Source organism: Chamaea fasciata, unplaced genomic scaffold, assembly GCF_029207755.1.
Source record: "Chamaea fasciata isolate MVZ Bird 193981 ecotype frontalis unplaced genomic scaffold, bChaFas1.0.hap1 SCAF_236, whole genome shotgun sequence".
Classification (NCBI taxonomy): domain Eukaryota; kingdom Metazoa; phylum Chordata; class Aves; order Passeriformes; family Sylviidae; genus Chamaea; species Chamaea fasciata.
The window spans coordinates 1-125,638 of NW_027094321.1; the positions used below are offsets into that span (position 1 = coordinate 1).

General features: G+C 62.7%; 14 protein-coding genes across 20 annotated transcripts; 7 read left to right on the forward strand and 7 right to left on the reverse strand.

Moving 5' to 3' along the window:
* Positions 1-1,091: 1,091 nt before the first annotated feature.
* ITGA7 (integrin subunit alpha 7) lies at positions 1,092-25,079 on the reverse strand. Its single transcript, XM_066208386.1, is given in 28 exon segments — positions 1,092-1,673; positions 2,404-2,526; positions 3,006-3,104; positions 3,845-3,955; positions 5,442-5,531; positions 5,851-6,018; positions 6,917-7,019; positions 7,120-7,197; positions 8,269-8,348; positions 8,443-8,523; positions 9,790-9,985; positions 10,673-10,785; positions 11,998-12,150; positions 12,638-12,807; positions 13,370-13,431; positions 13,524-13,619; positions 14,361-14,488; positions 14,562-14,650; positions 15,620-15,813; positions 16,976-17,183; positions 19,333-19,363; positions 19,365-19,394; positions 19,396-19,454; positions 19,568-19,699; positions 20,726-20,981; positions 22,397-22,476; positions 22,589-22,716; positions 24,803-25,079. Coding segments are annotated over 28 exon segments (3,528 nt in total). The 5' UTR covers positions 25,057-25,079; the 3' UTR covers positions 1,092-1,457.
* Positions 25,080-29,998: 4,919 nt separating this feature from the next.
* On the forward strand, positions 29,999-32,757 carry BLOC1S1 (biogenesis of lysosomal organelles complex 1 subunit 1). The gene is given in 5 exon segments (XM_066208389.1): positions 29,999-30,109; positions 30,382-30,416; positions 30,418-30,455; positions 31,173-31,305; positions 31,803-32,757. Coding segments are annotated over 5 exon segments (378 nt in total). The 5' UTR covers positions 29,999-30,048; the 3' UTR covers positions 31,914-32,757.
* A 1,515-nt stretch (positions 32,758-34,272) lies between these two features.
* On the forward strand, positions 34,273-37,694 carry RDH5 (retinol dehydrogenase 5). 2 transcript variants are annotated; one of them, XM_066208393.1, is made up of 5 exons: positions 34,273-34,297; positions 34,734-35,055; positions 35,316-35,574; positions 36,314-36,477; positions 37,236-37,694. In XM_066208393.1, exons 2-5 carry the CDS (start codon positions 34,737-34,739, stop codon positions 37,457-37,459), a joined length of 966 nt encoding a protein of 321 aa, XP_066064490.1. In that variant the 5' UTR covers positions 34,273-34,297; positions 34,734-34,736; the 3' UTR covers positions 37,460-37,694. The 2 variants fall into 2 exon arrangements, with proteins under 2 accessions (XP_066064490.1, XP_066064491.1); XM_066208394.1 differs by lacking the exon at positions 37,236-37,694 and adding an exon at positions 36,977-37,194.
* A 317-nt stretch (positions 37,695-38,011) lies between these two features.
* Positions 38,012-42,853, reverse strand: CD63 (CD63 molecule). Of its 2 annotated transcripts, none has more exons than XM_066208392.1 (8): positions 42,770-42,853; positions 42,070-42,147; positions 40,689-40,877; positions 39,911-39,985; positions 39,508-39,603; positions 38,827-38,970; positions 38,279-38,362; positions 38,012-38,166 (listed from the first exon to the last, which is right to left on the reverse strand). In XM_066208392.1, the coding sequence occupies exons 2-8, from the start codon at positions 42,127-42,129 to the stop codon at positions 38,101-38,103; spliced, it is 714 nt and encodes a 237-aa protein (XP_066064489.1). In that variant the 5' UTR covers positions 42,130-42,147; positions 42,770-42,853; the 3' UTR covers positions 38,012-38,100. The 2 variants fall into 2 exon arrangements, with proteins under 2 accessions (XP_066064489.1, XP_066064488.1); XM_066208391.1 differs by having other exon boundaries at positions 42,732-42,837.
* Positions 42,854-43,516: 663 nt separating this feature from the next.
* INPP1 (inositol polyphosphate-1-phosphatase) lies at positions 43,517-46,366 on the reverse strand. The gene is made up of 5 exons (XM_066208385.1): positions 46,019-46,366; positions 45,876-45,936; positions 45,368-45,571; positions 44,461-44,635; positions 43,517-44,056 (listed from the first exon to the last, which is right to left on the reverse strand). Exons 1-5 carry the CDS (start codon positions 46,220-46,222, stop codon positions 43,564-43,566), a joined length of 1,137 nt encoding a protein of 378 aa, XP_066064482.1. The 5' UTR covers positions 46,223-46,366; the 3' UTR covers positions 43,517-43,563.
* Positions 46,367-49,520: 3,154 nt separating this feature from the next.
* GDF11 (growth differentiation factor 11) lies at positions 49,521-57,280 on the forward strand. The gene is made up of 3 exons (XM_066208390.1): positions 49,521-49,902; positions 54,097-54,470; positions 56,328-57,280. Exons 1-3 carry the CDS (start codon positions 49,521-49,523, stop codon positions 56,706-56,708), a joined length of 1,137 nt encoding a protein of 378 aa, XP_066064487.1. The 3' UTR covers positions 56,709-57,280.
* Positions 57,281-61,746: 4,466 nt separating this feature from the next.
* On the reverse strand, positions 61,747-68,085 carry SARNP (SAP domain containing ribonucleoprotein). 2 transcript variants are annotated; one of them, XM_066208402.1, is made up of 12 exons: positions 67,982-68,085; positions 66,713-66,812; positions 66,372-66,418; positions 65,762-65,832; positions 65,431-65,482; positions 64,740-64,813; positions 64,335-64,363; positions 64,105-64,130; positions 63,712-63,780; positions 63,317-63,397; positions 62,991-63,061; positions 61,747-62,384 (listed from the first exon to the last, which is right to left on the reverse strand). In XM_066208402.1, the coding sequence occupies exons 1-11, from the start codon at positions 68,015-68,017 to the stop codon at positions 63,020-63,022; spliced, it is 627 nt and encodes a 208-aa protein (XP_066064499.1). In that variant the 5' UTR covers positions 68,018-68,085; the 3' UTR covers positions 61,747-62,384; positions 62,991-63,019. The 2 variants fall into 2 exon arrangements, with proteins under 2 accessions (XP_066064499.1, XP_066064500.1); XM_066208403.1 differs by lacking the exon at positions 63,712-63,780.
* A 1,255-nt stretch (positions 68,086-69,340) lies between these two features.
* DNAJC14 (DnaJ heat shock protein family (Hsp40) member C14) lies at positions 69,341-73,919 on the reverse strand. The gene is given in 8 exon segments (XM_066208400.1): positions 69,341-69,518; positions 69,520-69,661; positions 70,049-70,151; positions 70,420-70,580; positions 71,549-71,668; positions 72,101-72,207; positions 72,280-73,555; positions 73,832-73,919. Coding segments are annotated over 7 exon segments (1,965 nt in total). The 5' UTR covers positions 73,531-73,555; positions 73,832-73,919; the 3' UTR covers positions 69,341-69,437.
* Positions 73,920-75,404: 1,485 nt separating this feature from the next.
* PYM1 (PYM homolog 1, exon junction complex associated factor) lies at positions 75,405-79,415 on the reverse strand. The gene is made up of 3 exons (XM_066208401.1): positions 79,345-79,415; positions 77,352-77,445; positions 75,405-76,129 (listed from the first exon to the last, which is right to left on the reverse strand). The coding sequence occupies exons 1-3, from the start codon at positions 79,373-79,375 to the stop codon at positions 75,478-75,480; spliced, it is 777 nt and encodes a 258-aa protein (XP_066064498.1). The 5' UTR covers positions 79,376-79,415; the 3' UTR covers positions 75,405-75,477.
* Positions 79,416-80,724: 1,309 nt separating this feature from the next.
* PMEL (premelanosome protein) lies at positions 80,725-91,688 on the reverse strand. The gene is made up of 12 exons (XM_066208384.1): positions 91,625-91,688; positions 90,042-90,164; positions 88,691-88,837; positions 87,671-87,796; positions 86,381-86,542; positions 85,422-85,811; positions 84,520-84,822; positions 83,759-84,145; positions 83,562-83,646; positions 82,842-83,044; positions 82,327-82,414; positions 80,725-81,034 (listed from the first exon to the last, which is right to left on the reverse strand). The coding sequence occupies exons 1-12, from the start codon at positions 91,686-91,688 to the stop codon at positions 80,869-80,871; spliced, it is 2,244 nt and encodes a 747-aa protein (XP_066064481.1). The 3' UTR covers positions 80,725-80,868.
* A 2,343-nt stretch (positions 91,689-94,031) lies between these two features.
* CDK2 (cyclin dependent kinase 2) lies at positions 94,032-97,941 on the forward strand. The gene is made up of 7 exons (XM_066208387.1): positions 94,032-94,731; positions 94,818-94,895; positions 95,413-95,533; positions 95,780-95,950; positions 96,036-96,137; positions 96,383-96,586; positions 97,429-97,941. Exons 1-7 carry the CDS (start codon positions 94,616-94,618, stop codon positions 97,531-97,533), a joined length of 897 nt encoding a protein of 298 aa, XP_066064484.1. The 5' UTR covers positions 94,032-94,615; the 3' UTR covers positions 97,534-97,941.
* Positions 97,942-98,571: 630 nt separating this feature from the next.
* RAB5B (RAB5B, member RAS oncogene family) lies at positions 98,572-107,244 on the forward strand. The gene is made up of 6 exons (XM_066208399.1): positions 98,572-98,632; positions 100,576-100,772; positions 101,631-101,782; positions 102,396-102,518; positions 103,755-103,848; positions 105,342-107,244. Exons 2-6 carry the CDS (start codon positions 100,610-100,612, stop codon positions 105,455-105,457), a joined length of 648 nt encoding a protein of 215 aa, XP_066064496.1. The 5' UTR covers positions 98,572-98,632; positions 100,576-100,609; the 3' UTR covers positions 105,458-107,244.
* Positions 107,245-107,339: 95 nt separating this feature from the next.
* Positions 107,340-114,161, forward strand: SUOX (sulfite oxidase). Of its 4 annotated transcripts, none has more exons than XM_066208396.1 (5): positions 107,340-107,858; positions 108,390-108,460; positions 108,548-108,749; positions 109,184-110,353; positions 112,535-114,161. In XM_066208396.1, the coding sequence occupies exons 2-5, from the start codon at positions 108,429-108,431 to the stop codon at positions 112,787-112,789; spliced, it is 1,659 nt and encodes a 552-aa protein (XP_066064493.1). In that variant the 5' UTR covers positions 107,340-107,858; positions 108,390-108,428; the 3' UTR covers positions 112,790-114,161. The 4 variants fall into 4 exon arrangements, with proteins under 4 accessions (XP_066064493.1, XP_066064492.1, XP_066064494.1 ...); XM_066208395.1 differs by having other exon boundaries at positions 107,340-107,771; XM_066208397.1 differs by lacking the exon at positions 112,535-114,161 and adding an exon at positions 111,658-112,516 and having other exon boundaries at positions 107,340-107,771.
* An 868-nt stretch (positions 114,162-115,029) lies between these two features.
* Positions 115,030-120,206, forward strand: LOC136304986 (uncharacterized). The gene is made up of 2 exons (XM_066208388.1): positions 115,030-115,241; positions 117,897-120,206. The coding sequence occupies exons 1-2, from the start codon at positions 115,030-115,032 to the stop codon at positions 118,717-118,719; spliced, it is 1,035 nt and encodes a 344-aa protein (XP_066064485.1). The 3' UTR covers positions 118,720-120,206.
* Positions 120,207-125,638: the final 5,432 nt, after the last annotated feature.

Sequence of the window (125,638 nt, forward strand, 5' to 3'; positions counted from 1 at the left end):
GGGGGGACTGGGGGGATTGGGGGGACTGGGGGGGGACTGGGGGGAATGGGGGGACTGGGGGGGACTGGGGGGACTGGGGGGACTGGGGGGGACTGGGGGGACTGGGGGGAATGGGGGGACTGGGGGGGAATGGGGGGAATGGGGGGACTGGGGGGGACTGGGGCGGACGGGATGGACTGGGGGGAATGGGGGGGGACTGGGGGGGGAATGGGGGGAATGGGGGGAATGGGGGGGACTGGGGGGGACTGGGGGGGAATGGGGGGAACTGGGGGGGCCCCCAGGGTCCCCCTCAAATGTCCCCAAGCGTCCCCACCCCCCATCCCGGGCTGGGCTCAGCCTCAAACCCTCCAACACCCCCCGTGTGTCCCCTCCCTGTCCCCCGGTGTCCCCGAGTGTCCCCGGTGTCTCCGGGTGTCCCCCGGTGTCCCCGGTGTCCCCTCACCTGGAGGAGCTGCGCCGTTTGGGGACAGTCCCCACGGGGGTGGCCGGGCCCCGCTTGGGCCCCGCCAGGGACTCCTCGTCCTCCGAGCGGCTGGTGGCCATGGCGGCCTCTGGGGACACGGAAATGTCACCTCTGTCCCCTCAGGGTGGCCTCAGACCCCCCCGGTGTCCCCAAACCCCCCCCCGGCCTCACCAGTCCCGGCAGCTCCGAGCAGCCACGGCTGCGCCACTTCCGGTACGCGCCGGAAAAGGAATGACGTCACTGGTCGTGCAATGGGCGCCGCCATATTGAATGTTCCGTTGAGGCCACGGAGCGTGGCGCCATTTGGAGTGTGGGCAGGGCCGCGCTCGCCGCGCTCCGCCCGTTGTGGCCGGAGTTGTGGCGGGTCCGGAGCGGCCGGACTGACCCGCGGGGCGCGGACGTGTCACGTTAGCCCGGGACACACGGCCTGGCCTGACGGAGAAGCGGCCACTCCCGTCATGGAGGCGGCCACAACGATCATGGCGGCCGCCACGTCCATCATGGCGGCCGGCACACCCGTCATGGCGGCCGGCACACCCGTCATGGCGGCCGGTACACCCATAATGGCGGCCGCCCCACCCGTCATGGCGGCCTTCCCGGGACACTGAAGGAGCACTCGGGGTCTGTGTGGGGTCAGCGCCTTTTATTGGGGACAGAAATTGACCCCTGGGGACAAAGTGACCCTTGGGGACAGAGTGACCCCCGGGGCGGTGGCTCTGTCCGGCCACTGCCCATCCCGGGAGCCGCAGGACACGGAGGGGCCTCCATGGGGCCTTCCCAGGGCCCGTCCCTGTCCCGTGTCCCTTTTCCCATGTCCATTTGTCCATTTGTCCATCCCGTGTCCATTTGTCCATCATGTCCATCCAGGATGTCCCTCAGGTGGATCCTGGTGTCCGCGGCCCGTCCCCATCCCTCCCGTGTCCCTCCCGTGTCCATCCCATGTCCATTTGTCCATCCTGTGTCCATGTCCCGTGTCCGTGTGTCCGTGTGTCCCTCAGGCAGAGCCCGGTGTCCGCGGCCCGTCCCCGTGTCCCGTGTCCGTGTGTCCGGTGTCCGTGTGTCCGGTGCCCGGCGTGGCGGCCCAGGGCGGCCGGTGGATGGTTCCGGTTCTCTCCTCGCGCGCCCCCGGCCGCTGCTCCCGCGGGATCCGCACGGCCCGGAACCGCGGCACGGCCGGGGGCGGCGCCCGCGCCCGCCGGAAAAACCCCAGCTGCGGGCAGAGAGCGCCACGCGTCGCGACAGAACGCGATACGTCGTGATAGCACATGTGTCACGACAGGACACAATAGGACACAGGTGGGGCGGCGTGGTGTGACACGACGTGACAGGGGCACGTCACGACACGACACAACTGGGGTGCTACGTCGTGACAGGGCATGAAATGCGTGCTATCGCAGGACACGTCACGACGTGTCACGATACGACAGGACGTGACACAACTGGGGTGCCACGTCGTGACAGGGCATGAAATGCGTGCTATCGTATGACACGTCACGACGTGTCACGATATGACAGGACATGACACAACTGGGGTGGCACGTTGTGACAGGGCATGAAATGCGTGCTATCCCGTGACACGTCACAACGTGTCACGATACGACAGGACATGACGCAACTGGGGTGGCACGTCGTGACAGGGCATGAAATGCGTGCTATCGCATGACATGTCATGACGTGTCACGATATGACAGGACGTGACACAACTGGGGTGCCACGTCGTGACAGGGCATGAAATGCGTGCTATCGCATGACATGTCATGACGTGTCACGATATGACAGGACATGACACAACCGGGGTGGCACGACGTGACGCGGCGCGGCACGTCGCAACAAGGCACGACACGCGCGACACGTCGCGACGTGACACGACACGGCACGAGGCGTGGCGCTGTATCGCGACAGGCCGCTCCGTGTCGCGACATGCGGCGATAGCCCCTCACCTTCCAGAGCCCCAGCACGAGCAGGGCCAGCAGCAGCAGCCCCAGCAGCGCCGCCAGCAGCAGCACCCACCAGGGGACGCCGGTGACGGCCACGCCCGGGTCCAGGTGCAGCGACACCGACATCTGCGGGGTCACGGGGTCACCAGGGGGTCACGGGGGTCATGGGGACATCAGGGGGGACTTGGGGACATGGTGGGGGGGGATCCTGGGGAGGTCATGAGGGGTCCGGGGCTGTCCCCAGATGTCCCCGGGTGTCTCCAGGTGTCCCCAGATGTCCCCAGGTGACCCTGGTTGTCCCCGGGTGACCCCAGGGGTGTCCCCAGGTGTCCCCAGGGGTGTTCCCGAGTGTCCCCAGGGGTGTCCCCAGGTGTCCCCAGGTGTCCCTAGGTGTCCCCAGATCTCCCCGGGGTGTCCCCAGGTGTCCCCAGGGGTGTCCCCAGATGTTCCCAGGTGTCCTTGGGTGTCCCCAGATGTCCCCAGGTGTCCCCAGGTGTCCTTGGGTGTCCCCAGGTGTCCCCAGGTGTCCCCAGATGTCCCCAGGTGTCCCCAGGTGTCCCCAGGTGTCCCCAGGTGTCCCCAGGGGTGTCCCCAGGTGTCCCCACCTGCACCTCGGCGTCCCTGATGACGACGTTCCCGCGGGGGGAGGTGACGGTGACCCCGGCGCGCACGACCAGCTCCAGGTTCTCCACATCCAGGAACTCCTGGGGGCCGGGGAGGGGTCGGGGCCCGGCTGAGCCCCCTCCCCACCCCGGGACCCCCCAGGACCCCTGTGCCCACCCTGGGACGCCGTGTCCCCAACCCGTGTCCCCTGTGCCCCCACCCACTCCCGGCACTCCCCGGGACCCTCCTGTCCCCGTCCCCTCTGTCTCCTGTCCCCCCCTGTCCCCACCCCGGCACCGCCCTGCTCCCGGGACTCCCCTGTCCCCTGTCCCCTGGCCCTGTCCCCCATCCCCTGTCCCTGTCCCTGTCCCCCTGTCCCCCGTCCCCTGTCCCTGTCCCCCCGTCCCCCGTCCCCTGTCCCTGTCCCCTGTCCCCTGTCCCCCTGTCCCCTGTCCCTGTCCCCCCTGTCCCTGTCCCCTGTCCCCCCTGCCCCCTGCTACTGTCCTTGTCCCCTGTCCCTGTCCCCCCCATCCCCTGTCCCCTGTCCCTGTCCCTGTCCCCCCGTCCCTGTCCCCTTGTCCCCTGTCCCCCCTGTCCCTGTCCCCTGTCCCTCTCCCTGTCCCCTGTCCCTGTCCCCCCTGTCCCCTGTCCCCTTGTCCCCTGTCCCCCCGTCCCCCCCCTCCCCTGTCCCTGTCCCCCCTGTCCCCTGTCCCCCCCATCCCCTGTCCCTGTCCCCCCTGTCCCCCCCATCCCCTGTCCCCCCTGTCCCCTGTCCCTGTCCCCTGTCCCCTTGTCCACTGTCCCCCCTGTCCCCCCCGTCCCCTGTCCCGGTCCCTCTGACCTCCAGGAACGTCCCGTTCCAGAGGCGGCCCCGCGCCCGCAGCTCCGAGCGCTCCAGCGACGGCAGCGGGCACCGGAACGGGCGGCAGCGGGCCGAGCCCCGGGCACAGTCCTGGGGACAGGGACGGTGACACCGGGGGACGGGGACAGTGACACCGGGGGACGGGGACACCGGGGGACGGGGACACCGGGGGACGGGGACACCGGGGGACGGGGACACCGGGGGACAGGGACGGTGACACCGGGGGATGGGGACAGCGGGGGACAGGGACAGTGACACCAGGGGACAGGGACAGCGGCGGACAGGGACGGTGACACCGGGAGACAGGGACAGCGGGGGACGGGGACACCGGGGGGGCAGGGACACCGGGGGACGGGGACACCGGGGCACAGGGACAGCGGGGGGACAGCGTGGGGACAGCCCGGGAATTGAAGGGACACCCAGGGAATTAAGGGGACACCCCAAGGGCAGGAGGGACACCCCAAGGGCAGCGGGGACACCCCAAGGGCAGGAGGGACACCCCGAAGGCAGCGGGGACACCCCAAAGGCAGTGGGGACACCCCAAAGGCAGCGGGGACACCCCAAGGGCAGGAGGGACACCCCAAGAGCAGCGGGGACACCCCGAAGGCAGCGGGGACACCCCAAGGGCAGCGGGGACACCCCAAAGGCAGCGGGGACACCCCAAGAGCAGGAGGGACACCCCGAAGGCAGCGGGGACACCCCAAAGGCAGTGGGGACACCCCAAAGGCAGCGGGGACACCCCAAGGGCAGCGGGGACACCCCAAGGGCAGCGGGGACACCCCAAAGGCAGCGGGGACACCCCAAGAGCAGGAGGGACACCCCAAGGGCAGGAGGGACACCCCAAGGGCAGCGGGGACACCCCGAAGGCAGCGGGGACACCCCAAGGACAGCGGGGACACCCCAAAGGCAGCGGGGACACCCCAAGAGCAGGAGGGACACCCCAAAGGCAGCGGGGACACCCCAAGGGCAGGAGGGACACCCCAAGGGCAGCGGGGACACCCCAAGGGCAGCGGGGACACCCCAAAGGCAGCGGGGACACCCCAAGGGCAGGAGGGACACCCCAAGGGCAGGAGGGACACCCCAAGGGCAGCGGGGACACCCCAAGGGCAGCGGGGACACCCCAAAGGCAGCGGGGACACCCCAAGGACAGCGGGGACACCCCAAGGGCAGGAGGGACACCCCAAAGGCAGCGGGGACACCCCAAGGGCAGGAGGGACACCCCGAAGGCAGCGGGGACACCCCAAGGGCAGCGGGGACACCCCAAAGGCAGCGGGGACACCCCAAGGACAGCGGGGACACCCCAAGGGCAGGAGGGACACCCCAAAGGCAGCGGGGACACCCCAAGGGCAGGAGGGACACCCCGAAGGCAGCGGGGACACCCCAAGGGCAGCGGGGACACCCCAAGGGCAGGAGGGACACCCCAAGGGCAGCGGGGACACCCCAAGGGCAGCGGGGACACCCCAAAGGCAGCGGGGACACCCCAAGGACAGCGGGGACACCCCAAGGGCAGGAGGGACACCCCAAGGGCAGCGGGGACACCCCGAGAGCAGCGGGACCCCAACCCCCCCCCACTCACCAGGGTCACGTTCCTCCTCTTCCTCCCCACGGGGACCCACCACGAGCGGCTCGGGGGCTCCTCGGGGGGACCCCCCCGGCCCGGCGGCTCCTGGGGGGGCAGGATGGGCGTGGGGGGGGGGGGACAGGGACCCCCGGGCACCGCTGGGAACCCCTGGGCACCCCTGAACCCCCCCCGGACACCCCTGGACACCCCCGGACCCCCCCGAACCCCCCTGGACACCCCCGAACCCCCCCCGGACACCCCTGGGCACCCCTAAACCCCCCCGAACCCCCCTGGACACCTTTGGACACCCCTAAAACCCCCCGGACCTCCCTGGACATCCCTAAAACCCCCAGGACCCCCTCCTCGGACACCCCCTGGACACGTTTGGACACCCCCAACCCCCCCCGTGCCCCCCAAATCTGACCATGGCGAGGCGCAGGGGGTTGGCGGGGGGGCTGCAGGGCACCGGGGGGGTCCCCATCTCCAGGCTCAGGGGGTACAGCAGCCACTTCCCGTTGGGCAGCTCCAGCGGCCACTGCACGGTCAGCGCGGCCGAGCCGGGGGTCTTCAGCACCGGCCCCCGCTGCGACACCTGGGGGGGCGGGAAGGGGACCCCCGGAACATCAGGGGCGGCCCAGGGGAGCCCCGACCCCAAAAACAGCCCCGACCCCAAAAATGTCCCCTGGATGGAGACCCCACCCCAAAAACAGCCCCGACCCCAAAAACAGCCCCTGGATGGAGACCCCACCCCAAAACAGCCCCGACCCCAAAAACAGCCCCTGGATGGAAACCTGACCCCAAAAACAGCCCCGACCCCAAAAACAGCCCCGACCCCAAAAACAGCCCCTGGATAGAGACCCCACCCCAAAACCAGCCCCGACCCCAAAAATGTCCCCTGGATGGAGACCCGACCCCAAAACAGCCCTGACCCCAAAACAGCCCCGACCCCAAAAACAGCCCCTGGATGGAGACCCCACCCCAAAACCAGCCCCGACCCCAAAAACAGCCCCCCACCCCAAAACACCCCTTCAATGTACTCTAACCCATTTTGGGGGGTTCTCTGTTTTGGGGATGACCCTATTTTGGGGTGTCCCCATTTCGGTGTCCCCATTTCGGTGTCCCCATTTCGGGGTGTCCCCATTTCGGGGTCCCGTTTTTGGGGTGTCCCCATTTCGGGGTGTCCCCGTTTCGGGGTGTCCCCGTTTCGGGGTCTATATTTCGGGGTGTCCCCATTTCGGGGTGTCCCCGTTTCGGGGTCCCCATTTCGGGGTCCCGTTTTTGGGGTGTCCCCATTTCGGTATCCCCATTTCGGGGTGTCCCCATTTCGGGGTGTCCCCGTTTCGGGGTCTATATTTCGAGGTGTCCCCATTTCGGGGTCCCCATTTCGGGGTCTATATTTCGGGGTGTCCCCATTTCGGTGTCCCCATTTCGGGGTGTCCCCATTTCGGTGTCCCCATTTCGGGGTGTCCCCGTTTCGGGGCGTCTCTCACCGTGACCTCGAAGCGGACGGCGCTGCCCACCTGGCTCTCCCTCTTCACCGCGCTCTCGCCCAGCACCTGCCCCCCAAAAAACAGCCGGGGGGGCACGGCCACGCTGCGGGGACAGCGCTGTTGGAGGGGGGGATCCCCGGGGCGGGGGGTCCCCACCCCAAAACCGCCGCCCCGGTCCCCCCAAAACCCCGGGCCCCGCTCACCCGCTCACGGCCAGCGGCAGCTCGATGACCACGCGGGCGCGGGCGACCACCGGCCCCAGCCCCGGCTGCTCGCTGGTGCTGGGGGGGAATTGGGGGGTCGGGGGGGTGAAATCCCAAAAAAAAACCCCCCAAGGGATGTGGGGGGGGGGGAGGTGGAGCCCCAGATTGCAGCCCCTCGGCACGGGGATTTTGGGGCGGGGGGGGAGTGGAGTGTGAGAGGATCTGGGGTTTGTTGCTGAATTCTCCGGGGATTTGGTGCACAAATGGGGGGCTCCGAGCCCCGAATCCCCCCGGGATTCACCCCAAATGTGGGGATCTGAGCCCCGAATCCCCCCGGGATTCACCCCAAATGTGGGGGGATCTGAGCCCCGAATCCCCCCGGGATTCACCCCAAATGTGGGGATCTGAGCCCCGAATCCCCCCGGGATTCACCCCAAATGTGGGGATCTGAGCCCCGAATCCCCCCGGGATTCACCCCAAATGTGGGGATCTGAGCCCCGAATCCCCCCGGGATTCACCCCAAATGTGGGGGGCTCCGACCCCCGAATCCCCCCGGGATTCACTCCAAATGTGGGGCTCTGAGCCCCGAATCCCCCCGGGATTCACCCCAAATGTGGGGGGCTCCGACCCCCGAATCCCCCCGGGATTCACCCCAAATGTGGGGGGATCTGAGCCCCGAATCCCCCCGGGATTCACCCCAAATGTGGGGGGCTCCGACCCCCGAATCCCCCCGGGATTCACCCCAAATGTGGGGCTCTGAGCCCCGAATCCCCCCCGGATTCCTGACCTCAAATCCTGGGGCTCTGAGCCCCCAATCCTCCCGGGATTCCTGACCCCAAATCCTGGGGATCTGAGCCCCGAATCCCCCCGGATTCCATCCCCAAATCCCCCAGGGCTTCACCCCAAATTCTGGGGGCTCGGACCCTCAAATCCCCCCGGGATTCCAGACCCCAAACCCTGGGGTCTCCATCCCAAACCCTCCGGGGTTCTGGCCCCAAATCCTGGGGGCTCCAAACCCCAAATTTCCCGGGATTCTCACTCTCAACACCCCCGGGTTCTGGCCCCCAAATCCCGGGGGTCTCCATCCCCAATCCCGGGGGTCTCCATCCCCAATCCCGGGGGTCTCCAGCCCCCCGCCCGGGCTCTCACGTGGACAGCTCCAGCTGCACCTCCAGGTCCGTGGTGTGGATGGAGATGCCCGAGGTGCTGAGGATGAGGAAGAACCGCACCTGGGGGGTGTGGGGGGGGCACAGGTGAGCGCTGGGCGGGGCCGGGGGCCGGGGGAGGGCTCGGGGGGGGGTTTGGGGAGGGGGCTGCGCCCACCTGGGCCCCGCGTTTGAGGGGGTTCCCCAGCTCGCACTCCACCCTGGAGCCGTTCTGGTTGGCCAAGCACAGCACCTTGTCCTGGGGGGGGGACAGGGCTGGGACCCCCTGCGGCACCCCGGGGGGCAGCCCGGGAGTGACCCCCACCCAGAGACCCCGGGAGTGACCCCAACCCAGAGACCCCGGGAGTGACCCCCACCCAGAGACCCCGGGAGTGACCTAAACCCAGAGACCCCGGGAGTGACCTAAACCCAGAGACCCCCGGGAGTGACCCCAACCCAGAGACCCCGGGAGTGACCCCCACCCAGAGACCCCCGGAGTGACCCCCACCCAGAGACCCCGGGAGTGACCCCAACCCAGAGACCCCGGGACTGACCCCCACCCAGAGACCCCCGGAGTGACCCCCACCCAGAGACCCCGGGAGTGACCCCCACCCAGAGACCCCGGGAGTGACCTAAACCCAGAGACCCCGGGACTGACCCCCACCCAGAGACCCCGGGAGTGACCCCCACCCAGAGACCCCCGGGAGTGACCCCCACCCAGAGACCCCGGGAGTGACCCCAACCCAGAGACCCCGGGAGTGACCCCAACCCAGAGACCCCCGGAGTGACCCCCACCCAGAGACCCCGGGACTGACCCCAACCCAGAGACCCCCGGGAGTGACCCCCACCCAGAGACCCCGGGACTGACCCCAACCCAGAGACCCCGGGAGTGACCCCCACCCAGAGACCCCGGGAGTGACCCCAACCCAGAGACCCCCGGAGTGACCCCAACCCAGAGACCCCGGGAGTGACCCCAACCCAGAGACCCCCGGAGTGACCCCAACCCAGAGACCCCGGGAGTGACCCCCACCCAGAGACCCCGGGACTGACCCCCACCCAGAGACCCCCGGAGTGACCCCCACCCAGAGACCCCGGGACTGACCCCCACCCAGAGACCCCCGGAGTGACCCCCACCCAGAGACCCCCGGAGTGACCCCCACCCAGAGACCCCCGTGTCCCCCCCTGTCCCCTCTGTCCCTCCTGTCCCCTTTGTCCCCCGTGTCCCCTCCTGTCCCTACACCCCAAGACCCCCCACCCCCTCCTGTCCCCCCGATCCCCCATCCCCCCGTCCCCTCCTGTCCCTCTGTCCCTCCTGTCCCCGTCCCCCTGTCCCTCCTGTCCCGCTGTCCCTCCTGTCCCCCTGTCCCGCTGTCCCCTCTGTCCCCCCCTGTCCCCTCTGTCCCGCTGTCCCCTCTGTCCCCCCGTGTCCCTCTATCCCCGTGTCCCCCCCTGTCCCTCTGTCCCCCTGTCCCGCTGTCCCCTCTGTCCCGCTGTCCCCTCTGTCCCCCGTGTCCCCGTCGCTCACTGTCCCCGCGGTGTCGTCGGGCCGCAGGGCGGCGTAGGGCAGCTCGGGGGGGAAGGTGGCCACCAGCAGGGCCTGGTGGGCGTCGTCCCCGTCCCTCTGGGGGTCCCGGGGGTCCGAGGGCTCGTTGGTCACCTGCACCTCCAGGGCCACGTCCTTCTGGTCACTCACGGCGAAGATGGCCGTGCCGTCCTCGTCCCTGCGGGCACGGCCACCGTGAGAACACTGGGGACATCCCTGCTCACTCAGTGAGGTGGCAGTGCCAGCCTTGTCCCCATGACTCCCTTGGGGACATCCCTGGTCACTCAGTGAGGTGGCAGTGCCAGCCTTGTCCCCATGACTGCCCTGGGGACATCCCTGGTCACTCAGTGAGGTGGCAGTGCCAGCCTTGTCCCCATGACTGCCCTGGGGACATCCCTGGTCGCTCAGTGACGGTGGCAGTGCCATCCTCCCTCCTGTGACACCCTTGGGGACATCCCTGGTCGCTCAGTGACGGTGGCAGTGCCATCCTCCCTCCTGTGACACCCTTGGGGACATCCCTGGTCACTCAGTGACGGTGGCAGTGCCATCCTCCCTCCTGTGACACCCTTGGGGACATCCCTGCTCACTCAGTGACGGTGGCAGTGCCATCCTCGTCCCTGTGACAGCCTTGGGGACACCCCCAGCCCTTTCCGATGAAGGTGGCAGTGCCATCATGGCTCATGTGACAGCCCTGGGGACACCCCCGCAGCGCCGGTGGCAGTGCCATCGTCACCCCTGGGACAGCCTCGGGGACACCCCCGCAGCGCCGGTGGCAGTGCCACTGTCACCCCTGGGACAGCCTTGGGGACACCCCCGCAGCGCTGGTGGCAGTGCCAGCCGGTCCCCGCGGGCGCTGTCCCCTCACCTGGGCAGGGGCAGGAAGTCGCTGTCCCCCAGGCGGGCGCAGAAGCGCGGCCGCAGCTCCAGGTGGCTCTGGCAGATCTTGTCATCGCCGCAGCCCTGGCGCAGGAAGTGCACCTGCGGGGACACCGCGGGGACAGTGCGGGGACAGTGCGGGGACACCGCGGGGACACGGAGACAGTGCGGAGACACCGCGGGGACACCGCGGGGACACGGAGACAATGCGGGGACACCCGGGGGGGGACGCTCCCGGGAATGGGGGGACACTGCAGGTGGCACCAGGGGACACGCCATGTGGGCCCAGGTGGGACAAGGGGGACACTGAGGACACTGCAGGTGGCCCCAGGTGGGATGGGGGGACACGGGAGGGACACTGGGGGACACGGGGGCAGACAGGAGGACACTGGGGGACACAGGTGACACTGCCAGTGTCCCAAACTGGGATGGGGGGACACACGAGGGGATACCAGGGACACTGGGACGGGGGGACACAGGGGACACAGGGGTGGCACAGGGGGGTGACACACAGGTGACACACAGGTGACACAGGTGACACACCTCGGCGCGGTGCGTGCTGGGCTCGCGGGGACTCAGTGCAGGGGACAGCAAGGGCACACAGGAGGTGACACAGGTGACACACAGGTGGGTGACACACAGGTGACACACAGGTGACACACAAGTGACACAGGTGACACACAGGTGGGTGACACACAGGTGACACACAGGTGACACAGGTGACACACCTCGGCGCGGTGCGTGCTGGGCTCGCGGGGACTCAGCGCAGGGGACAGCAAGGGCACACAGGAGGTGACACAGGTGACACACAGGTGGGTGACACACAGGTGACACACAGGTGACACACAGGTGGGTGACACACAGGTGACACACAGGTGACACAGGTGACACACCTCGGCGCGGTGCGTGCTGGGCTCGCGGGGACAGCGCAGGGGACAGTGGGGGCACACAGGAGGTGACACAGGTGGATGACACAGGTGGATGACACAGGTGGGTGACACAGGTGACAGAGGTGACACACAGGTGACACAGGTGGGTGACGCAGGTGACACACAGGTGACACACACAGGTGACACACAGGTGACACAGGTGACACACCTCGGCGCGGTGCGTGCTGGGCTCGCGGGGACAGCGCAGGGGACAGCGGGGGCACACAGGAGGTGACACAGGTGGATGACACAGGTGGATGACACAGGTGGGTGACACAGGTGACAGAGGTGACACACAGGTGACACACAGGTGACACAGGTGGATGACACAGGTGACACACAGGTGACACACACAGGTGACACACAGGTGACACAGGTGACACACCTCGGCGCGGTGCGTGCTGGGCTCGCGGGGACTCAGCGCAGGGGACAGCGGGGGCAGCGCCGTCCCCCGGCCCCCCCGGGGTCCCCCGCCGGTCCCCGCGATGGCGAAGGCCAGGGTGACATCGATGGGGCGGAGCTTGTCCCGGATGTCATCCTGCGGGAGCGAGAGGAGGAGGAGGAGGAGGGGAGGAAGGTCAGGGGGGCGCTCGGGGACACCCGGGGGGGACAAGGGGGACGGGGACAGAGGTGAGGGGGAGGGGGAGGAGGAGGAGGAGATGGGGACGGGGACGAGGATGAGGGACAAAGCTGAGGCTGAGGAAGGTGAGGATGAGGAAGGCCAGCCTGAGGCCAAGGAGGGTGAGGATGAGGATGAGGAAGAGGAGGCCAGCTCGAGGCCAAGGAAGGTGAGGGTGAAGAAGAAGAGGGTGAGGATGAGGAAGGCCAGCCGGGGGCCGAGGCTGAGGAAGGTGAGGATGAGGATGAGGATGAGGATGAGGATGAGGATGAGGATGAGGATGAGGATGAGGATGAGGATGAGGATGAGGATGAGGAGCCCAGCCTGGGGCCGAGGCTGAGGAAGGTGAGGCCGAGGAGGATGAGGCTGAGGCCGAGGAAGAGCAGCCCGAGGCCGAAGCACGCACGTGCAGGCGGAAGGTGCCGCCGGCGCAGCGCCGCTCCCGCGGCCGCGGCAGCTGCAGCGCCCCCCGCAGTTGGTTCTCGGCATCGGCCGCAGCCCGGCCCTGGAAGGAGCCCCGGGGGCTCTGCCCGCGCCGCCGCCGCTCCCCGTCCGCCTCCAGCACCCACCGCAGCTCTGCGGGGCACCCAGGGGTGGGGGTCAGCGGGGGCACAGGGGTGGGGGCACCCAGGGGTGGGGGGCACCCAGGGGTGGGGGCACCCAGGGGTGGGGGGTCCCAAAGGACGGGGGTACTCAGGGATTGGGGATCCCCAGGGATGGGGGGGTCAGGGTTGGGGGCACCCAGCGGTGGGGGGGGTCCCAAAAGATGGGGGGTCCTCGGGGATTGGGGGGATCTCAGAAATTTTGGGGGGGGGGGGGGTCCTGGAGATCCCCAGGGATGGGGTGTCTCAAGGGATGGGGGTCCTAGGGGTGGGGGGGTCCAGAGATGGGGTGTCAGGGGACGGGGTCCCGGGGGTTGGAGTCTTTAGGGATTGGGGGGGGGTCCCGAGGGATGGGGGTGCTCAGGGATGGGGGGTCCCAGAGGATGGGGGAGCCCCCCGGGGTGAGTGGGATCCCCAGGAATGGGGGGCACACTCAACGACGGAGAACTCTCAGGGACGGGGGGGGGGGATGTTCAGGGCTTGGGGACCCCCAGAGATTGGGGGACCCCCAGGTCTCGGGGAGACCCCGCACTCACCGAGGCGCGGGCTGTCCCCGCCCGCGCTGCCCGTGTAGCTGAAACACGCTCGCACCTCCAGGCTGGGGGGGGTGAGGGGGGTCGGGGGGTCACTGCGGGGGTCCCGCCGCCCCCCGGGGGGGCTCGGGGACGGGGGGGACACGGGGACACCCACCAGACGCCGTCCTGGTCGCGGCACGTGTTCTGCTCCAGGTCGATTTGGGGCGGCAGCAGCGACACGTTCCGGGACACGTGAACCACCGGCCGCGCCCTTTTTGGGGAGGGGGGAAATGGGGGTCCCGGGGTGAGCCCCCCCCCCGATCCTGAGGCCACCCCCAGCCCCGGGGAGACCCCCGGAATGGGGAGAGGGAGCCCCGAGGTGCCCGGGAGTGGGGGGCACTCGGGGGTGGGGGGATCCTGAGGGATTTGGGGGTGCTGGGGGTCCCAGGAATTGGGGGGGGGGGGGGGGATGCTCTGGGGATTTGGGATTCTCAGGAATTTGGGGGGCTCCCGGGTGTCTCAGGAATTTGGGGACACTCCGGGATTTGGGATTCTCAGGAATTTGGGGGGCTCCCGGGGGTCTCAGGAATTTGGGGACACTCCAGGGATTTGGGATTCTCAGGAATTTGGGGGGTCCTGGGGGTCGCTCCGGGGATGGGGTTCTCAGGGATTTGGGGCTCCCGGGGGTCTCGGGGGGCGGGGGTCTCAGGAATTTGGGGGGATCCAGGGATTTGGGATTCTCAGGAATATGGAGCGTTCCCGGGGGTCTCAGGAATTGGGGGACACTCAGGGATTTGGGATTCCCAGGAATTTGGGGGTCTCGGGTCTCAGGAATTGGGGGACACTCCAGGGATTTGGGATTCTCAGGAATTTGGGGGGTCCTGGGGGTCGCTCCGGGGATGGGGTTCTCAGGGCTTTGGGGCTCCCGGGGGTCTCGGGTCTCAGGAATTTGGGGGCGCTCAGGGATTTGGGATTCCCGGGAATTTGGGGCGCTCCCGGGGGGGGGTCTCACCTGTAGAGCACCACGGTGTCCGACAGGGAGCCCACCAGCAGGTCGGGGTACAGGTTCCCGTCCACGTCCAGCCCCCCCGACAGCGAGTACCCGAACGCCGAGACCCCCACGGCCTCCCCGTCCAGCACCTGGCCAGGGGGCGGCCCTGGGTGAGCCGGGACCCCCCCGGGACCCCCCCGGGACCCCCCGGGACCCCCTCACCTGGGCGGGGGTGGTGACGATGCCCAGGGCGCTGCCGTGGTAAATGAACACCTTGCCCGCGCCGTCGAAAGGAGCCCCCACGGCCAGGTCTGGGGGGGACCCGGGGATTTGGGGGGGTCGGAGCCCTCCCCAGAGACCCCCGTGGGGTGCAGCCCCTCCTCAGGGGGACCCCAAAAAGTCCCTGAGACCCCCCGGGCTCGGTTCTGTCATGGTGAGGTGACCCATGGAACCATGCCCAGGTCTTGGAGACCCCCCCCCAAAAAACCCCCAAATCCCCCCCAAATCCCCTCACCCTCAAATTCATCATACTTCAGGTCCATCCCCGGACCCCAAAATCCCCCCAAACCCTCCCCCAAAACCCCCCGAAATGCCCCCAAACCCCCCAAATCCCCTCACCCTAAAACCCATCGTGGTTTTGGTCCATCCCCAGACCCCAAACCCCCCCCCCCAAATCCCCCGAAATCTCCCCCAAACCCCCCCAAATCCCCCCGAAACCCTCCTCAAATCCCCCCCCCCCCCAAAATCCCCTCAAGCCCAAACCCATCGCACTTGAGGTCCATGTCCAGACCCCCAAACCCCCCCCCAAATCCCCCCCAAACTCCCCCGAAATCCCCCCAAAACCCCCCAAATCCCCCCCAAACCCCCCCGAAGTCCCCCCAAATCCCCCCCAAACCCCCCCGAAATCCCCCAAATCCCCCCCAAACCCGCCCCAAAACCCCCCGAAATCCCCCCCAAACCCCCCAAATCCCCCCCAACTCCCCCCGAAATCCCCCCCAAACCCCCCCGAAATCCCCCCAAACCCCCCCAAATCCCCCCCAAACCCCCCCGAAATCCCCCGAAGTCCCCCCAAACCTCCCAAACCCGCCCCAAAATCCCCCAAATCCCCCCGAAATCCCCCCCAAACACCCCCAAACCCTCCGAAATCCTCCCAAATCCCCCCCAAACCCCCCGAAATCCCCCCAAACCCCCCCGAAATCCCCCGAAGTCTCCCCAAACCCCCCCGAAACCCCCCGAAATCCCCCCAAATCCCCCCCGAAATCCCCCCAAAGCCCCCTCACCCTCAAAGCCATCGTGGTCGAGGTCTCCGGCGGAGCTGAGCGCCGCCCCGAACATGGAGCCGCGGGAGCCGTTGAGGCGCAGGGGGGTCGCGCTGTCCCAGAGCCCCCCCGGGTTGATGTAAACGTACACGGCGCCCCCGATCTCCTCCTGCCGCCCGAAAAAGTGGGGGGCCCCCACGGCCAGGTCCATCCAGCTGTGGGGGGCAGCAGAAATGGGGGGAGGGATGTGCATGGGGGGGTCTGAAGGGGATATTGGGGGGCTCAGGGGTTTGGGGGGGTCTGAATGGGATTTTGGGGGACTCAGGGGTTTGGGGGGGTCTGAGTGGGATTTTGGGGGGACTCAGGGGTTTGGGGGGGTCTGAATGGGATTTTGGGGGGCTCCGGGGTTTGGGGGTCCTGGGAAGGATCTGCATGGGGGGGTCTGAATAGGATTTGGGGGGGGTCTCAGGGGTTTGGGGGTCCTGGGGTGGGATGTGCACCGGGGGGTTTTACCGGGATTTGGGGGTCTCAGGGATTGCGGGTCCCCGCATGGGCTTTGCCCTTTGGGGTCTCCCCGGGATTTTTTGAGGGGTCCCCGCAGGTGACACAGAGGTGTCCCACGGTGACAGGGGTGACAGGGACACATCCTACAGTGACCCGGGTGACAGTGCCGTGTCCCACAGTGACCCAGGGAACAGGGACACATCCTACAGTGACCCGGGTGACAGGGACGTGTCCCACAGTGACCCAGGTGACAGGGACACATCCCAGAGTGACAAAGGTGACAGGGACCTCTCCCACAGTGACCCGGGTGACAGGGACCTGTCCCACAGTGACAAAGGTGACACAGCCACGTCCCACAATGACGGGGTGATAGGGACACATCCCAGAGTGACAAAGGTGACAGGGACCTGCCCCACAGTGACCCAGGGGACAGTGCCACGTCCCACAGTGACCCAGGGGACAGTGCCATGTCCCACAGTGACCCAGGTGACAGGGACGCATCCCAGAGTGACCCAGGTGACAGGGACCTGCCCCACAGTGACCCAGGGGACAGGGACACATCCCAGAGTGACCCGGGTGACAGGGACCTGTCCCACAGTGACCCGGGTGACAGGGACACATCCTACAGTGACCCGGGTGACAGGGACGTGTCCCACAGTGACCCAGGGGACAGGGACACATCCCAGAGTGACCCAGGTGGCAGGGACCTCTCCCACAGTGACAAAGGTGACACAGCCACGTCCCACAATGACGGGGTGACAGGGACACATCCCAGAGTGACAAAGGTGACAGGGACACATCCCAGAGTGACCCGGGTGACAGGGACCTGCCCCACAGTGTCCCAGGGGACAGTGCCGCGTCCCCCCCGCCCACCCGTCGCTGTTGAGGTCCAGCACGGCCAGCGCGTGGCCGAAGGCCGAGGTCAGCTGCTGTCCGGCCAGCACGGCCTCGGCCACCAGGCGGTTGGCGCTGTCGCGGCGCAGGATGACAACGGCGCCCGTGTGGTTGGCGCGGGGGGCGCCGGTGACAAAACTCAGCTGCTGTCGCCGGGTCAGCCCCGACCCGGAGTCCACCGAGAAGCCTGAGGGGACAGCCAGGGGTTGGGGACAGTCCGGTCAGCCCGGGAACACCCAGAACCCCGAGGGGACAGCCAGGGTTGGGGACAGTCGGGTCACCCCGGGAACACCCAGAACCCCGAGGGGACAGCCAGGGGTTGGGGACAGTCCGGTCACCCCGGAACACCCAGAACCCCGAGGGACAGCCAGGGGTTGGGGACAGTCCGGTCACCCCGGGAACACCCAGAACCCTGAGGGGACAGTCAGGGGACAGCCCGGTCACCCCGGGAACACCCAGAACCCCGAGGGGACAGCCAGGGGTTGGGGACAGCCCGGTCAGCCCGGGAACACCCAGAACCCCGAGGGGACAGCCAGGGGACAGTCCGGTCACCCCGGGAACACCCAGAACCCCGAGGGGACAGCCAGGGGACAGTCCGGTCACCCCGGGAACACCCAGAACCCCGAGGGGACAGCCAGGGGTTGGGGACAGTCCGGTCACCCCGAGAACACCCAGAACCCCGAGGGGACAGTCAGGGGTTGGGGACAGTCCGGTCACCCCGGGAACACCCAGAACCCCGAGGGGACAGCCAGGGGTTGGGGACAGTCCGGTCAGCCCGGGAACACCCAGAACCCCGAGGGGACAGCCAGGGGTTGGGGACAGTCCGGTCAGCCCGGGAACACCCAGAACCCCGAGGGGACAGCCAGGGGTTGGGGACAGTCCGGTCAGCCCGGGAACACCCAGAACCCCGAGGGGACAGTCAGGGGACAGCCCGGTCACCCCGGAATTATCCAGGATCCTACGGCGACATCGAGGGGACAGCCTAGGGTTGCCAGAAGGGCAGATTTTGGGGGAAAAGTTCAGATTTTGGGGGAGAAAATGGCAGAATTTGGGGGTGAAAGGGCAGATTTTTAGGGGAAAGGGCAGAATTTGGGGTGAAAATGGCAGAATTTGGGGGTGAAAGGGCAGATTTTTAGGGGAAAGGGCAGAATTTGGGGTGAAAATGGCAGAATTTGGGGGTGGGGGGGGGGCAGGGCAGCAAATTCCAGAGCAGAGCCCCCTCCCCACATGCAGTGGTTGCCGTGAGCAGCCCCCCGAGCCCCCCCAAAGCCCCCCGAGCCCCCAGCCAGGCTCCAGCCCCCCCCCCAATCCATGCACCCCCCCCTTCCCCATGCAAAAACATCACCGGGGACACGCGGGGACAAGAGGGGACATGCGGGGACATGCGGGGACACGCCAAGCGCAGGGACCCCCCCTCCCCCAAAGATCTGGGACCCCCCCAGGGCTGGCAGTGCCCCCAGCACAGCGCTGGAACAGCGAGGGGACACGGGACAGGGACGGGGGACAGGGGACAGGGCCGGGGACACAGGACAGGGGTGGGGACAGGGATTGGGGCCATGCAGTGGCGGGGGGGGCGATGCGGCCACACGTGTGCGGGGTGACACCTGTGGGGCCAGGGGCGTGGCCGGGGGACAGGTGTGTGACACCTGTGGGGACAGGGGCGTGTCTGGGGACAGGTGTGTGACACCTGTGGGGACAGGGGCGTGTCTGGGGACAGAGGCGTGTCCGGGGACAGGTGTGTGACACCTGTGGGGCCAGGGGCGTGTCTGGGGACAGGTGTGTGACACCTGTGGGGCCAGGGGCGTGTCTGGGGACAGGTGTGTGACACCTGTGGGGACAGCGGCGTGTCCGGGAACAGGGGCGTGTCTGGGGACAGGTGTGTGACACCTGTGGGGCCAGGGGCGTGTCTGGGGACAGGTGTGTGACACCTGTGGGGACAGCGGCGTGTCTGGGGACAGGTGTGTGACACTTGTGGCGACAGGAGCGTGTACAGGGACAGGTGTGTGACACCTGTGGGGACACAGGCACGTCTGGGGACACGAGAGGAGGAATCTGTGTCCAGGGGGGACACACACGAGTGTACAGGTGACACCTGAGTGTGTCACACACCTCTACAGGTGACACCCGCACAGCGACAAAGGGACATCCCTGAAAGCCACACGCGTGTCGGGGAAGGGCCGAGGGGACACGTGTGACCAGGACACTCGTGTGCCCGCAGGACCCTTCGCGGGACGGGGACGGGGGAGGCGACACGTCGCGGGGAGGGTCACACACGGCACACCACGCGGGTGACACTCGGGAGGTGACACGCGCGCGCGTGCGGCACACGCACGAACCCAGGTAGGAATTGTGCGCCACGTCCGCGGCCCGCGCCGGGGACCCTCTCTCCGGGCTGGGGGGGTCCGGAAGACCCTCTGGTCGGGGGCGGCGCTCTCAATGTTTGTCACAAAGAGCAGCCCTGCGACCGCGACACACGCGCGACACACACACACACACACACACACACACAGAGGGGAGGGGGCGTCAGGGCGGCTCCGGGGGGGGCGCGGGGGGTGCCCCCCAGCCCCGTACCGAAGTAGCTGTTGGCGGGCACGGGGATGAGCGAGGGGTCCTGGTCCTTCTCGCCCCCCGCCTCGAAGGGGCCGGCGTCGGGGCGCAGCAGGTCCAGCGAGCTCTGGTTGAGCTGCTCCACTCGCAGGGTCCCTGCGGGCGGGCCCGGGGGGGACAGCGGGGACACCGTGGGGACACCGTGGGGACACCGTGGGGACACCGTGGGGACCCCCGAGCTCCGGGGAATTCGGGTGGAGCAGCTCCGTGGGGTGAGAGGAAACATGGGGACACCGAGGGCCCCAGGGAGCTCTGGTTGAGCAAGGACCCCTCCCCAGGGTGAGAGGGGACAGCGGGGACACTGTGGGGACATCGTGGGGACCCTCCCGGGACCCTTTCGGGACCCCCGAGCTCCGGGGAGTGCGGACGGAGCAGCTCCATGGGCAGGGGACCCCTCCCCAAGGTGAGGGGGGACATGGGGACACCCAGGGACCCTCGTGCTGCAGCGAGCTCGGCTTGAGCACCCCCAAACCCGCACGGGGGGGGTCCCAGCGCCCCTCACCCTCCAAACTGTGGGCACCCCCAGACCCCCAAACCCCCAATTTGGTGCCCCCCGCGCCCCCCACCTTTCCAGTTGTAGGTGCCGGGGGTCTCTGATCAGGACCACCCCCCAGACCCCCAGTTTTGGGGTCCCGCCGCCCCTCACCTTTCCAGTTGTAGGTGCCGGGGTCTCTGATCAGGACCACCCCCCAGACCCCCAGTTTTGGGGTCCCGCCGCCCCTCACCTTTCCAGTTGTAGGTGCCGGGCGCCCCGAGCAGTAACACCCACCCAGACCCCCAGTTCCGGGGTCCCCCCTCCCCTCACCTTTCCAGTTGTAGGTGCCGGGGTCTCTGATCAGGACCACCCCCCAGACCCCCAGTTCCGGGGTCCCCCCTCCCCTCACCTTTCCAGTTGTAGGTGCCGGGGTCTCTGATCAGGACCACCCCCCAGACCCCCAGTTCCGGGGTCCCCCCTCCCCTCACCTTTCCAGTTGTAGGTGCCGGGGTCTCTGATCAGGACCACCCCCCAGACCCCCAGTTCCGGGGTCCCCCCCTCCCCTCACCTTTCCAGTTGTAGGTGCCGGGGTCTCTGATCAGGACCACCCCCCAGACCCCCAGTTCCGGGGTCCCGCCGCCCCTCACCTTTCCAGTTGTAGGTGCCGGGCGCCCCGAGCAGCACGTAGCGGCGGTTGGGGCTGAAGGCGGCCGCCAGGCCCTGCTGGCAGGTGCCGAAGCGCTCGTGGCCCTGCGGGCGGCCCTGGCAGAATTTCCACTCGCCGCCGTCCAGCTCGTCCCGCTCGCTCAGGTCCTGGCTGAGCACGAAGCAGCGGCCGATGAGGTCGCGGGTCTCCAGCGGCTGCCGCACGCGGTGCCGCACCTCGTACCGGTGGGCGCAGGTCTGCCGTGAGCGGCGGGGCGGGGGGCGCACGGGGTTGGAAACGGACTTAGTTGGTTGTTCTAGCAGCGGGTTTAATTATTTAATTTATATTCATATTCATATTTATATTTATATTTATATTTATATTTATATTTATATTTATATTTATATTTATATTTATATTCATATTCATTTTTATTTTTATTTTTATATATAAATTTATATATTTATATATATTTATATATTTATATATATTTATATATATTTATATATACTTATATTTATATATTTATATATATATATAAACATATATTTATACACATATCTTTATATATCTCTCATAAATATATATATTATATATCAAATATATTATATATATTACCTATTATATTCCATTTAAAATAATACGTATAAAATTTTATGTGCAAAAAGACGCATGTCATGTATATTATGTATATTTATATTTTTATTTTCGTTTTTAGATATATTTATATTTTTATGCATTTATTCTTTTATATATTTATATGTGAATTTATTTATATTTATATATTTATATATTTATATATTTATATATTTATATATTTATATATTTATATATTTATATATTTATATATTTATATATTTATACATTTATCTTTATTTATTTATATATTTATATATTTGTTTTTATATATGTGTCTTTATACATATTATATACTTTTAATATATATACTTATATATTTTAAATATTTGTATCTATAATTTTATATATAAAATTATATATTTTTATACATGTAATTATATACATAATTATGTGTTTTTTAATGCATGTGATTATACATGTATCATTATATACATATTGTCATATATAATTATAACTATTATTTATAAATCTAATTTATAAATCTATAAATTTTTCTAAGAGAGTGGAACTCGTTTTTCGCACGCACACAGAGATGGGACCCCCCTGTCCCCGGTGTCCCCAGTGTCCCCAGTGTCTCCCATGTCCCCAAGTGTCCCCCGTGTCCCCCCAATGTCCCCAGTGTCCCCAGTGTCCCCTCAGTGTCCCCCATGTCCCCAGTGTCCCCCCAATGTCCCCAGTGTCCCCAGTGTCCCCCGTGTCCCCATGTCCCCCGTGTCCCCCGTGTCCCCAGCGTCCCCCGTGTCCCCAATGTCCCCAATGTCCCCCGTGTCCCCCCAGTGTCCCCCGTGTCCCCGATGTCCCCAGTGTCCCCCGTGTCCCCGATGTCCCCAGTGTCCCCCGTGTCCCCCCAGTGTCCCCCGTGTCCCCCCAGTGTCCCCAGTGTCCCCCGTGTCCCCCGTGTTCCCAGTGTCCCCCCAGTGTCCCCAGTGTCCCCCGTGTCCCCGGTGTCCCCCGTGTCCCCGGTGTCCCCAGTGTCCCCAGTGTCCCCGATGTCCCCAGTGTCCCCAGTGTCCCCGATGTCCCCAGCGCTCACCACAATCTTCCCGCCGGGCCCCTGGCTCTTGACGCTGACCCCCAGCCACTGGTTCTCTTTGCTCTCCCGCTCTGGGTCCTCTGGGGGCACACGGGGAGGGGTCAGCCCGGCCGGGACCCCCCCGGGACCCCGCCGGGACCCCCCCGGGACCCCGCCGGGACCCCCCCGGGACCCCCCCGGGTCGGAGCTCACCTCCCTCGTCGATGGGCACCCGCCAGCAGTCGGCGGGCTCGGGGCTCAGCGGGCAGGCGAACAGACCCCCGCTGCGGTTGGCGGCTTGGCCGGGCAGGGCCGCGGCCTGGGGGGCTCCCACCAGCAGCCTGGGGGGGACAGGGACCCCCGTCAGGGCCCGGGGGGACAGCGGGTCACAGAGCCCGGCCCCTGGGGGGGGTCCCTGTGGGGCCCGGGGGGACAGCGGGGGGACACCCTGGGGACCCCCGAGCTCCGGGGAGTGCGGACCGAGGGAGCAGCTCCGTGGGCAGGGACCCCTCCCCGGGGTGAAAGGGGGACATGGGGACCCCCAGGGACAGCCCAGGGGACACCAGGGGACACCGAGGGCTCCAGGGAGCTCTGGTTGAGCCGGGACCCCTCCCCAGGGTGAGAGGGGACATGGGGACACCGTGGGGACATCGTGGGGACCCCCGAGCTCCGGGGAGTGAGGAGCAGCTCCATGGGCAGGGACCCCTCCCCGGGGTGAAAGGGGGACCTGGGGACCCCCAGGGACACCAGGGGACACCGTGGAGACCCTCGTGCTGCAGCGAGCTCGGCTTGAGCACCCCAAACCCGCACGGGGGGGTGCCAGCGCCCCTCACCCTCCCAGTTATGGGAACCGGGGTCTCCCCCGGGACCCCCGTGCCCAGCTGTGCCACCCCCATGTCCAGCTGTGCCACCCCCGTGCCCAGCTGTGCCACCCCCCGTGCCCCAGCTGTGCCACCCCCGCCCAGCAGCTGCTGCCCCGACACGTGTGGGGACAGCAGGTGACAACAACCGGGACACCCCCAACACCCCCAGACCCCCCGGCAGGGGACACGGGGCGCTCGCCGGTGACACCGCGGTGGCCGCGGGGGTCTCGTGGTGTCACCCCGGGGGGGGTGACAATGGCCCGGGGACACGGAGGAGCGACAATGGCCCCGGGGGGGGGGGGGGGTGGCAGGGAGGCCGAGGCGGTAAAAATAAACTGGAATTCACTCAAAATAACCGCGCGGCCACATGGCCAAAAAAGGAGGGAGCGCACGGGGGTCCCCACGGGGGTCCCCTGCCAGGGGACAGGGGGACAAGGCCGGGCCGGGGACCCGCGGGACAGCGCGGGGACAGCGAGGGGACAGCGCGGGGACAGCGCGGGGACAGCGCGGCACCGGCGGCCAAAGCCGCCCCCGGTGCCAAGAACGCGGCGCGGGCGGCAGCGCCGCGACACCGCGGCGACACCGGCGACAGCGAGGGGGCAGCGAGGGGACCCGGGGTGGCGGGACGCGGGTGACAGTGACCCCGCTCCGGGGGTCCCCACGGCTGAGACCCCCGGGAGAGGCCCCAGAGAGCCGGGGGCTGCCGGGGGGGACACGGGGGACGACACAGGAACACGGGGACATGAGGACACAGGGGCTGAGGGATATGGGGGACACGGGGGACAAGGGGACACGCAGGGACACAGGGACAGAGAGACACGGGGGACACGAGGACAGGGAGACACAGGGACACGGGGACAGGGGATATGGGGACAGTGGCGGGTGGGCGTTGGCCGGGGGGGTCCCTCCAGCCCAACGCTGTCCCCCCAAAACCCCCCCGTCCCCTCCCCCGCCAATGCTGAATAACGGCGGGCGGCGCAGGCGGCCTGGCGCTGTCCCTGTCACCGCTCCCGTCCCTGTCACCGCTCCCGTCCCTGTCACCGCTCCCGTCCCTGTCACCGCTCCTGTCCCCGGCCCCGCCGGCACTGTCCCTTCTGGCACCGTCCCCTCGCTCCGGGGGTCCCGCTCCCCCTCGGCCCCGCGGCTCCGGGCGCTCCCGAGCCCCCAAATCCCGGCGGTGGGTCCCGGACCCCCCCCCCCCCCACCCCGTGTCCGGTTCTGCTGCTCTCCCCATTCCCGCGGCTCCCAGCGACCCCAGCCCCAATTCCGGCCCCATTCCAGCCCCATTCCCGGGGGCCGCCTGGCCCCAGCCCCGGGGGTCCCGATCCCCCCCGAATCCCGGCAATAGGAACCCCCCCAAACCCAAAATCTCCCAAATCCCGGCAATAGGATCCCCTCAAACCCCATCTCTCCCCTCTCTACCCTCTCCCTCCCACCCCGGGGATCCCCATCCCCGCCCACCCCGGGGGTCTCTATCCACCCCGGGGCTCTCTTACCCTGCCCACCCCGGTGGTCCCCATCCCCGCCCACCCCGGGGGTCTCTCCCGGGCCCCCCCTCGCTCACCACCCGGCGGGCTCGGGGCTGAGCTGCCGGTGCAGCGCCACGGCGGCCCCGAAGAGGCTGCCCCGCTCGCCGTCCTTCAGCAGCGGGCTGCTCCCGTCCAGGTTGAAGGCTCCGCTTCCCGGGAGCCACAGGGCCACCCACGGCAGCCACAGGGCCACCCACGGCAGCCACAGGGCCACCCACGGCAGCCGCGGGGCCACCCACGGCAGCCGCGGGGCCACCCACGGCAGCCACCGGCAGCCCCCGCTCGCCATCCCCGCGCCGCCGGGGGAAGGTCCCGGCCCCGCCCGCAGGACCGGGGAAAGCCCCGGAGAGCCCACCCCGGGGTGGGGCCGGGCGGGGCAGGGCGGGGAGTGACCCTAAATGGGGGGGGAGTGACCCTAAATAGGGGGGGTAGTGACCCTAAATAGGGCGGGGAGTGACCCTAAATAGGGGAGGAGTGACCCCAAATCACGGGTGACCCTAAATGGCACGGAGTGACCCCCAAATCGGGCGGGGAGTGACCCCAAATAGGGTGGGGAGTGACCCCAAATCACGGGGAGTGACCCCAAATAGGGCGGGGAGCGACCCCAAATCGGGCGGGGAGTGACCCCAAATCACGGGGAGCGATCCCAAATCATGGGGAGTGACCCCAAAGCACGGGGAGTGACCCCAAATCGGGCGGGGAGTGACCCCAAATCACGGGGAGTGACCCCAAATCGGGCGGGGAGTGACCCCAAATCGGGCGGGGAGTGACCCCAAATCACGGGGAGTGACCCCAAATCGGGCGGGGAGTGACCCCAAATCGGGCGGGGAGTGACCCCAAATAACGGGGAGTGACCCCAAATCACGGGGAGTGACCCCAAATCACAGAGTCTGACCCCGAAAGCCTGAACCCCCATATCGCCGACACTGGACCTCATATCGCCGATATTGCGCCCCATATCGCCGACACTGGACCTCATATCGCCGATATTGCACCCCATATCACACCCAGCTGAGCCAGCTGGTGCACCTGGGGGGGTCCTGGGAGGTTTTTGGGGGGTCCTGAGAGGGCTGGGGGACCCCCCGGAACCCCAAAACCAGGAGGGGAGGACCCAAAACCAAGGCGGGGGAGGGGGCAACAGTGCGGGGACCCCCCAAGATCAATCGGGACCTTTTTAGGGTGGGGTTTGTTTTTGGGGTTTGTTTTCGGGGTTTGTTTTCGGGGTTTGTTTTCGGGGTTTGTTTTTGGGGTTTGTTTTGGGGGTTTGGTTTTGGGGGTTTGTTTTCGGGGTTTGTTTTTGGGGTTTTTGGGGGGAAGGGATTTTTTTTTTTTTGGGGGGGGGGAGGTGTTTATTTCTGGCGTTTATTTTCAAGGTTTGTTTTTGGGGTTCGCCGCGACCCCCCTTCCCCCCCCCCGCGCCCCCCTCCCTCCCCGGGAGGTATTTTTGGGGTGGAAAAGGGACTTTGTCATATTTTCCAGGCTATTTTTATCCCCCTCTCCCGAGGCCCGTGGGGATTTTCGGGAGCTGCCAGGACCGTGCGAACCGGCCCGGCTCCTCCCCCCGGCGCTTTTTGGGGGGGACCCCAGCGGGACCAGGGGGGTCCGAGCCCCCCAATTCCATCCCCCCCCCTTCCCCATCCCGGTTATCTCCATTTTTTCCCCATTTTCCCCCTTTTTTTCCCCGTTTTCCTCCCTCCCATTTTTTCCCCTTTTATTCACATTTTTTCCCTTTTTTTCCCACATTTTCCTTATTTTTTCTTTTTTCCCCCGTTTTCCCCCCCTTTTTTCTCTTTCCCCCCATTTTCCCCATTTGCTCCCCCTCATTTTTCCCATTTTTTTCCCTATTCCCCCCCCCATTTTTTCCCTTTTTTCTCAGTTTTTTACCATTTTCCCTATTTTCCCCCATTTTTTTCCCTTTTTTTCCCCTATTCCCCCCCATTTTTCCCCTTCTCCCCCCCCTCATTTTTTCCCCATTCCCCCCTTTTTTCCCTTTTTTCTCATTTTTTACCATTTTTCCTATTTTCCCCCCATTTTATCCCTTTTTTTCCTATTTTCCCCGTTTTCCCTCATTTTTCTCCATTGTCTCCCATTTTCCCCAATTTTTTTCCCCCTTTTTCCCCATTTTTTCACCCCAAATCCCTTCCCAGCGCGGGAACAGGGCCGGATTTTCCGCAGGAAAAGCAAGAAAAGAAAAAAAACCAGGATTGGGGTGGGGATGGGACCTCAAAATCTGCTCGGGGCGGTGTGGGACAAAAGCCCCAAACCTCGGGCACCGACAAGTCCCAAATCCGCGGGATTTTCCCCCAAAACACGCCCGGGAATTCACCAGAATTGGGATTTTTCACCCCAAAAGCGCCTCGGGTGAGAGCCCCGACACGGAGCCCGTCGCGGCTGCCCCAGATCCGGGGATTTGTTTATTTTTGGGGGGCTTATTTTTGGGGTTTCACATTCAGGGCAGTTGTTTTCTGGGCCAGGGGGGTCATTTTTGGGGGTTTGTTTTCAGGGTTTGTTTTTGGAGCTTGTTTCTGGGGTTTATTTTCGGGGGTTTGTTTTTTAAACTTTGGGGTAAGGAAATGCTCTCCCCCCCCGGGAATTCCAAGAGAAGGAAGGAGGGGAAATGCTCCAGGAATTCCGAGGGAAAAAAAAAAAAAGGGGAAATTCTCCCGGAATTCCGGGGGAAGGAGGGAATCCAGAGAAGGAGAGAAGGAAAACCTCCGCGGAATACCGAGGGAAGGATGGAACCCACGGAAAAGAGGGAAGAGAAACTCTGCATGAACTCCAGGAGAGGGAAAAGAGCAGAGGGAAAATTCCCAAAAAAAAAAAACCCAGACCCGCCAAGGGACCCACGGAAAGAGGGAAGAAAATTCCAGGGACTGGCAGTCCCTGGGGGTCCCCTGGCTGTCCCTGAGGGTCCCTGGTGGGGGTTAGGTTTGTTCCTTTTTTTCTCTAAAGAATTTTTTCCCCGCAAGTTACCAAGGAGACCAAGTGTTGGATACTTGAGAGTACTTAACCGAAACAAAGAGGTGGACAAAGGTGGAAGGGGGGGATAACGCAGGTAAAAGACAAAGCTTGAGGCAGCTGCGTGCTTTTCTTTTTCCGGCGTTCGGGGAGAGAGAGAACAGCTGTTGCTGGCTGGAGGAGTTTCACCGTGGCCAAAGGGATCCAGTCCTGGGAAATCTACTATCACCGGTTTGGCCTGAATCCTGAGTTTTCCCGGCCACCTGCGGGAGCTGGTCCAGGCCCTGCCTCGCCTTCGGCTCCTTCGGCGCTGCTCCTCTTGCTGCAGCGTGACCCTGCACCCCCTGCGCTGCCGGGACATCCTGCCCCTGCCTGCCGGGACACCCTGCCATCCCAGCTACCAGCCCGGGACTTTTCCACTGTTCCAGCTTGGTGCTCTGAGGATCCTGCAGGGACAGCGAAACCAAAACCGCCCTGGGTTTTGTGAAACAAAGCCCCCGAGGTTCTTGGTACTGCTTTCGTTTGTTATTAATGCTGTAGTTGCTTAGTGAGGTGGTTTTTTTTTTTTGTGCGTGTGGTTTTTTTAGGTTTGTAATACACACTAGTAAAGGACTACTATTCCTATTTCCCAAATTTTTTTGCCTAAAACCCTCTGATTGTAATTTATAATAGAAAAAAGGAAAAAAAAAAAAGGGGGGGGGTGGAAGGGGAGGAGTTTACACTCTCCATTCCAAAGGAAACTGCAGTTGTTTGGTTTTTATTACCTGGCAGATACCTGTCTTCCCAAACCAAGACACTGTCCCTGGGGGTGCCCTGGCTGTCCCCTCCATGGAAGGGACTCCATGGAAGGAGGGAGGGAAACTCCCTATGAATTCCAACGGGAAAATGGGAAAAGGGAGGGAGGAAAACCATGGAAAAGGGCAGGGAAACTTTCCATGGAGTCCCCAGAAAGGAAATCCAGGAAAACCCGGCTCCCCCACCTGGGAACAGGGACACGAATCCCGCTGGAATCGCATTCCTCAGCTCCTGGAGAGGGTCACTGTCACCTGGAATGTCACCGTGTCCCCATTTCCTGCCGGGAATGGCGCTCCCTGCCCAGCCCAGACCTCCTTCAATTCCAGGATTTATCTGGAATTAATTCCAGGATTTATCTGGAATCAATCCCAAACCTCCCTGCCCGTCCCAAACCTCTCCCAGTCCCGGGATTTAACTGGATTCAATTCCACGATTTATCTGGAATAAATCCCAGGATTTAACGGGATTCAGTCCCAGGAGGATTTATCAGGATTCAATCCCGGGATTTATCAGGATTCCGTCCCGGGGCCCCTCCCCAGGCTCGGGGGCGGCTCCGGGATATTTTTATCCCTCTCCGGGTTATTTTCGGCCGCGTTTCCCACTCGGATTCCAGCGGGATCCGCTGGGAGAACTAGGAGTGGCTGCGAGGGACTGGGAGAACTGGGAGTGCCCAGCGCCCTCCCCACTCCTCCTGCTCCTCTCAGTTCTCCTGGTGCCCGATCCCGGGATTCTCCCCTATAGAACCCCCTGGCCCCTACAGAACCCCCACTCTCCTATATCCCCTATAGACCTTATAGCCTCTATAGACCCCCCCCCAGTCTCCTATAGTCCCCTCCACTCTCCTATAGACCCCCTCAGTCTCCTATAGACCCCCCCCAGTCCCCTATAGCCCCCTGGTCCCCTATAGACCCCTCCAGTCTCCTATAGATCCCCCCAGTCTCCTATAGACCTCCCCAGTCTCCTATAGACCGCCCCAGTCCCCTATAGACCCCCCCCAGTCTCCTATAGATCCCCGGTCCCCTATAGACCACCCCAGTCCCCTATAGACCCCCCAGTCCCCTATAGACCTCCCCAGTCTCCTATAAACCCCCCAGTCTCCTATAGACCCCCCCCAGTCTCCTATAAAGCTCCCCAGTCCCCTATAGACCCCCCCAGTCCCCTATAGACCCCCCTAGTCTCCTATAAAGCTCCCCAGTCCCCTATAGACCCCCCCAGTTCCCTATAGACCCCCCAGTCTCCTATAGACTCCCCCAGTCCCCTATAGACCCCCCCCAGTCCCCTATAGACCCCGCCCCCAGTCCCCTATAGCCCTCCCGATCCCCTATAGCCCCCCCCGATCCCCTATAGCCCCCCCGGTCCCCTATAGCCCCCATAGGCGCCCCCATCCCCTATAGAATCCCCCAGGCCACGTGGCTGGGGTGGTCACGTGCCGCTGACGCGCGGGGAGGGGCGTGGCGGAGGGGGCGTGGCGTTCCGTCACGTGTGGCTCGGTCAGGCGGCGCGGCGGTCACGTGACGCGGCGGCCGCCATGCTGTCCCGGCTGCTGAAGGAGCACCAGGCCCGCCAGAGCGAGCGGCGCGAGCTGCAGGGTGAGCCCCGCCCCTGTCCCCATGGCAACAAACCCCGCCCGCCGCCTCCCATCGGCTGCCGCGGCTGCCGCTCACCCCAGGGCGGCACCCCATTGGCTGGCGGGGCTGTCCTTCAAGAGCGGGGAAAAAGGGCGGGAAGCCTGAGGGGCCCTGAGGGGCGGCTTGGGGAGGGGGGAACCCGTGGGGTCACGGCTCCGAGCGGTGACGTCACATATCAGCGCGGTGACGTCACGCGGGGAATCCTGCTGACGTCACGGGGTGTCCCCACCCAGAGCGGCGGCGCCGGGACGCGATCGCGGCCGCCACCCCGCCTCACCGAGGCCTTGGTCGATCACCTCAATGTGGGGTGAGCCCGCGACCCCCGGAACCCCCCCCCGGGGACCCCCAGATTCCTTCGGGGACCCCCAAATTCCTCCTGGGAACCCCCCCCATAAAGCCCCGTACCCCTCCCGAAGACCCCAGACCCCTCCTGGGGACCCCAACCACCAAAACGCTGCCTGGGGACCCCAGAGCCCACAAACCTGCCACCCCCGAGACCCCCAACCCCACAGAAAGGCGCCAGACCCCCCCCAACCCCACAAACCCCCTTTGCCAGGGACCCCCAACTGCCTCAGACACCTCCAAGCCCATATAGCCCCCCACAGCCCTATAAATCCCCCTTCCCGAAGACCCCCAACCCTATAAATCCCAATCCTCAGGACCCCCAGCCCCACAAATCCCCCTTCCTGGAGACCCCCAACCCTATAAATCCTTCCTCAGAATCCACAGCCCCACAAATCGCCTTCCTCAGGACCCCCAGCCCCAGAAATTCCCCTTCCTGAAGACCCCCAGCCCTATAAATCCTTCCTGAAGACCCCCAGCCCTATAAATCCTTCCACAGGACCCCCAGCCCCACAAACCCCCTCCTGCAGACCCCCAGATTCCCTCCCAAGACCTCTCCCCATCACTTTCCTCCCCCCAAACCCCTTTCCCCCACCTCTCCCCACCCTTTCTGGGGGTCTCCCCTCCCTGGGGGGGTGTCAGCTGAGGACCCCCACCCCACCCCGGTGACCCCCCGCCCCAGGGTGGCCCAGGCCTACGTGAACCAGCGCAAGCTGGACCAGGAGGTGAAGACGCTGCAGGTGCAGGCGGCGCAGTTCGCCCGCCAGACCGGCCACTGGATCGCCATGGTGGAGAGCTTCAACCAGGCCCTCAAGGTGGGTGGGGGGTCCCTGAGCCCCCCAAAACCCGCCCGGGAACTGGGGGGATCCCACCGGGGAGGGGGTCACTGAGGCGGGGAGAAATGGGGGGAGGGTGAAGCCCCCAGACCCATATGGGGCAGGATGTGGCCCCCAGACCCATAGAGGGTCCCCAGACTGTGACGGGGGGGAATGGAGACCCCAGACCCATATGGGGTGGCCCCCAGACCTATAGAGGGGAGGATGTGGATCCCAGGCCCATGGGGAGCAAATGAAGCCCCCAGACCCCTGAATGGAGGGGGGGAGATGAAGCCCCCAGACCCCTGGGTTTGTGCTGGAGCTGTTGGGGAGCACCCAGGGCTGTGGGCCAGCTCTTAGGGGGTCTCGGGCAGCACCCAGAGGGGTCCTGGGGGGCACCCAGGGGGTCTTGGGGAACATCTCGGGAGTCCCAGGGGGAGCGTGGCAGGGTGGGATTTTCCCCTCCGGGGTGAGCCCCCTCCCCAAATTGCCCGCAGGAGATCGGCGATGTGGAGAACTGGGCCCGCAGCATCGAGCTGGACATGAGGACCATCGCCACCGCCCTCGAGTACGTCTACAAGGGGCAGCTGCAGCCCTCCTGCTCCTGAGGGACCCTCCGGACCCCCAGGAACCTCCCCAGGAACCCCCCCGGACCCCCAGGAACCCCCCCGGACCCACAGGAACACCCCCGGACCCACAGGAACACCCCCAGACCCACAGGAACCCCCAGGCTGCAGCTGCAGCCCTCCTGCTGCTGAGGGACCCCCCCCGGACCCCCAGGAACCTCCCCAGGAACCCCCCCGGACCCCCAGGAACACCCCCGGACCCACAGGAACCCCCCCGGACCCACAGGAACATCCCCGGACCCCCAGGAACCCCCCCGGACCCCCAGGAACCCCCCCGGACCCCCAGGAACATCCCCGGACCCCCAGGAACCCCCCCGGACCCACAGGAACCCCCCCAGACCCACAGGAACCCCCCCAGACCCACAGGAACACCCCCAGACCCACAGGAACACCCCCGGACCCACAGGAACCCCCAGGCTGCAGCTGCAGCCCTCCTGCTCCTGAGGGACCCTCCGGACCCCCAGGAACCTCCCCAGGAACCCCCCCGGACCCACAGGAACCCCCCCGGACCCACAGGAACCCCCCCGGACCCACAGGAACCCCCAGGCTGCAGCTGCAGCCCTCCTGCTGCTGAGGGACCCCCAGGAAGCCCCCCGGACCCCCCCAGACCCCCAGGAAGCCCCCCAGACCCCCCCAGCACCTCCAAGTCCCGAGTGGGAGTCACACCACGCTGTCCTCGCCCCCCCTCCCCTCCCCCCGGCAGTGGGTTCAGTGGAATAAAGCCGGGGGGGCACTGGGGGGGTGGGGGGGTCAGGCCGGGCCGGGGGGACCCTGGCACAGCCCCCCCGTGATCCCCCCTAAGCCCCCTCATCCTCTTTAGCGCTAACGCGGCCTCTGAGGTGCCTTTCACTGGGGACAAAGGGACCTTTGGGGACATAATCACCCCGGGGGGGCTCGGGGCCCCACACCGCGGCGGTGGGAGGGGCTTCAGTACCCGGGGTGGGGGGGGGTCAGGGTCCCCATTTTGGGGTGAAACTCCTCAGATTTTGGGGGGTTTCATTCCTGGGGGGGGGGGGTCAGGGCCTCATTTTGAGGTGAAGCCATCCCAGATCCCATGGTTGGGGGTTTCATTTCCCTGAGGGGGGGTCTCAGCCCCCCAGTTCAGGCACTGCCCCCTCCATCTCCCAGCACTGGGGGTGGTGGGGGGGTCTCATCCAGGGTGAGGGTCCCCAACAAGGCCGGGGGTGTCCCACCCCCCAAAAAAATGTCCCAACCTCCCCCCGTCCCCACCCCCGGAGCGTTCGGGGGGGTCAATCCCACCCACGGGGAGGAGCCGCCGGGCCCCCCCCCCACCCCAAACCCCCCCCGCCCCCTCCCCCGGCTCACACGGCCCCGAGGCCGCGGCCGGAGCAGCGCCCGAGCCCCTCTGAGCCCCCCGAGGTACGTGGGGACCCCCCCGGGAACCTGGGGATCCCCCATTCTGCACCCCGGGGGACATGGAGACCCCCCTGAGTGATGTGGGGACCCCCCCGAGGGGCGTGGGGACCCTCTGAGGTATGTGGGGACCCCCTTCTGCCCCCCCGGGGGACGTGCGGACCCCCCCCCCTCTGCCCAGGGACCCCCCCTTCTGCCCCCCCGAGGGACGTGGAGACCCCCCCTCTGCCCAGAGACCACCACTCTGCCCCCCTGAGTGATGTGGGGACCCCCCCGAGGGACATGGGGACCCCCGTTTGCCCCCCCGAGAGGCTTGGGGACCCCCCCCTCTGTCCCAGGAGGGATTTGGGGACCCCCCCCCGTTCCCCCAAGGGATGTGGGGACCCCCCCTCTGCCCCCCCCCCCCATACCGGGGGTCTCCTGTCACGGGGGAGGCTCTGGGGACATGGGACAGACCCCCGGGGTCACCCCCAAATCCGAGGGGGGAGTAAATGGGGGTCCTGAGACCCCCAAACCGGGGGGGCTGTGGGGGAGCACGACCCCCCCTCAGCTGGTTCTGGGGACAGACCGTGCATGTGTCCCCCCCCCCGGTGTCCCCCCCGAAACCCGAGGGGGGAATTTGGGGGTCCCTCCCATCCTTTAGGGGGTGCCTGCCGCCCCCTTGGGGGTCCGACCCCCAAACCAACTATGGGGGGGGGTCCCGACCCCCCAAACCCCCGGTGGGGGTCCCGAAGGGGGCACAGGACACCTGCCGGGGGGGGGGCACATTGTCCCCACGTGTCCCCTCCCCGCCCGGGGCGGCTCGGGGGGGCTCAGCCGGGCCGGGGGTCCCGAAGCTCCGGCCGGGGGTCCCGGGTGGGGGTCCCGGGGGTCCCCGCCGCCCCGGGCCGGTGGGAGGGGCCGGAGGGGACCCCCCCCGGAGCCCCCCCGTGCCGGCCCGGTGACGCAGGGCCCCGCTAATCCGGGCTCGGGCCCGGCCAGGCCGGGCCGAGGTGGGGCTGGGGGCCTCGGGGGGGCTCTGGGGTGCCCCCCACCCCACAGCGAGAGGGCAGGGACCCCCCCCCGGGTCACCCGTGGGGGACAGAGGGGACAGAGCCCCGCCCTGCGTGACCCCCGTGTCTCCGAGGGGGGGGGGGGATCGGGGGGACACCCCCGTGTGGACAGGCTGGTGGCACTGGGGACATGTGGTGTGGGGCAGGGCGTGGGGGGCCGGGGGTCGCTGCTGACCCCACATGGGGTGTGGGGCCGGGGGTCCCACGTGTCCCCTGTCCCCACAGGTCCCTGTCCTTCGGCTGTCCCTGGGGCTGGTGGCACTGGGGGTGTCACACAGGCTGGGGGTCCGGGCGGGGTGGGACCCCCGTGGTCCAGGGGAGGGTGGGGGTCCCTCCACACCCCACCCGGGGGTCCCACGTGTCGCTGTCCCCCCAGGCCATGTGGCTGTCCCTGCTGGCGCTGCTGGCCGCGCTCTGGGCGCTGGGCTGGCTGCTCCGGGACCGCCGCATGCTGCCCACGGTGTCGGACAAACACGTCTTCATCACGGGCTGCGACAGCGGCTTCGGCAACCTGCTGGCCCGGCGGCTGGCCCGGCGCGGCTACCGAGTGCTGGCGGCGTGCCTGACCCCGCAGGGAGCCGAGAGCCTGCGCGGGGACACCGTGGGGACACACCTGAGGACAACCCTGCTGGACGTCACGCGCCCCGACAGCGTCCGCCGGGCCGCCGAGTGGGTGCACAGGGAGGTGGGAGAGAAAGGTGAGGGGGAGAAATGGGTCTGGGGGCTTGGGGAGGGGCTGGGGGACATTGGGGACACGGGAGGGGGGGGGACGCTGGGGGGACACAATGGGGACAGGGAGGGGAGGGTCCCGGCAGGGCACAGTGGGCACAGGGCGGGGGTCTCAGGGGCACAGATGGCAGGGTCCTGCCAGGCCACCCTGGGGACACTCTGGGGGTCCTGGGGACACTCTGGGGGTCCCGGGGGACACTGGGGGTGACATTCTCGTGTCCCCCCCCAGGGCTGTTTGGGCTGGTGAACAACGCGGGCGTGGCCAACCCCATCGGGCCCACGGAGTGGATGGACATGGAGGATTTCCGGCGGGTCATGGCCGTCAACGCCTTCGGGGCCATCGAGGTGACCCTGCAGCTGCTGCCGCTGCTGAAACGGGCGCGGGGCCGAGTGGTCAACACGTCCAGCGTCCTGGGCCGCATCTCGGCCAACGGCGGCGGCTACTGCCTGTCCAAGTTCTGCATCGAAGCCTTCTCGGACAGCCTCAGGTGGGGCTGAGCCCGGCCTGTCCTGAGCTCTCTGGCCGTGGTCTGACCCTGGTGTGACCCCTACGGCCATGGCTGGACCCCTCTGACCACGGCCTGGCCATGGCGTGACCCCTCTGGCAATGGTGTGACCCCTTCGGCCATGGCCTGACCCTGCCCTGACCCCTCCGGCCATGGTGTGACCCCTCCGGCCATGGTGTGACCCCTACGGCCATGGCTGGACCCCTCTGACCACGGCCTGGCCATGGTGTGACCCCTGTGGCCATGGTCTGACCCTGCCCTGACCCCTCCGGCCATGGTGTGACCCCTCCGGCCATGGTGTGACCCCTACGGCCATGGCTGGACCCCTCTGCCCATGGCCTGACCACGGCGTGACCCCTCTGGCAATGGTGTGACCCCTTCGGCCATGGTCTGACCCTGCCCTGACCCCTCCGGCCATGGTGTGACCCCCTCTGCCCATGGCCTGACCATGGCGTGACCCCTCCGGCCATGGTGTGACCCCTTCGGCCATGGTCTGACCCTGCCCTGACCCCTACAGCCATGGCCGGACCCCTCTGACCACGGCCTGGCCATGGTGTGACCCCTCCGGCCATGGTGTGACCCCTACGGCCATGGCCTGACCCTACCCTGAGCCCTCTGGCCATGCCCTGGCCCCTCTGGTCACCCTGTGACCCCTCTGATGACCCCACGACCCCTCTGGCCATCCCCTGACCACCCCTGTGACCCCCTGACCCCCTCCCAGGCGGGACATGCGGCACTTTGGGGTCAAGGTCAGCGTGGTGGAGCCGGGCTTCTTCAAGACCAACGTGACCGACCTGTCCTCGCTGGAGGCGTCGCTGAGGCAGCGCTGGGAGCGCCTGGAGCCCCACACCCGCAGCAGCTACGGGGAGCACTTCCTGCCCCAGTGTGAGTCGGGGGGGCCAGGGACCCCCAGAGCCCAAATCCAGCCTCTGGCCCTGCCTCAGTTCCCCTTTTCCTGATCCCTTCTCCTCTATCCCGACCCCAAATTCGGCGTCTCATCCCTGCCTCAGTTCCCCTTTTCCTGCATCCCCCAAACCCCAAAGCTCAGCATCCCATCCCTGCCTCAGTTCCCCTTTTCCTGATCCCTTCTCCTCTATCCGGACCCCAAATTCGGCATCCCATCCCTGCCTCAGTTCCCCTTTTCCTGATCCCTTCTCCTCTATCCCGACCCCAAATTCGGCGTCTCATCCCTGCCTCAGTTTCCCTTTTCCCACCTCCCCAAACCCCAAAATTCAGCATCCCGTCCCTGCCTCAGTTTCCCCCTTCTCCAGCCTCCCCCAGACCCCAAAACTCAGAACTTCCCCCTGCCTCACTTTCCCTTTTCCCGACCCTTTCCCACCTCTCCCAGGCCCCAAATCTCCGAATTTCCCTTTCCCCCCCCCAGACCTGAAGGTGCAGCGGCTGCTGCTGTCCCTGCTGTGTGACAAGGACCATTTCCCCCCTGCCTCAGTTTCCCTTTTCCCACCTCCCCCAGACCCCAAAATTCAGCATCCCTGCCTCAGTTCCCCTTTTCCTGATCCCTTCTCCTCTATCCCAACCCCAAAGCTCAGCATCCCATCCCTACCTCAGTTTCCCTATTCCTGACCCCTTTTCCCACTTCCCCCAGACCCCAAACCTCCAAATTTCCCTCTTTCCCCCCCCAGACCTGAAGGTGCAGCGGCTGCTGCTGTCCCTGCTGTGTGACAAGGACCTGTCCAAGGTCACGGGCTGCATGGAGCACGCGCTGCGGGCGCAGCACCCGCGCAGCCGCTACAGCGCCGGCTGGGACGCCAAACTGCTCTGGCTGCCGGCCTCCTACCTGCCCTCGGCCCTGGTGGACCTGGGCCTGGCCCTCATCCTGCCCAAGCCGGCCCAGAGTGTGTCCTGAGAGCCCCCAGACCCAAAATAAACCCCCAGGGGCGGGGAATAAACCCCCTGAACTCGCCTGTCCTTGCTCTGCTCTGGGTTGTGGATGGAATGGCATTTGGGGACACTGAGGTGGCACTTGGGGACCTGGGCCTGGCCCTCATCCTGCCCAAAGTGGCTCAGAGCATCCCCTGAGAGCCCCCAGACCCAAAATAAACCCCCAGGGGTGGGGAATAAACGCCTCAAACCCTCCTGGCCTTGTTCTCGCTCGGGGTCGTGGTTGGAATGGCATCTGGGGACACTGAGGTGGCACGTGAGCGTTTGGGGACGTGGAGGTGACACAAGAGCCCCAGGACCCGGCCCCCAGCCCCACGGCCTCAATGGGGCACAGGGAGGACCCCAGAACTCCCTCAAACCCAACAGAGACCCCCCCCCAGCCCCACGGGGACCCCCAAACCTCACAAGAGACCCCCAAACCCCACGAGGGACCTTGTCCCGCCCAGGAGGGACCCCCCCACCCATCAGAGACCCCCCCAGCCCCACGGGGACCCCCCAAATCTCACTCAGCCCTCCAGAAGCTTTTCCTCTTTATTGCAAACCCGGGGGGGGCCCCCCGAGCCCCCCAGGACCCCCCCCGGGGGGGGCAGGAATTCGGGGGGGGGGCTACATGACCTCGTAGCCGCTGCGGATCCCCCGCATGAGGCAGCAGGAGAAGACAACGCCCAGGACCTGGGGACGGGACAGGGACAGTGAGGGGACACTGGGGGGCCACATCTGGGGGGACAGTGACACAGTGGGGGGCAGATCTGGGGGGTCTCAGTCCCACATTTGGGGGTCTCACCTCGAAGAGGGCCACACCCAGCGCCACGGCCGCCAGCAGCAGGACGTTCCTCCTGACCCACGCCTCGAGGCTGGGCAGGCAGCCCTGGGGGGCACGGGGGGGGTCAGGGGGCTCGGGGACCCCCCGGGGGGGGCACGGGCACTGCTCAGACCCCCCTGAGCCCCCCAGACCCCCCCAAAATCCCCTCTGTGACCCCCCAGACCCCCCAAAATCCCAGACCCCCCAAGCCCCTCTGTGACTCCCCCTGATCCCCCCCAAACCCCCTCTGTGGCCCCCCCAGACCCCTCTGTGACCCCCCGAAGTCCCTCTATGAGCCCCCAACCCCCCAAACTCCTCTGTGCCCCCCCAACCCCTTCTGCGACCCCCCAGACCCCTTTATAACCCACTCACAACCCCGAGCCCCCCAACTCCCCCTGACCCCCCCAAAACCCCCTTTGTGACCCCCCAAACCCTCTCACCAGACCCCTCTGACCCCGTCTGTGACCCCCCCCCAGTCTCGGGGACCCCCCCCCGAGGGGTGGTCCCATGATTTTGGGGAGGGGTCTCACCTTCTCATAGACGGTTTGGGGCGTGGGGTGCACGTTGCAGGCGTCGGTGCTGACGCGGCAGCACGAGCGGGGCACGGTGTCATTGTCCCCAAAGCGGCCCACCCTGGCCCAGTCGGTGTAATTGTGCACCCCGCAGCACTCGAACTGCGCCCAAATAAATTACAAATAATGTATTTATATAAAATATCCGTGTATATAGTGCATGTAGGTATGTATAACGTCCGTGTGCGCGGTGTCACTGTCCCCAAAACGGACAATCCTGCCCCGGTCCGTGTCATTGTGCACCCACAGCACTGCAACTGCACCGAGATAAATTATAAATATCTATAGATAATATATCAATATATGTATAAAATATAGATATATAACATAGATGTATGTATAATGTCTGTGCGCACGGTGCCACTGTCCCCAAAGCGCCTGACCCTGTCCCCAGTCCGTGTCATTGTGCACCCACAGCGCTGCAACTGCACAGAAATAAATTCCATATTCCCTATTCCATTTTCCCTATTCCATTTTCCATATTCCATTTTCCCATATTCCCTATTCCATATTCCCTATTCCGTACTCCACATTCCAGATGTATTCCATCCGCACGCGTACGTATGCATATACTGTAGACAGGAATTTTTGCACGCGTACGTTCGTATCTATTCCAAACGTGAATTTTTTCCCACTCACCTCCTTCTGGAAGGCGTCCAGGGCGGCGCTCAGCGAAGGGTCCTGCTCGTATCTCCTCATGGCCTCCCACAGCCCCTCCTCCACCAGCCCCGGCACCTGGGGAGGGGGCACGGGGGGGTCACGGGGGGTCAGGGACCCCCCCAGTGTGGGGCAGGGACAGTCAGTGCCCCCATTTGACCCCCCCTTTGTAACCCCCCCATTGTGACCCCCCCAACTGTGACCCCCAACCATGACCCGACCCTCACTGTGACCCCCCCGTGACCCCCCCCAAGCCCACCCTGAGCCCCCCAAACCCCTCCAGATTCCCCCTGTGACTCCCCCCCCGCCAACCCGGGTGTGGGGGGGTCAGGGACCCCCGGGAGGGTCGCAGGGGTCACAGGGGGGTCACGGGGGGATCCCCCACCTTGTCTTTGAAGACGTATCCGGTGATGGCGGCGGCGATCTCCACCAGGAAGATGAGGCTGAGCAGGACGGCGAACTGGGGGGGCACGGGGGGGTCACAGGGGGGTCTTGGGGGGGTCACTGACGGGTTGGGGGGGTCACAAAGGGGATTTGGGGGTCGAGGGGGGTCACAAGGGGCTCTAGGGAGGTCACAAAGAGGGTCTGGGGGGGTCTGGGGGGGTCACAAAGAGGGTTTGGGGGGGTTTGGGGGGTCTGGGGGGGTCACAAAGAGGGTCTGGGGGGGTCACAGAGTGGGTCTGGGGGGGTTTGGGGGGGTCACTGAGGGGTTTAGGGAGGTCGGAGGAGTTGGGGGGGGTCACAAAGGGGATTGGGGGGTCGAGGGGGGTCACAAAGGGCTCTAGGGGGGTCACAAAGAGGGTCTGGGGGGGTTTGGGGGGGGTCACTGAGGGGTTTAGGGAGGTCGGAGAAGTTGGGGGGGGTCACAAAGGGGATTGGGGGGTCGAGGGGGGTCACAAAGGGCTCTAGGGGGGTCACAAAGAGGGTCTGGGGGGGTTTGGGGGGGTCACAAAGAGGGTTTGGAGGGCTCTGGGGGAGTTTGGGGGGGATCACTGAGGGGTTTAGGGAGGTCGCAGGAGTTAGGGGGGGTCACAGTGTGGGTTTGGGGGTCCTGGGGGGGTCCCGGGGGGTCCTGGCGGGGGTGTCCCGATCCTGGGCTGGATCAGGGGTCCCGGGGGGGTCCCGGGGTCCCGGGGGGGTCCCCGCCGGCCGCCGCCCCTCACCGTGGTGACCATGCAGTAACTCTCCTTCCAGGCGCCGCAGCAGCCGAAGAAGGAGGTGAAGAAGATGACGACCCCCAGCACCACCACGCCCACCGGGGTCCAGCCCGAGCCCGACACCGGCGCCACCGGAGCCCGGCCCAGCGCCACCAGCGCCAGCACCCCGATGGCGATCAGGGCCACCCCGCACACCTGGGGGGGGACACGGAGGGTCAGGAGCCCCCCCGAAACCCCGCCTCAAATCCCGCAAAAATCCCCCCGAAACATCCCCAAATATCCCCCCAAAAAATCCCCCAAATTATCCCCCAAATGGAGCCCCCAATTATGAACCCCCCCCAAACGAAGCCTCCAATTAATCATCCAAAAGAACCCCCCCAACCGCCCCCGCGGCGCCCCCTCCCGCTCCCATTTGGGGACAAATTTAGGGAAGGGGAGGGGGGGGACACACACCAGCGCAGCCCCCCCGCCCGTGGGAGGGGACACGGGAGGGGACAGCGGGCAGGGCAGGAAGTCCGGCCTTCCGGCCACGCGGGGGCCGAGGGGGGGCCCGGCACAAATTGGGGGGTTCACCCCCTCGGGACCCCCCCCCCCCCCCGTCCGGACCCCTCCCCAGGGCGGGGAGACCCCCGCGAGTGTCCCCGCTGTCCCCAGGGCGGGGCGTGGGCTGCACAAACAGCCCGCGGGGGGGGCGCGGGGGGGGCTGGCACCGTGGCACCGTGTCACCGTGTCACCGTGTCCCCCCCCCGCGTGTGCCCCGCCACTCGAGGGGTGACTCAGCCCGGCGCCGCCAGGGTGGGGACACGGCCCTGCCTGCCCGGGGGGGGGGTCGGGAAAGCGCCGCGTGTCCCCCCCCCCACGCCGTGCGTCCCCTCGTGTCCCATCCCGTGACCCCCATGTCCCCTCCTGACCCCCCACTGTCCCCCCACGTCTCATCCGCGTCCCCCCCATGTCCCCACCGTGTGTCCCCTCCTCTCCCCCCTCGTGTCCCCTCCATGTCCCTTCCCGTGCCCCCCCCGTGTCCCCTCCTGTTTCCCCCGTGTCCCCCTCTCTGTGCCCCCCCGTCCCCCGGCCGTTGGCTCTCGCCGCTCTTTCCTCACCCCGACTTCCCCAAAGTCGCCTCCCGCCGCTCTCGGGGGTCCCCCCGTCCCCCCCACGTCCCCCCCCCGGTCCCCCCACATCCTCCTCGCCTCGGGGTCCCCCGTGCCCCCCCCTCCCCCCCTCGGGGACAGGATGTGGCTTCACCCCGCGTGACAACAACCCCCCCCCCGGCCTCCCCCCCAGCACCGGGACCCCCAAATCCGGGGGTTCCGGGTGGGTCCGCCCGGTTCTGCCGGTCCCGGTGTTCCCCCCCCCGGTGCCCCCTCCCCCCGGGCCGCGGGCTCACCCAGAAGATGAAGTTGAAGAAGAAAAGCAAGAACTTCACACATTTCATCCCGCCCTCCATGGCCACGGCCCGGCCGTCCTGCGGGAGCCGCCGCCGCTCAGCACCGGCACCGGGCAACCGGGGAACCGGCACCGGGCAACCGGGGAACCGATACCGGCACCGGGACCGCTCCAGCCCGGCCCTGCTCCCGGTACCGCTCCCTCCCCAGGTTCCGGTGCTCCCGGAACCGCTCCCTCACTCCCCCCGGTCCCGGTACCGCTCCCTCCCAGGTCCCGGTGGTCCCGGGAACAGCTTCCACCCACTCCCGGTGCTCCTGGTACCGCTCCCTCACTCCCCCCCGGTCCCGGAGGTCCCGGTGCCGCTCCCTCTCCGGTTCCCGGCGGTCTCGGTACCACTTTACCCCACTCCCGGTGCTCCCGGTGCCATTCCCCCCCCGGCAAGTCCCGGTGGTCCCAGTGCCGTTCCCCCTCAGCCCCAGTGGTCCCGGTCCCGTTCCCCTCCCGGTCCCGGTCCCGTTCCCGTTCCCCCCCCCCGGTCCCGGCTCCGTTTCCCCCCCCGGTCCCGGTCCCGTTCCCGTTCCCCCCCCCGGTCCCGGCTCCGTTTCCCCCCCCGGTCCCGGTCCCGTTCCCGTTCCCCCCCCCGGTCCCGGCTCCGCTCCCCACCCGGCCCCGGCGCTCCCGGCGCTCCCGGTCCCGCTCACCGCCGCCCTTCCCGAGGGCTCCGGATCATGTGACGGGGGCGAGTCCCGGGGACAACCGGGACCGCCCCGGGACCGCCCCGGCACCGGCGCCGCCCCCGCGGGACCGGCACAACAACAACGGCGGCGGAGACCCTTTATTGGGGGGGGACACGGGGGGACAGCCAGGGGACACCGAGGGGACACCGAGGGGACACCGAGGGTCCCGCACAGAGCACCCGGGATTCTGAGATCCCGACGCGTCCCGCACCGGGGTCCCAAACCCCCCCGACCCCACACCCGGGGGTGCCCGTCACCCCTGAGCCCACACACGGGGGTCCCCGAGCCCCCCGACCCCGCACCCCAGGGTCGCTGCTGTCCCACTCTCCTTGGTCCCTGGTCCTGCACCCCAAAGTCCTCGGGGACCCCTCACCCCGGGGTCCCTGCCCCTCCTGACCCTTCACCCTGGGGTCCCAGCCCCCCAAACCCCTCCACACTCGGGGTCCCAGCCCCCCAAATGCCCCGGCCCAATGTCCCCCAGCCCCTCGTGACCCACACCCCGGGGTCCCAGCCCCCCAAACGCCCACCCCAGTGTCCCCCAGCCCCCCAAATCCCCACCCCACTGCCCCCCAGCCCCCCAAATCCCACACCCCACTGCCCCCCAGCTCCCCAAATCCCCCACTGCCGGGGGTCCCAGCCCCCTCAAACCCCCACCCCGGGGTCCCCCGGCCCCTCCTGGCCCCCCAACCCGGGGTCCCTGCCCCTCTTACACTTTACCCCGGGGTCCCCCAGCCCTCCACGTGTCCCCCCCCCCGCTGTCACAGCCCGGGCAGGTCCCGCAGCGCCTCCAGCACGGCCCGCAGGTTCTGGGGGTGCACGAAGGCCACGAGCCCCCCCCGGTTCGCCCAGCGCTCGGGCCCCTCCCGGCCCTCCTGCGGGCGGTGATAGCGCAGCTCGGGGGGCTCCCCCTCGCCCCCCTCCCTCAGCACCCTCAGCGACCCCTCCAAGGCCACCACGCCGCCCCCCAGGGCCCGCAGGATGGCGTGGGGGGCGCACGAGTCCCAGGCGAAGGTGGTGGCCTGCGACAGCACGAAGGCGTCCGCCAGCCCCAGCGCCACGCAGAGCAGTTTGTAGCCGGCCCCCGCGGCCAGGAGAGCGGGACCCCCGCCCAGGGCCCCCAGAGCCCCCCGCACCGCGGGGCTCTCGGCTCGGCTCAGCACCACGCGGGGACGCGGCCGCAGCGACGGAGGGGACAGCGAGCACAGCCGCGTGTCGCCGTGTGCCACGCCCCAGTGGTAGCGGCCCTGCCACCTGCGGGAGGGGAGGGGACACGGTGGGGACAGCGGCTGGGGGGGCACGGGGACCCCGGGGTGAGGGGAATGGGGGGACAGGGACCCCGGGGTGAGGGGTGTGGGGACCCCGGGGTGAGGGGAATGGGGGGACAGGGACCCCGGGGTGAGGGGTGTGGGGACCCTGGGGTGCAGGATCCAGGGGGACAGGGACCCCGGGGTGAGGGCTATGGGGATGCTGGGACCCCCAAGGTGTGGGATATGAGGGAATGGGGACCCTGAGGTGAAGGGTCAGGTGGGTCAGGGACCCCAGGGTGAGGGGTCAGGGGGGATAGGGACCCCCAGTGCAGGGTCAGGAGTGTCAGGCACCCCGGGGCGCAGGTTCGGGGGGTGTCAGGCACCCCGGGGTGCGGGCCCTGGGCGTACCTGCGGGTCTGGGGGTCCCTCTGGAAGAAGGGCTCGTTGATGACCCCCATGACGGGCACCCCAGAGCGGCGGTCGAAGGCGCCCACCAGCACCAGGGCAGAGCGCAGCCCCCCGGGGGCCACCCCGTCCACGGTGGGCACGTCCTCACGGCCCCCGATGAACTCGTTGGTGGAGTCTGGGGGGTGCCAGGGGGGCAGCGGGCTCAGGCCCCGGCCCCGGCCCTGTCCCCAGGCCATCCCTGTCCCCATCCTGTTCCTGTTTCCATTCCATCCATCCCATCCCATCCAGTCCCATCCCATCTCGTCCTGCCCCCGTCCCTATCCCCATCCCTGTCCCCATCCTGTCCCTGTCCCCATCCCGTCCCTGTCCCCATCCTGTCCCTGTCCCCATCCCGTCCCTGTCCCCATCCTGTCCCTGTCCCCATTCCTGTCCCCATGCCCATCCCTGTCCTTGTCCCCATCCCATCCCTGTCCCCATCCCACCCCCATCCCCATCCCGTCCCTGTCCCCATCCCGCCCCTGTCCCTATTCCTGTCCCTATCCCCATCCCTGTCCCCATCCCGCCCCCATCCCCATCCCGTCCCTGTCCCCATCCTGTCCCTGTCCCCATTCCTGTCCCCATGCCCGTCCCTGTCCTTGTCCCCATCCCATCCCTGTCCCCATCCCACCCCCATCCCCATCCCGTCCCTGTCCCCATCCCATCCCTGTCCCCAACCCGCCCCCATCCCTGTCCCCATCCCGTCCCTGTCCCCATCCCGTCCCTGTCCCCATCCCATCCCTGTCCCCATGCCCGTCCCTGTCCTTGTCCCCATCCCATCCCTGTCCCCATCCCGCCCCCATCCCCATCCCGTCCCTGTCCCCATGCCCGTCCCCGTCCCCATGCCCGTCCCCACCCCAGAGCCCCTCACCAATGGGGTCTATCCAGATCCCCAGCTCCCCCGGGGACACTCCGGGCTCGATGCCATCCAGCTCCGTGTCCCCGAGTGTCACCTCCCTGTGCACGGCCTCTGCCAGCAGCTCTGCCGCCCTCGCCTGCTCGGGGCCCAGCACGGCCAGCAGCAGTGCCACCGTGTCCCCGGGGGTGTCACAGACCCGCACGGTCACCGTGCCACCTGTGGGGACCCCGGGTCAGTCCCCAGGGACATGACACAGGGACAGCCAGGGTGACGCAGGGACATGGCACAGGGATCCCCGACTCAGCCACGGCCCCACAGACCCCGGTGTGGGGACCCTGACTCTGCCATGGGAATGTGGGGACACGGGGCAGGGTGACACTGGGACATGGGGACATGGAAATGTGGCGACTGTGGGATATGGGGACATGGGGCAGGGTGACACTGGAACACGGGGACATGGGGACCCCTCCTCAGCCTTGGCCCACATCCCCCATGCTGTCCCCACGCTGTCCCCACTCACCCTCGGCGTCCCTGAACTCGCTGGACTCCTCCCCGTGGATGTGTCCCCGCAGCTCGGGGAACTGGCGGGACACCGGGGGGGGACTCAGGGGGGGGGCTCGGGCGGTGCCACCACCCCCAGGCCACCCCCGGGGCTGTCCCCACCTGTGTCCCCAGGTCGTGTTTGATCAGCTCCTGGATCAGGACGTCCGCCAGAGTCTTGAAGTCGCGCAGGAAGCGCGCGTTCCTGTCCGGGCCCGTCTTCTCGGCCACCAGCAGCCGGAACAGCGGCTCCTCCGCCCGGCACAGCCGCGCCACCTCGGCCGCCTTCTGCGACACCGCCACCAGCGCCGCCAGCAGCCCCGCCATGCCCGGCACGGCGGGCGGCCACACCGCGGACAGCGGGGACACCGTCAGGGACAGCGGGGACACCGCGGACACCTGCCGGGGACACCGGGCACACCTGCCGGGGACACCGGGGACAGCGGGGACACTGTCAGGGACAGTGGGGACACCGCGGACACCTGCCGGGGACACCAGGCACACCTGCCGGGGACACCGGGGACAGCGGGGACACTGTCAGGGACAGTGGGGACACCGCGGACACCTGCCGGGGACACCGGGCACACCTGCCGGGGACACCGGGGACAGCGGGGACACTGTCAGGGACAGCGGGGACACCGCGGACACCTGTCAGGGACACCGGGGACACCGGGGACGGCGGGGACACTGTCAGGGACAGCGGGGACACCGCGGACACCTGCCGGGGACACCAGGCACACCTGCCGGGGACACCGGGGACAGCGGGGACACTGTCAGGGACAGCGGGGACACCGCGGACACCTGCCGGGGACAGCGGAGGAACCTGTCAGGGACAGTGGGGACACCGGGGACAGCGGGGACACTGTCAGAGACAGCGGGGACACCGCGGACACCTGTCAGGGACACCGGGGACACCGGGGACGGCGGGGACACTGTCAGGGACAGCGGGGACACCGCGGACACCTGCCGGGGACAGTGGGGTCACCTGTCAGGGACAGGGGGGACACTGTCAGGGACAGGGGGGACAGCGGGGTCACCTGCCGGGGGGCAGTGGGGTCACCTGCCGGGGACACCAGGGTCACCTGTCGGGGACACCGGGGTCACCTGTCAGGGACAGCGGGGACAGCGGGGTCACCTGTCAGGGACACCAGGGACACCGGGGACACCTGCCGAGGACAGCGGCGGGGTCAGGGACGAGCCCCGGAAGGCCCCGAAATGATCCCAAATGTGCCCGGGGGGGGACAGGGGGGGACAGGGGACAGGGGGATTTGGGGATAGGGTGACACTGGGGTGTGAGGATGGGATTTGGGGACATGGGAATGTGGGGACATGGGCACGTGGGGATTTGGGGACAGGGTGACATCGGGATGGGGGGACAGGGTGACACTGGGATACGGGGACACGGGCAGGTGGAGATTTGGGGACATGGACATGGGGTCACGGGCATTGGGGTTTTGGGGACACTGCGACGTGGGGACAGGGTGACACTGGGATGTGGGGACTTTGACATGGGGATGTGAGGACATGGGGACACGGGGACACGGGGGGCGTGGGGATGTGGGCACAAGGGGACGCGGGGACAGGGTGACACGGGGGCTGTGGGGACACGGGGGACGTGGCGGTGCGCACACGGGACACGGGGACACAAAGACGCAGCCGCACGGGGAAACGGCCACGCCGCTGTGGCTGTGGGGACGCGGGGACACGCGGCTGTGCCCAGGGTGTCCCCACGGGGGGGTGGCTCTGTCCCGCGGGGACAGGAAGCGCTGGGGACACGGCGGGGGGGGGTCCCCGCTGTCCCCCCGGAAGGCGCGGGGCGCTGCGGCCCCCCCGTAACGATCCCGGAACGGCCCCAAACTCCCGCCACCCCCACACCGGGACCCCCCCGCAGAACGGGTCCCCACCCCTGGGGACAGCCCTGGGGACAGCCCTGGGGACAGCCCGGGGACCCCGCGGGCCGCACCCCGCCCGCGCCGCCGTTACCGGGGCCGCTGACAGCTCCTGCGGGCCGCCCGTGGGCGGGGACGGCGCCGCGTCACACACCGGCTTAACCCGCTCGCTGCCGCGGCCCCGCGGGCCCGCGGTCACTCCGGAGTGCGGCGACACCGCGGGGGGAGTGTCGCGGCAGCGGCGGGGAGGGGACAAAGCGGCACGCCACCCCTTCCCCGTTCCCTCCCCAGGGAGCGCGGCTCCCCCGGGGAGTGTGACATCGGTGACACGGCGGGGGACGCCCGGTGGCGGTGGCGGTGGCGGGGGGGGTCCCGTGTCGCCTGTCGCCTGTCGCGTGTCCCCAAAGCGCCCCCGCTGCAGTTCCGCCCCTCGCCGCCAGGGGGAGCGCTGCCTGCCGTACCAGCACCGCCCCCCCCCCCCCCAAACCGGGGGGCAACGGGGCCGCGACTCCCCCAAAACCCCACCGGGACCCCCCCCTTGGGGCTCCCCCAAGCCCGGGACAGCCCCTCCCGAGCGCCCCCAGACCCCCGGTGCATCCCCGGGGGGTTTCCCCTCTCCATGGTTCTGATGGGGAGAGGAACCGGGAAAAGGGGGGGGGGCCCTGGGGGTCCCCACGATGCTCTCAGGGTCGGGGTCCCCTCGTTACTCCCGCGGCTCCTCCTGGAAGCGCTGCCCGGTGCCGGTGAGGAGCGGGCAGCCTCCCCCTGTGTCCCCCCCTGCGCTGGGGACAGAACCCCCGAGAGCCCCGGGGACTTCCCCCGTGCCCCCCAAGCCGCGGCCGCGTTTTCCTTGTCCTTGTCCCTCCCGGAGCGACGCTCCCGCAGCACTTTCCCGGTGCCGGGATGCTCCAGGCCGGGCAGCTTCACCCCCTTCCCCCGAGTTTAACCCCCCCCCCGGGGGTCCCCGAGTCCCCCAACTCCCGGCCGGGCACCCCCCCGTGCCGGGATCCGCCGCTCCCGGTCCCCGCTGGAAGCTGCGACCCCGCCTGTCCCCGGTTCTACCGGCACCGAGCGGGGCCCGGGGGGCTGTTCGGGGGCTGCCCGTGGTGTGGGGGGCTCCGGGAGGTCCCGGGGGGGGGGGGGGAGGTTCGGACGCACTTGCCGGGACGCGCATCCATCCCGCCGCACTCGCCGGCAGCCGGGGCCGCCCCCCCGGGCCCCCCCCCCCCCACCCCGGGGCGAGGGGCGGGCGGGGGGTGCCCGAGCGCACCGGGCGGCGGCGGGGCCGTTCCCGGGGCTCGGGGGGCCGGCGGCGGCTGGTGCCAAGCCCCTGCCAGAACCTCTTTTGTGCGCCCGCAGCCAATCAAGGCCGCTGACGACACACTTCTCTTGGGGTATAAAACCCCGGGGCCGCCGCTACCGCCGCTTTTTTTCATCCCCCCCCCCCCCTTCGGCCCCCCCCGGGGTCCCCGCTTCCCCGCCCCCGCCGCCGTTACCGCCTTCCCCCCCTTGCGCGCTGCGGTGGAAGCGGGGCGGGGGGGCGGCCCGGTGGGGAAGGGTTTGCTTATTTTCTTTTTTTTTTTTTCTTCCTTCTTTTTTTTTTTTTTTCTTTTTTTTTTTCCTTCCTCCCTCTTCTTTTTTTTTTTTTTTTTTAATTATTATTATTATCATTATTTTTATTTTTGTAAAATTTTTTTTTTTTTTTTAAATCCCCCTCCCCTTCTCCGCTCCTCGCGATGTATTTCCTGCTGTCCCCCCCCGGCATGGCCCCGCTGTGGTGGCTGCTGGGCTCGCTGGTGGCCGCGGTGGCGGGCGGGGGGCCGGTGGAGCAGCCCCCCGCCGGCCCGGAGCCCGCCTGCCCCGTGTGCCTGTGGCGGCGGCAGAGCAAAGAGCTGCGGCTGGAGAGCATCAAGTCGCAGATCCTGAGCAAGCTGCGGCTGAAGGAAGCGCCCAACATCACCCGGGAGGTGGTGAAGCAGCTGCTGCCCAAGGCCCCCCCGCTCCAGCAGCTCCTGGACCTCCACGACTTCCAGGGGGACTCGCTGCAGCACGACGAGTACCTGGAGGAGGACGAGTACCACGCCACCACCGAGACCGTCATCAGCATGGCCCAGGAAAGTCAGTGCCGCCCTTTGTTCCGCTGAAAACTTCGCCGGAGGATCCCCCCACCTCCCTCCCCAAAACCCCCCCCCCGGCCCCGCCACAGAGCCCCCCACCCCCACCCCCGGGTCCCCTCGCGGTCCCCCGGCTGCGGGGGGGGATCGTCACCGATGTCCCCCCCCCCCCCTCCCCCGCCTTTGGGGTGTCCGGGTCCCCCCCCGGGGGTCCCCGAAGGTCTCGCGGTTGTTTTGGGTCCGTCCCCCCCCCTCGGTCCGTGAGGGTCCCGCGGGGATGGTCGGTGTGTGCGGGGATGGGGACAAGGGACAGGGGGACAAGGGACAGGGGGACAAGGGGGGCTGTGGACAAGGGAAGAGGGGGACAAGGGGACAGAGGGACAAGGGGTCAGAGGGAGAGAGGGACAGGGGGACTGGGGGACAAGGGACAGAGGGACGGGGGACAGGGGGACAAGGGGAGAGGGAGACAGGAAGACGGGGGACAACAGGGGACAAGGGACAGGGGGACGAGACAGCGCACCGAGGACTGGGAGAGGGGCCCGGTGCTGGGGACCGGGAGCTGGCACTGGGAGCGGGGACTGGGGACTGGGAGTCGTTACTGGGAGCAGGGACAGGGAGCTGGCGTTAGGAGCAGGGACGGGGGACTGGGAGCTGCTTGTGAGTGCTGGGACCTGGTACTGGAACATACTGGGAGCTGCTACTGCGAGCTGGGAGCTGAGGCTGGGACTGGGAGCAGGGACTGGGAGCAGGGACTGGGGACTGAGATAGAGGACACTGGGGACTGGGACTGGGACAGGAACTGGGGCCTGGGAGCTGAGACTGGGCTCTGGGGCTGAGAGCTGGGACCGGGAACTGAGACAGGACTGGGGACTGGGGACTGGGAGCCGAGAGAACACTGGGGAGCGGCACCTGAAACTGGGACTGGGAGCTGACACGGGGCACTGGGAGCTGGCACTGGGAGCTGAGGGCGTGGACTGGGAGCTGGCAGCAGGGACCGTGACCGGTCACTGCATGCTGGACCTGGCACTGGGGACAGGGACTGGCGCTGGGGACTGTCACCAGGCGCTGGGGACTGTCACCAGACGCTGGCGCCGCTCACCAGTGGCACTGGGACCTGGCGCTGGGCACTGGCAGCGGCCCTGGGGGCACAGGGCAGGTGGCACGGTGACCTCGCTGTCCCCAGGGCACGTGGCAGGGTGACAGCAGGGTGACATCGCGGTGACAAACAGGGTGACAGCAAGGCCACAACAGGGTGACAAACAGGGTGACAGCAGGGTGACGGCAAGGCCGCGGCAGGGTGACAGCGGGGTGACAGCAGGGTGACAGCAGGGTGACAGCAGGCCGGGCTGGGGACAGGCCAGCACAGCCAGGGGTCCCCGGCGGGACAGCGGGGAGGGGACACGGCAGGGGACGCGGCGGCTCCGCCCCTGCCCTGCCTCAGTTTCCCCGGGGGGTTTCTCCACCTGCTCCCGGCGCGGGACCCCCGGGGCGACCCCCGGGGCTGGGGAGGGGGCGAGGGGGCCGAGCGGAAGGGAGGGAGGTGCGAGGAGCTGCCGCCCCCCTCCCCGAATTTCCTTTCCCGGGGCATTAAATGCGCTCGGGCGGCTTTGAAATTTTATTACCCATAAAATTGACGACACGCTGGGGGTTTTTCCTCCCTGGGCCCCTTCCCCGCCCCTTCGGCAGCTCGGGGGGGGGCCCCCAAAATAAAGGGCAGAGCTTTCCCCCCCCCCCCGGCCTCCCCAAAGCCGGGGGTCCCGCGGATCCTCCCCGGGGAAAGGCGGGTGAGGAGAGAGGGGCGGGGGGGAGGGGGGGCGGCTTTTCTCCGCGATTATTTTGATTTTATTTTTATTATTTTTTCCGCTCTCCGCTGTCCCCCCCCCCCGCCCCGCCCGGGGCAATTCGGGGGGTTTTATGGTTCCTGAACAGAAGGAGGGGAAGGCGCTTTATGGGCGCCGCGGAGCCATAAAGGTCTCGGGTTCCCCCCGCCCCGCCCGGGGGGGCCCGGCCCCGGGGGTCGGTCATTGGCTCCCAAAGCCATCGAGGGGCTCCCCGTGACCCCCGCGACCCCCGCGGATGGGGACGGGGTGAGGCCCCCCCCGGGGGGGGACGGGGGATGGAGGGGAGCGGGGGGAGGCGCTCAAGGTCAGCGCGACAGCGTGGGGACACGGGGACAGCGGGGAAACAGGGACAGCGGGGACATGGGGACAGAGGGACATGGGAGTACAGGGACACAGGGACGTGGGACAACGGAGACACGGGGACAGCGGGGACGTGGGGACATGGGGTCACAGGGATGTGGGGACAGCGGGGACACAGGGACAGCGGGGACACGGGGACATGGGGACAGCGGGGACATAGGGACATGGGGACCCAAGGACGTGGGGACACAGGGACACAGGGAGGTGAGGACACCTGGACGTGGGGACACAAGGACATGGGGACAGCAAGGATGTGAGGACACGGAGACACAGGGATTTAGGGACACCAGGACGTGGGGACACGAGGACAGAAGGATGTGGGGACACAGAGACACCAGCACATAGAGACAAGGGGACACGGGGACTTGGGGACACAGGGACAGAAGGACGTGGGGACAAGGGGACACGGGGACTTGGGGACAACAAGGACGTGGGGACAGCACCAGGATGTGGGGACACAGGGACAGAAGGACGTGGGGACACAGGGACACCAGGACGTGGGGACAAGGGGACACGGGGACTTGGGGACAACAAGGACGTGGGGACAGCACCAGGATGTGGGGACACAGGGACACCAGGACGTGAGGACAAGGGGACACGGGGACTTGGGGACAACAAGGACGTGGGGACAGCACCTCACACCTCCCGTAGCTGGGGGGCCGCGCTCGGGGGGCCCCGAACGAGGAAACAAAGAGCGGTGAGGGTTGGGGGGGGGGGGCTCCGGGGGCCGCCCCCCGCCCGGGCCGGCCCCAGCTGTGCCCGGTGTCCCGGTAACCTTTATCCCCGGTTGCCACAGCGACGGCACCGAGCATCCCGGCCCCGCGGGATGGCGGCGACCCCCCCGCACCGCGCCCCGGGGGACAGCGCTGTCCCCAGTGTCCCCAATGCCGGGGGGGGGGGGTTTGGTGGCCGCACCTGGAGCCCCCCAAATCCCCCCCCCCTCGCCCCCCCCCCCTCCGAGCACCCGCCGGTGTCACCTCAGCCCTGGGTGACAAACCCCCGCCGGGGGTGTCACTGCTGGCTGTGAGAGCCGGGGGGGTTGAACTGGGGGTGGGGGGGGTCCCCGCGGTCCCCCAGCCCCATTGGAGGGGCAGGCCCGGGGAAGGGGAGGCGACATTCCCGGTGTCGTGACCCCCGCGGGGCCGGAGCAGCAAATGGCCCCGAGCTGCAGCTGGGCGCTATTAAACCTGACCGGGCCGGGCGGGGGGCGGGGGGGGCGAATTCCCCGCTCAATTCGACACAGATGTGGGGCAGGGGCCGCCGGGGCCCCCCGGAGCCGGGGGGTTCCTCGGGGGTGTCACCGCTCTGCCGGCCGTGGTGGCGCTGGGGTTTGTCACCTCCCGGGTAAGGGGGGGATGAGGGAGCGACCCCGGAGATGTGGGGTGTCCCCCCCCGTCCCCAGAGATGTGGGGCTGTGACCCCCCGAGGGTGGGATGTGGGGGGTGGGACCCGGAGTCTTCTTCACCCCGGGGGATGAAGGGCGGCCCCCGGCAGGTGCTGCGGGCCCGGGACCCCCCGCCCCACCCAGCCCGGGACCCCCCCGTGGGTCAGGGGGCGAGCGGGGCCCTCCTGGGGGGCGACCCCCGGGGCGGCCTCTGACCCGGCCTTCACCCCGCGGGGCTCGGGGGTCCCGCAGTGGGGCCGGGGTGGGTCAGAGGGCGGCTCGGGGGTCCCAAGGGGTGAGGGGGTCCCGGTGTGGGGCTGGAGGTTCCCAGAGAGGGGCTCGGGGGTCCCGGTGTGGGGCCGGGGGTGATCCCAGGGTGAGGCTCGGGGGTCCCAGAGAGGGAATTGGGCGTCCCAGAGAGGGTCTCGGGTCCGGGAGTGGGGCTGGGGGGTCCCAGAGTGCGGCTCGGGGGTCCCGGTGTGGGCCCGGGGGCTGATCCCAGGACGAGCCTCGGGGGGTCCCACCACGGGACCGGCGAGTCTCCCAAACCCCACCCTGACCCTTCCTCCCTCCCTCCCTCCTCCTCCTCGTCGTCGTCGTCGTCCTCCCGCAGCGGACCCGGCCGTGCAGATCGAGGGCAGCCCGCACTGCTGCTTCTTCAACTTCAGCCCCAAGGTCATGTTCACCAAGGTGGTGAAGGCGCAGCTGTGGGTGTACCTGCGGCCGGTGCAGCACACCTCCACCGTGTACCTGCAGATCCTGCGCCTCAAGCCCGTCACGGACGAGGGCAGCCGCCACATCCGCATCCGCTCGCTCAAGATCGAGCTCAACTCGCGCGCCGGCCACTGGCAGAGCATCGACTTCAAGCACGTCCTGCAGAACTGGTTCAAGCAGCCGCACAACAACTGGGGCATCGAGATCAACGCCTTCGACCCCAACGGCAACGACCTGGCCGTCACCTCGCTGGGGCCCGGCGCCGAGGGGCTGGTGGGTGGCACCGAGGGGCGGACGGGTTTGGGGGGTCTGCAGACGGGGGGGTGGTGGGGCAGGTGAGGGGTCATGGGGACGGTGACAGACCGAGGGGCTGGGGACAACCTGGGGGGGCACAGGTCATGGGGACGGTGACAGACCGAGGGGCTGGGGACAACCTGGGGGGGCACAGGTCATGGGGACAGTGACAGTCCTGAGGGGCTGGGGACAACCTGGGGGGTCACAGGTCATGGGGACGGTGACAGTCCTGAGGGGCTGGGGACAACCTGGGGGGTCACAGGTCATGGGGACAGTGACAGTCCTGAGGGGCTGGGGACAACCTGGGGGGTCACAGGTCATGGGGACAGTGACAGTCCTGAGGGGCTGGGGACAACCTGGGGGTCACAGGTCATGGGGACAGTGACAGTCCTGAGGGGCTGGGGACAACCTGGGGGACAGGTCATGGGGACAGTGACAGTCCTGAGGGGCTGGTGGGTGGCACCGGGGGGCTGAGGGTTTTGGGGGGTCCCCAGTGGGGGTTTGGGGCGGTTGGTGGGGCAGGTGATGAGTCTGGGGGACAGTGACAGCCCCGAGGGGATGGTGGCAGTTCAGGGAGGGTGGTCAGAGGTCTAGGGGACAGTGACAGCTCTGTGAGGATGGTCACAGGTCATGGGCACAAGTGACAGCTCCATGGAGCTGGTCACAACTTTGTGGGGACAGTGACGCCCCCGTGGGGTTGGTGACAGCTCTGTGGTGACAGTCTGAGGTCCAGGAGATGGTGACAGCCCTGTGGGGACAGTGACACCCTCGTAGCAGGGTGGCAGCTCTCTGGGGCTGGTGATTGGAGGAGTACAGGTGTGGGGGACAGTGACACCTGGATAGGGCTGGGGACACCTCCATGGGGCTGGGGACACCTCGATAGGAGTGGTGACAGTTCCATGGGGCTGGTGGCAGTTCCGTGGGGCCAGTGTCACCTCCACAGCACAACTCAGCTGGGTGGAGCAGCAGGGAGGCGTCCCAGCTGTGTCCCCTGTGTCCCCCAGCACTGTCCCCTGTGTCCCCTGACGGCTGTCCCCTGTGTCCCCCCTGTCCCCTGACTACTGTCCCCCCAGTGCAGTCCCTGTGTTCCCTCCTGGCTGTCCCCTGTCCCCTCACCTGTGTCCCCTGTGTCCCCTGTGTCCCCCCAGCACTGTCCTGTGTGTCCCCAGCACTGTCCCCTGTGTCCCCTGTGTCCCCTGACCGCTGTCCCCTGTGTCTCCCAGCACTGTCCCTGTGTCCCCTGTGTCCCCTGTGTCCCCTGACCGCTGTCCCCTGTGTCCCCAGCACTGTCCCTGTGTCCCCAGCACTGTCCCCTGTGTCCCCTGTGTCCCCTGACCGCTGTCCCCTGTGTCCCCTGCACTGTCCCCTGTGTCCCCTGTGTCCCCTGACCGCTGTCCCCTGTGTCCCCTGCACTGTCCCCTGTGTCCCCAGCACTGTCCCTGTGTCCCCAGCACTGTCCCCTGTGTCCCCTGTGTCCCCTGACCGCTGTCCCGTGTGTCCCCAGCACTGTCCCCTGTGTCCCCTGACCGCTGTCCCGTGTGTCCCCAGCACTGTCCCCTGTGTCCCCTGACCGCTGTCCCCTGTGTCCCCTGCACTGTCCCCTGTGTCTCCCAGCACTATCCCCTGTGTCCCCTGTGTCCCCTGCACTGTCCCCTGTGTCCCCTGACCGCTGTCCCCTGTGTCCCCAGCACTGTCCCCTGTGTCCCCAGCACTGTCCCCTGTGTCCCCTGACCGCTGTCCCCTGTGTCCCCAGCACTGTCCCCTGTGTCCCCTGTGTCCCCAGCACTGTCCCCTGTGTCCCCTGTGTCCCCTGACCGCTGTCCCCTGTGTCCCCAGCACCCGTTCATGGAGCTGCGCGTCCTGGAGAACAACAAGCGCTCGCGGCGGAACCTGGGGCTGGACTGTGACGAGCACTCCACGGAGTCGCGCTGCTGCCGCTACCCGCTCACGGTGGACTTCGAGGCGTTCGGCTGGGACTGGATCATCGCCCCCAAGCGCTACAAGGCCAACTACTGCTCGGGCCAGTGCGAGTACATGTTCATGCAGAAGTACCCGCACACGCACCTGGTGCAGCAGGCCAACCCGCGCGGCTCGGCCGGGCCCTGCTGCACGCCCACCAAGATGTCGCCCATCAACATGCTCTACTTCAACGACAAGCAGCAGATCATCTACGGCAAGATCCCCGGCATGGTGGTGGATCGCTGCGGGTGCTCCTAGAGCCGCCCTTCTTCATCGTCATCTTCATCTTCTTCCCTTCTTTCCCCTCTCTCTCTCCCCCTCTCCGAGCGAGGCCCCCCCCCCTCCCCCCCGCCGCCTCGGACTCCTCCGTTTTTTGGGGTTTTTTGGTTTTTTCCGCTCTTTTTTTATTTTTCTTTTTTTTTTTTTCTTTTTTTTTTTTGTTTGTTTTTGGATTTTTTGTCGTTGTTGTCGGTTCGGGGCGGGGAAGCGAGAAGTGACAAAGGCCAAGCGTCGAGGCGGGTTTGGATGGCGGAGGGGAGAGGAGGAGGAGGAGGAGGAGGAGAGCACCCCACGGAGCAGCCCCACGCGCATTGTGCAATAAAAGCGACCGGACGGAGAAGGGAACGGGGGGGGGGGGGGGCCACACACCGCTGGGACCCCCCAGGCCGCGGTGGCGACACGGGGACACCGCGGGGACACGGCCGCGGGTGGCGGCTCCCTCGGCGGGGAGAGCACCAGGAGGAGGAGGAGGAGGAGGAGGAGGAAGAGCGAGCGCACCCCGCGTCTCCCCGCGCTCCTGGAGCGGCGCTGGGGACACCGCTGGTGACACCCGAGGGGGGGGGGGTCCGGCCGCGGGACCCCCCGGGACCGGGAGGGAACCGCCTCCCTTCTTTAATTTATTTATTTATTAATCACCCTCCCGGCCGGCGCTCGCCCCGCTCCCTCCCCCGGCAGCCCCGGGGACCCCCGGCGAGGAGCGCCGGAGGGGCCGGAGCCCCCGCCCGGGCTCGGGCGGCAGCGCTGGCACCGGCCCCGGGGCTCGGCCGGGGGCTGAGGGCGGCCCGGGGGTCACCCGGAGGCGACACCAGAATTGTTGGGAGGCTCCGGCTGGGGCTGAAATTCCGCTTACGCCGCACATTCGCCTCCCCGCCGCCCTCGGAGGGGTTTGTTTGGGCTTTTTTTTTTTTTTTCTTTTTCTTTTTTCTTTTCTTTTCCTTTTCTGTTGTTTGTCTTGGTTTTCTTTTTTTTTTTTTTTTTTCGTGCGTGTGTGTGTGTTTCACGTGAGAACGAACCCCCCGCGTTTCCCCGAGGCTCCGCCGCGGCTCCTGCGGTTCCCCGAGCGATGCGGGCGGGGCCCGGGCCCGGCGCCGGAGGAGGCTCCGGGAGGGGGAGAAGGCCCCGAGACCCCCGGAGCCCCCGAGACCCCCGAGACCCCCGGAGCCCCCGAGACCCCCGCGACCCCCAGACCCCCGAGGCGCCCGGCCCCAGCACTTATCCCCAGGGTGCCGGAGGGGGACGCGGCCCCGGCCCGGGGAGGGGGGGGACTCCGGGGGGGCTCCGGAGCGGCCCCGCACCCGCGCAGCACTTAAGGGGACCGAAGGACAAGGCGGGGCCACCGGGGATGTTTAGCACTTGTCGCCGGCTCCGCGACAGCCCCGCGGAGCCCCCGAAGCGCTTACGGGGAGGGGGGGGACACGAGTGAGGACACGGACCCCCCCCCGGGCCCCCCCTCCTGGCGCCGCAGCACTTAAGGGGCCCCTGGTGCCAGGCCGGTGCCACCCGCCCCGTGTCACCGCCCCGGTGGCGCCGGCGGGGGCCCAAGGGAGGGGACGGGGATGGGGACAGCCGGGGGGGGCACAGGAAGGGAGAGGGGACCCCAGAAAGGGGCTCGGCCTGGTCCCGGGGTCACCGGACCCCGTGGTGACCGCGGGGGACACAAATCCGGGGTCGGGGCACACCCCGGCCCTGCCCGGGGGGGCCTTGGGGGGTCCGGGACCGGCAGGGGACACCCCGGGCTGGCAGGGGACACCCCGGGACCGGCAGGGGACACCCCGGGCTGGCAGGGGACACCCCGGGCTGGCAGGGGACACCCCGGGACCGGCAGGGGACACCCCGGGCTGGCAGGGGACACCTCGGACCGGCAGGGGACACCCCGGGCCGGCAGGGGACACCCCGGGCTGGCAGGGGACACCTCGGACCGGCAGGGGACACCCCGGGCTGGCAGGGGACACCCCGGGCTGGCAGGGGACACCCCGGGACCGGCAGGGGACACCTCGGACCGGCAGGGGACACCCCGGGACCGGCAGGGGACACCCCGGGCTGGCAGGGGACACCCCCGGGACCGGCAGGGGACACCTCGGACCGGCAGGGGACACCCCCGGGACCGGCAGGGGACACCCCGGACCGGCAGGGGACACCCCGGACCGGCAGGGGACACCCCGGGACCGGCAGGGGACACCCCGGGCTGGGAAGGAACTGGGACTGGACGGGACGGGCCCGGCCCTGGAGCCCCCGAGGGCGAGGCCCCGGGGCTGGCACAGGCAGGTGGCACCGAGGGGACAGGACTGGGAGGGCGGGGAACTGGGACCAGTCAGACCCGGGAACTGGGACCAGTTACCTCCGGGCACTGCACCAGTCCCCGCAGCGGGCAGCACGGGTCCCAGGGCCCAGGAGTGACCGGCCCCAGTGCCCGGGACTGACCGGTCCCAGTTCCCAGGACTGACCGGCCCCAGTGCCCGGGACTGACCGGTCCCAGTGCCCGGGACTGACCGGCCCCAGTTCCCGGGACTGACCGGTCCCAGTGCCCGGGACTGACCGGTCCCAGTGCCCGGGACTGACCGGCCCCAGTTTCCAGGACTGACCGGTCCCAGTTCCCGGGACTGACCGGTCCCAGTTCCCGGGACTGACCGGTCCCAGTGCCCGGGACTGACCGGTCCCAGTGCCCGGGACTGACCGGTCCCAGTGCCCGGGACTGACCAGTCCCGGTGCCCAGGACTGACCGGTCCCAGTGCCCAGGACTGACTGGTCCCAGTTCCCGGGACTGACTGGTCCCAATTCCCGGGACTGACCGGTCCCAGTGCCCAGGACTGACGGGTCCCAGTGCCCAGGACTGACTGGTCCCAGTTCCCCTTGCTAACTGGTCCCAGTGCCCAGACCTGACTGGTCCCGCAGGCAGGGGGGTGTTGGGGGGGGTCGGCCCCACTCCTGAGTATATTATTATTCTAATTATTCTAATTATTCTAATTATTTCCCGCTCTGGGTCTGTGCGTGACGTCTTTAGGTTCCTTTTCTGTCGGTCCGTCCGTTGTTTTTGTCCCTCGTTCTGTCGCTCCGGGGGGACCCGGGGGGGGCCCGGGGGAGGGGGGGGCGGGGCCGAACTCAGCACTTGAACAGCAAAAATATAAAAAAGAAAGAATAAAAAAAAAAAATCCAAAAAAATGTTAAAATGTTAAAAAAAACCCCAAACTGAACGAGAAATAATCCGAGTTCCGAGGTTTCGGGGGGGGTGGGGGGGGGGGATGTCCCCATTGTCACCATTGTCACCTTCAGGGGGGTGGGGGAAGGATTTGGGGACCTCGGTGGTGACACTGGGGGGGGCTGGGACAGCCCCGGGGGACAGAAGGGGACAGGGACAATCCCAGGCTGGCACGATGACAACACCCTCCGTGACCCCTGGATCCTTGGGGACACGGGCATGGGGACATTGCCATGGGGACATTGCCATGGGGACATCGCCATGGGGCCACCACCATGGGGACATCGCCATGGGGCCACCACCATGGGGACATCGCCACGGGGACATCGCCACTGCCACACGTGGCCCTGGGGCGCAGCTCCCCAGGCGATGTCACCGTCCCCAGGCGATGTCACCGGGTGATGTCACCATGCCCAGGTGTTGGGGACAGGACAGGGGACACTTGGGACAGGGTTGGGGACACTTGGCACGGGACTGGGCACATTGGGAAGAGGGTTGGGGACACTCGGGACGGGGCTGGGGACATTCGGGGGTCCCTGCACAGCCCCCCCGGCTGTAAAAGGGGATTTTAACGGGGGGATTTTTAGGGGGGGATTTTACGAGCGGCCCCAGGATCCGCCCCCGGGGCCGCTTTATGGAGCCTCATTAGGGGCTGCAGCTATGCCGGCAATGTCCCCGGCTAATTAGGGCTAATTAGGGCCGGCCCGAGGGGACACGGGGGTGTCACCGTGGGAGGGGACAGGGTGGGCAGTGACCCTCCAGTGTCCAGGCAAGGACTGGACACAAGGACTGGACACAAGGACTGGACACGAGGACTGGACACGAGGACGTGGCTCCAGCTGGGGACATCCCCGGGCCCCAGGTGACCCCGCGGGGACATCCCCGGGCCCCCGAGTGACCCCGCGGGGACATCCCCGGGCCCCAGGTGACCCCGCGGGGACATCCCCGGGCCCCAGGTGACCCCGCGGGGACATCCCCGGGCCCCAGGTGACCCCGCGGGGACATCCCCGGGCCCCGAGTGACCCCGCGGGGACATCCCCGGGCTGGGCGCCTTGGGGGCACCGGGAGGATTTTGGTTTTTGTTTCTGGGCTCCGAGGGCTTGAACGAGCGCTCGCTTTTGTTCCGCTCTCCCTGCCCCGTTCCCGTTCCCATCATTCCCGTTCCCATCATTCCCGTTCCCATTATTCCCATTCCCTTCCCTGTTCCCATTCCCATCATTCCCGTTTCCTGTTCCTGCCCCGTTTCTTGTCCCATTCCCTGCCCCGTTCCCGTTCTTCCCATTCCCGTTCCTTGCCCCGTTCCTGTTCCCTGCCCCGTTCCCATTTCTTGCCCGGTTATTCCCATTCCTGGCCCCTGCCCCATTCCCGTTATTCCCGTTATTCCCGCCGTCATTTCTGGCCCTGCGCCGTTCCCGTTTTTCCCGTTGCCGTTATTCCCGTTCCTGGCATTCCCGTTGCCGTTATTCCCGTTCCCAATATTCCCGTTATTCCCGTTATTCCCGTTATTCCCGGCCCTGCCCCGTTCCCGGCCCCCGTGACCTATTTCGGAGCCGCCTGTCTGGGGACACGCGGGGACCACCCGGGGCGCCCGAGCGTGACACCGGCGCTAATGAACGCAATTAACGCCAATTAACGCCGTTAATGAACGCGCCCGCGGGGCTCGGCCGCGCTCCACCCGATCCACGGGGATCCCTGGAAAACCGCAGGAAAACCTTGAGAAAACCTGGATTAAAGCTCAGGAAAGGAGAGAATTCCAGGGAATTCCCCACGGCTCCGGTCCCACCACCAAAACCGCTGGAAAAGGAAAATTTCCTTGGGAAATCCTTGGAAAAGGGAAGGGTTGTTTTTTTTATTCTTCTTATTATTGTTATCCTTGGGAAATCTGGGATGTGAGAGGCAGAGCCCGACCCTTCCGAGGGAAAAACCGGGAAAATAGGAAATAAAAACTGGGAGTATAAAACCTGGCAGTGGCTGGAACGCCGGGAAAGACCGGGAAAAACTGGGGGAAAAAAAACAGGAAAAATTGAGAAAAAAAAACAGGAAAAAACAAAAAAAAACTGGGAAAAAAGGGAAAAATTGAGAAAAAAAAAAACGCAAAACGAACAAACAAAAAAAACAGGAAAAAAGGGAAAAATTGGGAAAAAATGGGAAAAAACAGGGAACGAGGGAGGAGCCAGGGAGGCACCAGGACACGGGGATGTCCCTGGATCCCGAGGATTTTTGGGATGGGAAGGAGAATCCTGGGAATTCCCGGAGTCTCGGAGGTTCCCCAGGGCGGGAAATGCTCATGGAAAACGAGGAGAATTCCCAAAAAAATAGAATTTTTCTCTTGGCCTGGGACTGGCCCCGGCCTCGCTGCTCCCAAAGCTCCGGGAGGAGATTCCCCAAATTCCCGCCGGGAATTCCAAATCCTGGGAGCCCCAAGTCTTCAACAGGGGAAGGGTTCAGGCGAAGCCCACCTGGAAATCCGAGAAATCTTTGGAATTTCTGCCGGCATTCCACGGGAAATTCCCGAAAATCCCGCGGGATTGGGATGCCCGGGTTTCCCAGGGGAGCTGCTTCATAAATCCCCCCCGAAATCCCTGAGAAAACAATCCCCAAATCCATGGAAAACGAACCCAAAAATCCCTGGAAAAAACAACCCCAAATCCCTGGAAAATGAGCCCCAAAATCCTTGGAAAAACAATCTAAAAATCCCTGGAAAAACAACCCCAAATCCTTGGAAAATGAGCCCCAAAATCCTTGGAAAAACAACCCAAAAATCCCTGGGAAAACAATTCAAAAATCCCTGGAAAATAAACCCCAAAATCCCTGGAAAAAACAACCCCGAATTCCTGGATAAACAACCCCAAAATTCCTGGAAAACCCTGACATTTTAGGAATTGTGCCAGGATTTGGGAATTCTCTCCCTCCTTCTTTTCCCCTCGATTTTTTTTTTGGGGGGGGGAAAAAAATTCAAAAACCTTGGAGGAGCAAAAGCCTCCCAAAAGAAAGGGAGAATTCCTTGAAATCCCTGGAAATTCCATGGAAAAAAAACAGGAATGAGGGAAAAAGGGGATCCCGACCTGAGGAGAGCGCGGAGCTCCGGAGGGGCTCAGACGATCCCGAACCTTTCCGCCCGTTTCCGCTTCTTTGCCTGGATTTGGGAGGGGGAAAAAAGAGGGAAAATCCCGGGAATTTGTGGGGGAAAATTGTGGAATTCACGTGGGAAAATCGTGGAATTCGTGAGGGAAAATTGTGGAATTTGCGGGGGACAATCCTGGGAATCTGTGAGGGAAAATCCCGGGAATTCTGGCCCCAAATCCTGGGAAGTTTTGGCCCCAAATCCTGGGAAGTTTTGGCCCCAAATCCTGGGAAGTTTTGGCCCCAAATCCCGGGATTTTGGCCTCACCTCGGAATCCTCGGCGGCTCCGGCCCCGGTGACGATCCCGAACCTTTCCTTCCTCTTCTTCAGCTTCTCGTCCTCCTCACTCTGGGAATGGGATTGGGAATGTTGGGAATGGATCCCTGGGATCCCTCCGGATCCCATTCCAGGGCAGGGAAACATTCCCGTTATCCCTGGGTGACCCAATTCCCAAAAAAAACTCCAATTCCCAATTCCTGAAAAACCAAAAGTCCCAAGAAATCTCAATTCCCAAACCCCAAAATTCCCAAAAAACCCCAAAATTCCCACAAACCCCAAACCCAGGGAAGTGCAGGGCTGGAAAACTTTGGAATTTTGGGATAATCCAGAGGTGGAGAAGGTGCCCTGACATTCCCGGAATTCCCGAATTTCCCAATTCTCACCTTTTTGGAGAGGGAGGAGACGTTGAGGCCGAACCTTTGGGCCCTTTCCTTGAGCTTCTCCAGGTTTATCTGGGAAAAGGAAATTTGGGATTTTGGGGGGATTTTTGGGATTGGGGAGAGGCCTCGAATTCCAAAGGGGGAAAAAATTCCAGGAGAAAAACCTGGAAAATTCCCCGCGATGCTGAGATCCCAAAAAAAACCAACCCCAGGGAAGTTGGGAATTCCAAGCCAAAATCCAGCTGGGATCCCAAAAATTCCAACTGAATTCCCAAAATTCCTGCTCCTCATCCCAAAATTCCAAGGTCTGAGCCCAAAATTCCACCCCAATTCCCCAAATTCCACCCAAAATTCCCTCAGAATTCCCCAAATTCCCAGGGTTTTTTTTTTCCTCACCGTGGGTTTGGAGTCTGCCGAGAGCCCTGGGGGAAAGGAGGAAAAAATTCCTGTCAGGAATCGACCAAAATTCCCAAATTTCAGCCCAAAAATGGGAATTTCCAAAATTCCAGCCCCAATTCCCCAAAATTCCAGCCCAAATTCCCAAAATTCCAGCCCCAATATGGTCCAAATTCCCAAAATTCCGGCTCCAATTCCCAGAATTCCCAGTCCCAGTTTCCCCTCCTCACCTTTTGTGGGAACTGTGGCCAAACCGAACCTGTGGGAACAAAAAAACCTGGAATCAGAGCTGGAATGTTGGGAATTAGAGCTGGAATTTGGGGAATTTCCCAGGCCCTGGAGGCTCCTCCTTCTCCGGATTTTCCCTGGATTTGGATTGGCTGGCAAATGTTTGGAATTCCTGCAGAGATTCCCAGTTTTCCTCCCAAAATCCAGGCAATTCCCAGATTTTTTTGGTTTGTTCCCCCCTCCCCAAAAAAATTCCTCAAAATTCCCAAAAAAACCCCAGAGAATTCCATCCCAGCCCCTCCTAGGCAGGAATTCCCCAAATTCCCAGATATTCCCCCAGAATTCCCCAATTTTCCCCCCAGAATTCCCGGATTTCCCCCCAGAATTCCCGGATTTCCCTCCCTGACCGTGCTGCCCTGGCGGCCTTTTTGCTCTCCAGGCTGACGGGGACGTTGAACCTCTCGGCCCTTTTCTGCATCCTCTGGGGAAAAAAAAAAAAAATGGGAAAAATCGGGATTTTCAGGGAAAAATTTGGGAATTTTCCGGGGGAAATTGGGGGGGTTTTAGGGAAAATTTGGGGTTTTCCAGCGAAAGATTGGGATTTTTCAGAGGAAAGATGGGATTTTCCAGAGAAATTTGGGATTTTCCAGGGGAAAATAGGGGTTTTCCAAGGGAAAACAGAGATTTTTTTCCAGGGAAATTTGGGGTTTTTCCAGGTGGGAACGAGGTTTTTCCAAGAGGAAAAATGGGAATTTTCCAGAGGAAATGGGGAAAAAAAAAAAAGGGGGAATTTCTCCCAGAAATCCCACAAATTTCCCCTTTTGCCCAGAATTTCTCCATCCCAGATCACTCCAGTCTGGTCCGGGATAATTCCAGGCATGAGGAATCCTTCGGGAATTCCGCTCCAGGCAGGAATTCTTTTCCAAAATCCCCAAAATCTCCCCAGAATTCCCATTTTCTGGCATTCCCTTATCCCAAAATGCTCCAGGCCTGGCCTGAAACAATTCCTCCCCCCCCCCAAAAAAAATTCCTGGAAAATCCCCAAAAAACCCCCATCTGGAAGCCGCAGGAAAATCTGGGATCAGGGAATTCTTTCACCTCCATCTGGGAGATTTCTGAGGAGATTTTCACCACTTTCTTCTCCTGGATCCTGGAAAGAAAATTTGGGAAAAGGTCAGGGACGTTCCAGGTGGGATTTGGGATCTGCTCCCGTTCTCAATCCAGGGAATCTCGATCCTAGAAACCTGAAATCCATGGAAATCCCAAATTCAGGGAATTCCAACCCCAGGAATCCCAAATCCAGGGAATCCCAAATCCCCAAAATCCCAAATCCGGGGAATTCCAGCCCCAGGGATCCCAAATCCAGGGAATTCCCATCCCAGGCTCCGTTCCCAGCCCATCATTCCCGAGGATTTTTGGGAATTCTCACACGTCGGGCGACTTCACTGGAGCCTCTTCCTGAACCTTCCCGGGCGGCTCCGGAGCCTTGGGCTCCTCCTCCTGAAAACACAGGGAAAGCTCATGGAATTCCATAGAAAATCCATGGAAAATTCAGGGGAAATCCATCAAGTCCAGGGAAAATCCATTAAATTTCACGGGAAATCCATGGAAAATTCAGGGAAAAACCATCGAATCTGTGGGAAAATCCATGGGAAATCCATCAAATCCATGGGGAATCCAGAGAAAATCCATGGAAAATTCAGGGGAAATCCATCGAATCCATGGAGAATCCATGGAAAAAACATCAGATCCATGAAAATCCCTGGAAAAAAACCTCAAATCTATGGAAAAGCCGTGAAAAAGCCATTAAAAAAATCCACGGAAAATCCATCTAATTCATGGGAATATCCATGGAAAATCCCCCAGCCCAAATTCTCAGGACCTGGAGCAGCCCAAGCACCAAATCCAGCGGATTTAAACCCGAAAAAAAAAAAAAAAAAAAGATGGGAAAAGAATTAAAATCCCCCAGGGGGTCGGAATGTTGCCTCATTCCCACAAAAACCCCTCGGAAAATCGGGATTATCCCCAAAAATTCCCACCTCGATCTCCTCCCCCAGCACGTCCTCCTCGTTGGGCTCCTCCTCAGCTGGAAAAGGAACAAAGGGAAAGGTCAGAGCAGGGAAATTCCTGAGGGATTCCTGGAAAATCGGGATCCGGGAGGAATCCCAGGGGGGAATTCCAGAAGATTTTAGGGGAATTTGGGAGAAATTCCAGGTGAGAATTCCGAGGGATTTTACGGGATTTTGGGGAGGAATCCCAGCTGGGAATTCCACGTTTTTTCAGGGAATTTGGGAGGAATTCCAGCTGGGAATTCCAGGGGATTTTGGGGAGGAATTCCAGGGGGGAATTCCATGTTTTTCAGGGAATTTGGGGCTCTCACCGTGCTCCTCCAGGTAGGCCTGGAGCCGATGGATCAGGTCCTGTTTGTTGCCTTTGGTTTCCAGCCCCCGGGCCAGGCACTCCTGCTTCAGCTCGGCCAGCTGGGAAACACAAAAAATCCCGGAATTCCGCGTAAAAATTGGGGATAAAAATAATCCGGGAATTCAACAGCTCAGGAATTTGGGAAAAAAAACATCCTGGGAATTCATCCCGGGAATTAGGGAAAACGGCCCGGGGAATTCGGAGATAAAAAAATCACAAAAATTCCGGAATTATCCGTCCTGGGAACTGAAGAATTCCAGAACCAACCAGCCCGGGAATTGGGGGAATCTCCAGGAACATCCCTCAGGAAAGAGAACCACGAGGGAAAAGCACTCGGGGAAAACCTCCCGCGGGAATAAACCCCGGGAACATCCCGGGACCCTCGGGGGAATCACCGCGACCCTTCCAAGGGATCCCGCCGGGGGCAGCAGGAGCCCGGGAGCCGCCGGGGCCGGGCCCCGCTGCCCCCCGGTGTCCCCCGGTGTCCCCGGTTCCCCCCGGTGTCCCCGGTTCCCTCCCGGTGCCCCGGGCCCGGTTCTGCCCGCGCTGCCCTCAGAGCCCCCCAGAGCCCCCCAGAGCTCCTCAAACCCCCCAGAGCTCCTCAGAGCCCCCCAGAGCTCCTCAGAGCCCCTCAGAGCCCCTCAAAGCCCCCCAGAGCTCCTCAGAGCCCCCCCGAGCTCCTCAGAGCCCCCCAGAGCTCCCCAGAGCCCCTCAAACCCCTCAGAGCTCCTCAGAGCCCCCCAGAGCTCCTCAGAGCCCCTCAAAGCCCCTCAGAGTCCCCCAGAGCTCCTCAGAGCCCCCCAAAGCTCCTCAGAGCTCCTCAAAGCCCCTCAAAGCTCCTCAGAGCCCCGCAGAGCCCCCAGAGCTCCGCAGACACCCCTAGGAGCCCCCTGAGTCCCTCAGAGCTCCCTCAGAACCCTCCGGAGACCCTCAGAGCTCGCTCAGAGCCCCCTCAGAGCTTCCCGACTCTCTCAGAGCTCCCTTAGTGCCTTTCCGAGCCCCCTCAGAGCTCCCTCAATCCCTCAGAGCCCCCTCAGAGCTCCCTCAACCCCTCAAAGCCCCCTCAGAGCCGCCGGCCCCGTTTCCCGCCGTTCCCCGTGCGCTCCCTCAGTCCCAGCCGCTCTGTCCCCGCTCCCCCCGGGGGCTCTGCCGGTAGCCGGGCTCTGTCCGCGCTGTCCCCGCGGTTCCCCCGCGCTTCTCCCGGCCCCGTTCCCGCCGCCGGCGGCACCTTCAGCTTGTGCAGCTCTACCGGCTCCGCCGCCATCTTGTCACCCCCGCCGCCGGCCCCGCCCCTCACGCCGGGCCGACCAATCAGCGCCGCGCGTCCGCCGCCGTCCCGCCCAAATCCGCCGCTCGCCATTGGTCAGCGCTGACGGTAGCGCCCGCCAGTGATTGGCCTGTGGGGCCCATGGGGAGGTGGAGCGATGTTGATTAACGTGTAGATGAACCAATGGGAGCAGGGAAGAGATAAGGGCGCCCAATGGGAAGAGAGGGCGGGAAAGGCGGGTGAGGGCGGGAGCGGAGCGGGGTCATTGAGGGACTCGCTTGTAATTAATTCTTGTTAATTGTCGCGGTTCATTAAGTTATTACTAATATCGTGTGGAGTTAGATACTTATAACTTACTAGCTCGGGTTATTACGTGCTTATGGCGTCATTCTTCTCCTTGTGACGTTAATGTTTGTCCAAATGTATTATTTCTTATGACTTCAGCTCTTTCTCGTGTAATTATTAGGTAGAAATGACCTCATTGTGGTTATTTAAATGCACTATCGCGCGTTAAGTATTTTGTACCAATTCTCTATTATAAATTTGCTCATTAATTGTTCTCCTTCAGCCAGGGGTGCGAAGCGCAAGTTTGGGGTCGTTTTCCAGAACATTCCGGAGTTTCCCACTCCCTTCCCCTGCCCAGCGCTGCTCCCGAGGGCTGCGCGTTTATTCTGTTCTTATCTTAGAGCTTCACTGATTTATATTATTATTTAGTTGTATTGAATATCTTACTATTATTTATTAAGAACGCTTCAGCTCTCCAGAACAGCTCGTTTCCCCATGCGCCAACCCCCTCCCCCTTACTAATCATTAAAGTATTTTAAATACTTTAAATAATGAGAATAATTAAAACAATCCCCCCACTTGGGTGGGGGGGGGGGAGCGCAGCCATGATGGGTGTGGAGGCCGCCATGAGGGGAGTGGCCGCTTCACCGTCGCTCCAAACCGCATCTCCCGGATTAACGGGACACGCCCTCACCCTCACGGATCAGCCCCGGCCGCTGCGGACCCGCCACAAGCCCGGTAACGGCGCCTTTAGCGCCCCGACCGCGGCATTACCCACACCCAAGATGGCGCCGCGCTCTGAGGCCTCACTGGAACATTCAATATGGCGGCACCCACTGCGGCGTCAGTGACGTCATTCTCTTTCCGGCGTACAGCGGAAGTGGCGGGGCATCGCGGCCCGGGGCTGGGGAGGTCTTGGGGGACACCGAAAAAAGGCCGTAGTGACCCCCCCAAAACCACCCCTATTTCCTTTTTTTTAATATAAAAAACCACCACTCCATTTCTTTACAAAAAAAAACCAAAAAAAAAAAGAAAAAGAAAAAAAAATAGATTTTTATTCCAAGCCCTTTTTTTTTTGGGGGGTGGGGTGGGGTGGGGTGGGGTGGGGTGGGGTGGGTGGGGGGGTTTCTCCTCATCGGGGCAGCGGCCGCCGCCCTTTCTTCCTCCTCTTGTGCTTGCTGTCCCCCCTGGGGGGGCCCCCCTGGGCCGGGGGGGGTTCCTGGGGGGGTCCCGCGGCCCCGGGGGGGGGGCGGAAACGCCGCCCCGGTTTCCCCCGATCCCGGATTTCCCTGGAAAACTCGCGCCAGGAAATCCTGGAGGTCGGCGGGGGAAGGGGGGCTGCCCTTGGGGGGGGCGCTGGGGGGAGAAAAAAAAAGGGGGGGGGTGTTGGGACACAGGTGGGCACACCTGGATGTGCCTGGGCACACCTGGGCACACCCTGGATGTACCTGGGCACCCCCTGGACACACCTGGACGTACCTGGGCACACCTGGACACACCCAGGAAACCCCCTGGACATTCCTAGCCACCCCTGGATGTACCTGGGCACACCTGGGCACTCCGTGGGCACACCTGGATGTACCTGGACACCCCTGGGCATCCCCTGGACACACCTGGACACGCCCTGGATGTACCTGGACACCCCTGGGGACACCTGGGCATCCCCTGGACACACCTGGGCACCCCTGGGGACCCCTGGACACTGCCCTGGTCACTCCCGGCCACCCCGTCCCCAGCACTGACCGCTGGCGTCCGGCGGGCGTGGCTGTCCTGGCGCCGAAGGACAGGTGGTAGGGGACACGGTGACTGTCCGGGGAGATGGCCACACGCTGGCAGCCCGCCCACTCTGGGGACAACAGGGGACACACACACAGGGGACAGCCCGTCACCGTCACACCAGGGACACAGGGATGGTGACACCACGGGGACACTGGGGTGGTGACTCACAGGGACGGGTGACACCAGAGACCCTCAGGGATGGTCATGGTGACACCAGAGAGACGCCCCTGGTCCTGGTGTCCCCTCGGTCACAGTGACACCAGAGGGACCCCCCGGAGATCTGTCACCCCCTGGTTATGTCAGCGCCCCGTGTCCCCTCCCGGCTGTCCCCTCACCGGTGACATCGTAGACGTGGCCGTCCATGCGGGCCAGGTAGGTGACCTTGAGGCCGAGCAGGCTGGACTCCGCCCACAGGTCACCTTCGTCCGCCGAGTGCCACCCGCCGCAGGCAGCGCAGAACCGGGCGGCCCGGGGGTCCCTGTCCAGCTGGAACCGCCTGCGGGGACATTGGGGACATTGGGGACACTGTGACATCACAGCACCGGGGGTCCCTGTCCAGCTGGAACCGCCTGCGGGGACATTGGGGACATTGGGGACACTGTGACATCACAGCACCGGGGGGTCCCTGTCCAGCTGGAACCGCCTGCGGGGACATTGGGGACATTGGGGACACTGTGACATCACAGCACCGGGGGGTCCCTGTCCAGCTGGAACCGCCTGCGGGGACATTGGGGACATTGGGGACACTGTGACATCACAGCACCGGGGGTCCCTGTCCAGCTGGAACCGCCTGTGGGGACATTGGGGACATTGGGGACACTGTGACATCACAGCACCGGGGGTCCCTGTCCAGCTGGAACCGCCTGCGGGGACATTGGGGACATTGGGGACATTGGGGACACTGTGACATCACAGCACCGGGGGTCCCTGTCCAGCTGGAACTGCCTGCGGGGACATTGGGGACATTGGGGACACTGTGACATCACAGCACCGGGGGTCCCTGTCCAGCTGGAACCGCCTGCGGGGACATTGGGGACATTGGGGACATTGGGGACACTGTGACATCACAGCACCGGGGGTCCCTGTCCAGCTGGAACCGCCTGCGGGGACATTGGGGACATTGGGGACACTGTGACATCACAGCACCGGGGGGTCCCTGTCCAGCTGGAACCGCCTGCGGGGACATTGGGGACATTGGGGACACTGTGACATCACAGCACCGGGGGTCCCTGTCCAGCTGGAACCGCCTGCAGGGACATTGGGGACACTGTGACATCACAGCACCGGGGGTCCCTGTCCAGCTGGAACTGCCTGCGGGGACATTGGGGACATTGGGGACATTGGGGACAGCCTCAGGGACACTGTGACACCCCCAGGGACATGATGCCAGCCCAAGTCATGACGTCCCTTCAGTGCTGCCCCTGCTGTCCCCAGGTGTCCCCAGGTGTCCCCAGGTGTCCCCACCTGTGCCGTCCCCCGCAGCGGGTGCAGCCCATGGCGTCCATGGCGTCCCTGAGCTCCTCCTGCAGCCGGCCCAGGAACGCGCCCAGCGCCCGCGCCAGCTCCCCCTGCGCCAGCTGCTTCCTGGGGCACAAAAATCCACAATTAGAACCCAAAAAGTGGGAATTAGAATCCAAAATTTGGGATTGGCACCCTAAAAAACGGGAATCAGAGCCCTAAAAATGGGAATTAGGGCCCCAAAAATGAGAATTAAGGCCCCCAAAAAGTGCCCAGCGCCCGCGCCGGCTCCCCCTGCGCCAGCTGCTTCCTGGGGCACAAAAATACAGAATTACAAGGCAAAAAATGGGAATTAGAACACAAAACACGGGATTCTCATCCCAAAACCGGGATTCACACCACAAAAACCAGAACTCCCACCCCAAAATATGGGATTTACCCACTAAAACCCAGGGTTTCCACCCCAAAAAAATGGAATTTACCCTCTAAAAACCAGGGCTTCCACCCCAAAACCCGGGATTTTGCCCCAAAATCCAGGATCTCCCCCCCAAAACTCACGTCTGGTAGTGGCGGCGCCTCTCGGGGCTGCTCACCCGCTCCCATCCCGCCCGCAGCACCTTGAACGCCGCCTCCGCCCGGGGGTCCCGGCTCTTATCGGGGTGCACCTGCCGAGGCACGACCCTCAGCGCGTCCCCACCATGTCCCCAAGCCCTCGGGGCGCTGTCCCCGACACCCACCAGCACGGCCAGCCTGCGGTAAGCCCGGCGCAGCTCGGCGTCGCTGGCCGCGGGCTCCACGCTGAGCACCCGGAACGGGTCCAGCTCCTCCTCGGCCACCTCGGCCATGGCCACCAACCGTGTCACCTCCTCCTCTCTGTGGCCGCCTTCGGGGACGGCCGGGTGGCTCGCTCGGGGTCGCAGCCGCTCGCCCAGCAGCTGCCGGCAGCGGTGGAAGCCCGAGGAGGTCCCGCGGAGGAAGGAGCGGAGAGCGCCGAGGAGGAGGAGGAGGAGGAGGAAGAGCAGCGCCAGGAGAGCGCCGAGGAGGCGCAGGGACAGCGCGACACCAGCGCGGGCCAGCCGGAGCGACGCCCGGTGTCCCCTGGCGGTGTCGCTTGTGTTTTCGTCCTCGTCGTGGCGTTGTCGCGATCGTCGCGGCCGCGTGTCGCCGGCGCCCTCCGGGGCTGGGCGGTGGCGGCAGCCGAGGCCGCACGGGAGGTCCCGGGAGGGGCTCGGGGGAGCGGCCGGGGGGCCCCGGCAGGAGCAGCGACCCCCGGGGCTGGGGACATCCCTGGGGCTGGGGACATCCCTGGGGCTGGGGACACCCCTGGGGCTGGGGACATTGCCGGGGCTGGGGACACCCCTGGGGCTGGGGACACCCCTGGGGCTGGGGACATCCCTGGGGCTGGGGACACCCCTGGGGCTGGCAATACTCCCAGTGTTGGGGACACCTTCAGGGTTGGGGACACTCCTAGAGTTGGGGACACTCCTAGAGTTGGGGACACCCTCAGGGTTGGGGACATCCCCGGGCTTGGGGACGCTCCCGGGACCGGGAACACTCCCGGAACTGGAGACACCCTCAGGGCTGGTGACACTGCCGGCATTGGGGACACCCTCAGGGCTGGGGACACCACCGAGGCTGGGGACACTCCCGGAACCAAGAACACCCCCGGGACCGGGGACACTCCCGAAATTAGGGACACCCCCGGGACAGGGGACACTCCCGAAATTAGGGACACCCTCGGGGCTGGGGACACTCCCGGGACCGGGGACACTGCGGGGGTTGGGGACAGGAGGGTCGCGCTCGCCGCTCTCCTCATCCTCGTCGCCCGCGGCCCCGGGGCCGGTGTCTCTGGTGGCTCCGGTGGCTCCGGTGGCTCCGGTGGCGGCGGTGGCACCCCGGGGGTGGCCGCAGGTCCCGCTCCAGGCGCTGCCGGAGCCCCCCCCGGGCCCGCTGCCCCCGGGGCCCGCCCGGTACCGGGGCTGCTCCATGGCCCGCCTCAGGTCACGGCCATCCCTGCGAGGGGACAGGGGACAGCGGGGTCAGCGCCCCCGAAACGGGCACGGGACAGCCCCGGGACCCCCCAAAGTGAACCTCGGGACCCCTAAACCGGCACCGGGACCCCCCGAACCGGCACCGGGACCCTCAAACCGGAACCAGGACCCCCGGGACCGACCCGGGACCAACCCGGGACCCTCAAACCGGCACCGGGACCCCCTGAACGCTCGGACCGGCTCTAGGAGCGCCAGTACCGGGACGGTTCGGAGGGTACGGGGAAGGTTCGGGACTCACCACGCCGGGACCGGAGAGTTCGGGGAAGGTTCGGGACTCACCACGCCGGTACCGGAGGGGCGGGGGGGGTCTTGCCGCCGCCCCCCCCCCCCCGCGGTTCCCTCACGGCCGCACTTCCGCTTTCCGCCCGCCGCCGCGCTGGCCACGCCCACTTCCGGGGTGGGGCAGCATGCGAGAGCGTGGTCCGCCCACTCCTTGTATGGCAGTGGTCACGCCCCCAACGGCACGAGCCGGTCGATAAAGGGGCGTGGCCACGCTCCTTCAATTGCAGTTAACGCCCTTAAAATCTCCATGGCCACGCCCCTCAATTGGCTGTGGGTACGCCCCTTAAGGGGGCAACGCTACTTAAAGGGGCAACGCCACTCCCAGTGCCCCCCCCAGTGCCCCCTCCCAGTGTTCCCAGAGTCCCAAAATCTCAATTTAAACCCCTCTGGGACCCCCAAATTCCCTCTGGGGTGGTCTCCAGAGCCCCCTAAATTCCCCAAATCCCCGAAATTTCCCTCTGAGGGATTTCCAGGCGCCCCCAAATCTCCTAAATTCCCCTTGGGGTGGGGGGGTCTCCCGGGCCCCCCAAATCCCCTAAACCCCCAAATTTCCCCAGGGCCCCCCCAACCTCATTTTAAACCCTCCTGGGATCCCCAAATTCCCCCTGGCGGGAATTCCAACCCCTCCAAATTCCCCCTGGGGGAGTCTCCAGGGTCCCCCCAGACCCCCCGAATTGCCCCCTCGGGGGGTGCCCCAACAATCCCGACCCCCCCTGTTGGGTCACTGCTGTTTTTATTCCTCCACCGTTTTTAAAAATAAAGGGAAAATTCCCAAAAAAAAAAGAGAAAAATGAGAAAATTTGGGGTGGGGGGGTTGGGACACAGAGAGGGGAGGGGGCACAGGGAGGAGGGGGGCACGGCCCCTTTCTTTTTTGTTTTTTTGGGGTTTTTTTTCCCACCCCCCCCCATTTTTAAATCCCATTAAAAAGCGGGAGCGACCTTGGGGTGAAGGACCCGAACCCAGAAAAAGAAATAAAATCAGGGGAATAAAAGGAAAAAAAAAATTGAAAGAAATGGGAAAAAAATAATCGAACCAAATTAAATTAAATTAAATTTAAAAAAAAACCAAAACAGCAAAGAAAATAAAACCAAAAAAAAATCAAGAAATAAACAAAAAGGAATCAGTAAAGTAAAATGAAAGATAAAAACAAAAAAAACAAAACAAAAGAATCAACAAAATAAGCAAAAAGAAATCATAAAAAAAAAGAAAAAGAAAATAACAAAAAAAACCCACAAAAAAACCAAAAAAAGAATAAAATAAAACCCAAAGAAATGAAATTAAGATAAAACCCAAAGAAATGAAATAAAATCAACAACAACAAAAATATCAAAATAAAGCAACGCAACAAATGAAAAGAAATAAATCAGGGTGAAAGAAAACCTCAAATAAAATAAGAAGAAATCAATAAAATAATAAAAATAAAATAACAAAAAAAACCCCCCAAAATTTTTTTTTTAAAAATCAGGAAAAAAAAAAAAAAAAACAACAGAAAGAGCCTCAAAATAAATCAGAAAAAAAAAAAAAACCAGGAAAAACAAAGAAGTTTTTTCCAAGAAAAAATCCAAACCCACCCCCCAGCAATCCCCAAGCCCTCCCCTAAATTACGAGTCCAGCTCCAAGCCCCTGAGTTCCTCCTCCAGCGCTTTCCTCCGGCCCAGCTTCTCCAGCTGCTCCTTGGTGGGCTGCGGGATCCCCCCGCCCTCCAGGCGCTGCCGCAGCTCCTCCACCTGCCGCAGCTTCTTCCTCAGGCTCTTGATGCGCCGGCTCCTCTCGCTGCTATCGCGATTATCGCCGCCGCTATCGCGATTATCGCCGCCGCTATCGCGATTATCGCCGCAATTAGCGCGATTACCGCCGGCGTTTTTCTCCTCCCTTCCTTTTCCTCCCTCTGTCCCTCTTCCTCCTCCTCCTCCTCCGTTGTCGCCGCCTTTTTTGTTGTCCCCTCCTCCTCCTCCTCCTCCTCCTCCTCCTCCTATCGCGATTTTTTCCAGCGCCGCGCTCAGTCCCTCGTTATTTTCCCGATCTTTTTCCTGCTGCTGTTTCCTCTTCTCTTTCCTTTTCAGGTTCCTGCGGGCGGTTTTGGATAAACTCGCCGCGTTGGGCTCGTGGCTCTCCGGGGCCCGGCGCGAGGAGGATGACGATGATGAGGAGGAGGAAGGGGTGGCGGGGCTGCAGGTTGAGCTCGGCTCGGGGTTTAAGCCCGGGGGCAGGTCGGGTTTGCTCCGGAAGAATTTCACGTATTTGTTCTCGTAGCTGGTGGGTGGAAATGGGGGCGGGGGGGGGGGAGGAAATGGAAATAAATAAAAATAATTCCAATAAAAGGGTGAGGGGGGGTTTTTGGGGGGGGATTCTGGAGGATTTGCGGGGGTCCTGGAGGGGTTTGGGGGGGACAAGAGGGGTCCAGGAGGGTCCTGGAGGGCACAGGAGGGGTTTGGGGCGTCTTGGAGGGGTTTTGGGGGGGGACAGGAGAGGTCTGGAGGGGTTTGGGGGCGTCCTGGATGAGTTTTGGGGGACACAAGAAGGGGACAGGAGAGGTCTGGAGGGGTTTGGGGCGTCCTGGATGAGTTTTGGGGGACACAAGAAGGGGACAGGAGAGGTCTGGAGGGGTTTGGGGGCGTCCTGGATGAGTTTTGGGGGACACAAGAAGGGGACAGGAGAGGTCTGGAGGGGTTTGGGGGCGTCCTGGATGAGTTTTGGGGGACACAAGAAGGGACAGGAGAGGTCTGGAGGGGTTTGGGGGGCTCCTGGATGAGTTTTGGGGGACACAAGAAGGGGACAGGAGAGGTCTGGAGGGGTTTGGGGGCGTCCTGGATGAGTTTTGGGGGACACAAGAAGGGACAGGAGAGGTCTGGAGGGGTTTGGGGGCGTCCTGGATGAGTTTTGGGGGACACAAGAGGGGACAGGAGAGGTCTGGAGGGGTTTGGGGGAGTCCTGGATGAGTTTTGGGGGACACAAGAGGGGACAGGAGAGGTCTGGAGGGGTTTGGGGGGGTCCTGGATGAGTTTTGGGGGACACAAGAAGGGACAGGAGAGGTCTGGAGGGGTCCTGGAAGGGTTTGGGGGGGCATAGGAGGGATTTTGGGGGGGACAGAAGGATGGGAGTCTGAGGGGAGGATCCTGGAGGGGTTTGGGGGAGACAGGAGGGGTTGGGGGGGGGTCCTGGAGGGGTTGGAGGGGGACCTGGAGGGGTCCTGGAAGGGACAGGAGGGGTCTGGGGAGGTCCTGGGGGATCCAAGAGGGTCCAGGAGGGGATTTGAGGGGTTTGGGAGGGTCCTGGAGAGGTTTGGTGGGATCTGGAGCAGGTGGGGAAGGGTCCAGGAGGGTCTGGGGGGGGTCCTGGAGGGGACAGGAGGGGTTTGGGGGGGACAGGAGGGGTTTGGGAAGTTCTGGGGGACCCAGGGATGACCCAGAGCCAGGCCTGGGTGGGACCCGACCCCTCCCCACCCCCCGGGGACCCCCCCGAGCCCCCCACTCACACGGGCACCTCCTCCTGGGGCACGTAGCCCTCCTTGACCCGGCGCTGCTTCCGCCACGTCCCGTCCGGCCGCTGGGTGGACGGGATGTACCTGCCTGGGGACACAGGGGACACCGTGGGGACAGTGCGGGGACACCCCTGGACACCACGGGGACACCGTGGGGACATGGGGACACCCACTGACACCGTGGGGACAGTGTGGGGACACTGTGGGGACAGTGCGGGGACACCCACTGACACCGTGGGGACAGTGTGGGGACACCGTGGGGACATGGGGACACCCACTGACACCGTGGGGACAGTGTGGGGACACCGTGGGGACATGGGGACACCCACTGACACCGTGGGGACAGTGTGGGGACACCGTGGGGACAGTGTGGGGACACCCCTGGACACCATGGGGACACCGTGGGGGACAGTGCGGGGACACCCCTGGACACCACGGGGACACCGTGGGGACATGGGGACACCCACTGACACCGTGGGGACAGTGTGGGGACACCGTGGGGACAGTGTGGGGACACCCCTGGACACCACGGGGACACCGTGGGGACATGGGGACACCCACTGACACCGTGGGGACAGTGTGGGGACACCGTGGGGACAGTGTGGGGACACCCCTGGACACCATGGGGACACCGTGGGGACAGTGTGGGGACACCCCTGGACACCACGGGGACACCGTGGGGACATGGGGACACCCACTGACACCGTGGGGACAGTGTGGGGACACCGTGGGGACAGTGTGGGGACACCCCTGGACACCACGGGGACACCGTGGGGACATGGGGACACCCACTGACACCGTGGGGACAGTGTGGGGACACCGTGGGGACAGTGTGGGGACACCCCTGGACACCATGGGGACACCGTGGGGACAGTGTGGGGACACCCCTGGACACCACGGGGACACCGTGGGGACATGGGGACACCCACTGACACCGTGGGGACAGTGTGGGGACACTGTGGGGACAGTGCGGGGACACCCACTGACACCGTGGGGACAGTGTGGGGACACTGTGGGGACATGGGGACACCCACTGACACCGTGGGGACAGTGTGGGGACACCGTGGGGACAGTGCGGGGACACCCCTGGACACCATGGGGACACCACAGGGACATGGGGACACCCACTGACACCATGGGGACACCACAGGGACATGGGGACAGCGTGGGGACACCCACTGACACCATGGGGACAGTGTGGGGACACCATGGGGACACCATGGGGACACCCCTGGACACCATGGGGACACCGTGGGGACACCATGGGGACACCCCTGGACACCATGGGGACACCACAGGGACATGGGGACACCCCTGGACACCATGAGGACACCGTGGGGACAGTGCGGGGACACCATGAGGACACCACCAGGACATGGGGCCATCCACTGACACCATGGGGACACCGTGGGGACATGGGGACACCCTGGGGACACCCATGGACTCCCTGGGGGACACCCTGGGACACTGCGGGGACATCCTGGGGACACTCTGCTGCCCTCCGGGGACACCACGGGGACATGAGGACACCCCCACAGAGCCCCGGGGGACATGGGGACACCCCGGGGACACCCACGGATACCAGCGGGGACCCTGGGCCACCCCAGGGAGCCCCCAGGGCCACCAGGGGGTCTCGGGGACGTTCTCAGGGACCCCGGGGACCCCCAGATCAACCCCCCCAAATCTAAACCCCCCTCAGAGACCCCCAACCCCCCCAGGACCCCCCCTCAAACCCCCCTCGGGCCTTTCTGACCCCGAGACCCCCCCAGAGGTACCAAGACCCCCCCAGAGACCCCAAATCCCCCTCACAGCGACCCCCCCCAGAGACCCCCCAGCCCCCCCCTCAAACCCCCCCCTCAGAACCCGCCGCCCCCCCCGAACCCCCCCGGGGCCTTTCCCCGCCGCGGGACCCCCACAGGGGTTCGGGGAGGGGTCCCGGGGGGGTTCCCGGAGCCGCCCCCGGCCCGCGGGCCCCCCCCGCGCTCACCGGTCTCGTCCGTCACATAGGGCGTCGCCATCTTGGCGCGCGCGCGCTCCGCCGCCGGGGGCCGCCCCGGAAGTGACGCAAAGGCGGCGGCGTTTGGGGGGGGCGCGGTTAAAAGGGGATGGGGGCGTGGCCGCGTGTGGGATATGGAAATTAAGGGGTGTGGCTAAAGGAGGAAGTGGGGAGCTCCTAATATGGGGAATAGGGGCGTGGTGACTGGTATGGAAATTGATGGGCGTGGTCAATGGGGAAAGCGGGGTTAATTAATATGGAAATTAAGGGGCGTGGTAATTTATTGACATGGAAATGTGGCGGGCGGTTGGTTGAGGGGGCGTGGTCATCGATATGGAAATTAGGGGGTGTGGTTAACAGATTTGTGTCGTTGATATGGAAATTAAGGGGCGTGGTCATTGCTTGACATGGAAAATGTGGCAGGCAGCTGTTGGGGGCGTGGTCATTGATATGGAAATTAGTGGGTGGGTGTGGTCAGAGGGCAGCAATATATTTATTATATGGAAATTAAGGGGCGTGGCCATTGGTTGACATGGAATTGTAGCGGCAGTTGTTTGAGGGGCGTGGTTATTGATATGGAAATTAGTGGGCATGGTCAGAGGGCAGATATAGATTTAAGTACTATGGAAATTAAGGGGCGTGGTCATTGATTGACACAGTGATGTGGCAGGCGGTTGATTGAGGAGGCGTGGTCATTGATACGGAAATTAGTGGGCGTGGTCAGATGACACATTTCAGTGCTATGGAACTTAAGGGGCGTGGTCATTGGGGAACATGGGAGACGTGGAGGGTGGTTGTGGGGGGCGTGGTTATCGATTGATATGGAAATTAGAGGGCGTGACCACTGTTTGGTATGCAAATAGGAGGGCGTGGCCAAAGGAAGGATATGAGCTTTAATTACTATAGAAACTGGGGGGATCCTCCAGGACCCTCCAAAACCCCCCCCAGGACACCCCCAGACCCCCCAAAACCTCCCAGGACCCCCCAAAGGCCTTCAGGACCCCCAAAATCCTTTCAAGGACAGCCCAAGATCCCCCAAGACCCTCCAGGACTCCCCAAAACCCCGCCAGGAGCCCCCAAAACCCACCCAAGACCCCCCCGAACCCCTCCAGGACATCCCCCAGACCCCCCCAAACCCACCTGGACCACCCCCAAACCCCTCCAGGACACCCCAAAACCCACCCAAGACCCTCCCGAACCCCTCCAGGACACCCCCAGACCCATCCAGGAGCCCCGGAACCCCCCCCAGGACCCCCAAAACCCACCCAGCACCCCCCAAAGCCTCCCCAGGACACCCCAAAACCCCACGGGGACCCCCAAAATCCCCCCCAGGAACCCCCCCAAAACCACACAGGCAGGCGGATCCTGGGGCACAGCTGAGCTTTAATCACGATGTCATCCCGAGGTCACCACGCGTGTCCCCGGTGCCCCCTCCCCGCGCTCCGAGGGGGTCCGGGGGGGCTCGGGCCGTGCCGGGGGGGGGTTGGGGGGGCTGATTTTTGGGGTGGGGGGTCCCTAGACCGAGTGGCCCCGGAGGAGGGGGCTGCTCTCGCCGCTCGGGGACCCCCCCAGGGCACGCTGCAGGAGGCGGCGGACGGTGACATTTGGGGACAGCCACGCCCGGGGCCGGGTGGGGGACCCGGGGGACAACGCCGGGGACAGCGACGTGTACTTGACTCGTCTGGGGGGACACCGGGGGGGACACGGTGTCACCTCCACGTCATGGGGTGTCCCCGATGTCCCCCAACACATAGGGAGTGTCCCCAACTCCACAGTGTCACCAGACCCCATAAGGAGTGTCCCCAACCCCATAGTGTCACCAGACCCCATAAGGAGTGTCCTCAACCCCATAGTGTCACCAGACCCCATAAGGAGTGTCCCCAACCCCATAGTGTCACCAGACCCCATAAGGAGTGTCCTCAACCCCACAGTGTCACCAGACCCCATAAGGAGTGTCGTGTCCCCAACCCCACAGTGTCACCAGACCCCATAAGGAGTGTCCTCAACCCCATAGTGTCACCAGACCCCATAAGGAGTGTCCCCAACCCCATAGTGTCACCAGACCCCATAAGGAGTGTCCCCAACCCCACAGTGACACCAGACCCCATAAGGAGTGACCCCAACCCCACAGTGACACCAGACCCCATAAGGAGTGCCCCCAACCCTACAGTGACACCAGACCCCATAAGGAGTGTCCCCAACCCCACAGTGACACCAGACCCCATAAGGAGTGCCCCCAACCCTACAGTGACACCAGACCCCATAAGGAGTGTCCCCAACCCCACAGTGACACCAGACCCCATAAGGAGTGCCCCCAACCCTACAGTGACACCAGACCCCATAAGGAGTGCCCCCAACCCCACAGTGACACCAGATCCCATAAGGAGTGTCCCCAACCCCACAGTGTCACCAGACCCCATAAGGAGTGTCCCCAACCCCACAGTGACACCAGACCCCATAAGGAGTGACCCCAACCCCACAGTGACACCAGACCCCATAAGGAGTGTCCCCAACCCCACAGTGACACCAGACCCCATAAGGAGTGTCCCCAACCCCACAGTGACACCAGACCCCATAAGGAGTGTCCCCAACTCTACAGTGTCACTTCCACCCCATGGGATGTCCCCAGCCCCATGGTGTCACCTCCAACCCCACGGTGTCACCTCCACCCCATGGGGTGTCCCCAACGTCCCCCACGCTTAGGGAGTGTCCCCAACCCCACGGTGTCATCTCCACCCCATAGGCAGTGTCCCCAATGTCCCCAACCCCATAGGGAGTGTCCCCCCTACCTCACCCCATGCCCCCAAATGTCCCCAATGTCCCCTCACCCCCTGAGCCCCGCCCATGTGTCCACGTGTCCCCGTAGTGTCCCTGGTGGTGTCCCCCCACCGTGTGTGTCCCCGCGGTGTCCCCAATGTCCCCTCACTCCTGAGCCCATCCCGTGTGTCCCCAATGTCCCCGCTGTCCCCTCACCTGTAGGCGTACGCCGCCGTGCCCAGCGCGGCCGCCACCAGCACGAGCCCCACGAACAGCGTGGTCCTGCCGGTGGCCGGGGCGGCTCCTGGGGACAGGGACAGCCCAGTGTCACCCGGGGGGCTTGGGGACATCCCCCCGGGACCTGCCACCCTGTCCCTGTCACCTCTGACACGGCAGGGACAGCCCAGTGCCACCCCGGGGCTTGGGGACATCCCCCGGACCTTGTACCACCTCCTCCGGGGACAGGGACAGCTCAATGCCACCCGCGGGGCCTTGGGGACATCCCCCGGACCCTGTGTCACCTCCTCCGGGGACAGGGACAGCTCAGTGCCACCCGGGGGGCCTTGGGGACATCCCCCGGACCCTGTGTCACCTCCTCTGGGGACAGGGACAGCTCAGTGTCACCCAGGGGACCCCTGTGACCCTGTCCCCGTGTCCCTGTCACCTCCAAGGGGACAGTCCCAACCCAGCCCCACCCAGGGGACCCCGGTGACCCTGTCCCCGTGTCGCACCTCCCACGGCCACGCGGGTGGTGGCCACGGCCAGCCCGTTGCCGTTGGCCAGGGACACGTTGAGACAGAAGAGGCCGGAGCGGTTGAAGTCCTGGCGCAGCACGAGCTCGCAGCCCGGCGACGGCGACACGGCCGAGCACGACTCCGCCTCCGCCGTGCGACAATCGGCGTCCGCCACCACCGTGCACACCTCCTCGGGCAGCCTGCGGGGGCGACACGGGGACATCAGCGCTGGGGACACGGCGACATCAGCGCCAGGGACACGGGAACATCAGCGCCGGGGACACGGGGACATCAGTGCCGGGGACACGGGGACATCAGCGCCGGGGACACGGCGACATCAGCGCCAGGGACACGGGGACATCAGCGCCGGGGACACGGCGACATCAGCGCTGGGGACACGGGGACATCAGCGCCGGGGACACCGCGGGGTCGGGCAGGGACAGCGCAGACCGACCCTTGGGGGCCTTCGGGGACCGTGTCCTCCTGTCCCTGTCACCTCCAAAACCCACCACAGTCCCAGGTCACCCCCACCCAGGGGACCCCCAGGACCGTGTCCCCATGTCCCTGCCACCTCCAAGGGGACAATCCCAGCTCACTCCCACCCTCCGGACCTTGTCCCCTGTCCCCCTGCCCCCGCCACCTACTCCTCGGGGGGGGGGGCGGGGCCACCCCAGCCCCGCTGTCACCGCCGTTGTCCCCTCCGCTGTCGCCACTCACCCGCCCTCGCAGGTCACCGTCAGCTCCACGCTGCTGCCGCCGCCCTCGGGCACCACCTGCACGATGGCCACGCTCTCGATGCCCTCTGCGGGAGGAGCGGGAGAGCTCAGCGGGGCCGGGACCCCCCCGGGGACACCCCAGGACACCCCGGGGACACCCCAGGACCCCCCGGGACCCCCCGGGCCCCCCCGACTCACGGACAATGTCCAGCTGAGTGGCGAAGGTGCCGTAGCGGTACAGGACACAGCCCGGGGCGTCCTCGGCCGGCGCCTGGCGCTTGACCAGCGCCAGCGGCTGAGCTGTGGCTGCAGCTGTGGCTCCAGATGTGGCCCCAGATGTGGCTGCAGCTGTGGCAGCGGCCAGGGTGGCTCCCGCGGTGGTTCCCGCGGTGGCTTCTATGGTGGCACCCACGGTGACACCGAGCGTGGCTGCAGCCGTGGCATCGAGGGCGGCTCCAGCTGTGGCTGCTCCAGCGGTGGCTGCTCCAGCTGTGGCTGATCCAGCGGTGGCTGCTCCAGCTGCGGCTGATCCAGCTGTGGCTAGTGCAGCTGTGACATCACTCGCGCCTCCGTCTGTCGCCGCATCTGCAGGGACACACGGGAAACGCTGGGCGGGGACAGAGGGACACCGGGCCCTTGGGGTCACCGAGCGGCGGGGAACACTGTGCCCTTGGGGACACCGAGCCTTTGGGGACACCAAGCCCTCGGGGACACTGAGCCCTTGGGGACACTGAGCCCTTGGGGACACCGAGCCTTTGGGGACACTGAGCCCTCGGGGACACTGAGCCCTTGGGGACACTGAGCCCTCGGGGACACTGAGCCCTTGGGGACATCCAGCCCTCAGGGACACTGAGCCCTTGGGGACACCGAGCCCTCGGGGACACTGAGCCCTCGAGGACACTGAGCCCTTGGGGACATCCCCCGACGTGTCCCCTCCCCGGCCCCGGGCCAGCACCCACCTGCAGCCGCTGTCCCCTCGGCGGTGACCGAGGTGTCCCCGACGGCGGTGGCGACAGCGGGGGAGGACACGGAGGAGGAGGCGACAGGCGCGGTGCCGGCGGCGGTGGCGGAGGGGACCGGGAGCTCGGTGACAGAGGGGACAGAGGAGGGCTCGGGGGCGGCGGTGCCAGCGGGATCGGTGCCGGCGGGGACAGAGGGGACAGCGGGGTCGGTGACAGCGGGGACAGAGGGGACAGCGGGGACAGAGGGTTCCTCCGCCGACCCGCCCGTGGGCTCCGCGGGCTCCCCGGAGGCTGCGGGGGCTGCGGGGAAAGAGGGATGGGGTCACCCCGGGACCCCCAGAGCCGGGTTGGGGTCACCCCGGGACCCCCGGGGACCCCCAGAGCCGGGTTGGGATCATCCCTGGTATGGGATGCCCCGGACCCCCCCAGCTCCAACGTCCCTTTAGGTGACACTGGGGGGACACGCCATGGGTTGGGGGGATCTGGGGGCTCTGTGGGGTGGGGGGACACTGGGGACACTCACTGTGGGGTGCGAGGGACACTGGGGCTGGATGACACCAATGACACACCCCATGGGGTGGCAGGGGACACTGGGGACACACGTTATGGCGTGGGGGACCCCCTGGGGCAGGGGGGAACACTGGTGACACAGACTGTGGGGTGAGGGGACACCAGGGATACACGCTATGGGGTCGGGCAGCTCTGGTGGCTCCGAGGAGGGGGGGGACACTGGGGACACCCTGGAGCACGGGGACACCGGTGACACAGACCATGGGGCAGGAGGACACTGGGGACACACACTATGGGGGGCGGGGACACCGGGGACACACCCCATGGGGTCAGGTGGCTCTGGGGACCGGGGGGACACCCCACCACGTCCCCTCTCCCCCCCCCCTTACCCGTGCTGGCCGCCCCCGCCGTGCTCTGCCCCCCGGCCGCGGTGGTGGCGGCGGCGGGCTGGGTGGCCGTGGGGACCCCGGAGGGCACCGGGGCGGTTGTGGGGCCGCAGGGGCGGAGCGGGATGGCGGCCTGCAGCACCAGGCGGGCCGAGAAGGTGCCCGTGTCCAGGTACGTGTGGGTGACGGTGGCGCTGCGCGAGATGAGCGTCCCGCTCTGGTCCCCGAAGTCCCACGAGTAGGACACGTCGGCGTGGCGCAGGTAGCGGCTGGGGTCGTGCAGGCGCACCGTGAACGCCACCGCGCGGTTCCGCACGAAGGGACCGTCGCCGCTTGTCGTTGTCGCCGCGTTGTCCCCCAGCTGCGACACGTCCACGGCGAACGGGACTTGGTCTGCGGGGACACCCAGGGGACGGCGGGAGGGGAAAGGGGCGGTGGGGTGGCGGGAGGAGAGAGGGGTGGCACGGAGTGTCACCTGCAGGCGGTGTCACCTGCAGCCTCTGTCACCTATTGTCCTGAAACCCAGTGTCACCTACCGCCCCAAACCCCAGTGTCACCTACAGCCATGTCACCTGCAGCCAGCGTCACCCACAGCCACAAAACCCAGTGTCACCTGCATCCAGAACCCCATCACCCCCACCCCCCGCCCCATTTCCCACCCCAAACCCCTCACCCCATTTTTCCCTCCCGTGCCCCCCTGTGTCCCCTGCCCCATTTCCCACTGTCCCCCGGTGTCCCCCACCCCTTTCCCCCAGTGTCCCCAGTGCCCCCTTTCCCCTGGTGTCCCCCGGTGTCCCCTGCCACCACTTCCCAGTGTCCCCCAGTGTCCCTCAGTGTCCCCCGGTGTCCCCCGCCCCCTTTCCCAGTGTCCCCCCTGTTCCTCTCCCCCCTTCCTGGTGCCCCCCACCCCATTTCCCCCCGTTTCCCGGTGTCCCCGCCCCGTGTCCCCCGGTGTCACCCACCGGTGACGCTGAACTGTGTGCTGGCGTGGCCGATGGGGATGAACTTCTGGCGGCCCCGGTAGTGGTACACGACCACCTCCATGGTGTACGAGCCCAGCGGGACCCCGGCCGTGCCCACCGTCAGCTGGGACGCCGCGCCGTCCACCACCTGCCAGTACCGCCCTGGGGACACGGGACACCATGGGGACAGTGACACCCTGAGCCCGGCCACCACCTGCCAGCACCGCCCTGGGGACCGGGGACAGCATGGGGACAGTGACACCACCTGCCAGTACCGCCCTGGGGACACGGGACACGGGACACCATGGGGACAGTGACACCCTGAGCCCGGCCACCACCTGCCAGTACCGCCCTGGGGACAACGGGGTCAGTGCCACCACAACAGGGGCAGTGCCACCACGGGGATAGTACCACCCTGGGGACTGCGGGACAGCGGGGTCAGTGCCACCTCAGCAGGGTCAGCGCCACCTCAGCGGGGTCAGTGCCACCTCAGCGGGGTCAGTGCCACCTCGGTGAGGTCAGTGCCACCTCAGCGGGGTCAGTGCCACCTAGGTGGGGTCAGTGCCACCTCAGCGGGGTCAGCGCCATCTCAGCGGGGTCAGCGCCACCTCAGCAGGGTCAGCGCCACCTCGGTGAGGTCAGTGCCACCTCAGCGGGGTCAGTGCCACCTAGGTGGGGTCAGTGCCACCTCAGCGGGGTCAGCGCCATCTCAGCGGGTTCAGCGCCACCTCAGCGGGGTCAGCGCCACCTCGGCGGGGTCAGCGCCACCTCGGTGGGGTCAGCGCCACCTCAGCGGGGTCAGCGCCACCTCGGTGGGGTCAGTGCCACCTCGGTGGGGTCAGTGCCACCTCGGTGGCGTCAGTGCCACCTCGGTGAGGTCAGTGCCACCTCGGTGGGGTCAGTGCCACCTCGGTGGCGTCAGTGCCACCTCGGTGAGGTCAGTGCCACCTCGGTGGGGTCAGTGCCACCTCGGTGGCGTCAGTGCCACCTCGGTGAGGTCAGCGCCACCTCGGCGGGGTCAGCGCCACCTCGGTGGGGTCAGTGCCACCTCGGTGGGGTCAGCGCCACCTCGGTGAGGTCAGCACCACCTCAGCGGGGTCAGTGCCACCTCGGTGAGGTCAGCGCCACCTCGGTGGGGTCAGTGCCACCTCAGCGGGGTCAGCGCCATCTCAGCGGGGTCAGTGCCACCTCGGTGAGGTCAGTGCCACCTCAGCGGGGTCAGCGCCATCTCAGCGGGGTCAGTGCCACCTCGCTGTCCCCCCGGGCGGTGTTTGGGGTCCCCGTGCTCACCCCAGGTCCACCAGACGTAGACGAACTTTCCCCGCCTGCCCCGGGGCAGGGGCCGCCCGTCCGGGAAGGCGCCGGTGGCGTCCGGCTGCTCCGGGAACACGGGGTCCCCTTGGGTCACCTGCGTGCCTGCGGGGACACCGGGGACAGCGACACCGCGGTCAGGGGACACCCGGATCAGGGGACAGCAGGGACAGGGGACATGGGACACCGCGGGGACACCGCGGGGACACCGTGGGGACACCGTGGGATGAGGGGACACATGGGGTGAGGAGACAGAGGACATTGCAGGGACACCTTGGGGACACACAGGGTGAGGGTAAGGGAGTGGCAGGACACTGGGGAGAGGGACACTGTGGGGACACACGGGGTGAGGGTCAGGGGCTTCGGGGGACACTGTGGGGACACTGCAGGGACAGGTCAGGGCTGTTTTGGGGTATTTCAAGGCCGTCTAGGGTGGTTTTGGGGTGGCTTTAGGCGATTTTGGGGGTGTCTCGGGGGGTTTTGGGGTGTTTTAGGGGGTCTCAGAGCTGTTTCGGGTGGTTTTGGGGTGGCTTTAGGTGTCTCAGGGGGTTTGGGGTGTTTCAGGATGGTTTCGGGGGGTTTCAGGGCTGTTTTGGGGTATTTCGAGGCCGTCCAGGGTGGTTTTGGGGCGGCTTTAGGCGGGTTTTGGGTGTCTCGGGGGGTTTTGGGGTGTTTTAGGGGGTCTCAGGGCTGTTTTGGGGTATTTCAAGGCTGTCTAGGGTGGTTTTGGGGTGACTTTAGGCGGGTTTTGGGTGTGTCAGGGGGTTTGGGGTGTTTCAGGATGGTTTTGGGGGGTTTCAGGGCTGTTTTGGGGTATTTCGAGGCCGTCCAGGGTGGTTTTGGGGCGGCTTTAGGCGGGTTTGGGGTGTCTCGGGGGGTTTTGGGGTGTTTTAGGGGGTCTCAGGGCTGTTTTGGGGTATTTCGAGGCCGTCCAGGGTGGTTTTGGGGCGGCTTTAGGCGGTTTTTGGGTGTCTCGGGGGGGTTTTTGCGGCCACCCACCGTTGACGGTGCAGTTCCTCGCCCACACCACGCGGCCGTCGGGCAGCAGGGTCTGGTTCCCCGGGAAGCGCAGGGCGATGGAGAAGGTGGCCTCGGCCCCGGCCATGGTGGGAGCGTCGTTGCTGATGTCGAAGGTGACATCGCCACCTGCTCGGGGACACCGGGGGGGGCGTCAGCGTCGTCAGAAATTATTATCATATTATATTATTATATTTTCTATATATGTGTGTGTGTATATATATAAAATACTATATATATATATATATATAACGATAAAAATATATTTATAGATTTAAAATATATATATTTACATATGGAAAGTAAGATATATAATATATATCATGCGTATTTTATATATTGTTTTATTATCACGTAATTATTACAATGTTATCACATTATAAAGTTGGCTTTTTTAATATATATAATATATACACTACATATTATGTTATTATTAATATAATTGTTATAACATTATCATGTTGCAAAGTAGACTTTTGCAATATATATAATATATATACTATTTATTATATTATTATTAATATATTATAACGTTATGGTATTGTAAAGTAGGCTTTTATAATATATATAATATATTATATATATGTTACATATGATATCATTATTAATATAATCACTATAGTATTATCATACTATAAACTCGGCTTTAACAATACAAATAATATATATCTTATATATTCTATTATTATTAATTCAATTATTATAATGTTATCGCATTATAAACTCCGCCTTTATAATACACATGTTATATATAATATATATTATATTATTATTGATATGATTATAATATTATCACATTTTAAAGCCGGCTTTTTGCAACTCTCAGAATGAATGCCATCTGTATAATTGTACCGTGATATGTTTTATTAACGGAGTTTAGGAAATTAATTAATGTATATTTTCTGATCGTGACAAAAATTGTAAATAAGTTTTGTTTGTTTGGTTTTTTTTCTTCTTTGTAAGATGTAAACTGAAGGTTTAAGGGAAGTGTGGTCGCCCGCCTTAAAGCCTGCTGACTTTCTTTGTGTTTTTATCGAAACGGAAACGACCACAAAAACCCCAAGAAGGAAATTGATGATACCCCCGTTACCAGACGGAGCGGGGCCACCCATGAATAAATCTCCCAGATAAAAACGACTGAGAGGACACAGAAATCCTTAAATACCGAAATCTGAGAGAGTGAAAAGCGTGCTGCCGAGAGACTCTCGCTTTTTCCGTCTCCTAAACTATTTTTATTCTTATTAAACTTATGATTTTTTTTCCTAGAAGAGCGGAGCTCGTTTCTCACAAGCCCGGTGGCCCCGGGCGGCGGGCGGGGGGTGGTGGCACTGACCTCGCCAGCAGTCGCGTGTCCCCCGCTGCCACCAGGGCAGGTAAAGTCCCGTGTCCCAGGTGCGGAACGGCGCCGGCCGCCCGCTCCGCGCCGGGCTGAGAGCGCCGCTCCTCCCGGCGGCTCCTGCGGCGACGGCGACAGCGGGACACACGGAGGGAGGGACACTCGTGGTGTCACCCGTGTCGCCAGCTCTCAGGGAGCTGACAAGTCCCCCACGTCCCCCACTCTCAGATCATTTCTATGTCCCCCCGTGTCCCCAGTGTCCCCAGCTCTCCGGGGTCTGTGAGGTCCCTCGTGTCCCCCTTGTCCCCAACTCCCAGGGGAGGTCCCCATGTCCCCAGTGTCCCCAGCTCTCAGGGGTCTGTGAGGTCCCTCGTGTCCCCCTTGTCCCCAACTCCCAGGGGAGGTCCCCATGTCCCCAGTGTCCCCAGCTCTCCAGGCTCTGTGAGGTCCCTCGTGTCCCCCTTGTCCCCAACTCCCAGGGGAGGTCCCCATGTCCCCAGTGTCCCCATCTCTCCGGGGTCTGTGAGGTCCCTCGTGTCCCCCTTGTCCCCAACTCTCAGGGGGATGGAGGGTCCCACACGTCCCCCATGTCCCCAACTCCCAGGGGTCCGTGAGGTCCCTCGTGTCCCCCTTGTCCCCAACTCCCAGGACATTGCCACGTCCCCCACGTCCCCCATTCTCAGGGCTCTGAGATGTCCCCACGTCCCCACTCTCAGATCATTACCAGGACCCCCATGTCCCCAGTTCTCTGGTGTCTGTGACATCCCCATGCCCCCAATGTCCCCCCCCTCACCCAGGACCAAAACATCACCCCAAATCCCCCTTTACCAGGGCTCCGCCAGCCCCACCCCGGGGGGTGTCCCGGCCTTTGGGGGGACCCTGGGGGGACCCGGGCCCCTCGTGACGGCGCTCGGGGCCAAGGCACGCGCGGGGCAAAGCCGTCACATGGCGCCCCAAAGCCCCAAAGCCCTTTCATGTGACGCTCAGCTGAGCCCGGCCCGGCCGGGATGGGACGGGGCGGGATGGGGCGGGGACCCCCCCGTGTCCCCCCAGGGTCGGGGGGCTGAAAAATCCCCCCCAGGGTCGGGGGGTTGCGAAGTCCCCCATGTCCCCACTCGTGGGGGGCTGCCAAGTCCCTTCCTGTCCCCCACTTTTAGGGCTGTGTAAGGTCCCCCCATGTCCCCCCCATTTTCAGGGGTCCCAAGGGTCCCCCCATGTCCCCGACACTGCCAGGTCCCCCCTGTCCCTCCCACTCCCAAGGGTCCCAAGACCCCCGTGTCCCCCCATTTTCAGGGGTCTCTCCCCCAAGTCCCTCGTGTTCCCCCTTCACTGGGGGCTTCCACATCCCCCCCCCCTCAAAAAACGGGCTCCCCTCCTTTTCCAGGGGGACGGCTGAACCCCCCACACCCCAAATCCCCCAAACGCACCCCAAAACCACCCCCAGAGACCCCACAACCCACCCCCGAGGGGGATTTTTGGGGTACAATCCAGCTGCGGGAAGCATTTGACTCTGAACCCCCAAACCCCCAAAGGATGGAGCTAAGGGACCCCCCCGCACCCCCCAAAAAAGCCCGACTTACGCCGCTGAGCCTCCGCCAGGAGCAGGAGTGTCCCCCAAACCGCGATGGCCCCGAGTCCCCTCATGGTCCCCGTGTCGCCTCTCCCGTGGCTCGGGCACCGCCGGGGTAGAGGCGCAGGGGACGGGGACGGCGACACAAAAAGGGGGCGCTCATTTGCATAACCCCGCCCACCCCCCCAAGAAAGGGGGGGGCTTGCGGGCCGCCCTCCCCGCCCCCGTCCCACGTGGGGCCACCCCCGGTCACACGGTGCGGCCCCGCCCTGGGGGGGGACAAGGGGGGGGGCACAGGGACCCCCGCCCAGCTCGCCAAGGGGGTTTGGGGGGTCGCACCCCCCCGATCCCGGCAGGTGGAGACCCCAGGGGTGGGGATTTGGGGACCCCCAGAGTGGGGGGGTGACAGCCATGGGGGGACACTGGCGGCTCAGAATGGGGCGGGGGGGTCACGATTCTGAATACGGGGGGGGGGAGGACCCCCGGTTTGTCACCCAAGGGGGATCCTCAGTGGGACACCCATGGGGGGACCCCGGTCATGGGGGTGACACAGGGGGCACCCCGATGTGGCAGGGGGACCCCGATCCCTGTGGGTGACACAGGGGGGACCCCGATGTGGCAGGGGGACCCCGATCCCTGTGGGTGACACACGAGGGGACCCCCGGTGACACAGGGGGACCCCGATCATGGAGGTGACACAGGGGGACCCCGATCCCGGCGGGGAGACCCCAATCATGGGCAAAGGGGGGGGTCCCCAATTCTGCACATGCAGAGGGACCCCGATCCCAGTGGGTGGCACAAGGGGACCTCAGTCTTGGTGGGTGACACGGGGGGACCCCGATCGCGGTGAATGACACACGGGGGGACCCCGATCCCGGTGGGTGACAATGGGGACCCCGATATTTCCTGCTCTGGCCACGTCCGTGTCTCCCCCGGGGCCGTCCCGGTGCGTGTGGCCGCTCGTGCGGGGCCGCGCCCGCGGGGCCGCGTGTGCGCTGAGCCCCGTGACCCCCGGAGAGCCCCGTGACCCCCGGAGAGCCCCGTGACCCCCGTGTGTCCCCCGGGGCCGCTCCCCGTGACCCCCGTGTGTCCCCCGGGGCCGCTCCCCGTGATCCCCGTGTGGCCGGTTGTGGTCCGGCCGCAGCCCGCGCTGCGGTCCCGGGGCCGTGGGCCGGTCCAGCCACGGGCCGAGCATCCCGGAGAGAGCCTGAGGTCCTGTCCTTGTCCCGGATCCCGATCCTGTCCTCTATTCCAATCCCCGATCCCGGTCCTGATCCCTGATCCCGTCCTTATCCCGGGCCCCAGATCCCAATCCTAATCCCCATTCCAACCCTCGGTCCCAGTCTCCGTCCTGATCCCGATCCCGGTCCTGATCCTGGTCCCGGTCCCTGGTCCCGGTCCCTGGTCCCAGTCCTGATCCCGATCCCAATCCCTATTCCAATCTCTGGTCCCGGTCCCTATCCCTGGTCCCAGTCTCAATCCCGATCTCGGGTCCCGGTGTCTGTCCAGTCTTTGGCCCCGGTCCCTGTTCTTGTCCCGATTCCCATCCCTGGTCCCGATCTCGATCCCTGTCCCTGTTTCAATCCCCGGTCTCGGTCCCGGTCCCTGTCCCCAAAGTCCTGATCCCGCTCCCCGGTTCCGGTCTCCATCCCTGTCCCTGTCCCTGTCCCCAGTGTCCCAGTCCCTGGTCCCTGTCCCCAAGGTCCCCATTCCAATCCCCGGTCCCTGTCCCTGTCCTTGTCCCGATTCCACCCCCTGGCCCCGGTCCCCATCCCAATCCCGGTCCCCATTCCAAACCCCGGCCCCTGGTCCCTGTCCCCAGTGTCCCAGTCCCTGTCCCCAATGTCCCAACCCCAATCCCCGCTGCCAGTCCGGGTCCCTGTCCCCAGTGTCCCTGTCCCCAGTGTCCCTGTCCCTAGTGTCCCTGTCCCTGTCCCCAGTGTCCCTGTCCCCAGAGTCCCGGCCCCTGTCCCCAGTGTCCCTGTCCCCAGTGTCCCTGTCCCCAGTGTCCCGGTCCCTGTCCCCAGTGTCCCTGTCCCCAGTGTCCCGGTCCCTGTCCACAGTGTCCCGGTCCCCAGTGTCCCTGTCCCCAGTGTCCCTGTCCACAGTGTCCCTGTCCCTGTCCCCAGTGTCCCTGTCCCCAGTGTCCCGGTCCCTGTCCCCAGTGTCCTGGCCCCTGTCCCCAGTGTCCCTGTCCCCAGTGTCCCGGTCCCCAGTGTCCCGGTCCCCAGTGTCCCTGTCCACAGTGTCCCAATCCCCGCCGCCGTTCCCGGTAGTGTCTCTATCCCTTTAAGGGCTCTCCCGCGTCGCCGCTGACGTCACGGCGGTCTCAGCCAATGGGCGGTGGCGCGGTGGGCGTGGCGGGCGGGAAGGCGGGAAGCGGCGCGGGGCGGGGCGGGGCCGCCGCGGCTTTGGCGCGCTCGGGGGGGACGCGGCGGCCGCGCTCGGGACCCCCGGGGACACCGGGGACACCCCCCGGGACACCCCCGAGACACCCCCGAGACACCCCCGGACCCGGGACAGCACCGGGACAGCACCGCGGAGCCCCGGCCCCACCCCGGATATCGCCCCTCGGGACCACCCCTCAGCTCCGGGGACACCCCCCGGGACACCGGGGACACCCCCGGGACACCCCGGACCCTCCGAGGACACCCCCGGCACCGGGACACCCCCCCTGCCACCCCCACTGTCACCCTCGACCCCTAGACACCCCCGGAACCCCTCACCGGGACCCCCCCCGTCACCCCCAACTCCTGGTGACACCCCCGGGACCACCCCCCACCCCTCGGTGACACCCCCGGGACCACCCCACACCTCCAGGACCACCCCCCACCCCTCGGTGACACCCCTGGTGACAACCCCAGGCCACCACCGCCACCCTCTGTCCCCCATTCCCCGGTGTCCCCTCTCTTCCCCCACCCCACCCCGTGTCCCCACCTTATTTGGGGGGTCCCCGCGGTGTCCCCCCCCCCTTTTTGGGGGTCCCCGCGGTGTCCCCTCCATGGAGAACTTCCAGAAGGTGGAGAAGATCGGCGAGGGCACCTACGGCGTGGTCTACAAGGCCCGCAACAAGGTGACAGGGGAGGTGGTGGCGCTCAAGAAGATCCGCCTGGACACGTGAGTGGGGGGGGTCCCCCGGGGGTCTGGGGGGGTCTGGGGGGGGGGTCCTGGGGGCTCACCCCCCGCTGTCATTGTCCCCGCAGGGAGACCGAGGGTGTCCCCAGCACGGCCATCAGGGAGATCTCCCTGCTCAAGGAGCTCAACCACCCCAACATCGTCAAGTGAGTGGGGGGTCCTGGGGGGGGCTTTGGGGGGTCCTGGGGGGGGCTTTGGGGGGTCGTGAGGAGCCTCTTGTGACCAGGGTGGTCCCCACGATGTGCTGTGGCCATGCCAGGCCCTGTGGTCACTTGGGGACACTGGGATGTCCCCAGGTCTGTGGTGTCCCTGTGGGTCCCTGGGCGCTGTCCCCGTGTTCCAGGCCATGTCCCTGTCCCCGTGTCCCCAAGGCTGTCCCCGTGTCCCTGTCCCCGTGTGCCCATGCCCCAGGGCTGTCCCCAGGGCTGTCCCCGTGTCCCTGTCCCCGTGTCCCCATGCCCCAGGGCTGTCCCCAGGGCTGTCCCCGTGTCCCCAAGGCTGTCCCCGTGTCCCTGTCCCCGTGTCCCCATGCCCCAGGGCTGTCCCCAGGGCTGTCCCCGTGTCCCCAAGGCTGTCCCCGTGTCCCTGTCCCCGTGTCCCCATGCCCCAGGGCTGTCCCCAGGGCTGTCCCCGTGTCCCCAAGGCTGTCCCCGTGTCCCCCAGGCTGCTGGATGTCATCCACACGGAGAACAAGCTGTACCTGGTGTTCGAGTTCCTGCACCAGGACCTCAAGAAGTTCATGGACTCCTCGTCCCTCAGCGGGATCGCGCTGCCCCTCATCAAGGTGGGGGACGCTGGGGGACACCCTGAACCCCTGGGGGGGACACTGGGGGGCCCAGAACCCCCGGGTGGGACATTGGGGTGTCCAGGGGGTCCCTGAATTGTCTTGGGGTGACTCTGGGGTCCCTCTGGGAACATGGCAAGGACCCCAGTGTCACCTCTGGGGGGTTTAGGGACCCCCTGGGCACACCCCAAACACCATTTTGGGGTCTCCTGGGGGGTCTGACCCCGCTGTCCCCGCTGTCCCCAGAGTTACCTGTTCCAGCTGCTGCAGGGGCTGGCCTTCTGCCACGCTCACCGTGTGCTGCACCGGGACCTGAAGCCCCAGAACCTGCTCATCAACGCCGAGGGCTCCATCAAACTGGCCGACTTCGGGCTGGCCCGCGCCTTCGGCGTGCCCGTCAGGACCTACACGCACGAGGTGGGGGGGACCTGCGGGGTTTGGGGGGGATTCGGTGGGGATCTGAGCGTCCTGTCCCCTGCTGATGTCCCCGATGTCCCCTCAGGTGGTGACGCTGTGGTACCGCGCCCCCGAGATCCTGCTGGGCTGCAAATATTACAGCACGGCCGTGGACATCTGGAGCCTGGGCTGCATCTTCGCCGAGATGGTGGGGGACACTGGGGGGACACTGGGGACACTGGGGGGACACTGGGGACATCTGGAGCCTGGGGTGTATCTCTGCTGAGATGGTGGGTCCCCACAGATCACGCGCCGTGCGCTGTTCCCCGGTGACTCGGAGATCGACCAGCTGTTCCCCTGTGTCCCCAATGACGTCCCCCAATGTCCCCAATGATGTCCCCAATGATGTCCCCAGTGATGTCCCCAACGATGTCCCCAACGATGTCCCCACAGATCACGCGCCGTGCGCTGTTCCCCGGTGACTCAGAGATCGACCAGCTCTTCCGCATTTTCCGCACGCTGGGCACTCCTGACGAGGCCGCCTGGCCGGGAGTGTCGGCGCTGCCCGACTACAAATCCACCTTCCCCCGCTGGGCCCGCCAGGACCTGGCCAAGGTCCTGCCCCCGCTGGACGACGAGGGACGGAAACTGCTGGCGGTGAGGGGACGCTTCTCCTGCTTTTAGTCCTGATTTGGACCATTTTTCCCTGATTTTTTCCTGATTTCCCCCATTTTCCCCTGATTTTTTTCCTGATTTCCCCCACTTTTTCCCTGATTTTTCCTGATTTTCTCCACTTTTTCCCTGATTTTTCCTGATTTTCCTCACTTTCCCTGAATCTGTTCTGATTTTTCCCATTTTCCCCTGATTTTTCCTGATTTTCCTAATTTTTTCCATTTTCCCTGATTTTTTCCTGATTTCCCCCACTTTTTCCTGATTTTTTTCTGATTTTCTCCACTTTTTCCTGATTTTTTTTTCTGATTTTTCCCCACTTTTCCCTGATTTTTCCCCACATTTCCCCCTGATTTTTCTCACCTTTCCCCGCTTTTTTTCCTGATTCCCTCCCAATTTTTCCCTCTTTTTCCTGGTCTTTCCCTCTTTTCCCTCGTTTTCCCTACTTTTTGCTGGTATTCCCCACTTTTATCCTGATTTTTCCCCCCCATTTTTCATTGTTTCCCCCCGTTTTTTCCTGCTTTTCCCACCATTTTTCTCGCTTTTTTTCTGATTTTTCCACCTTTTTTTTTTCTGATTTTCCCAGCTTTTCTCCCCACCTTTTCCTGTTTTTTCACTCTTTTTCTCCCTGATTTTTCCCCAATTTTTCCTGATTTTTCCCTTTTCCCCCCCACTTTTTTCCTGATTCCCCCCTTTTTCCCATTTTTCCCCATTTTCCTCCCATTTTTCCCCATTTTCCTCCCATTTTTCCCCATTTTCCCCCATTTTTCCCCCCTACTTGTTCCCATTTTTTCCCGTTTTTTTCCCATTTTCCCCGTTTTCCTCCCCAGCAAATGCTGCACTACGACCCCAACAAGCGAATCTCGGCCAAGGCCGCCCTGGGCCACCCCTTCTTCCGAGATGTCACCAGAGCTGTCCCCCACCTGCGCCTCTGACCCCAAAACGGACCCAAACCCCCCAAAATAACCCCAAATCCTCCTGAAATAACCCCCAAACCCCTTAAAATAACCCCCAAACTGCCCCCAATGTCCCCAAACTGCCCCCAATGTCCCCAAAGCTGCCCCCAGTGTCCCCAGGTGTCCCCGGAACTCCCCGAAATGTCCTCAGGACCCCCTCAAATATCCCCAGATGTCCCCAAAATGTCCCCGGGGGGGCTCCCAGGCCACCACCGCCCCCTCCCCCTCCGGATTTGTGGCACTTACAGTCTGTCCCCTCCCCTCCCCCAATGCCACCCCCTCGGTGTCACTTTGTCCCCTCCCGGTGTCCCCTCCCTGCGGTTTTTGGAGCCGAATTTTTTTTGTAATTTCTGCAAAATTTTTATAATAAAATTTCCCTGGGCTGGTTTTCTCTTTTGGGGAGGGGGGGGGGTCAGGGTGTCATTGTCACCTCTGGGGCTGGCCTGTCACTGAGAGCCCCCGGAATTGTCCCCAAATGTCCCCAGGACCCCCCTAAATGTCCCCAAGCCCCGCCCCTGGCTGCTCCTCAGGCCACGCCCCGTCCGTAATCCACGCCCCTTTTATGGCCACGCCCAGCACGCAATCAAGGTGCTGATTGGTCCGCCCCCAACGTTCCTGCTCCCGGCGGGCCCCGCTGTCAATCACAGCCAACACCTCCTCTGGTTGGGCGAAGCTTCATTTCCTCCGCCTTCTCATTGGCTGATGCATCTGAGGGGCTCCGCCCTCCCCGGTCACCTTATATGTTGTCGGTCCCGCCCTCCCGCGGGTCTCCGCTTCCCATTGGCGGCCCGCCTTGTCACGCACATCAAACCCCGCCCATTCGCTGCATTACTTTCCTCCCATTGGCCGCCGTCACTCTTCTCTCCTATTGGCCGCCGCGCTGCCCATCACGCTCTCACCTTTTCCTATTGACGGAGCTGCGCGGGGCATCGCCCTTCTCGCTTCCCATTGGCGGAACATTAAGGCGGACTCTGCGCTGATTGGTCAGTGCTTCGCCTAATCCCGCCCCCCCCTCCGTGAGGGGGCTTTGGCGGAGCCGCTGTTTGTGCGCTCGGGGCCGCGCCGGGAGCGCCCGGAGGTACCGGGGGAGGGAACCCTGAGGGGACCGGGGCCGGCTCCGAGGGCGGGAAACAACCGGGAAACAACCGGGAGGAAGCGCCGAGGGCGCGACGCCCGGCTGGGGGTTTGGGGAGGGGGAGCCCGGCCTGAGGGAACCGCGCTCGCCTCATCCCCCGGGCCGGGAATTCCGGGAATTCCGGGCTGGGGTCCCCCCGGGGGGGTCGGGGGGGTGAGGGGGGATCCCCCGTTTGCGGCGGGATTTTTCGGTCCTTTTCTTCATTATTTGGGTTTTTTTCCCCTGATCTGGGGTGGTTTTCTGTCCATTCTCCATTGCTGGTGTTTTTTCCCCCCTGTTTTGGGGTGGTTTTAACACCCTCTCCTCATTAGTGGGGTGTTTTCCCCCTGATTTGGGGGCGTTTTTGTGTCCCCTCCCCATTATTGGGGTGTTTTCCGCCCTCGTTCTTATTTTGGGAATGTTTTCCTGGCAGTTTTGGGGTTTTTTCCCTTTTCCTTCCCCAGTTGGGATTCCCTCAGAATTTGGGTTCTCCCCGAATTTGGGATTCCTTGGAATTGGGGTTCTCCCCCTCCAAAGTTGGGATCCCCCAGAACCGAGGCTCTCCCAGAATTTGGGATCTCCCTCAGAGTTTGGGCTCCCTCAGAACCAAGGTTCCTCCAGGGTTTGGGATCCCCTGGGTGGATCAGCCTGTCCTGTCGCAGCGGCTGATCCCAATGAGGTGATCCCATCCCGGAGGGTTGATCCCAGTGGGATGATCCCATCCCGGAGGGTTGATCCCAATTGGGTGATCCTATCCCAGTGGGATGATCCCATCCCAGTATGATGATCCCAGTATGACAATGCCATCCCAGTATGATAATCCCCTATTCCCCGCCAGGATCAGGGGGGCCAACCTGTCCCAGTGTGCTGACCCCATCCCAGTATGATGATCCCAGTATGATGTTCCCATCCCAGTTGGGTTATCCCGGTGTGCTGATCCCATCCCAGTATGACAGTCCCATCCCAGTATGCTGATCCCAGTATGATGTTCCCATCCCAGTTGGGTTATCCCAGTGTGCTGATCCCATCCCAGTATGACAGTCCCATCCCAGTATGCTGATCCCAGTATGATGTTCCTATCCCAGTATACTGATCCCATTCCAGTGTGCTGATCCCAGTGTGCTGATCCCGGTATGATAATCCCAGTATGACAATCCCATCCCAGTATGACAATCCCATCCCAGTATGATGATCCCAGTATGCTAACCCCATCCCAGTAGAAATCCCCTATTTCCCCCCCAGGATCAGGGGGCCAGCCCGTCCCAGTATGATGATCCACTGTCATGATCTCATCCCAGTATGACAGTCCCATCCCAGTATGACAATCCCATCCCAGTGTGCTGATCCCAGTGTGACAATCCCATCCCAGTATGACAATCCCATCCCAGTATGACAATCCCATCCCAGTGTGCTGATCCCAGTATGACAATCCCATCCCAGTATGACAATCCCATCCCAGTATGACAATCCCATCCCACTGTGCTGATCCCAGTCTGACAATCCCATCCCAGTCTGACAATCCCCTCCCAGTCTGACAATCCCCTCCCAGTATGACAATCCCCTCCCAGTATGACAATCCCATCCCAGTATGACAATCCCATCCCAGTGTGACAATCCCATCCCAGTCTGACAATCCCATCCCAGTGTGCTGATCCCAGTGTGACAATCCCATCCCAATGTGACAATCCCATCCCAATATGACAATCCCCTCCCAGTATGACAATCCCATCCCAGTATGACAATCCCATCCCAGTATGACAATCCCATCCCAGTGTGCTGATCCCAGTATGACAATCCCATCCCAATGTGACAATCCCATCCCAGTATAACAATCCCCTCCCAGTATGACAATCCCATCCCAGTATGACAATCCCATCCCAGTGTGCTGACCCCCTGTCTCCCCCCAGGATCAGGCCCAGGCCGTCGCAGCCGTGTGGGGCCATGGCCGGGCGCGGGGCCCAGCGGCCCAACGGGCACTCCCAGCCCAGTAAGATCTGCCAGTTCAAACTGGTCTTACTGGGAGAGTCGGCCGTGGGCAAGTCCAGCCTGGTGCTGCGCTTCGTCAAGGGCCAGTTCCACGAGTACCAGGAGAGCACCATCGGCGGTGAGCGGGGGTCTGGGGGGATCCCGGAGGGGTCTGGGGGGATCCCAGAGGGGTCTGGGGGGATCCCAGAGGGGTTGGGGGGATCCTAAAGGGATCTGGGGGATCCCAAATGGGTTTGGGTGATTCCAGGGTGAGAGCTGGGGTGCAGGGAGGGCTTTTTGGAATGGTTTGGGACACGCTGAGATGTCCCTGGAAAGGTTTTGGGACACCCTGAGGTGTCCCTGGCTGTGTTGGTGACGCTGTGGTGACACTTTTTGCTGTCCCCTGTCCCCCCAGCGGCATTCCTGACACACTCTGTGTCCCTGGCTGGGTTTGGGATGCACTGAGGTGTCCCTGGGTGGGCTGGTGACACTCTGGGCTGTCCCTGCCTGGGTTTGGTGACGCTGTGGTGGCTCTGTGGGTGGGTTGGTGACACTCTGGTGACACTGTGGTGACACTCTGAGTGGGCTGGTGACACGGTGGTGACACTTTTTGCTGTCCCCCCAGCGGCATTCCTGACACAGTCTGTTTGCCTGGCTGGGTTGGCGGCACTCTGGTGACACTGTGGGCTGTCCCTGACTGGGTTTGGTGACAATCTGGTGACAATTTTGGTCTCCCCTGTCCCCCCAGCGGCGTTCCTGACACAATCCATGTGCCTGGCTGGGTTGGTGACACAGTGATGGCTCTGTGGCTGTGTTGGTGACACTCTGGGTGGGTTGGTGACACTGTGGTGACACTTTTGGTGTCCCCCCAGCGGCGTTCCTGACGCAGTCTCTGTCCTTGTTTGGGTTGGTGACACAGTGATGGCTCTGTGGCTGTGTTGGTGACACTCTGGGTGGGTTGGTGACACTGTGGTGACACTTTTTGCTGTCCCCCCAGCGGCGTTCCTGACGCAGTCCGTGTGCCTGGACGACACCACGGTGAAGTTTGAGATCTGGGACACGGCGGGGCAGGAGCGCTACCACAGCCTGGCCCCCATGTACTACCGGGGGGCCCAGGCTGCCATCGTGGTCTACGACATCACCAACCAGGTCTGGGGGCGTTTTGGGGGTCTCAGAGGGGTCCTGAGGGGTTTTGGGGGGGATTTGAGGGGCATTTGGGGGTCTCAGGGGGTACTACAGGGGAGCCCAGGCTGCCATCATGGTCTGTGACATCACCAGCCGGGTCTGGGGGGGGATTGGGGCAGATTTGGGGGGCTCAGGGGGTTCTCAGGGGATTTGAGGAGAGGTCCCAGAGGTTCCAGAGTATTTGGGGAGGGGTCTCTGAGGTTCCAGAATATTTGGAGAGGGATCTCAGAGTATTTGGGGAGGGGTCCCAGAGGTTGTAGGGTATTTGGGGAGGGGTCTCTGAGGTTCCAGAGTATTTGAGGAGGGGTTTCAGGGATCTCAGAGTATTTGGGGAGGGGTCCCAAGGAGGATTGAGGACTTGGGGAGGGGTCTCAGGACATTTGGGGAGGGGTCTCAGCCCACTCCCGTCCCCAGGAGACGTTTTCCCGTGCCCAGGGCTGGCTGAAGAAGCTACAGGAGAGGCTCTGGTGATCTCAGATTTCTCAGGAATTTGAGGAGGGGTCTCTGGGGATTTGAGGAGGGGTCTCAGGGATTTTAGGGAATTTGGGGAGGGGTCTCAGCCCACTCCCATCCCCAGGAGACGTTTGCCCGGGCGCGGGGCTGGGTGAAGGAGCTGCAGCGCCAGGCCAGCCCCAGCATCGTCATCGCCCTGGCCGGGAACAAGGCTGACCTGGCCAGCAAGAGGATGGTGGAGTATGAGGTCAGGGAGGGGGGAGCTGGGGGGATTTTATTGGGGATTTGGGGGGGTCCTGGGGGTTTTTTGGGATTTTATTGGGGATTTGGGGGGTTTTTGGGATTTTATTGGGGATTTGGGGGGGGTCCTGGGGGATTTTTTGGGATTTTATTGGGGGTTTGGGGGGTTTTTTGGGATTTTATTGGGGATTTGGGGGGTTTTTCGGGATTTTATTGGGGATTTTTGGAGGGTTTTTTGGGATTTTATTGGGGATTTTTGGAGGTTTTTTGGGATTTTATTGGGGATTTTTGGAGGTTTTTTGGGATTTTATTGGGGATTTTTGGAGGTTTTTTGGGATTTTATTGGGGATTTTTGGAGGTTTTTTGGGATTTTATTGGGGATTTTTGGAGGTTTTTTGGGATTTTATTGGGGATTTTTGGAGGTTTTTTGGGATTTTATTGGGGATTTTTGGGGTTTTTTTGGGATTTTATTGGGGATTTGGGGTTTTTTTTGGGATTTTATTGGGGTTTTGGAGGTTTTTTTGGGATTTTATTGGGGTTTTTTGGGGTTTTTTTGGGATTTTATTGGGGTTTTTTGGGGGGTTTTTTGGGATTTTATTGGGGATTTTGGGGATTTTATTGGGGATTTTTTGGAGGTTTTTTGGGATTTTATTGGGTTTTTTTGGGGGTTTTTTTTGGATTTTATTGGGGATTTTTGGAGGGTTTTTTTGGGATTTTATTGGGGATTTTGGGTGGTTTTTTGGGGATTTTATTGGGATTTTTCGGGGATTGTTTGGGAATTTTGGGGGATTTTATTGGGATTTTTTGGGGGATTTATCGGGATTTTTTTTTTTTTTGGCAGAGATTTTTTTGGAATTTATAAGGATTTTTTGGTATTTTTTTGTTATTTTTTTAGAAATTTATAGAAATTTTGGGAGATTTACAGGGATTTTTTGGGGGGAGAATTTACAGGAATTTTATTTTTTAATTTATGGGAATTTTTTTGGGAATTTACAGGATTTTATTTATTTTTCTTTAATTAATGGGCATTTGGGGGGGAGGGGGGGGGCAGAATTCCTGGGCATTTTTTGCCAATTTCTTGTTTTGTTTTGTTTTTATTATTATTTTAATTTCTGCCAGTTTTTTTTTTTTTGCAATTTCGCAGGGGTTTTTGGGGGGAACTTGTGGAGGGTTTTTTGGGGGAATTTTTGGAGTGGTTTTTGGGGCATTTCTGTGGTTTTTTAAACCCTTGTTTTGGCTGCAGGAAGCCCAGGCCTACGCCGATGACAACAGCCTGCTCTTCATGGAGACCTCGGCCAAGACAGCCATGAATGTCAACGACCTCTTCCTGGCCATCGGTGGGGGGCTGCCCGGGGGGGTCCCAAGGGGGTCTGGGGGGGCTTTGGGGTGGGCTTAGGGGGGTCCTGAGGGGTTTTGGGGGGTCTTTGAGGGGTCTCGGGAGGGGGGGCTCTGAGGGGTTTGGGGGTGTTGGGGAATCCTGAGGGTCTTTGAGGGGTCTCACGGAGGTTCTGGGGGGGTCTCAGGGGGTCCTGAGGGGTTTTCAGGGGGCTCCTGAGGGGTTTTGGGGGAGTCTCAAAAAAAACCAAACCCCAAACCATCCCAGATAGCCCCAAACCGTCTCAAACCGTCCCAAACCATCCCAAACCATCCCAAACCGTCCCAAACCGTCCCAAACCATTCCAAACCATCCCAAACCGTCCCAAACCGTCCCAAACCGTCCCAAACCGTCCCAAACCGTCCCAAACCATCCCAAACCGTCCCAAACCGTCCCAAACCGTCCCAAACCGTCCCAAACCGTCTCAAACCGTCCCAAACCGTCCCAAACCGTCCCAAACCGTCCCAAACCGTCCCAAACCGTCCCAAACCGTCTCAAACCGTCCCAAACCGTTCCAAACCGTTCCAAACCGTCCCAAACCGTCCCAAACCGTCCCAAACCGTCCCAAGCCGTCCCAAGCCGTCCCAAACCGTCTCAAACCGTTCCAAACCGTCCCAAACCGTCCCAAACCGTCCCAAACCGTCCCAAACCGTCCCAAACCGTCTCAAACCGTCCCAAACCGTTCCAAACCATCCCAAACCATCCCAAACCATTCCAAACCGTCCCAAACCGTCTCAAACCGTCCCAAACCGTCCCAAACCGTCCCAAACCGTCTCAAACCGTCCCAAACCATCCCAAACCGTCCCAAACCATCCCAAACCATCCCAAACCGTCTCAAACCATTCCAAACCATTCCAAACCGTCCCAAACCGTCCCAAACCGTCCCAAACCGTCTCAAACCGTCCCAAACCATCCCAAACCGTTCCAAACCATCCCAAACTGTTCCAAACCATCCCAAACCATCCCAAACCATCCCAAACCATCCCAAACCGTCTCAAACCATTCCAAACCATTCCAAACCGTCCCAAACCATCCCAAACCGTCCCAAACCATCCCAAACCATCCCAAACCGTCTCAAACCATTCCAAACCATTCCAAACCGTCCCAAACCGTCCCAAACTGTCCCAAACCGTCTCAAACCGTCCCAAACCATCCCAAACCGTTCCAAACCATCCCAAACTGTTCCAAACCATCCCAAACCATCCCAAACCATCCCAAACCATCCCAAACCGTCTCAAACCATTCCAAACCATTCCAAACCGTCCCAAACCATCCCAAACCGTCCCAAACCATCCCAAACCATCCCAAACCGTCTCAAACCATTCCAAACCATCCCAAACCGTCCCAAACCATCCCAAACCGTTCCAAACCAACCCGAATCGCCCCAAAGCATCCTGAAAACCCCGCGGAAAGCCCCAGAACACCCCAGGTAACCCTGGCTCTCCCCGTTCCCAGCCAAGAAGCTGCCAAAGACGGAGCCGCAGAGCTCGGCCGGGCCCGGGGGCCGGGGCCGGGGCGTGGACCTGAGCGAGCAGAGCCCGCCGGGCCGGGGCCAGTGCTGCAGCAACTGAGGGATCCCGGGGGATCCGCTGGGATCCAGCCGGGGCTGAGCCCAGGTCCAGCCAGGATTGAACTGGGATTGAACCCAGATCCAGCCCGCAGGGCCACGGGCAGTGCTGCGGCGACTGTGGGATCCCGCAGGATCTGCTGGGATCCAGCCCAAATCCGGCCGGGATTGAACCCAGACCCAGCCTGCGGGGCTGCAGCGGCTGAGGGATCCCAGGGGATCCACTGGGACTGACACGGGATCCAGCCCAAGTCCCGCCAGGATCCCAGCCTGCGGGGCCGGGGCCGGTGCTGCAGCCGCTGAGGGATCCACAGAGATCCAGCCAGACTCCAGTGAGGATCCCAGCCCAGATCGCAGCCCCAGTCACAGCCAGGAGTCAGCCAGATGCAGCCCTGATCCCAGCCAGATTCCAGCTGGGATCCCACCAGATCCAGCCTGGATCCCAGCTCCGTCCCTGCCCTGGGACTCTCCCCAGCACTTTCTGAGGCTTCCAAGGCTCCCCCTCGGCACCAGATCCCTCCTGGATCCTCCAGATCCCTCCTGGCTCCACCAGGCCCCACCTGGATCCTCCAGATCTCACACGGATACTCCACCTGGCTCCACCAGATCCCTCTTGGATTCACCAGATCTCACACGGATTCTCCAAACTCCTCCTGGATCCTCCAAACGGCTCCTGGCTCCTCCAGATCCCACCTGGCTCCTTCAAACTCCTTCAGGATCCTCCAGATCCCACCTGGCTCCTCCAAACTCATCCTGGCTCCTCCAGATCCCACCGGATCCCTTTCCCAGATCCCCGAGGCAGCGGGGCCGGCTCGGCCGGGACTGGACTCGTGAGGATCCCCGGGGCCTCGGACGCTCGGATCCCCCCAGGATCCCCGCCCCAGGATCTGGGGATCCCTCAGAGCCCCGGGCTGGATTTCTGTGGAGTTCTCTGCCCGGTTGTGCCCGTTCCCCTCGGGGGCAGCGGCTGCAGTGTCCCCGTGTCCTCCCCGGTGGCCTCGGCTGGGGGGTCCCAAAGTGCCTGGGGACACCTGGGGACACTGAGGGGACACTGCTCGGGGGTCTGGGCTGGCCCTGGGGGGGGATGTCCCTCACAGGGATGGCCCCATGGCCATGGTCACCCCCCAGGTGACATCCCCAGGTGATCCCTCGGTGTCCCCAGGTGTCCCCAGCCATGGCCACCCCTCAGGTGCCACCCCCTGTCCCCTCCCAGCGCCTCCCAGTTTGTCCCTGTTTGCACTTTATGGCCGATGATGTCCCCTCAGTGTCTCCTGGGTGTCCCCGGGGGTGGCAGTGAGGGGTCTTTGTCCCTTTGTCCTTGTCCCTTCTGGACCCTCGGTGTCCCCAAAATTTGGGACACCCCAGAGCGGTGTCACCCGGAATTTGGGGACCCCCGGAATTGTCCCCTCAGGCACGGGGGGGTGGCAGCTGTGGGGTGGAGGGACCTGGTCCCGTATGAAGCCCTTGGGGACATTCCCGGGGACACCTTGGCGACATTCCCGGTGCCTCTGGAATCGGTGACATCGATGTCCCCAAATTGGTGACCCCCCCGCCATGTCCCAGCCCTGGACCCAACGGGGACACTGCAGCTCCTGTCACTCTTTTTCTTTATTTTTTTCTTTACTTTTCCTCTTTTTCCCGACTTTTTTTTTTTTCTTTGATTTTCTTTCTTTTTCTTATTTTATTTTCTTATTTTATTTTCTTTTCAATTTCATTTTATTTTATTTTCTTGTTTTCCTTGCTCGGGGAAGCTCCTCCCTCGCGGTGAAATAACAATCGTGGTAACCACAACGTCGGGTCGCTGATTTACCCATGTATTTAATGTAAAGTTTAAAAAACAACCGAATACGGACAAAAAGAAGGACAAAAAAAAAAATCCCAAAAAATTCCCAACTTTTTTGTGTGCTCAGGGAGGCGACAACACCGGCGACATCCGGTGCCAGCAGCCGCTGGCAGATCGCGGCTCTGCCCTGATAACGCTTATCACAGCTCGCAGCTGCCTGGCGGCTCCTGGGTTTTGCCGGGTTTTTTTCCTTTTTTCCCCGTTTTTCACCCCAAAATTCCCGGCGGGAAATTGGGGAGCGGCGTTGCCGCTTTAAATCCGCGTGGCCGCTTTAAGGCGACCCCGTCGGGTTTTCGCTTGGCGTAGCCCCTTTAAGGCGGAGCTGGTGGGGCCCACCCTAGGGGCGGCCACGCCCACTTAGCCCCCGTTAAAGTAAATAGGAGGCGTGGCCAGAGGAGTCGAAGCCACGCCTATCGCCCCTCTCTTAAAGCGGCCGCGCTCGGAGGGACGCCGCGGGACCGGAACCGTTACGCAGGTGCGCGGCGGCGGCAACCGGGACCGGGATGAGAACGGGGACAACCGGGAGCGGGATGGGAATGGGGGCGGAAAAACCGGGATCGGGGTGGGGCTGAGGGGAGGGAGAACCGGGAGCACGCTGGGGCTCGGCGGGAAAACAACGGGGACGGCGGTGGGGGGGGGTTTGGGGACAACCGGGATGGGACTGGGCCTACGGCGGGGACAACCGGGACCGGGATGGGGAGGAGACGACCGGGACCGGGACCGGGATGGGGAGGGACAACCGGAACCGGGACCGGGATGAAGAGGGGATAACCGGGACCGGGACCGGGATGGGGAGGGGACAACCGGGACCGGGACCGGGATGGGGAGGCGACAACCGGGCCCGGGACCAGGATGGGACAACTGGGACCGGGATGGGGAGGGGACAACCGGGACCGGGATGGGGAGGGGACAAACCAGGACCCGCAGGGGGTTTGGGGACTTGGGGACCGGCACCGAGCTGCGGCTGGCACCGACCGAGCTCCGGGGGCACTGAACCGGGACCGACCGGGCTGGGGTTACCGAGGGACAGCACCGCAGCCCCGGGCACGGTTGTGCCGCAGCGGAGGTCCCTGATTGTCGCTCTCCCCCGCAGTGCCACCCGGGCCGTGTCCCGGTCCCGGTCCCAGCCGCGATGCTGCTGCTCCGGGCCATGGGCGGCCGCAGGTAGGAACGGCTCCCCGGTGTCTCCCCGGTGTCCCCTCGGTGTCCCCCCGGTGTCCCGGGACCGTGGTGACCCCGCTGTCCCCGCAGGCTCCCGCCGCTGACGCAGCTGCCCCGTGGCTGCTCCCGGTTGGCCGCCGGTAGCGCGGGGACACCGGGGGCACACCGGGCAGAGACACCGGGGGGACACCGGGGAGAGGGGACACCGAAGGGACACCGAGGGGCGGCCCCGGTGCTGGCGGCGCTGCTCGGGCTCGGGGCCGTCCTGGCCTACGGAGAGCGGCGGCGGAGGGTGAGCGACACCGGGGGCGGTGGCACCGGGAGGGGCGGCGACACCTCGGGTGGTGGCACCGGGAGGGGCGGCGACACCCCGGGGTCCCTCCCCGGGACGGGGACACCGAGGGCGGGGTTGGATCCCGGCGGGAGGCGGCACCTGAGGGGGCGGGTCGCGGTGAGAGGTGACACGGGGACAGCAGCGGGGTCCCGGGACGGGGGATGGCACCGGAGGGCGGATCCCGGGGAAGGGGTGACACCAGGACAGGCCACGGCCGGGCAGAGGTGGCACCGGGACGGGAGGATCCTGCTGAGAGGTGGCACGGAGGGGAAGGATCCCGGGGAAGGGGTGACACCGGGGAAGGGGTGACACCGGGGAAGGGGTGACCCCAGCCCAGCGGTGACCCCAGCGCGGGGTGCCGGGGCTCCCGCTGACCCTGGCGGTGCCCGCAGACCGCTCAGGCCGCCCGCGCCCCGCCGGCCCCGCAGTATCCCCGCTACACCCGCGCCGAGGTGGCTCAGCACCGCACCCCGAGCGACCGCGTGTGGGTCACTCACGGCACCGACGTCTTCGATGTCACCGACTTCGTGGAGCTGCACCCGGGGGGCCCCGACAAGATCCTGCTGGCGGCCGGCGGAGCCCTGGAGCCTTTCTGGGCTCTCTACGCCGTGCACAGCCAGCCCCACGTGCTGGAGCTGCTGCGCGACTACAAAGTGGGCGAGCTGAGCCCCGAGGAAGCCGCGCCACCCCCGGGGGACACCGAGGACCCCTTCGCCGGCGACCCCCCGCGCCACCCGGCGCTGCGGGTCAACAGCCTGAAACCTTTTAACGCCGAGCCGCCCCCGGAGCTGCTCACGCAGAGTTTCCTGACTCCCAACGAGCTTTTCTTCACCCGCAACCACCTCCCGGTGCCCTCGGTGGAGCCGGGCTCGTACCGGCTGCAGGTGGAAGTTCCCGGCGGCCGCTCCTTGTCGCTGTCGCTGGCCGAGCTGCGCCGGCGTTTCCCCAAACACGAGGTGACGGCCACGCTGCAGTGCGCGGGGAACCGGCGCTCCGAAATGAGCCGCGTCCGGCCCGTCAGAGGCTTGTCCTGGGACGTGGGGGCCATCAGCACGGCCCGCTGGGGCGGAGCCCGGCTGCGCGACGTGCTGCTGGCCGCCGGCTTGGGCGACGAGAACGGCGAGTGGCACGTGTGCTTCGAAGGTTTGGACCAGGACGCTTCGGGGACTCGCTACGGAGCTTCCATCCCGCTGGAGAGAGCCATGAGCCCGCAAGCCGAGGTGATTTTGGCCTACGAGATGAACGGGCAGGAGCTGCCCCGCGATCACGGCTTCCCGCTGCGGGTGGTGGTGCCCGGCGTGGTGGGCGCCCGGAGCGTGAAGTGGCTGCGGAGCGTGGCGGTGTCGCCGGCCGAGAGCCCGAGCCACTGGCAGCAGAACGATTACAAAGGGTTCTGCCCGTCGGTGGACTGGGATTCGGTGGATTTCCGCGCGGCTCCGGCCATCCAGGAGCTGCCGGTGCAGTCGGCCATCACCGAGCCCCGGCCCGGAGCCGCCGTGCCCGCCGGGGAGATCACCGTGCGGGGATACGCCTGGAGCGGAGGAGGGAGGGAGGTGATCAGGGTGAGCCCCGGCGGGGGGGACGGGGGAATGGGGTGGGGAATGGGGAATGGGTGGGGAATGGGGTGGGGAATGGGGTGGGGAAAGGGGAATGGGGAATGGGGAATGGATGGGGAATGGGGTGGGGAAAGGGGAATGGATGGGGAATGGGATGGGGAATGGGGTGAGGAATGGGGGAATGGGGAATGGGGAATGGATGGGGAATGGGGTGGGGAAGGGGGGAATGGGGTGGGGAATGGGGTGGGGAAAGGGGAATGGATGGGGAATGGATGGGGAATGGGGTGGGGAATGGGGGAAATGGGGTGGGGAATGGGGAATGGGTGGGGAATGGGGAATGGGATGGGGAAAGGGGGAATGGGTGGGGAATGGGGGAATGGATGGGGAATGGGATGGGGAATGGGGTGGGAAAAGGGGGAAATGGGTGGGGAATGGGGAATGGGATGGGGAAAGGGGGAATGGGTGGGAAATGGGGGAATGAATGGGGAATGGGGGAATGAATGGGGGATGGGGAATGGGGTGGGGAAAGGGGTGGGGAAAGGGGAAAATGGGGTGGGGAAATGGGGGAATGGATGGGGAAAGGGGAATGGATGGGGAATGGGGTGGGGAAAGGGGAAAATGGGGTGGGGAAATGGGGTGGGGAATGGATGGGGAAAGGAGGAAATGGGGGAATGGGTGGGGAATGGGGGAAATGGGGTGGGGAGAGGGGTGGGGAAAGGGGGAATGGATGGGAAATGGGATGGGGAATGGGGTGGGGAATGGGGAATGGGGAATGGGGAATGGATGGGGAATGGGGTGGGGAAGGGGGAATGGATGGGGAATGCGGTGGGGAAGGGGGGAATGGGGAATGGGGAATGGGGAATGGATGGGGAATGGGGTGGGAAAGGGAGATGGATGGGAAAATGGGGAGGGAAAAGGTGACGGGAACAGGGGATGGACAGGAAAGTGGGGTGGAATGTCTGGGAAAAGTGGCTGGGATCCCCAGGACGAGCAGGTGGAATTTCTGGGGAATGTGGGTGGACAGGCCAGGAAGAGTGGGCGGATTCACCAGGGGAAAAAATGGGCGGAATTGAGGGGAAAAGTGGGCGGGGAAAAGGAGACAAATCACCGGGAAATCCGGGTGGGAAAAGGGGCTGGCACTGAGGGTGGAGGGGGCTGAAAGTGCTGGGAAAATTCCTGTGGAATTCCTGGGAATTGGATGGAATTCCTGGGAAAACTGGGGGGAATTTATATACATACGTACATGGTGGTATAAAGATAATTAATGCTGAATTTGTTAATTAATTTTGGGATATACCACGCAATAATAGACTGACACAGCAACTGCACGAAGTGTAATTTAACGGCCAACGCAGCGGCACAACAGAAAACATGGCGAATAATTTAATGATTGAAACATCGCAGTAATTTAATGATTTACTAATGATCAATGTATCCCTATAGAACCACGGCATAAATAACACGATAACGGCACGACGATGACCCAACAGCACGCTGCTGTGTGCTAATTAACACTAATTATCTACGACCATCACCCCTTGGCAGGTGGATGTGTCTCTGGACGGGATATAGCAATCTAATCATTTAATAATGATCAATGCGTCCGTATAGCAATAGACTATAAACAATACGATAATAACACAATATTTAGACCACTGCTCTATGCTAATTAACATTAATTAGCTGTCCCCATCCCTGGCAGGTGGACATGTCTATGGGCAGGGTGTATCAGTATGATAATTTAATAATGATCAATGTATCCTTATAGCAATACAGTATGAATAATACAATAATAGTGTAACAATAACACCACAATAGGACAATAATAACACTATAATCTATGCTAATTAGCGCTAATTACCCGTTCCTGGCAGGTGGACGTGTCCCTGGACAGGCTATAGGAATGTAATATAACAATATAATAATGATCAATTCATCAGTACAGCGATACAATATAAATAACACAACAGTAGGACAATAATCACACAATATTCTATGCTAATTAGCGCTAATTACCTCCCCCCGCAGGTGGACGTGTCTCTGGATGGGGTATAGGAATATAACAATATAATAATGTAATAATGATCAATTCATCCGTATAGCAATAGAATACAAACAATACAACAATACCACAACAGTAACGCACTGCTCCGTGCTAATTAGCGCTAATTGCCGCCCTCCCCGCAGGTGGACGTGTCCCTGGACGGCGGCCGCACGTGGCGCGAGGCCGAGCTGTGCCCGCGGCCGGAGCGGGGCCGCGCCTGGGCCTGGGCGCTGTGGGAGCTGCGCGCGCCCGTGGCGGCGGGGGCGCGCCTGGAGCTGGTCTGCAAGGCGGTGGATCGGAGCTACAACGGGCAGCCCGAGGGCGTGGAGGGCATCTGGAACCTGCGGGGCGTGCTGAGCAACGCCTGGCACCGCGTCCCCGTCACCGTCACCCGCTGAGGGGCGCTGCGTGGGGACACCAGCGGGGACGGTGGGGACACCGGGGACACCGTGGGGACATCGGGGACACCGTGGGGACATCGGGGCCAGTGGGGACATCGGGGACATCGGGGACAGTGGGGACACCAGGGACACCAGGGACACCGTGGGGACATCGGGGTGTTGGGGACATCGGGGATCCGTGGGGACATCGGGGACACCATGGGGACATCGGGGACAGCAGGGACACTGGGGACATCGGGGACAGTGGGGACACCAGGGACACCGTGGGGACATCGGGGGCAGCAGGGACACTGGGGACATCGGGGACAGTGGGGACACCAGGGACACCGTGGGGACATCGGGGGCAGTGGGGACATCAGGGACACCAGGGACACCGTGGGGACATTGGTGTGTTGGGGACATCGGGGATCCGTGGGGCCCATCTGGAACCTGCGGGGCGTGCTGAGCAACGCCTGGCACCGTGTCACTGTCACCCGCTGGGTGACACCGTCGGGGCATCGGGGACACCATGGGGACACCGGGGACATCATGGGGACATCGGGGACAGTGAGGACACCAGGGACATCGGGGACACCATGGGGACATCGGGTACATCAGGGACACCATGGGGACATCGGGGACACCATGGGGACATTGGGGACAGTGGGGACACCAGGGACAGCAGGGACACCATGGGGACATCGGGGACATCAAGGATAGCGGGAACATTGGGGACATCAGGGACACCAGGGACACCACGGGGACACCGGGGACAGAGGGGACACTGGGGACACAGCAGGTCCTGAGCAGTGCCTGGCACCGCGTCCCTGTCACCGTCACCCGCTGAGTGCCACCGGGGATCCCTGGGGATCAATGGGATCTCAGTGGATCCCAAAGGGTTCTGTGGCCCCAAAGTGTCCCACAGAGCCCAAAAGGATTTTATAGACCCCAGAGGGATCTGGAGACCCCAAAAGGATTTTATAGACCCCAGAGGGATCTGGAGACCCCAAAAGGATTTTATAGACCCCAGAGGGATCTGGAGACCCCAAAAGGATTTTATAGACCCCAGAGGGATCTGGAGACCCCAAAAGGATTTTATAGACCCCAGAGGGATCTGGAGACCCCAAAAGGAATTTATGGGCTCCCCCAAAGGATTTTTTATGGTTCCTCAAAGGATTTTACGGACCCCAAAGGGTTCTAAAGACCCCAAAAGGATTTCACGGACCCCAAAATGTTCTGGAGACCCCAAAGATTTCCGTGGGCCCGGCGGTTCGTGCAGCCCCGCAGCTCGAAGGTCAGCGGGGTTTTTATGGCCCCGAGGGTTTTACGGCCCCGTTTTACAGCCCGATGTGTGAAAGTGCCTCCTGCCATAAAGATTTGGGAACTTTTATGGGTTCGGCACCTTCCTGGGGCAACGAGGGCACGGTGGGATTGGGGGGGGGGGGCAGTTTTGGGATCCTCTGATCCTGTAGGGCACCCTGGCCCTATATAACCCCCTGATCCTATAGGGCACCGTGACCCTGACCCTAAATAACCCCCTGATCCTATAGGGCACCGTGACCCTGACCCTAAATAACCCCCTGATCCTATAGGGCACCGTGACCCTGACCCTAAATAACCCCCTGATCCTATAGGGCACCGTGACCCTGACCCTAAATAACCCCCTGATCCTATAGGGCACCGTGACCCTGACCCTAAATAACCCCCTGACCCCATGGGATCTTCCCTGACCCTAAATAACCCCCTGATCCTATAGGGCACCGTGACCCTGACCTTAAATAACCCCCTGATCCTATGGGAATCCGTGGGACACCTTGATCCTATAGGGCACCGTGACCCTAAATAACCCCCTGACCCCATGGGATCTCCCCTGACCCTAAATAACCCCCTGACCCCATGGGATCTCCCCTGACCCGATAAGGATTCCATGACCCCAAATAACCCCTGAGCCTAAAAGGACTCCCTTCCCTGTTATCGATCCCCGTTATCGAACCCCGTTATCAATGTCCGTCGTCAATATCCGTTATCAATTCCCCCATTTATCAATCCCCGTTATCGATTCCCCGTTATCACTCTCCCGTTAGCGATCCCCGTTATCGATCCCCGTTTATCGATCCCCGTTATCACTCTCCCGTTATCGATCCCCGTTATCGATCCCCGTTTATCGATCCCCGTCACCGATCCCCGCGCCATCGACGCGCTCGGCTCTCCCCGCTCGATTCCCTCCGCGCTCCTCCTCACCCCTACCCGCCCCATCGATGCTGTCGGCGCTCCCCCCGTCTCCCTGCTCGAGGCGCTCCGCGCTCGGCGCGGGGCTGGCGGGGCCGGAAGTGGCCGGGGCGGGGGGGGGCCCGGGGTCTCCTCAGGAGCCGCCGCCGCCGCCGCGCCCGGAGCCCCCCGGAGCCCCCCGGACCCCCCCGCGCCGGGAGCCCCGGAGCCCCCCCAGCCCCGGGGGGGCCTCCCCAGCCCGGTGAGAGCGCGCGGCGGCCGGGCAGCGGCGGCGGCGGGGCTGGGGGGCGGGGGGGGGGGGGCGCGGCCCGGCGGGGGTGTCACCGCGCTCCCGGGGGTGAGGAGGGGTCGCGCTGCCCCCTCCCCCACCCACCCCGGGCGGGTTTGGGGGGGCCGGGTTGGGGGGGTCGTTCTGAGGGGGGGGCGCGTCCTCCTGACACCCTCAGGGGGGTTTTGGCGGGCTCGGAATTTGGGGAGGGGGGGGTCCCTGTGCCCCCCCGGGGTGTCAGGGCGGGATTTGGGGGGGGGTCGTGTCCCCCCGGGGTGTCAGGGCGGGATTTGGGGGGGGTCGTGTCCCCCCCGGGGTGTCAGGGCGGGATTTGGGGGGGGTCGTGTCCCCCCCAGACCCTCAGGGGGTCTTGGCGGGATCGGAATTTTTTCGGGGGGGGGTCTCTGGGCTGTGTTTTGGGGAATTCTGATTTGGGGGGGGGTCTCTGGGCTGTGTTTTGGGGAATTCTGATTTGGGGGGGGGTCTCTGGGCTGTGTTTTGGGGAATTCTGATTTGGGGGGGGGTCTCTGGGCTGTGTTTTGGGGAATTCTGATTTGGGGGGGGGTCTCTGGGCTGTATTTTGGGGAATTCTGATTTGGGGAGGGGTCTCTGGGCTGTATTTTGGGGAATTCTGATTTGGGGGGGGTCTCTGGGCTGTATTTTGGGGAATTCTGATTTGGGGGGGGGTCTCTGGGCTGTATTTTGGGGAATTCTGATTTGGGGAGGGGTCTCTGGGCTGTATTTTGGGGAATTCTGATTTGGGGGGGGGGTCTCTGGGCTGTATTTTGGGGAATTCTGATTTGGGGGGGGGTCTCTGGGCTGTATTTTGGGGAATTCTGATTTGGGGGGGGGTCTCTGGGCTGTATTTTCCGGCGTCTCTGTTTTTTCGGGGGGGCTCCCTGTCTGGTTTTTGGGGGTCTCTGATTTTTGGGGGTCTCTGATTTTTGGGGGTCTCTGATTTTTGGGGAGGGGTCTCTGAAATCCGAGTTTTAGGGGATCAACCCCCCCTCCCCCCCCAAAAAAACCCCTTTCAAGATTCCCCGGAATCCCTGGAATGACATTTCTGGGACTCTCCCCTCCCCCAAATTCCCGGTTTTTTTTAGGATAACGGAATTTTTTGGGGGGGGGGGGGAACTTTTTCCCGTTTTTTCCCCTTTCCCAACTGGAATCTCCTCCCCAAAACCCCCCCAAATTCCCCAATAAAATAAAAACGAAAAGGATTTTCCCTGTTTTTGGGGGGAATTTCGGGGGGATTTTTCCACCTCCTGGATCCCCCGAGGGAATTCCGGGGTTATCCAAGGGCACGGCAGCTCCAGGCGGGGTTTTTTTTGGGATCTCTTCCCCGGGGGAGCTGCTCCGCTTTGGAATTGAAGATTCCGACTAAAAGATCCAAATCAAACCGGGATGAAGCGGCTGAAGCTCCAAAATCTCCTGGGCCGGGTTTGTCTGGGGATCCATCCCAAAAATAATCCCCAAGCCCGGGAAAGGAACATCCCAGAATATGCTGGAATTGTTTTTCCAGGTTTTTTTTTTCCTGGGATTTATCCCAAAAAACAAAAACCATCCAAACACCCCAAGCCCGGCAAAGGAACATCCCAGAATATCCTGGAATTGTTTTTCCAGGTTTTTTTCCTGGGATTTATCCCAAAGATCAAACCCCACCAAGCACCCCAAGCCCGGCGGTGGGACATCCCAGAATATGCTGGAATTGTTTTTCCAGGTTTTTTTTCTGGGATTTATCCCAAAGATCAAACCCCACCAAGCGCCCCAAGCCCGGCGGTGGGACATCCCAGAATATGCGGGATCGTGTTTGTTCCCGGGCTGCGGCCGGAGCCCGGCCGGGGCATTCTCGCCTTGGGTTCCTCCTCCTGCCGCCGTGGATTTTCCGGGCCACGAAAAGACATTTCATTTTATTTTATTTATTTCTTTTTGCTATTTTTAATTTTTATTTCATTTTATCTTATTTCTATTTTTCTTTTGCCTTATTTTATTTTATTTTATTTTTTATTTTTTATTTTTATTTTATTTATTTTATTTTTGCCATTTTTCATTTTTATCTTGTGTTTATTTTTATTTCATTTTGTCCTATTTTTATTTTTCTTTGGCCTTATTTTATTTTATTGTTGCTTTTATTTCACACTTATTTTTATTTTATCATACTTTTATTTTTCTTTTCTCTTATTTTATTTTTTTATTTTTTAAAAACTTTTATTTTAATTTTTTACATTTATTTTAATTTTTTCTTCTTTTTATTTTCCCTCTCTCTTATTTTGTTTTATTTTGTTTTATTTTTATATTTTTTCTTCTCTTTTCTTTCATTTCATTTTATTATTTTTTAATTTTTTAAAAATATTTATTTTAATTTTACCTTATTTTATCTTATTTTTATTTTCTCTTATTTTCTCTCCTTTTCTTTTCTTTTCTTTTCTTTTCTTTTCTTTTCTTTTCTTTTCTTTTCTTTTCTTTTCTTTTCTTTTCTTTTCTTTCCTTTTCTCTTATTTTATTTTATTTTCTCTTATTTTATTTTATTTTATTTTATTTTCTCTCATTTTATTTTATTTTATTTTATTTTATTTTATTTTATTTTATTTTATTTTCATTTTATTTTATTTTATTTTATTTTTTAAGGAGAAAAAAGAGATCGCATTCCCGATTCGCTGGGGGCCCCCGGGATGGGATTTGCCGGGATTTTCTGGGATTTGCCAGGATTGCATTCCCGGCCTTTGGGCCGTGCCAAGGATTTCTCCCGGATTTCTTTCCCTCCTTTTTCACTCGTGGAAAAGCTGGAAGTGGGAATTTTCCTGCCGTTTTCTTCCCTGTTTTTCCCATTGCTTTAGAAGGTGGGAATGGGGATTTCTCCGGGATTTCTCCGGGATTTCTCCGGGATTTCTCCACATTCCATTCCCAAGAGTTGGAATTGGGAATTTCCCGGGATTCCATTCCCTGTTTTCCTGCCCCGCAAAGAGTTGGAATTGGGAATTTCCCGGGATTCCATTCCCTGTTTTCCTGCCCCGCAAAGAGTTGGAATTGGGATTTTCCCGGGATTCCATTCCCGGTTTTCCTGCCCCGCAAAGAGTTGGAATTGGGAATTTCCCGGGATTCCATTCCCTGTTTTCCTGCCCCGCAAAGAGTTGGAATTGGGAATTTCCCGGGATTCCATTCCCTGTTTTCCAGCCCTGCCGAAAGTGGGACGGAGGCTTTCTCCAGGATTCCATTCCCTGGTTTTCCAGCTGCCCCGAGGCTGGGCTGGGGATTTATCCAGGGATTTATCCAGGATTATCCCACCCTTTCCCAGGGCTGGAGTGGGAATTTCTCCAGGATTCCATTCCCTGCTTTTTCCAGTGATTTAAAAGGTTGGGAATGGAGTTTTTGCTGGGATTTCATTCCCTGGTTTTCCGGTTCTTCCGAGGCTGGGGATGGGAATTTATCCCGGGTTTTTTCTGGGATTTAGCCCACCTTTCCCAGGGCTGGAATGGGAATTCCTCCAGGATTCCATTCCCGCCGTTCTCCCAGTTGTTCCGAGTGGGAATTGGGATTTCGCTGGGATTTCATTCCCTGGTTTTCCAGCTGTTCCGAGGCTGGGAACGGGAATTTCTCCACCCTCCCATTCCCAGTTTTCCCAGCCCTGTAAAAGAGCGGGAATTGGGATTTCGCTGGGATTTTTTTCTGGGATTTCGCTGGGATTTTTCTGGCATTTCCCTGAGTTTTCTCCACCGTTCCATTCCCTGGTTTTCCGGCCCTGCGCAGCCTGGGAACGGGGATTTCTCTGGGATTTATTCTGGGGCTTTTCTGGGATTTTCCTGGAATTTTCCTGGGATTTATCCAGGGATTTTTCTGGGATTTTTCCTGGGGTTTTTCTGGGATTTTTCTGGGGCTTTTCTGGGATTTTTCCTGGGATTTTTCTGGGATTTTTCTGGGATTTTTCTGGGATTTTTCCTGGGGTTTTTCTGGGATTTTTCTGGGATTTTTTCTGGGGTTTTTCTGGGATTTTTCCTGGGATTTTTCCTGGGATTTTTCCGGGATTTTTCCGGGATTTTTCCTGGGATTTATCCTGGATTTCTCCCCGATTCCATTCCTGGTTTTCCCAGCCCTGGGAATCTCAGCCTCCCCCCCCTTTTTTTTTTTTCCCTCTCGTTTGAATTCCTGGAGAAGCGCCCTGGGAATGTGGGGGAAAATCTGGGATCGTCTCCCGGGCGGGGCCGGGAGGGGGAGGGGGGGGATGGGACCCGATTTGGCCGCAGGGTTTTCCCGACGGAAAATCCAGAAAAACCGCAAAAAAAAAAACCAAACCAAAAATTCCAAAAAAATTCCAAAAAAAACCCCCTCGAAAATCCCAAAAAGCCACAAAAAAACCCCCAAAACCTCCCAAGAAAACAAAATCCCCCCAAAACTTTAAAAAAAAAACCCCAAAAAATCACAAATCCCTGCAAAAATCACCAAAAAACCCCCCAAAACCCCCCAAAATCCCCAAAACCTTCCAAAAAATAAAACACCCCCCTAACCCTCCCAAAAAAACCCCCAAATCTAAAAAAATTTCCCAAAAATGCCAAAAAACCAAATAAACCCCCCCAAAAAACCTTCAAAACCTCCAAAAATAAAAAAAATCAAAGAAATCCCCCAGAAATCCCCCCAAAAAACCCCAAAAATCCCCAAAAAATCCCCCAAAATCCCCAAAAATCCCCCAAAAATCCCCAAAAATCCCCAAAAATCCCCAAAAATCCCCCAAAAATCCCCAAATTCCCCCAAATCCTTTTTTTTAGGGCTGGAAAACATGCGAGTTCCCGCTGGGATTGGGGGGAAAAGGGGAAAAAACCAAAAGGGAATTTTGGGGAGCGCTGGGAATCTCACGGAGCTTCGGGTCCAAAAAAAGGGGGAAAAGGGGAAAACCCGTGGATTGGAAAGGGCGGGATGGGGCGAAAATGGGGGAAAAAGGGAAAATTGTGGGTTTTGTGGTGGGAGTGGGGAAAAACTGGGAAAACCGGCGGGTTTAAAGGGTGGGATAAGGGAAAATTGGGGGAAAAAGGTGGATTTTAAAGCCTGGGATGAGGGAGAAGGGGGGAAAATGGGGAAAAATGGGAAAAGATGGGAAAAAATGGGAAAAAATGGGAAAAAATGGGAAAAAAAGTGGATTTTAAAGCCTGGGATGAGGGAGAAGGGGGAAAAATGGGAAAAAATGGGGAAAAATGGGAAAAAATGGGAAAAAATGGGAAAAAATGGGAAAAAAAGTGGATTTTAAAGCCTGGGATGAGGGAGAAGGGGGAAAAATGGGAAAAAATGGGAAAAAATGGGAAAAAAGGTGGATTTTAAAGCCTGGGATGAGGGAAAAGGGGGAAAAAATGGGGAAAATTGGGAAAAAAATGGGAAAAAATGGGAAAAAAGGTGGATTTTAAAGCCTGGGATGAGGGAGAAGGGTGAAAAATGGGAAAAGATGGGAAAAAATGGGAAAAAATGGGAAAAAATGGGAAAAAATGGGAAAAAAGGTGGATTTTAAAGCCTGGGATGAGGGAAAAGTGGGAAAAAATGGGGAAAAAATGGGGAAAAATGGGAAAAAATGGGAAAAAATGGGAAAAAATGGGAAAAAATGGGAAAAAATGGGAAAAAATGGGAAAAAATGGGAAAAAAGGTGGATTTTAAAGCCTGGGATGAGGGAGAAGGGGGAAAAATGGGAAAAAATGGGAAAAAATGGGAAAAAAGGTGGATTTTAAAGCCTGGGATGAGGGAAAAGGGGGAAAAAATGGGGAAAATTGGGAAAAAAATGGGAAAAAATGGGAAAAAAGGTGGATTTTAAAGCCTGGGATGAGGGAGAAGGGTGAAAAATGGGAAAAGATCGGAAAAAATGGGAAAAAATGGGAAAAAATGGGAAAAAATGGGAAAAAAGGTGGATTTTAAAGCCTGGGATGAGGGAAAAGTGGGAAAAAATGGGGAAAAAATGGGGAAAAATGGGAAAAAATGGGAAAAAATGGGAAAAAATGGGAAAAAATGGGAAAAAATGGGAAAAAATGGGAAAAAAGGTGGATTTTAAAGCCTGGGATGAGGGAAAAGGGGGAAAAATGGGGAAAAAATGGGAAAAAATGGGAAAAAATGGGAAAAAATGGGAAAAAATGGGAAAAAATGGGAAAAAATGGGAAAAAATGGGAAAAAATGGGAAAAAAGGTGGATTTTAAAGCCTGGAGTGAGGGAAAAGTGGGGAAAAATTGGGAAAATTGGGGTAGAAAAGGATTTCAAAGGGGGAGATGGGGAAAAATGGGGAAAAATTGGGGGAAAAAAGTGGATTTTAAAGCCTGGGATGAGGGAAAAGTGGGAAAAAATTGGGAAAAATGGGAAAAAATGGGAAAAAATGGGAAAAAATGTGGATTTTAAAGGGGGACATGGGGAAAAATGGGAAAAAAGGTGGATTTTAAAGGGGGAAAATGGGGAAAATGGGGAAAAAGGTGGATTTTAAAGGGGGGAAAATGGGAAAAAAATGGGAAAAAATGTGGATTTGAGAGGCTGGGCTGGGGGGAGCCGGGGCCGTTCCCCGGGAGCGCCGGGGCCGCGCCCGGAGCTCGTGCCGCCGGGCGCCGCCGTTTGTGGGTCGTGCCGAATCCTCCCGGAGCCGTTCCCCGGGGAGGAGCAGGCCGGGATCTCGTTTTCTTCTCCGGGAGGAGAAGGGAGCGCTCTGGCCCGATCGCAGCCGGGGAATCCGCCGGGAATCCTCGTCCTGCTTCTCCCGCTCGCTCGCTCCCGGGAGTTCTCCGGTTCTCCCTCTGTTCGGGCTGCTGCTTTTGGGATCGTTTGCCCTGAAAAACCAAAAAAAAAACCAAAAAAATCCGTAAAAAAAACAGGGATGGGCTGAGTTGTTGGGAAGGGGGGGAGGAATTTTGGGAATTTTGGGGATTTTGGGGATTCTGGAATGTGCCTGGGAATGGGAATGGCCTGAATTGTGGGAATGTCCCCGGGAATGGGAATGGCCAAAATCCCGGGATGGCCAAAATCCCGGGAATGTCCCCAGGGCTGGGATTGTCCCTGATCCTGGCTTGGCCTGAATCCCGGGATTGTCCCCAGGAATGGAATGGCAGGATGGGATTGTCCCTGATCCCGGGCTTGGCCTTAATTCCAGGATTGGCTCCTGCATGGGATGGCCTCAAACCCTGGGAATGTCCCGAATCCCGGGATTGTCCCGAAATCCCGGGAATGTCCCGAAATCCCGGGATTGTCCCAAAATCCTGGGAACGTCCCGAATCCCGGGATTTGTCCCATCCCCTGGGATCACCCCGGGCTGTTCCCTCTGCATGAACGGCTCTGGCACCTCATTAACATCTAATTAGTGCCGCATTAATGGCTAATTAATACCTCGGTAGTGCCCAAATAGTAGCTGATTAATAGCTCATTAGCAACCAACTAATGACTCATTACTAGCTCTTTGATAACCAAATGAACGAGCCGTCGGCAGCTCGTTAATGGCCAATTAATGGCTCGTTAATGGCTCGTTACTATCCAACTAACGACTCATAGTAGCTAATTAACTAATACCCAATTAATAGGTCGTTAGTAACCAATTAATATCCAACCACGAACCGATTAACATCCAACCATCCCGATCCGACGTCCAATTCGCACCCGGTGACGGCCAATTAACGACCGATCGACTAACGAACCGAAATCAACGTCCAGTTAATAGCTCGCCAATTATTAGTCGATTAGTTGGCGGCCAATTAACCCGCCGTAACGAACCGGTTGATATCTAATTAGGGCCGATGGGTCCGGGAGTGAAAGCTCTTGGGCGGCTCGCGCCTGGTAACGCCGAGTAACTAACGACAGCTGGCTAGTAACGATTAGCGGTTGATAGCGATTACTAATTAGCGATTAATGATTAATGCGGGACCTTTCGCAGCGGGGCCCGGCCTTTGGGCGAGCGCGGCCTGAGGCGCCTTCGCTCCGCTCCCGGTCCGCACCAGCCGCCGCGCCATGGACGTCGAGGCCGGTGAGCCACGCCCCCGGCCACGCCCCCGGCCACGCCCCCGCCACGCCCCCGATCTGCCCCGCCCGACACGCCCCCGGCCACGCCCCCGATCTACCCCACCCGCCCCGCCACGCCCCCGACACGCCCCCGATCTGCCCCGCCCGACACGCCCCTGGCCACGCCCCCGGCCACGCCCCCGCCCCGCTCCCCGTTTTCCCCAACGTTTCCCCCACATTTCCCTCGCTTTCCCCGGAGTTTTCCCCAGGTTTTCATTGGTTTTCCCCATTTTTCCCCCATTTTTTCCCCCCATTTTTCCCCGGATTTTCCCCAGGTTTTCGTTGGTTTTCCCCAGTTTTCCCCCATTTTTCCCAACGTTTTCCCCAAATTTCCCGGATTTTTTCCCAGATTTTAGTTGATTTTTCTGGGATTTCCCCCATTTTCCCCCCATTTTTCCCAGATTTTCCCCATTTTTCCCAACGTTTCCCCCGGATTTCCCTCGCTTTTCCCGGAGTTTTTCCAGGTTTTCGTTGGTTTTTCTGGGATTTCCCCATTTTCCCCCAGTTTTCCCCCATTTTTCCCGGATTTTCCCCCATTTCTCCCAACGTTTTCCCCGAATTTCCCGGACTTTTCCCCAGATTTTAGTTGATTTTTCTGGGATTTCTCCCATTTTTTCCCCATTTTCCCCGGATATTCCCCCATTTCTCCCGACCTTTCCCCAAATTTCCCAGAGTTTTCCCGAGGTTTTCATTGATTTTTCCCGGATTTTCCCCATTTTTCCCAACCTTTCCCCCAAATTCCCCGGATTTTTTCCCAGATTTCATTAATTTTTCTGGGATTTTCCCCATTTTCCCCCATTTTTCCCAATGTTTTCCCCATTTTTCCCCAACGTTTCCCCCAAATTTCCCTCGCTTTTCCCTGATCTTTCCCAGATTTTCGTTGATTTTTCTGGGATTTTCCCTGATTTTCCCCCAATTTTCCCTGTCTTTTCCCAGATTTTCCCAATTTTCCCCCAATTTTCCCCCAATTCCCCCAAATTTTCCTGGTTTTTTGGCTTTGCAGCCCCTTCCCATCCCTTCCCAGCTTTTCCCTGGATTTTTTCCCCGATTTCCCCCAAATTTTTGGGATTCCCGAGGATCCAAAGGGAGTTTGGATGATCCAACCCCAAAATCCCGGGGGGTGACCGAGTTTTGTGGGATTCATCCCAATTTTCCACGGAGCTGGAGCCGAAAATCCCGAATTTTTTCCACCTTTTCCAGAAATTCAGGGCTGGAAAATCCCCAGGGGTGGGAAAAAAACCCGGGAATTGGGGGAGAAAAACTGGGAATTTGGGGGGAAAAACTGGGAATTGGGGGGGAAAAACCGGGAATTGGGGGAGAAAAACTGGGAATTGAGGAGAAAAAACTGGGAATTGGAGGAGAAAAACCGGGAATTGGGAGGGAAAAAACTGGGAATTGGGGGAGAAAAACTGGGAATTGGGGGGGAAAAACTGGGAATTGGGGGAGAAAAAACTGGGAATTGAGGGGAAAAACTGGGAATTGGGGGGGAAAAACTGGGAATTGGGGGGGAAAAACTGGGAATTGGGGGGAAAAACTGGGAATTGGGGGGGAAAATTGGGAATTGAGGGGGAAAACTGGGAATTGGGGGGGAAAAAACTGGGAATTGGGGGGAAAAACTGGGAATTGGGGGGGAAAATTGGGAATTGAGGGGGAAAACTGGGAATTGGGGGGGAAAAAACTGGGAATTGGGGGGAAAAACTGGGAATTGGGGGGGAAAAAACTGGGAATTGGGGGGGAAAAAACCGGGAATTGGGGGGGAAAAAACCGGGAATTGGGGGGGAAAAAACCGGGAATTGGCGGCGAGAAGCCGGGAATTGGAGCCCCGAGGGTGGGAAATTCCCTCTTGGATCGGCGCTGGAATTTCCAGGAGGGGCGGGAATGGTTCAAATTCCAACCCGGCGGGAGGGAGGGGAAGGGGAGGAGATCCAGGAAAATTCCAGGAGGGAGGAAAAAAAAGCGGCTTGGAATGTTCCCAGGGAAGTTTGGAATGTTCCCAGGGCCCGGCTGGAATTGCCCCGCAGGGATTGGGGGGGGAGGGGGAGGGAGGGGGGAGGGGAATTTCGGCGGCTTCGGGATTATCCCGGAGGGGGGGGAGCTGATCCCAAAAAAAAAAAAAAATGGGATTGGATTCCCATTCCTTAAAGGGAGGAGATCCTGGATCCATCCTGAGCTCCTGGAGCCGTCCTGGAACTTTGTGCTTCCCGGGATTTATCCCGGATTTTTGTGATTCCCGGGATTTATCCCGGATTTTTGTGCTTCCCGGGATTTATCCCGGATTTTTGTGATTCCCGGGATTCATCCCCCAGATCTTTGTGATTCCCGGGATTCATCCCGGATTTTTGTGCTTCCCGGGATTCATCCCGGATTTTTGT

Excerpts from the sequence above, each read along its gene's own strand:
- PMEL (XM_066208384.1), bottom strand. The coding sequence starts at position 91,688 with ATGAGGGGACTCGGGGCCATCGCGGTTTGGGGGACACTCCTGCTCCTG. Across the intron at positions 85,812-86,380 it reads CACACAGTTCAGCGTCACCG|ACCAAGTCCCGTTCGCCGTG; the intron begins GTGGGTGACACC and ends GTGTCCCCGCAG. Across the intron at positions 81,035-82,326 it reads ACGGCGGCGTACGCCTACAG|ACGAGTCAAGTACACGTCGC; the intron begins GTGAGGGGACAG and ends GTGTCCCCCCAG.
- LOC136304986 (XM_066208388.1), top strand. The coding sequence starts at position 115,030 with ATGCTGTCGGCGCTCCCCCCGTCTCCCTGCTCGAGGCGCTCCGCGCTC. Across the intron at positions 115,242-117,896 it reads GGGGGGGCCTCCCCAGCCCG|GAGAAAAAAGAGATCGCATT; the intron begins GTGAGAGCGCGC and ends TTATTTTTTAAG.
- SUOX (XM_066208396.1), top strand. The coding sequence starts at position 108,429 with ATGCTGCTGCTCCGGGCCATGGGCGGCCGCAG. Across the intron at positions 108,750-109,183 it reads ACGGAGAGCGGCGGCGGAGG|ACCGCTCAGGCCGCCCGCGC; the intron begins GTGAGCGACACC and ends CGGTGCCCGCAG. Across the intron at positions 110,354-112,534 it reads GAGGGAGGGAGGTGATCAGG|GTGGACGTGTCCCTGGACGG; the intron begins GTGAGCCCCGGC and ends CCCTCCCCGCAG.
- CDK2 (XM_066208387.1), top strand. The coding sequence starts at position 94,616 with ATGGAGAACTTCCAGAAGGTGGAGAAGATCGGCGAGGGCACCTACGGC. Across the intron at positions 94,732-94,817 it reads AAGAAGATCCGCCTGGACAC|GGAGACCGAGGGTGTCCCCA; the intron begins GTGAGTGGGGGG and ends TTGTCCCCGCAG. Across the intron at positions 94,896-95,412 it reads AACCACCCCAACATCGTCAA|GCTGCTGGATGTCATCCACA; the intron begins GTGAGTGGGGGG and ends CGTGTCCCCCAG.
- GDF11 (XM_066208390.1), top strand. The coding sequence starts at position 49,521 with ATGTATTTCCTGCTGTCCCCCCCCGGCATGGCCCCGCTGTGGTGGCTG. Across the intron at positions 49,903-54,096 it reads CATCAGCATGGCCCAGGAAA|CGGACCCGGCCGTGCAGATC; the intron begins GTCAGTGCCGCC and ends GTCCTCCCGCAG. Across the intron at positions 54,471-56,327 it reads GGCCCGGCGCCGAGGGGCTG|CACCCGTTCATGGAGCTGCG; the intron begins GTGGGTGGCACC and ends CTGTGTCCCCAG.
- SARNP (XM_066208402.1), bottom strand. The coding sequence starts at position 68,017 with ATGGCGGCGGAGCCGGTAGAGCTGCACAAGCTGAAG. Across the intron at positions 65,483-65,761 it reads CCAGTGAAGTCGCCCGACGT|GATCCAGGAGAAGAAAGTGG; the intron begins GTGAGAATTCCC and ends TTTTCTTTCCAG. Across the intron at positions 64,814-65,430 it reads CAGAAATCTCCCAGATGGAG|AGGATGCAGAAAAGGGCCGA; the intron begins GTGAAAGAATTC and ends TTTTTTCCCCAG.
- PYM1 (XM_066208401.1), bottom strand. The coding sequence starts at position 79,375 with ATGGCGACGCCCTATGTGACGGACGAGACCG. Across the intron at positions 77,446-79,344 it reads CTATGTGACGGACGAGACCG|GCAGGTACATCCCGTCCACC; the intron begins GTGAGCGCGGGG and ends CTGTGTCCCCAG. Across the intron at positions 76,130-77,351 it reads CCCCAGGAGGAGGTGCCCGT|CTACGAGAACAAATACGTGA; the intron begins GTGAGTGGGGGG and ends TCCACCCACCAG.
- RAB5B (XM_066208399.1), top strand. The coding sequence starts at position 100,610 with ATGGCCGGGCGCGGGGCCCAGCGGCCCAACGGGCACTCCCAGCCCAGT. Across the intron at positions 101,783-102,395 it reads TCTACGACATCACCAACCAG|GAGACGTTTGCCCGGGCGCG; the intron begins GTCTGGGGGCGT and ends TCCCATCCCCAG. Across the intron at positions 102,519-103,754 it reads AGAGGATGGTGGAGTATGAG|GAAGCCCAGGCCTACGCCGA; the intron begins GTCAGGGAGGGG and ends TTTTGGCTGCAG.
- RDH5 (XM_066208393.1), top strand. The coding sequence starts at position 34,737 with ATGTGGCTGTCCCTGCTGGCGCTGCTGGCCGCGCTCTGGGCGCTGGGC. Across the intron at positions 35,575-36,313 it reads GCCTTCTCGGACAGCCTCAG|GCGGGACATGCGGCACTTTG; the intron begins GTGGGGCTGAGC and ends ACCCCCTCCCAG. Across the intron at positions 36,478-37,235 it reads GGAGCACTTCCTGCCCCAGT|ACCTGAAGGTGCAGCGGCTG; the intron begins GTGAGTCGGGGG and ends TTCCCCCCCCAG.
- INPP1 (XM_066208385.1), bottom strand. The coding sequence starts at position 46,222 with ATGGCGGGGCTGCTGGCGGCGCTGGTGGCGGTGTCGCAGAAGGCGGCC. Across the intron at positions 45,937-46,018 it reads AACACGACCTGGGGACACAG|TTCCCCGAGCTGCGGGGACA; the intron begins GTGGGGACAGCC and ends GTGTCCCGCCAG. Across the intron at positions 44,636-45,367 it reads GATCTGGATAGACCCCATTG|ACTCCACCAACGAGTTCATC; the intron begins GTGAGGGGCTCT and ends GGCACCCCCCAG.
- CD63 (XM_066208392.1), bottom strand. The coding sequence starts at position 42,129 with ATGGAGGGCGGGATGAAATGTGTGAAGTTCTTGCTTTTCTTCTTCAAC. Across the intron at positions 39,604-39,910 it reads GATACGTCTTCAAAGACAAG|GTGCCGGGGCTGGTGGAGGA; the intron begins GTGGGGGATCCC and ends CCCCCTCCCCAG. Across the intron at positions 38,167-38,278 it reads TGGGTGTGGCCCTCTTCGAG|GTCCTGGGCGTTGTCTTCTC; the intron begins GTGAGACCCCCA and ends TCCCGTCCCCAG.